We start from the raw sequence: 116,848 nt of genomic DNA on the forward strand, positions 1-116,848 counted from the left end.
CCGCCTCCCGGGCCCGCCGTTTCCAGAGACGCTTCTCCGACAGAGCCCAGAACGAAACTATTTCACTTCACCACCCCTCAGGACACCCCACGGCGCGACTAGGAGACAAGGAAAACCACGCAGACCGAATAGGGCGGGGTCGCCCCCACTTCCGCCGCGGAGGAATGTGCGAGGCAACCCGAGCCATTCACTTCCGGCGCTGAGGGGCCCATTGTCTGCGCCGGACGTCAGAAGAGGGCCGGGAGCTCCGCCCCTCGCCGCTGACCCCGCCCCCGGGCGCTGGGTGATGGAGGGGCGGCCGGCAGCTGCCTCAGCGCCACTGGGGGTGCTGAGGTGTGCTGTCCCCAGCGCCCCAGGCCGTGTCTCCCGGCAGCTGGTGCCAGCATCCTGCACGGATTCCCATCCTCTGGGTTTCATCTTTTGCAGAAAATAAGCCGGCAGCGCCATAGCGCTCGGAGGTGTTGGCTGGGTACCCCATATGCAGGCCTGTAGTAATTCATAGAATTATGTGAGGCTTTGTCTTGGAAGTTCAAAGTCATCTTCTCCAACCCCCTTTCAGTGAGCATCTTTAACTAGATGAGGCTGCTCAGGGCCCTCTTTCCAAGCACCAAGCATCTACCAGCTCTCTGGGTAACTTGTGCCACTGTTTTGCCAAAACAAAACTGCACAAAAATATTCTTCCTTATCTAATCTGAATCTAATATCATAGTTTAAAATTATTATCCCTTATTCTCTTATAAAATTATTATCCCTTATTCTGTTACTACAACCCCCAATAAAAAGCCACTCTTTCTCTGTGCTACAAGCCTTTTTTATATGTTGAAAAGCTTCCTCCAAATTGAACAACCCCAACTCTCTTAGCCTTTCTTCACAGGAGAGGTGCTCCAGAGCTCTGATGATTTCTGTGGCCCTCCTTTGGACCTGCTCCAACAGGTCCAGATCTTTTGTGTGCTGAGGGCTCAATATTCCTGGTGGGGGAGCGTCACCAGAGTAGAGGATCTTCTGGAATCCCCTCCCTCAACCTGCTGGCCACACTCTTTTTGATGAAGCCCAGGATATGGTTGGCTTTCCATGCTGTAAGCGCACAATGCCAGCTCTTGTCCAGCTCTTCAACCACCAGTTCTTGCATGTCCTCCACAGATCTCCTCCATCCCCCAGCCAGTATTGATACTTGGCATTGCCCTGACCCAGCCACAGGACCTTAATAAAAAGCTTGTATGAAGTAGTCCATGATCAACCACCAACCTCTGTGCTACATATAGATACTCTGCTGATCATCTCCCCATACAGAATATTTTGTTTACAAAGTTCAGTACAAGTTGGGACTCAGTGGGTGCCTTTTTCACCTATTCATTAGGACATAATCTTCTAAAAATAACTGCATGTTGCTTTTTCTTTTTTTTTTTAACCCAAACCCCTGCCTTCAATGTTCACCATGCTCCACATCTCACGTTATTCCTACTGTTTATTGCAGCCTTGGTCCTGCTGTGCTATTTCAGCCTCAGAAAAAGTAATGTCCTCCTCCTGTTACCATGAGGCTTACAAAATCCACTTCAGACAGATGTTTATCTGCACCAGTTCCCTGCCAGACTGAAGAGATGTCATCCACAGTTGACTTACGGGAATCATAGAATCACAGAATTGTCAGGTTTGGAAGGGACCTCAAGGATCATCCAGTTCCAACCCCCCTCCCATGGCCAGGGACACCTCACACTACATCAGGTTGCTCACAGCCACATTCAGCCTCGCTGCAAAAACCTCCAGGGATGAGGCTTCCACCACCTCCCTGGGCAACCTTTTCCAGTGCCTCAACACCCTCATAGGGAAGAACTTTTTCCTAATATCCAATCTGAATCTTCCCACTTCTAGTTTTGCTCCATTCCCCTCAGTCCTATCACTCCCTGACATCCTAAAAAGTCCTTCCCCACCCTTCTTCTTAACTGCAAGGCCACAAGAAGGCCTCCTTGGATCCTTCTCTTCTCCAGACTGAACAGCTCCAACTCTCTCAGTCTGTACTCATAGCAGAGCAGCTCCAGCCCTCTGCTCATCCTTGTGGCCCTTCTCTGGACACCTTCCAGCATGTCCATATCCTTCTTGTAATAGAGGCTCCAGAACTGGATGCAGTACTCCAGGTGGGGGCTCACCAGAGTGGAGTAGAGGAGGAGAATCGCCTCCCTCGACCTGCTGGCTCTGCTTCTCTCAATGCAGCCCAGGCTCTGGTTTGCTTTCCAGGCTGCAAGTGCTCACTGCTGGCTCATGTTGAGCTTCTCATCCACCAGCACCCCTGAGGCCTTTTCTTCAGGGCTGCTTTCAAGCCAGTCACTGCCCAGCCTGTTTTTGTGCCCCAACCAGATGCAGGACCTTCCACTTGGTCTTGTTGAACATCATGAGGTTGCCATGGGCCCAGCCCTGCAGCCTGTCCAGATGCCTCTAGATGGATCCCTTCCCTCCAGCCTGTCTGCTGCACCACACAGCTTGGTGTCACCAGCAAACTTGCCGAGGGTGCACTCAATGCCTCTGTATATGGCACCAACAAAGATGTGGAACAAGACTGGTCCCAGCAGTGATCCCTGAGGGACTGTACTTGTCACTGGACTCCACTTGGCCATGGACCCATTGACAGCCACTCTTTGGGTGTGGCGATCAAGCCAGTTCGTTACCCACTGAATGGTCCATCCCTGGAACCCAGACTACACCAGCTTGGAGACCAGGATGAGGTGCAGGACAGTGGTGAAGGCTTTGCTCAGGTCCAGGTAAATGACATCAGTTGCTTGGCCTTCATCTATTAATGTTGTGACCTTGTCACAGAAGGCCACCAGGTTTGTCAGGCAGGATTTGCCCTTGGTGAAGCTGTGCTGATTGTACCCAACCACCTCTTTGTTATTCTTCTGTCTCAGAAGTGCCTCCAGGAGGATCTGCTCCATGATCTTACCAGGCACAGAGGTGATACTGCCTGGTCTATAGTTCCCTGGGTCATCCTTCTTTCCCTGTTTGAAAATGGGAGTTATGTTTCCCCTTTTCCACTCAGTGGGGACCTCCCCAGCCTTTCATGACTTTTGGGATATAATAGCGGTTTAGCAACCTCATCCCCAGTTCCCTCAGCACCCGTGGGTGTATCTCATCAGGTCCTATGGACTTGAACACTTTCAGGTTCTTCAAATGGAAACAAAGGGTCTCAATGCAAATAGATCACTTGGACAAAAGTTGTAGGTAAGTACAAACTGGTCTTATAAAATACCCAGTGACCAATGGTTATTGCATTTACAGGATCAGAGAAGGTTAGGGGTGTGGTGAATGATGCTTATGCCTAAGACTACATCTCAAATAGTGGCAGGACACGTCCCTACATGTTGAGCTTGAACCCCCACTTCCCTCTCCCTTCTGGAGTGTGGAGGGGGAAGTCTTGGCGCCACTTAGTCTGGGTAAACAATCTCCCTGGGCCCGTTGGAGTAAACAAAACTCAGGCGACATGCTCGTGCTGGCTTTGTGTAAGGGTCATGCTTACACTAGATTTGGTGAAACATCATTTCATTAATTGCTCAGTTTACCAAGGATGCTCACTGGACCAGTGTTTGTGTGGCAAATGTTAAATAGGGATTGTTTTGGTAAACCAGTGTTCTGTGTTCAGTGCTCCTTGCTCCATGCTTGTATCTGTGCCTGTTCCCATGTGCGCGCCCGTGTTTGCCTCGCGCCTTGCGCTTTTGTCCGGGACTTGAACCGGTGTTTTGAGGGCATCGCCGCAGATCGCCGCCGTTTCCTGACTGACCGGCCAAGCACACCGTCCGTCCTGGATCGGTACAGCCGCCCTGAAGTGGGGACATCGTTTCGGCAGGACCAGCACCTCACCGGCCAATCCCCGCAGATAGCGGAAAAGGTCGCCCCAGCCTCGCAGAGAAGCCGCCTTTGCCGTACCCTGCGACCGCGGCGACAAGGCTTTTTCCCCTGAAACGGCAAGCTTGTTTTACACAGCGTACCCCGCAAACTGAGTTGCAAAAGCCTCCAACGCTCACCGGCAAACTTCCAGGACCCTTTTGTTCTGAGACACGCTACAACCACATGGTGCAGCACCACGCGGTCGGCTCCATTTCAGTTGCTTTATTAGAGTACATCCGTGCTACAATTTCCGGAAATAGAAAACAGTATTAAGAAAAGACCTTGTGAAGTTCTTCAGTTAGTGAGTAAGCTAAATATTTCTTTCTAGAGTTTCTGTAGTAGTTTGTGCAAACTGCCTGTTTGTAGACTTGCCGATCCCTGACAAGCACTCACCCCCCCATTTCTGAATTAGTTTCACTTTCTAAACTTCTAGATTTTCTCAAACTGCTTAAAGCACCCGTATATATATACATTCTGCAGAATTGATTCTTTCCAACTGAATAATAGAACCTGTAAATATCAATTGTAAATAACTTGTAATATAGTGTAAATAAATATTTATAAAACCTCTATAAATATCTCTGTCGCTTATTTTCGGCGAGAATTTACATTTCACATCAGTTATGGTGCAGTGTAAGGGCTATTCAATAAGTGAACATTTCTGCAGAATGGGATATATACTGAAAAAATCTGATCTAGAATGGGCCAGAGAAAATTTGACAAATTCGGACCAAATCATTGAAAAACTGACCGAGTATGTGATCGAGCTATGTATTGAACTGTCAGCAATGGCCGAGGAGAGGGTCATTGCGATTGGATCCTGCATAACATGAGCACAAGACGAATGTACAGTATTAGAGAAAATGATTTAAAAACTTGATGAAAAAAACAAGTTGCTAGAAAGAGAGTAAGAGAAGCTGGAGGCACAAAACAGAAACTCCATGATTTATTAAGGCTGCAAGTTAAAGAAAGCAGCGCCACTATTAAAGCATTAGCAGAATCAGTTACAGACTCTGTTTCAAACCTTCCCGGGACTTCCCGACCGCATCATTCCAACGAGGTTCGCAGAGATGACATAGCATCTGGAGCCAGATCCCCTGTACCATCTTTTTACGAGCTACCCCCCCACAACCGCACAAACAGGACTTAAAAGTAGAGAACTCTACTGCAGTGCAAGAACTCGGACCGACGGTCTCCTTGGAAGCAACCGAGCCTCCAAATGCCGTGAACGGCAAATTTGCACCTGCTCAGCCCAGCATGTCAGCAGCACCGCGTGAATCGAATCTGCCTGTCAGCAGTGCTCCAAAAGGCAAAGCCCAGAAAAAATCTAAAAGCTCCCAAATGGAGAGAGATCCGACTGACCAGGAATATATGGATTACAGCTCCGAGAAAGACCCCATACAGGGCAAGCCTGTTCAGTTGCATCCTGTCCTTAAATACACGGATAGCCACCTATACTCACCCGTACAGCAGAACAAAGCTATGTGAACTGGAAGAGATGGTAACAGACTTTTTGTATCGTGTTATGGAATCAGGCAGGGATACAATTATTTTGAACCGCAGTGAAGCGAAAGGTTGCTCATGGGGCCATGAAGTAGTTCTGGGTATGGGTCCAAAACGTATGTGATGCCAAGAAAGAGGAAACTGAACGAGCGGTTGAGACGAACCGCACCTCTACTGGTCCCCGACTACAGCACCCAACTTGGGAGGAACTATTAATGACACTATCCCTGAAAGGCCGAAATTTGGGCTACTCTGATCATATGGTAATACCCAGGCCGTTCAGCGAGAAACGCCACACTGCATTTAAAGGCAACCATGCGGTGACACCACGGGGAAAGAAGCAGGAAGTGCGCCACACCAAAACCTCTCCTGCCACAGCCCCTGCAAGCCCACGCAGCAGCCTGGATTTAAATCCCACTTGCTCGGGGCGCCCCAGAGGGAGAAATTCCTACTGACAGAGAGATAAACCACACATTTTTAAATGCTCCATCTCGCCAAGGGAGAAGTGGTACCAAATAGCGCTGTCTTTGAATATCCCTGAATGTGTCCTAGAGCTAGTGCCAACATGGCTAGTGAAGGAAATGGTGTTACACATACAGAATAAATCCAACAACTTCTCTCAGCAAGGAAGTTAACCCCTTCACATGTCGCCGCCAAAGTCCAAATAATTCAAAAAACTAGACACAGCGGTGATTGTTCCAGGCCTCCCTCATCGCATCATTAACGCCTGCCAATGGTCTGATGATCCAGAAATTTTCGTTTTGATTCCCACTGGACCTACTCAGAACTGCTGTAAAATTCCTAATTGACACGGGGGCACAAATTAGTGTTTTGAATGTGCAACTAGCCAAATGCTTGAGGATCCTACCATTCTGGAAAAGGATAAAAATACAGAGTGTTACAGGAACGCCTCACAATTGCCATCTAGCTAAAACACGACTGTGGCTTCCTGGCGATAAGCAGAGTACCTTGGTCAACATTGCCCTGAGTTCTTACCCAGAAAACATCCTAGGATTTGATGTTTTGACTGGTAAGCGATGGTATCTACCTTCCTATAGTTTCTGTAGTAGTTTGTGCAAACTGCCTGTAGACTTGCCGATCCCTGACAAGCACTCACCCCCCCGCTACCTCTTTTTGAATGTTTCACTTTCTAAACTTCTAGATTTCCTCAAACTGTTTAAAGCACCCATATATATATATATACATTCTGCAGAATTGATTCTTTCCAACTGAATAATAGAACCTGTAAATATCAATTGTAAATAATTTGTAATATAGTGTAAATAAATATTTATAAAATCTCTATAAATATCTCTGCCGCTTATTTTCAGCAAGAATTTACATTTCACATCAAGGGGTTGGAAGGGATCTCTGGAGATCTTCCAGTCCAACCCCCCTGCCAGAGCAGGACCACAGAACCCATCACAGGTCACATAGGAACAACATCCAGACAGGGCTTGAAAGTCTCCAGAGAAGGAGACTCCACAACCTCTTTGGACAGCCTGCTCCACGGCTCTGTGACCCTCACAGTAAAGAATTTCCTCCTCATGCTGAGGTGGAACCTCCTGTGCTGCGGTTTCCATCCATTGGCTCTTGTCCCATCCCAGGGCACAAGTGAGCAGAGGCTGTCCCTGTCCCTTCCTTCCTGAGCCCCAGCCCTCAGATATTGATAGACATTGATCAGATCCCCTTTCAGTCTTCTCTCCAGACTAAACAGCCCCAGGGCTCTCAGCCTTTCCTCATCAGGCAGTACTCCAATCCCTTCAGCATCCTTGTAACCTCCATTGAACTCTCTCCAATAGATCCCTGTCCCTCTTGAACTGGGGAGCCCAGAACTGGATGCAATATTCCAGATGGGACCTCACCAGGGCAGAGTAGAGGGGGAGGAGAACCGGTGTTGTTGTAATGTCTTATATCATGGTATCACAGTCTCACAGTATATCAGAGGTTGGAAGGGACCTCAAGAGATCATCAGGTCCAACCCCCCTGCCAGAGCAGGATCACTCAGGATAGTCTGCACAGGAATGCATCCAGACAGGCTTCTCCAGAGAAGGAGACTTCACAATCCCCCTGGGGAGCCTGTTCCAGGGCTCTGTCACCCTCACTGTAAAGAAGTTTCTCCTCAAGGTGAAATCTTCTAGTTTGAACCCATTGTTCCTTGTCTTATTACTGTGAACCACCGAAAAGAGCCTGGCCCCCTCCACTTGACACCCACCCCTCAGCTATTGATAGACATTGATCAGATCCCCTCTCAGTCTTCTCTTTTCAAGTCTGAACAGCCCCAGTTCCACACCATCATGAGGAGAAAGAGTGCTGGAGCCCTGGAGCAGGCTCGCCTCATCCAGTCTTCTCTTGAACATCTCCAACCTCCCTGAGCCTCCTCTTCCCTAGGCTAAACACCCCCAGCTCCCTCAGCCTCTCCTCACAGGGCTGTGCTCCAGACCCCTCCCCAGCTTCTTTGCCCTTCTCTGGACATGTTCCAGTACCTCAACATCTCTCTTAAACTGAGGAGCCCAGAACTGGACACAGGACTCAAGGTGTGGCCTGACCAGTGCTGAGTACAGGGGAAGAATAACCTCCCTTGTCCTGCTGGCCACACTATTCCTGATCCAGGCCAGGATGCCATTGGCTCTCTGGCCACCTGGGCACACTGCTGGCTCATGTTCAGCCTACTATCAACCAGCACCCCCAGGTCCCTCTCTGCCTGGCTGCTCTCCAGCCACTCTGTCCCCATCCTGTAGTGCTGCTTGGGGTTGTTGTGGCCCAAGTGTAGAACCTTGCACTTAGCCTTGTTCAGTCTCATCCCATTGGCCTCTGCCCACCCATCCAGCCTGTCCAGGTCCCTCTGCAGGGCCCTTCTACCCTCCAACAGATCACCACCTGCGCCTAACTTGGTGTCATCTGCAAACTTACTGATGATGGACTCAATTCCCTCATCCACATCATCAATGAAGATATATTTTGCAGGGGGTTCCTGGCATAGATACTTCTGTGACAGTAAAAGCATGTGAAATGCAGGTGTTTCCTTACCAGCATCAGCTTTTGCAGTTCTTGTTTTTTTATTTTACTACTTGATCGCGTCTCTTTTGGTGAGCTGTACCAGGTTCTTTTGAGGAGTTGTATGTCTATGTGTATACAATGTGTATGTGTATTGTATGCAATGTGCATGTGTATGCAATGTGAATGTGTATTGTATGCAATATGTGTGTATGCGTATGCAACATGTGTATTGTATGCAATGTGTATGTGTATTGTATGCAATGTGTATGTGTAAGCAATGTGTATGTGTAAGCAATGTGTACGTGTATTGTATGCAATGTGTATGTGTATGTGTATACAATGTGTATGTGTATTCCATGCAATGTGTATGGGTATGCAATGTGTATGTGTAAGCAATGTGTATGTGTAAGCAATGTGTATGTGTATTGTATGCAATGTGTATGTGTATGTGTATACAATGTGTATGTGTATTCCATGCAATGTGTATGGGTATGCAATGTGTATGTGTATGCAATGTGTATGTGTATTGTATGCAATGTGTATGTGTATGCAATGTGTATGTGTATTGTATGCAATGTGTATGTGTATGCAATGTGATTGTGTATTGTATGCAATGTGTATGTGTATGCAATGTGTATGTGTATTGCATGCAATGTGTATGTGTATGCAATGTGATTGTGTATTGTATGCAATGTGTATGTGTATGCAATGTGATTGTGTATTGTATGCAATGTGTATGTGTATGCAATGTGTATGTGTATTGCATGCAATGTGTATGTGTATGCAATGTGATTGTGTATTGTATGCAATGCGTATGTGTATGCAATGTGATTGTGTATTGTATGCAATGCGTATGTGTATGCAATGTGATTGTGTATTGTATGCAATGTGTATGTGTATGCAATGTGATTGTGTATTGTATGCAATGCGTATTGCATGCAATGTGTATGTGTATGTGTATGCACTATGTATGTGTATTGTATGCAATGTGTATGTGTATGCAATTTCTGTGTTGCATGATTGTATGCAATGTGTACGTGTATGCAATGTGTATGTGTATGCAATTTCTGTGTATTGCATGCAATGTGTACATGTATGCAATGTGTATATTGTATGCAACGTGTACGTGTATGCAATGTGTATGTGTATGCAACATGTATGTGTATTGTATGCAATGTGTACGTGTATGCAACGTGTATGTGTATGCAATGTGTATATGTTTGTGTATGTGTATGCTGTTCCAAGCAGCAGAGTTAGCAAGGTACGCAGCTGACAAGATGAGCAGTGATGTTAGCCAGGAGCAGCAGAGGGAAAAAACTCCATGCTAGAAAACACCTTATCCATGAAACAACTTGAAGAACCCGTCTTTTGCTGCTGTCCTTCCAGACTGTTCAGGGTTGGTTTGGTTTCGTGTTAACATGTTTGGTTGAGTGGAGGGCTACGGAAGGCACTGCTAGGAAGGCTGCAGGTTTTCCTAAGAATAAAAAGCTAAAATCCCAAATAATCTGTGATGGCCTTTTTTTTTATTATTATTTCATCCATTCTGCAAGATATCCTTTTTGAAACAGAATTTACTCTGTTATGCCCTCCAGTTTGGAGGCTGTTGGCCTCTGCAACACTGGGCTATGCTGGGACTTCTGTACCTCATGGCAGTCTTATTGCTTTTGGTCATCTGGTAAAGCATTCTTAACTTCTCTAAGAGAAGGCTTCAGCCCTTTGCACAATAGATTCAGCTGCATTAGAAGTGGAAAGAGCAGCTAGTCTAACCAAGGGTAATGGCAGCCTTTCTTCTGCACTTTCATATAACCATAGAATCAATCATAGAATCAGAATGTTTCGGGTTGAAAGGGAACTTTAAAGGTCATTTAGTCTAATCACCTTGCACTGAGCAGGAACATCCTTAACTAGATCAGGCTGCTTAGAGATCCCTACAACCTGAACTTGAATGTTTCCAAGGACAGAGCATCTACAGTCTCACTGGGCAACCTGTGCTAGTGTTTTACCTCCCTGACTGTAAAAAATGTTTTCCTTATAGCTAATCTAAATCTACCCTCTTTATTTTAAACCCACTATCCCTTGTCCTGTCAAGTTCTAGAATAAAAGCTGCTGTCTGACAAGCCCCCTTTATATAATGAAAGGCCACAATAAGGTCTCCCAAGAGCCTTCCCTAGGCTGAACAATGCCAACTCACTCAGCCTTGCTCCAGCACTCTGATGATTTCTGTGGCCCTCCTCTGGATTCACTCCAACAGGTCCATGTCTTTCTTGTGCTGATGACCCTAAAGCTGGACACAGTACTCCAGGTAGGGTCTCACCAGAATGGAATAGTAGAGCAGAATCAGCTCCCTCACACTGCTGGCCACTCTTCTCGATATAGCCCAGGATACAGTCGTCCTTCTGGGCTGTGAACACACGTTGCTGGCTCATGTCTAGCTTTTCATCCACCAGTGCCCTCAAGTCTTTCTCCACAAACCTGCTCCAAGTCCCTTCACCCCACAGCCTGTATTGATACCAGGAACTGCCACAACCCAGGTGCAGGAAGTTTCACCTGGCCTTGTTGAGCCTCTTGAGGTTCACACAGATACACTTCTCAACCTTCTTCTGGTCCCTGTGGATAGCTTTGCCCAGAAAATTATCTACCTTCCTCTTTATTTACAGAGAAAATGGATTTGAAGAACTTCACAGCCTTGGAAGCAAGCCTTTTCTTTTTAGTAGCACAGAAAGTTAATTTCTTTAAAGAAATGGTTAAAAACCCCAAGCTGGTTTAGAAGTGTGCAGGTTTTTCCAGCACACTTAATAATCAGGAAATACTACATTGCATAAATTGCGAGAAAAACACTAAGCACTCCTGCGTAAGGGAAGATCCATGGAGGGATGAAAAGTACAAAGCATCTTGATGACTGAAAAAAATCAACGTGGCTATTCAAGGAGCACTTCAAGCTATGCATGCTTCGCAACCACTGCATTCAGTTATTTTTTAAAGTCACAGAATCACAGAATTAATCAGGTTGGAAAAGACCTTTGAGATCATCAAGTCCATCCTATCACCAACACCATCTAATCAACTAAACCGTGGCACTAAGTCAAATGGACGTTTGTTTTTTCGGGCCGCTGTTGACGAAATGAGCCCCCGCTGGCGGTCGCGTTTACTCTGCCCGGAGCCCTCAGCCCTGCCATCCCCCCAACCACACGATTACTAAGCGATAACTTCGCTTTCCGCCCCAAACCACCAGCCCTGGCCCAAGGCTGCCCAGGCCGAGACCCGACAGCACGGCACCGCCAAAAGCACGGCGCCGCCAAAAGCACAGTGCCACCCGCGCATGCGCAGCGCCCCCACAACACTGCGAACCAAGACCCACTGCGCCCAAGCGCGCCGGGGCGGTGCCCCCACCAGCCCGTGTCACCAGCGCTGATTGGTGGTGGTGGGGGGGGCCGTATGGAAGGCTGGCTGTGATTGGAGGGAGAGGAGGGCGGCAGGTTGCGTGACCGTTTAAGTCGTGGATCGGTTGCGGCGAGTGTGTTGTTGCTGTGGCTTCTGGCGGCGGGGCTCCGGTGCCTACTGCGCTGCTTCGGACGCTTGCGGGGCTCCTCAGCGGCTTTTCCGCACGGCTTTGGCCCTTCCCAGCGAGGTCTGCAACGGGCCCAAATCGTTTATCCGCCGGGTACTCTCCCCTCCCCCGGCCTCCCGTGTTGCCCGGGGCCGCAAGCGGCCCGCCTGAACCTTCCTTCTAAGTTTCTGTCCTCTACCTGCGGTGAGCCCGGCCCATGAGCGCAACGGACTGCTCCGTGAGAACCTCCCTTCGCTCCAGAAGGTAGTGTCGGGGGGCTGCCTTCGTAGTCACTCCGCGCTGTAGCTGCTCCCCGGACTGTGGCTCCGTAGCTCTTCCTTTCTGTCCGGTTGCTAGGGCTAATGCGAAAGATCGCTCCGTCAGCTTCCGGACCTGCTGTGCTTCTTTACCCTTGCACCTTTCTGCTGTTCTCTAGTGCAGTAATAAAACTCACCTCGTGCTTATGTTACCTAATTTCTGCTGTTGCTGGTATTCACTTTTTCAGGCCTGTTGTTTAAGACATTTCTGGGCATAGCTGGCAGGAGAGCTCTTACATCAATTAATGATATGGCATCTTGAATGCTTTACTACGGTGCCTGGAGTTAAAGAGCCTGGCATGATTTCATGGGTGTAGCACATTGGGCTTCTGATCTATGCAGCTTTGGTCCATAAATGTCACTGCTTCGTCAGTGCTACCTGTCAGGTCACTGATCAAAGTTATGCCACTGCCTTCAGAGTCACGTTCTGGAGTATGGTTTTGCTAAGACTTCTTAGTTTTTATTCAGTTACTCATTAAAAAAAAAAAAAAAAACATGTCAGCTCAACATAGAGAAAAGAGATTTTGGAATGCATGTAGCTGCATTTGCAAATCGTGTGCTTGAGTAGATGAAATGAGTGCAGGAAATATTGCTTGCAAAAAAACCCCAGATAAGTAACTGCACATACATACTCTTGCTTTGATTTATTTGTTATTGAAATGGCTTCCATCAAGTACTTAACATAAGATGAAAGTGTTTTACTCTCTGGATATCAGATGGTATTCTGTCACAGATTATGTCTTCCTCTTTATTTTACAGAGGCTGCTTTGAACTGCACAGTGGACTTTCTGTCTCCTTTTTTCTCTCCTTGTTTTCTTTCCTCCTCTTCCTTTCACATTTGCTCTCCCCTAATAACCTTATGAGACTTTTCTTCCACATTGTTTTTTTTTTCTTCTGTCTTCTATCAGTTCTATCTCCATACTACAGTGAACCTGCAAGCTATTCTGTTTCAAAGCTTTTGGTTCAGAATGCCACGGTCTCATGCTAATACCTGGAGCAGAGACAAGCTAATGTGTTTGAAATCGAACCTATGTTAAAATTGAAAATCTGGGGTTAACCGTTTTAGAAAGTTGTGGGGGGTTTGTTTGATTGTTTGCTCGTTCTTAATTTTATTGTCTGAAGGTTACATGTCTTTAGAAACTGTTTTTGTCCAGGCTGGCACCCCCCCATGTCTCATCCACAAAGGCTAGTTCTCAATCTCCAAGTCAAGACTTGACTCCTCTGCCTTCAATGGCTGAGCGCTTGGCCTTTCTCCGTCCCTCCCGTGAGCTGCTGGAATACTACCGCAAGAAGATCGCTGACTTTGATGAGGAACATGAGGATTTGGTTAAAAGGCTGGAGAGATACAGAGAAACATATGACGAGCAGGTTAGGAAAAGAGTTTTCTGAATGGTGATGGACTACAATGGTTTTTTTCAATTGCAAACTCAACATGTGATTTAAGATGTCCCAGTAATTGAGCTAAGAAGAAATGAGTCGATTTCAGTGGTTTGATTGTAAAATCTAGCTCTCTGGTAATGCAAGCAGAAACAGGCCTGTGGGATATTCTTTAGGAATAGAGGGTTGGAGCACCTCTTGTATGAGGGCAGGCTGAGAGATTTGGGGTTGTTCAGTTAGGACAAGAAAAGGCTCCAAAGAGGCCTCCTTGTGGCCTTCCAGTATCTGAAGGGGGCTACAAGAAAGCTGGGGAGGGACTTTTTGGGGTGTCAGGGAGTGACAGGACTGGAGAGAATGGAGCAAAACTAGAAGTGGGGAGATTCGGATTGGATGTTAGGAAGAAGTTCTTCCGCATGAGGGTGGTGAGACACTGGAAGAGGTTGCCCAGGGAGGTGCTGGAAGCTTCATCCCTGGAAGTTTTTAAGGCCAAGTTGGATGTAGCTCTGGGCAGCCTGATGTAGTGTGAGGTGTCCCTGCCCATGGCAGGGTGTTGGAACTGGATGATCCTTGAGGTCCCTTCCAACTCTGACTGTTCTTTGATTCTGTAATTACTACTTCTGAGGTGCTTGAGATGCCTCCTCAAATACTAGCTGTACTAGAAGCAGCCTGAAAGCCCTCAGGAATTGTGGTGTGCAAGTGACTTTCATTCAGCATATGGGCAAAAGAGCAGCAGGTTCCAAAATAGTGCCTTTTTCCCCAGGGAAATGTGCTGTTCTGAAAGGCTTGTTAGTTTTACACACCAGATAGAAAATCATAAATGAAGCTTAGGAACTAGCCAGACTTCATAGTACTAAACCTTAGGGATATTCTATTTTTTTTTTTTTTACTTCAGTAATTGCTTTCAATAGCAAGTGCTGTTACAGAGGTCTGGTGAAGTTTTTGTTCACATCAGACTGCCGATACATGTGCCACTGTGCCAGCACAGAACCACCACCACTGGAAGACTGGCCTTGTTTGGTGTTGTACAGTGACAGTGGTTCTTGGGGCTCTGAACTCCCTGTTGGCACACTTTCTAACAGTTTTTGCAAGACTGCCCTCATCTGGTCCTGTCTTTGTGAGCGACTGAAATAATTCCCTGGGACTGGCAGTTGCTCTACCAGTTATAGGCCTTGGGCACAAGCAGTTTAAGGTTTGTAAGTTGTCCAATACTGTGCACCATTTCAAGTACCTCCTACTCTCTGCCTAGCACAAATTGCAGTGGGAAGTCCATCAGCGAGAAGAGGAGGTTGCAGAGCTGCAAAAGGCTTTGAGTGATGTGCAAGTCTTCCTCTTCCAAGAGAGGGAACAGGTCCTTCGCCTTTGCTCAGAGAATGACCGGCTGAAAATCAGGTGGGATGGGTCACTGGCAATAGCAGTTGCCTTCTGTGGTGTGCGTTGTGGTCCTGTTCTCATGCAGATCTGGAGCTTTCAGAGAAACAATTATGCTGCATTTCCCAGGGAGGGGCTCCTGTGAAATTGTACCAATCATGGAGGTGGAAGGTAATCTGTTCAGCTGCTAAATATGCTTCCACTTATTATTCCTGTTCTGGTAAGAGAAGGAAGAGCAGAAGTTGAACATAGGTTGAGGTTTGACTTGTGAGTTACCAGCTGGAATGTGGAGATGTTGATTTCATCGGGTGGTGGTGGGTTCACCCTGGCTGATGTCCACCAAAGCCTCTCTAATCACTCCCCTCCTCATCTGGACAGGGAGAGGAAAAATAGCATGAAAGGCTTCTGGGTTGGGGTAAGGACAGGGAGAGATCTTTGACCCATTACTGACCAATCAGGACACAGAGAAACAGAGACAAATCTTAAAATCCCTTCCCCCTACACCCCTCTTCTTACAAGGTTCAATTTCACTCCTGGCTTTTTTTTTTCTCCTTCCTCCTGTGCAGTGCAGGGGCATGGAAAATGGAAGTTGCGGTCAGTTCATCACAGGTTGTCTTTGCTGATCCTCAAACTTTCCCCCTACTCCACCATGGGATTGCTTCCGTTGGAGAATTTCATGGGGGACTGTCTCCAATGTGAGCCCTTCCCACGGGCTGTAGCTTTTCTAGAACTGCTCCATCATTGGTTCACTACACTCCAACTATGGAATACAGTCCTTCAGGAACAGACTGCTCCAGTGTGAGGGATCACAAGTCCTGCCAGCAAAACTGCTCCAGTGAGGGTTTCTCTCCATGGGGCCCCAAGTCTTGCCAGGAGCTTGCTCCAGTGTAGTTTCCCACAGGGTCACAGCCTCTTTTGGGCATCTGGCTGCTCTGTTGTGGTGTGCTCCAGAGGCTACAGGCAGAAATCTGCTCCACCATTAACCTCCGTGGGCTGCAGAGGGATGGCCTGCCTCTCTGTGGTATTTACCATTGGCTGCAGGGGAATCTCACTCTGGTACATGGAGTGCTTCCTCCTCCTTCATCACTTCACCTTGATGTCTGCAGAGTTTTCCACTACATATTCTCACTCCTTTCTCTTTCAGCTGCTGCTGTGCAGGCTTCCCCCCACCTCTTAAATATATTATCACAGAAGTGCTACCACTGTAGCTGATTGGCTCAGCCTTGGCCAGCAGCAGGTCTGTCTTTATCTTTCCTCTGTGCCTTCAATTATATCATTGTGTTCTATCGGACACAAAGGAAGCTTCTAGTAGCTTCTCAAAGAAGCCACCCCTATAGCCCTGCTGATCCCACAACTTTGCCACACAAACCCAATACACAGAGCTTGCACCTGCCTGGCACAGCGTCCTCCCTCAGCCTTAACAACCCTTAGGCTCAAACAGCAAATACAGCCCAAAGCAAACAGTGCTCTGTGAGATTGTGACAGCCACTCCTCTTTAATGGTGAACTGGAGCATAGCCTGCTGCACCAGACTAGCTGCCAGGGGCAAATGACTTCCAAACCTTCTTCAGAATGTTTGTGGGTGATGATACCAAGTTTTTGTTGAGGTTTTAGGAACACAAATGAAAATGTGTGGTGGTGTGGTCTGCCACTTTTCAAGTGTCAGACTTAGTCACACAGCCCTTAGTGTAGTTTGCTTTAAAACTATGGATGTTTACACTTTGAGGGAGGTATCAGAAAGGATTTCAGGCAGTTCATAACTCTGGAATGAAGATTCTTTGCCACCATGTGCTAATGCTATACTGGCCTAGATAGCTGCTGTGGATTTAAGACTTAACCACAGAGATGTCCTCAAAGTACCAGAGAGGTGGACACTGGAAAAATGTAATCTTTTGTTATTTCATCCCATAATGCCTCTATCCCCCCTATATAAAGTGACTTGATGTGCTTAAAAATAGCAATGTGTTGATCGCTTCATTTGAATTCCAGGGAACTGGAAGATAGAAAAAAAATTCAGCGTCTCCTGGCTTTGGTAGGAGCAGACATAGGAGAAGTTACCTATTTTCACAAGGAGCCTCCACATAAGGCAAGTTCCATTTTCCTGTAGACCTCTGCTTTCGATTGTAATAACATCTGTACCCTAAGCAGCTGACCACAGACCAGGTCTGTCCCACAAATCAAAAGTTGCTTAATCAGCCCAAAGCAGGAGGAAGCTGTAGCTCTGTAGCAATATCAGGTTTTAGTATAGCTGCTCACACATGAGCAGGAACAAGCATGCTGGCAGTAGGTCCTCTTAGCATCAGGTCCAGTGAAACTTCAAAACATCTCCCTAGTAGCCTCTTAAATGTCACATAGAAGTTTGAAGCCATGTGGCAAGTGCTCATTGAGAAGTTGGAGAGAACACTGCAAAAAGAAGGAAAAAGGGATTACAGAAAGTGACCAGGTACAGTGTTTGAGCTATCTCAGAGTGCCTGTCTCTTAGGGCATCAGGAAAGAGTAAAGCAGTGTTGAGGTTGCTGCAGTTTTTTGGGCAGGAGGCTGCAGAAGCTCTATCCACTTGAGACAATATTGTCACACATCTCACAGGAGCTTTAAAATTCCCTGGTCTAAATCAGCTCTAAAATCAGGCCTGTTACATAGCATTGACCTCATTAGGTTTGTAACCTGCTCCCTTGTAGCCTCTTTTTTTTTTTTTTTGAGTGAGTTTCAGAACTACAGCTGAGTTGTTTCAGTAGTTCTATTAGTTGGTTTTTATGCCTGGCTTGTTCAGTGGTCTGAGTGAATGTGCTGATAAATCAAGCTGCATGTTCTTCTGTCTTACTAAGGCAAAAAGGAGTGTGAAAGAAGGAAATAATCTTCATCTTCACCTTCCTCTTCTCCTCTGTCCCCCAATTGCTCCTTTTCCTGCTGAGAGTACTGATTTTCATCCTCATGAAGCCAGCAAAGGCAGGATTACTTCCCAGTTGTTTTGGTGGGAAAAAAATAGAGACAGAAATGGCTAAACTCAGCCATGCTAAAGGAAGCTTTTCAACACAAACATTACACTTGTGAATATTTGCCTTGTGGTAGGAGTAAGGTAATGCTGCTCTTTTAGAGAACTAATTTTATCCTTTAAGATTTTTTTCTTGGCTGTTTCAGCTTTGGAGAAGCTGGATGTTCAGTGCAAATATCTGATCTTGTTTCTATAGGTTACTGTTCTGCAAAGGCCAGCTAAATCCAGAGAATCACAGGAAAGGGATGATGCTTCTAGAGCAGGTACCACACCAATTAGCCATTGGAATGTGCTTCCCAGGGAGGTGGTGGAGTCACCATCCTTGGAGGTGTTCAAGAGGGGACTGGACGTGGCATTTGGTGCCATGGTTTAGTAGTCATGAGGTCTTGGGTGACAGGTTGGACTCGATGATCTTTGAGGTCTTTTCCAACCTTATGGATTCTGTGTGATTCTGTGTGTGTGATTTATGTAAGGAAATTGGTGAAGTTTACTTTCTGTATGTGCCAAGAAAATGAGAAGATTGCACACCTAGGGTGTGTATGATAGCATGAGGATAAAGGGGGGTGACTGCCATAACGGCTGAAACTTTTCTCTAGCTTTACTAGATTCTTGTGATTGTAGCAGTGGCAAGGTTTTGCTGTGCTTGTAGGCCTGCCAGGACATAAAATGTTCCTTGCTGGGGAAGGTAGTGCACTTAAACTGGACAACTCTTTTCTGTTCATTTTCAACAATAGACACCAAGAGGAGCACTTCAAAACAAGCTGCAAGAGGAGAGAAACAAGAAAGTTCTGAGAGATATCAGAGAGATAATCAAACGCTTCTACTTCAGGTAAAGACATTGGCTAACCAGGGGACATAATTGCTGCCTGTCCAAGAAATTGAGACAAATGTCTGATTAGATAAGATGTAGACATACCCATTCAGAGTCACAAAGATGGAGTGGAACATCTTCCTTATGAGGAGAGACTGACGGAGCTGGGGCTCTTGAACTTGGAGAAGAGACCAAGGACTGACCTCATTCATGTTGATAAAGATGTGCAAGGTGAGTGCCAAGAGGCTGGAGCCAGGCTCTGCTGGGTGATGCCCAATGCCAGCACAAGGGGCAGTGGTGGAAGCTGAGGCATAGGAAGTGCCATGGAATCATGAGGAAAAACTTTTTCCCTGTGAGGGTGACAGAAGACTGGAACAGGCTACCCAGGGTGGTTGTGGAGTCTCCCTCTCTGGAGATATTCAGAGCCCTCCTGGATGTGTTCCTGTGTGATCTGTTCTGGGTGACCCTGCTCTGGCAGGGGGGTTGGACTGGATGAGCTTTTGAGGTCCCTTCCAGCCCCTAACATTCTGTGATTCTGTAATTTTATGTCCACACATCTTCCTGTGGATTCTCACTTGCTCACTTAGCTTTTTTTGGGTTTGGTTTGGTTTTGTTATGAATGTAGACTTAGATTTAAGAACTCAGGTTTGGAAGCTCTCATAATCAGATGTTCCAGTGATGTCAACTGGAATTTGTTGCTTTTAAGTATAGAGTAAGTGACATTGTCTTCCTTAATTTGATTGTGGCTATGAATTTACCTTAACTCCATAGATGATATTCAAGGTTGGGTATTTTGTGGAAGCCTGACAAAAGCAGTATGTCTGAGATAGAATGAGGTGGCCCTGGTAAGATGCACTAGTAGGGAGGGGGTAGGCTGGCTGAAGGGATTTGCCTGGTCCAAGAGGCTTTGCTTTCTGGGTCAGGAGATCAATGCCAGGCTCAGGTTCAAGTGAGCTGTGCCAGCTCTTCCTGCCCTCATTAAACTGTGGACAGAGCAATGGCACTGGTGCCTTCTTTTTGACCTCCTGACCACCCAGGAGTTCAGGATGGGGCTGGAGGTTATCAGATGGTGGTATCCATACAGCTCCAAGCCTTGCTGAGAGGCAGTTTGCCCCCTCCCAAAGGCAGGAGCTTTGGGTGACAGGGATGATCACAGTCAAGCAGGGTATGCTCTGGATCTGTGCAGGCATCTCTTGGGCCTGTGTACCTCCTGGAAAGGGGTGGTGCTGAGGGACATGGCTTAGTGGTGACCTAGAAGAGTTGGGTTAACAATTGGACTTGATCGTAGAATCACAGAACATTAGAGGTTGGAAGGGACCTCCAGAGACTATCCAGTCCAACCCCCCCCCCCCCCGACCAAAAGCAGGGTCACACAGGAATGCATCCAGGTGGATTTGGAAACTCTCCAGAGAAGGAAACTCCACAACCTCTCTGGGCAGCCTGCTCCAGGGCTCTGTCACCCTCACTGTAAAGAAGTTTCTCTTCATGTTGATCTGAAGCCTTCTCTGTTCAAGTTTGTATCCATTGGTCCTTGGCTTATTGCTGTGCACCACCCAAAAGAGCCTGGGCCCCTCCACTTGACACCCACCCCTCAGATATTTATACATGTTGGTGAGATCCTTCTCTTCTCCAGACTAAACAGCCCCAGGGCTCTCAGTCTCTCTTCACAGGGGAGATGCTTAAGTCCCCTCATCATCCTTGTGGCTCTCTGTTGGACTCTCTCCAATGATGATCTTAAAAGTCTCTTCCTACCAAAACAATTCTGTGATTCTGTGAATGCAGTGTTCTCTTTGCTTGACTTTAGTGAAAGAAAAGGTGTAGATGGCATATCAGAACAAAGATAAAATACAGTCACCAACTGGGGAAGATACCAGAAGCTCTATGTAAAACATGAGGAAGGATGAGTCAAAGCAAATTGAAGAGCTAAGTTGTGCAGCACTTAGATATCTGTTTGGTTATCTATTTTTAATGTTTTGCTGTTGTGGTTAGAGGGTTGATGGCTGACCTAGTGGCTAGTTAGCTCTCCTGCAACATTTATTCTGGATCAGAAGTGATCTGAATACACCCCAGGCTTATTCAGATGGTTTCTTACACATAGGCCAGATGCTCATTCTTCTATCACTTGTTCCAATTTATCTCCCTGACTGTGTGCCCTAGGTGAGGCCTCTTTGCATCCCTCTCCTTCACTTGTTAGCTTGTTTGCATTCAGTAACTCCTCCCAGTTGAGTGATTTCTTTTGTTGGAGATGTATTGACTTGCTGCCTTCCCAGAATTTAGCTTTTTTGGTATCATCATTTCACTGGGAGATCGTAGCATAGGGACAGAAGTCTGTGTTGCACAAGTATTGTCACATCCTGTGTGCAGTTTAAATCTTTCCAATCTCTTATAATATGCCTGTCTTGCCTATAGCATGATTTTTTTTCCTTAAAATGCTTTAGTTGTTTGAAATAGTATTCCAGCAAAAACAAACTGGAGCTCTCAAGGGTGTTATTGGGCAGAGGCTTTGATCTGAATCTTTGAATATAGAAGAGACTTGCAAGGACAGGAGCAAAGCTGCTGTGAGGTCTTCCTCAGTAATGCCTTTGCTTATTCAGGTGGAGGCCCTGCAAGCTCAGCTAGAAGAACAGACAAGATTATCCAAGGAACAGGTTGAGGCACTACTGGAAGACAGGAGGATTCACATGGAGGAAGCCCGGGTCCAGCATCAGAGGGACAAGGACAAGATCAAAACTGTAACAGATAAGTAAGTGTGAAAGAATCACTGTGGTGTAGTCATGAGATTAGAAGAGAGTGGAACAGTATTTTGGCTTTCAATGTGTTGCTTCCTGCAGCAGGCAGAAAAGCAAATTATGCAGCCATCTGTTTGGTACTGTGTGGAAGATGAGTGGCGTCATCTACATATTAAAAATCCTGTTTCACATTGGAAGATGATCACTTCTTTCATTACATGAGAAGAGCTAAGCTCTTGAGGGAAGCCCCTGTCTCTTCCATGCTTCTTCCTACTTGCAATGATGACTGAGAAAATTAATGTAGGAACTGGGAGAGAAGTTAATGAACTCCTCTGGGATCCCTTTTTACAGGCTCCATAAGACTCAGAATCTCTTGTATGAGAGCACCCGTGACTTTCTGCAGCTCAAGCTTGATGCCAGAGCCCAAGAGAGAGCCTGCATAGCAGAGAAGGACAGTCTGCTGAGGAGACTTGACAGAGGTCAGGGTCAGCAAAGCAGCAAGGAGCCAGGAAGAGAAAATAAGCAGAGATGTACTAAGGAGATGGTTCCAGCAGATGATGGAGCTTGCAAACTCCATGGCAGAGAAATAAAGGTAACTGTTTTGTCCTAGGTAGAGGTACTTTATCAGACAGGCTTTGACTAGAAAATGGAAAGCATCTGGGTTTTGCCATGCAGCTAACAGCTGTTTCAAAGCTGTAAGGGCTTGCCATAAGTTCTGTTGCTGTTGGCACTAATATGAAAAAACATCTACTGTCTCAAAATCAACATTGCTTGTGAATTTTAGGTAAAATGTATAGCTGGGATTTATGGCAGCACTTCACTGTCAGTTTCTTTAACACCCAGAACAAATCCATGTGCTGTGTGGCCCCACAGTTCTTAATCCACTTGTTGCACATGCCTTGCTTTTGGTGTAAATACTCTCAGCTAATGGACAACTGAGGCAGTGCCTGTGTCTTCCTTCCTGCTGTCAGGAGAGACGGAGTCCTTTCAGCTGGTATTTCCCAGCTCTTCTACAGTAATCAGGATTTTTCTTCCACTTCTGATATTCTTCCAGTGACAAAATGGGAGAGCTCAAGTGGGTAAACAGGCAGTAAGGAACTGAGAAGTAATCAGGCCCTAGGAAATTGCTTTAATTTACCACTGAATGCAGATGCTTCTGAAATGCAGTACTGGGTGAGCAGCTGTGAAAAGGAGAGTTACAGCATGAGTTTATTTTTAAGGAGAAGAGGAAAGAGCTCTTTAACTGCTGATAAGCAGTCATGGAGAGCTGATTCCATGTTGTTAATAGAAGTGTATCTTAGTTTAGAGCCAGACAGGTTGCTGTTTTACCCTTTCTAAAAGGGACAAAAGAAAAACACTCACACAAAGAACTGGATAGGATTGGTAAGCTTAAATGGAAAGGCCATTCACAACTACACAAAACAGTACAAAGCATATAAAACACACAAGATGCATAGTCTGGGTTTAACACAGAAGCTCATTAAGCCAGAGCTTTCACAAACCTCCCTTTAAACCAGGCCAACAAACCCAAGCCTTCATGCCTACTCCCTACTATGCCTCTCTTACCCTCCATACCCCACACCATTGTGATGCAGCAAAAATTCAGCTTGGCAGCTCCAGGCCCCAATTAGGCTGCTGCAGGCCTAATTGACAGCATTGCCAAGACTGACACCAGGCCTCCCCTGCAAGATAGAACAGCCTGTGTGTCCTCCTGGGAGGAGAGAGGGAGGGGAAAAGGGAAGATAACCTGAAACTGCAGCCAGTTTTATAGGGATGCAGGACTTATGGGAATGAAATACTCTTCCCAGTCTACCTCATGGACACTCTCTAGCCTCTGGAGGTCTGCAGCTTTGTGATTTCTTAAAGGCACCTAGCCTCAAACTACCCCAAAGTGGTGTTAGCGTTGTCCTTACCAAGTTCATTTTGTTAGCTTTGAATCCATTTGTTCATTTTTATTTGCCTGTCACAGTGTCAGTCTATCGTAGTTGCTGTTCCAGAGCAGGGGAGATTTGGTGAGCACTGCCTTTGGAGTTGATTCTGTCTGTTCCTCCTCTGTCCCAGTCACTGCTAGAACAGCTGAAGCAGGAACAGCACCTCTCAAACATGTACAGGGAGCAGTGTGTCGCTCTGGAAGGTGAGCTGGCCAGGATTCGTGAGGAGGGAGATGCTGGCAGAGAGCTCTTCAAGGTAATCAGTCTGTAGTCATTTGCCAGCTATGTGATGGTCTTCCAGCCTCCCTTTTGTGTACCCTATTGAGCTCTCACTTCCATAGGAGCGCTCAGAGAAGATGGGGAAGCGCCTGAAGCTGGTGACGCAGCGGTACAAGGCCTTGGAAAAGCGTCGCAGCATGGAGGTGGAAGGCTTCCAGAGTGACATTAAACAGCTCCGGCAGAAGCTGAAAGATGTGGAGAAGCAGCTTTTTAAGGTATAGCTGAGCAGTGCTGAGGCTTATCCTACAGAGCTGTGTTCTCAGGAGTGAAGTGCAGCGTTTCCCTGGAGCGGGAAGGAAGCTCCTTTGTGGTAGGCAAAACTTGCCCTTCTGGTTCATGAAACAAAACCAATTTCTTTGTTAATCAGTCAGGCATTAAGCTCCCCAGGAACTGTCCTGAATGTACATTGGCTGTGTACTGTTGTTGCAACCGTGAAAATTCTTCTTTGGTGCCTGTAGCTCACTTAGCTGTCTCAAAGTTGCAAGGCAGTGATTAGCTTCAGAAGTATGGCCTGCAAAGAAAGCAATGATTGGGCTTTCTTTCTGGGGACCGTAGTGTTTGGTTTGTTCTAGTAAGAGGGAGGTCCTTTAAGTATTGTGAGTATTCTGTTTATTACTTTGTTAGTATCTCATTTGTAACCCTGCAAGGAACATGTCTGGAAGTTGAAGCTGTGTATTCTTTAGTAGCTTCCAGATGTGTAGATTGAACATTGGAACAGCTTAGATGGAAAGCAACAACCTTGATGTTGCTTGGAGTTTAGGATGAAATATTTATCTAAGCTATGCTTGAGAGGATGATCTAAGTTAGTATTGTCCAACAGACCCTTTCAGGAGTCTGGCAGTGCCACTGGTTCACTTGTCTTTTGTACTTTTGGCACACAGGTCAGTTTTCTCAGTGAAGACAAACACATTAGTCTAAAGGCTTTAATTCTTTTTTTAATCTTTTTTTTTTTTATTGCTCTGAGGGGTTTTAACCTCTAGGGAACAAAGAGCATATGTGAGTGGTGGAAAAATTGTCTGTGAAACCTTCTTTACAAATCTGTGTGTCTGGGTGTGCTCCTAAGGCTAGAATTAATTTCTTTACACTTGTAACCACAAGAGGGCAGAGGAACAAAATAGTTGCTAGAATTCCTCAGTGGCCTTTAAATCCTTCTCATCACTTGATGTCAAAATGGCTACAGATGATGAAATTTCCTAATTTGCATATTTATATCTTTGACTCAAAACTACACAATGAGACACCTGAAAGAGTCAAGGGAAAAGACTGAGAGCAGCTCCTAAGGCTGTGCTGCTCTGCTGTTGAAAGCAACAGGGCTGGCAAGCTATCTAGTTCCAGGGTGACAGGAAATGACAACCCTGATTGCTGTCAGCCTTTGTTCAGCCCAGTATGGGCCATATGTCATGGCCTGAGACTGGGCATTGTACTTGAACTGCTGTTGTGCAGTTCAGAAGGCAGCAGGCTGGCCACAGGAATTCGGCCACCTCTCGTTCTAGTAGCAAAAGATGACAAAATGTCATTAGAGCAGATGAAGTACTTGGAACTACTTAAAAGTTGGTTTATAAATATTTAACTTGTCTCTTTTTGAGGGTCTCTAAATAATACAGGAGTTAGAAGTCAACAGGTTATGAGTAAACTTGATGATCTTCTATCCAGATTTCTTTGTCTTAATGTACAAAATCTTTGTTCTTTATTTTTGTTTCTGGAGTACCTTTCTATTGGTAATCTGCATTAGCCTAGTGATAAGCTTAAGCATTCTTTATGCTAGCCACAAAGGGTCTACTTTAGAGTTTTCTCCCTTGTATTCTCATCATAATACTCTCTAAATTGTATAGACTTGGGTTTTTAATCTGTTTTTCTTTTCTTTAGGTGACTCTGAATATTGGACCAGACCAGGATCTTGCAATCCTTCACGAGATTCGCCAAGGAAATAGATTAACCCATAAAATTCAAGGAGAACTGAAGAACTTAAAAGCAAAAATCTATGGCTTAGAGAATGAACTGCGGGTTGTCTGAAGCTGAGGTGTTAACTGGTATCCTGTTTTCAGGAATGGGACATTGCTAGGTTGGAATAGTCACATATGTGAGCAGCTCCTGTCTGTTTTCTGGCATCCAGTGGCAGCAGTTAATTTCATGACATCATACACTAAGGTGCCAGATCATATTGGTGTTTCATCTGAGAGGTAGCATCTGATAAGACTGATACAATGACTGAGACAGCAGGGTTATGCTTATGACTTCCTCTTCTCACATCTGTGCTGGGGGCCAGTGTGTACCGCCCTTCACCTTGACTTGGAGCATATTATAAACTACACACATGGTTATAATGAAATGAATAATCCTGGCAAGATCTAGGTCAAGATCTTGAATTGCTTGATTGACCTTTTCTTATGTGAGAAGCAGCTTTTAAAGAGGTTTAAATGATTATGGTTTTGGTGCTTGGGCATTTCAGGATGAATATATTCTTTGATAAAGGCTATGTATAGAAAGTATGTAGGAAAGAGTTACATCTGACTCTCCCTTTGACAGTATCACTCTGTTTAAATGGCTTCCCTGTGCTTGGCTCTGACCTAATCAGGACAAACTTGACTGATATAATATGGTGGAAAAAGATAAGCTGTTCTAGAACTCATCTGCAACACTTACATCTGTAGGAAATCCTACACTATTGACTGTCCTCATCCCCTTCCTCTGGGTTTATCATAACACACAGAGGAAGGCCATAATAAGACACCTGGTAGCCTTCATAACCACCACTTTATTTGTACCTTGGTTATGTACCAACAATCATGGTCAGCTTTTGCTACAGCAGTTGCTGCTGCTGAGCTAGAACTGAAAGTGGGCTGGAGGAGCAGGAAGGTGCCTAGCTGGCAGATGTAACTCTAGATGTACAATGATTATCTTCATACCAGACATCAGCACATCACAATCCTAGCAGATAGGTGAAATCATGCAAGAGGAGCTTCAGGATGGTTTGTAATTGCATGTATTGAAGTTTTCACTGTAGCTTCAGCAATTACTGTCCACCTTGTAGACTGAGAAGAGAAAAGTGCCTCTGTTGCCTACTGTATCTTTCCTACCTTCTTAAATGCGACAGAAGCAGGATAAGAGCTTTCTGCAGTATATACCTATTGGCTCCCAGCACTTCCTTTCCAGCTGGAAAGAACTTAGCCTGTGAAAGCAGGCAGTTTCTTTTTGGATATGGTGGCCATGGAGATCCCCATTCAGTGTCTGGGAGAGGTAAATATGCAGAAGATCTTGTGCTGTCAAGATGTGGAGAAAATTGTAAGCACTAGCTAAAGCAATGTGGGAGGGGAAAGTGCCTGAGGAAGGGAAGGCCTGCTTCAACTGGGTAGCCTTTGTGACAAGCTTGCTGTCCTTCTTGATCCTGGACTGTGGCTTTTATCTTTGTGTGTGCTTGATGTGAAATTCACCACAACAGACTTCAGTGTGGGTGGCTGACACTGCACCTAGATGCTCAACTATTCCTCCAGTATGCAAGAGGCTATAGTGTGTTGCACTGAGCAGTTTAGCTGAAAATGCTGAACTGTTCAGAAACCAATTAATGAACAGCTTGAGTGCTGATGCTGTAGGACAGGAAAGGTTGAGTGAAAAATGCTGTCCATCATTGAGTCTCACTCTTTCTTAGACGATGAGCACTTTCTCAGAATTCTGGCTGTTGGAAGTCTTTGTGTGACATGACATGATACCCTTTGAAAGAGCTCCAAGTTTGCAGAGCTTCTGGAAGGCTGTTCCTCAACATTGCTATGCAATGAAGTATTAGCCACTTAGTAGAATCAATCTACTTCAATTCAGTCAAGAAAAGGTCTTAAACTTGCAGCAATAAATGGGTTTCTGTTAATTTTTAACTCTTTAAAGAATTGCCTGTGAAGTTAGTGTCCTCACTTGAAAGCCACAGGCTTTGACTTCTGGGCTTGTAAGACTGGGAGGAAGTATTGGGGAAGAAGGATGTAAATGTTTAATTTCCTGCCTTCCTTACCACTATTCATTAGTACATGAAAGGCTGAACAGAATAAAATCACAATGTTCCTAATATCCCTGCTGCTGTATCAGAATCAAAGTGTAGAGTGAACTTTGGTCTGAATTTGTCACTAGGCTCTGAAGCCTTCCTCTTCCTGTGTGTTAGGGGGTGTAGGAAAAACAGAATCACAGCAACTGTCAGGGTTGGAAGGGACCTCAAGGATCATCCAGTTCCAACCTCCCTGCCATGACCAGGGACACCTCACACTACATCAGGTTGGCCAGAGCCATATCCAGCCTTGCCTTAAAAGCCTCCAGGGATGAGGCTTCCACCACCTCCCTGGGCAACCTGTGCCAGTGTCTCACCACCCTCATGGGAAAGAACTTCTTCCTAACATCCAGTCTGAATCTCCCCACTTCTAGTTTTGCTCCATTCCCCCTCAATCCTGTCACTCCCTGACACCCTCAAAAGTCCCTCCCCAGCTTTCTTGTAGCCTCCTTCAGGTACTGGAAGGCCACAGGAAGATTTCCTTGGAGCCTTCTCTTCTCCAGACTGAACAACCCCAACTCTCTCAGCCTGTCTCCATAGGATAGGTACAAATTCTACATCTCAGTTTTCAAATCAAGAACTGATTGCTCTTCTGGAGAAGGTAGCTTGTTTCAATAGGTTACTGTGTTTTACACATAAGAACTTAATGAAATGTAATGGCATAAGCTACCAGGTAATCATTTAATAGGTGCTTCTGGCTTTTAAGCCACGATTATTTCTATGCATATTTGTAGGACTTTTCAGCACTTCTGCAGTTGCCTTCATTATAGTAATGTCTGCTGTGTCAGCAGGGTTGCATGAGGTAAAGAAAAAGGAAACAAACCAAAAAACCCCACCAAACAGCAACAACAAACCAAAACTTTAAAATCCCTCATGATCTTCCTGTACTACAATTTGCAGTAATTCCCAAATTAATGGATTAGGACCATGCTTAGAAGTGCAGGTGAGCAGTACTCCAGCTAAGATAGCAGTCAGAATACATCTAAGTAATCACAGAATGGTCCAGGCCAGAAGGGACCTCCAAAGCTCATCCAGTCCAACCCTTCTGCAGTCAGCAGGGACATCCTCCACTAGATCAGGCTGCCCAGGGCTTCGTTGAGCCTCACCTTGAATATCTCCAGGGAAAGGGCCCCAACCACATCCCTGGGCAAGCTGTTCCAATATTCCACCACCCTCATAGCATAAGAACTTGTTCCTCACATCCAATCTAAATCTGCTCTGCTCTAGTTTGAAGCCATTGTCCCTGGTCCTGTCCCTGCAGGCCTTTGCAAACAGTCTCTCTGCAGCCTTCCTGTAGCTCCCTTCAGGTACTGAAAAGCTGCTATTAGGTCTCCCTGGAGCCTTCCCTTCTCGAGTCTGAACACCCCTAGCTCCCTCAGCCTGTCCTCCAGGAGGATCTGCTCCATGATCTTACCGGGCACAGAGGTGAGACTGACATCCTTGGGACTTCTGGAAAAATAAGGGTGGCAAACACAATCTGGTACTTTGAAGATAGGGGAAGGGGGAAATTTAATAGATGTTTATAAATATCTGGAGGCTGGGGCTCAGGAGGGAGGGACAGGGACAGCCTCTGCTCACTTGTGCCCTGGGATAGGACAAGGGGCAATGGATGGAAACTGCAGCACAGGAGGTTCCACCTCAACATGAGGAGGATCTTCTTTACTGTAAGGTTCCCAGAGCACTAGAACAGGCTGGCCAGAGAGGTTGTGGAGTCTCCTTCTCTGGTGCCTTCCCAGCCCTGTCTGGTTGTGTTCCTGTGTGACTGGCACTGGATTTTATGGTCCTGCTCTGGCAGGGGGGTTACACTTGAAGATCTCCAACGGTCCCTTCCAGCCTCTAACATCCTCTGAGCCTGTGAAATTTAGGCAAGAGCTTAGTCAGATTTGAAGAGAGATTTCCAAACTGCTGTATCTTTCATTGCAAGAAATGCCTAAGCCTTGAAAAGTCTTTTTGAAGGTTGTCAGCTTAAAGTATATAAAATAATTTTTCTGGGAGTGCAAACATGTTCTAGATACTGAGAGATGGTTCTGACACACAGTAAGTAATTCAGGCCAAGTCACTGAATAGGCCCTGCAATAAAGAGGTGCTCCTGGAGGTGCTGAGTAAAGTTCATGTGATGAATGTGTCCTCTGCACAGCTGAAAGAGGTGGGCTTCCATTCCTATGTGATTGTATTGGGACAGCTACTTTTGAGAGATAGGAATAAAAGTTACACAGTGAGTATAGAATCACACAAAGGAAGCTTTCCAGCCAGACAGGTGAGTTGGAGGAGAGCAATGGTGTGGTGATGGTGCTGTCAAAGTCAGAAATGAGGGAGCAAGCATAGCCCTGGGAACAGTGCAAGTCTCAAACCCTGTCCCAGGCCACTTCATAACAATGGTGGCAGTGCTGGTGTACTGGTAACAATCACTGCTGCTTACTGTAAGTGTTAGCAAACCCCACGACTTCACTGGGCAGGAGGTCCCATTGCCAACAGGCTGTAAATTGCACACCAAGCCAGTTCCGTTACTGTGATGTTAAAATGCAGCATTGGCAGGGACTCCCATGGGACAGTCACACCAGTAACACCTTTTAGAGCCTGGTCTGGTTCTGAGAACTCAAAAAGGGAAATAATGTGGAACTGCATCTGCAGAGACTGCCTTTTCCTCTTAAAACCACTGCTGCTTTTGAGCTGTTTCGATGAAGAATGTTGAGATGAAACCATTGTTTGTGCTTCAGAGCATGGATGAGGTCAATAAGAGGGGTGTGGAGCCACTGGAGTGGTGAAAGCTAGGGACAGTTGGGTATCTTTGATGTGGAGCTGGTAGTTAGTGTTAAAATGAAAATTACACAAGAAGAAAGAAGGGAAGGAGCAAGTGGCAGATAATTGAACCTTTGGGGAGGCTACAGAGAAAGGCTATTGGCACAGAGCTAAAAGCAATTTAGGGAACAGAGAAACAGTTGTTAGATAACCAAAAGCAAAAGCAGAACAAGGAGAGGCAGAGGTGTGCAGAGACAGAGCCAGAGAGGGGATCCAGGAGGAACAGGACACATATTAAGTGCTACACTCCTATAAAAGGTTGCTTTTATCCCCAGGAAACAGCCAAAATAGAAAACAAACAAAAGCCAAAAAACGCAGAAGAGACTTGAGTTGCCTCATCTGGCAGTCAGCTCCTTTGAAGCTGGTATTCAGGGCAGGCCTGGAGAGCTGTATCCCAAAGCCAGCTCTGATGTTCAAGGATGGTCCAGCAGGGCAGTCCGCAGTATCAGCTTCCCTGAGTCACCTAAATGTGACCTGGACTCTATCCCTGCAGCACCTGTTTCCAGCTTCCTTCCCTAGTGGGGCTGACCCCAGCAAGTGGGATCGTTACCAGCTGTAGTTTCCAATGCTCCCACCATGCACTCAGCCCTGTGGAGCTATGGCACATGATGGGGTGACTGCAGGACACTGGAAATTGGAGAGCACAAGACTGCTGCTAGGCTTGGGGTAAAGCATTCACGTGAGGTGCTTTATAAACACTGATAGTCTTACTTCTGGGCATCAGTGCTCTCTGCAATGAAGCAGTGGTACAAAATAAGTTGCTTTAAGTATAGTGTAGGGCTATTCAAATTCCTCATTGCACTATTTACTACACATCCAGAGTACGTTTTCTTCTTTAATATTGTTCTGCTGCAATGATGCTTGTAACAGGCAAACAGCAACATGCCACACTTGTTTCCTTAAGCTTTTTCTCCAGACACAAGAGCTCTTCACTATCTTTGTTATAGCAGAGCTCTATCAGGAAGCAAACCTTATTTCTTTACAAGTCACCAATACTGCTGTTGGTCTGAGTTTCACTTTCCCCTCCATCTTAATACCATTTGCACAATATATGCTAACTTATTTTAATCTCTGTCAGAGTTTTGACGGAGCGCAGTGGCCATTTTTCAAACTGAAGTTTGTTCTTCGAAGAAGAAGGCAACTTCCTGCTAAGAATCCATTGGTTAGTGTCAATGATCTGAACCAGGGGAGGGAGTGCACCCTCAGTGAGTGTGCAGACAACGCCAGCTTGGGCAGGAGTACCGATCGGCTTGAGGGCAAGGAGGATCTAGAGAGGGATCTGGCCAGGCTGGATCAATGGGCTGAAGCCAACTGTATGAGATTCAACCAGGTCTTGCACTTCGGTCACAACAACCACAGGCTTGGGGCAGAGTGGCTGGAAAGCTTCCTGTCAGAAAGGGACCTGGGGGTGTTGGTTGACACCTGGCTCAATATGAGACAGCACTGTACTCAGGTGGCCAAAAAGGCCAAAAGCATCTTGGCTAAGTATCAGGAACAGTGTGGGCAGCAGGAGTAGGGAAGTGATTGTCTCTCTGTGCTTGGCACTGGTGAGGCTGTAATTTGATTGCTGTGTTCAGCTTTTGGCCACTCACTGCAAGAAACACATAGAGGTGCTGCAGCATCTCTGAAGGAGAACAATGGTAAGGGGTATAGAGCACAAGCCCCAGGAGGAGCAACCCAGGGAAGCAGAGTTGTTCAGACTGGAAAAGAGGCTCAGGTGAGACCTTGTCACTCTCTATGACTACCTGAAAGGGGATTGCTCAAGGTGGGTGTCAATCTCTTCTCCCATGTAACAAGCAATAGGACAAGAAATGGTTTCAAGTCACACCTGGGGAGGTTTAAATTGGACATTAGGAAAAAAATCCTTACCAAAAGGGTTGCGAGGCACCGGAACAGGCTGCCCAGGGAAGTGGCTGAGTCACCACCCCTGCGGGTATTTGTAAGAGGTGTAGATGTGGTGCTCAGTGACATGGTTTAGTGGCAGACTTAGCAGAGCTGGGTTAACAGTTGGACTTGATCTTAAAGGTCTCTTTCAACCTAAACCAATCTATGATTCCCATTCTTTAAATGGTAAATAAAGTTTAACGTGGACCTATATTTACTACACATTTTTCCTACTATTTTCTTTCTCTTTTTTTTTTTTTTTGAGCAAATATGAAAAAATTGGTTTATGTCTATCATGCTGGGAAAAACACCAGCCAGCACCCCTTCAAAACACTTCACCAGTGAATGACAGAGTCTTGTGTGAGATTCCTACTCTGCAATGATTAAACTGGAGCATAGGTTCAGGTTCTGAGTTGTAGGGGGCTGGTGGTGGCTGGGCATCGGCAGCCCTTTGTCTGTACCAGAGGAAGCAGCACCACAATTCAAACTTGGGTCAGTGCCACATGCATCTGCAGCCTCCAGCAAGATCAGAAGTAGGAATGCAAGTGCTGAATCCTTGGAAGCTGCAGAATGGACCTCGTCCTTAGGAAGGAAGGGGAACCCCGGGGACAGATCTGTCCCTCAGCTGCTCTCACCTCAGGCTTTGTTTCCATTTTTTCCCACCTTGACAAATGCCATCTCTCTCCAGCTCTACAGCTGAGTTGTAAAACTCTTTGGATGCACTTTGCCCCAAACAAGAAAAATCTCTCCTACACAGAGCTGAAGGCACATGGCTGTGAAACTTTGGTGAGACATTCACAGAAAGGAAAACAGTGGTCTGTCTGTCTGCCCATCCCAGTGTGTGAAAAGCAACAGCAGGCTCTCTAGGTGCTGCCTGGACACTGGCAGCACAACGTTCAACACTTGAGGCTGGGGACTTGCAATGCTTCTGCTGGTGCAGTGCTTGGGATGCTGTCACTTGGGCTGATGTTAGCCAGTCCCTGCTGGGGCACTGCTGCTCTTCCTTGGCCGTCTGTGACATTTAAAGGCCTTTAGCACAATTTATAAGGCTAAATATGTTGAGTATCTTTTTGTGCAGCCTCTCAGTTGAGAATGCTGCTATGAAAAGAAGCTGGACCCTTAAAAAATGGTCTGTCATTGTTGCATACATTTTAAAAACTATTGTAAGCTCAACGGTGTCTCTCCATGGTTGCACACAGCAGAGGGGCTGCTGCATCTGTGCAACTGCAGAGCCTTTGGTGCCTGTGACCAACCGCCCACACCGTATGTTTGAAAAGAGGTTATCCTGGGCTCTCTGGGATGCATTCCGTGCATTTCAGAGAGTTTACATTCACCCAGGAGGGATTCAGTTCGCCTCCTCTGAAACCTCTTGTGTGTGCGAACGAAGCCCACAGCGCGGGGTGGAGGGGAAGCTGAGAGAGCCCCTACAAAGGCGCGCTTGAAATGTGCAGTGAAACACTGAGCAGTGGGTGCACCGCCCGTCCTGCTCTGCCAGTGGGCCCCGACGTCCTCCCTCTGCTGGATCTGAACATTGCATCTAGTCAGCTGCTTCACAAACACACTCGGAGATGAGCCCTGCTCCCCCTTACTTTGAAGCAAGCACACTTGTTGCGCCGGGTGACAGACGCTCGGAAATGGATTCAGATGTGCCTGGCTGTGTGAACTTGAACCGCCCCGCTCTAGTCCTCTCGTCGGAGGAGACCACCGACCCTCCTGCCCCCAGGAAAACCGACTCGGAGGAGGCTTTGAAGCTGGGTGACCGTGACCGCCCCTCCGCTGCTGGAGCAGCCTCCCCACCGCCTTGGCAGCAGCCGAAAACTCTGGCAGCGCTGACCCCGCGGGCCTGGCGGCGATCGGGCCGGGCGGTAATGGCAGCACTCCAGGCGCCCGCCCGCTCCGGCAGCGGCCGCGAGGGGCGGGGGCAGTCCCGCCGCGTACCCCCGGCTCAGCCCCCGCGGGGCGGAGGCAGGTGCGGGAGGCGGTGGCAGAGCCTGGCCGGGAGCTCCCTCGGTGGGGGCGCGGCACCGCCCCGCACCTGGGCCCGCCCCGCGAAGGAGTCGGGGCCGGTGCGGCGCGGCGGGAGCATGGCCCGGGCGTCCTGAGCGGCGCCATGCGGGGCTGGCTGCTGGCGCGGTTGCGGCGGCGGCGACGACTGCTGCGGCTGCTGCTGGCCCTGGGCGCCCTGGCCCTGGGGCTCTGGGCCGCTTACCTGGAGCTAGTGGCGGCCGGCGGCGGTGCTACCCCAGACCGCGGTGAGTTACCCTGCGGAGCGCCAGGGGAGGGTGAGGCAGGGCGGTGGGGTCCGGTCCCATCCCGTCCTTCGCGGCCCGGCCCGGTCCCGGGATTCCCCGGGCGCTTGATCCTGCTCGGAAGCCCAATATAGAGTAGCCGGTCCCAGGCCGGCCGAGGAGGAGGGGATGGAAGGCAGTCCCGCGGCAGCGGCTGCCGTTTCCCCGGTAGCCCTCGGGGCCAGAGGTGGGGTTTGTACCCCAGGCAGGAGATGCGCGTTCGGAGGTTTCGCTTTTCTGCCGTTGGCTTGTCGGCTCTCGCTCTCCTCCCCGTCAGAAGACCTGTCAAAGTGTGACCTTTCCTGGAATTGCAGAGCCCGGAGTCACGGCTTTTGGGTGTCTTTTGTGCGCGGTGCTCCGGTGCTGGAAGGCATCAAAGCTACTTTAAATATTGCTTTGGTTAGAGAAGTGTATGCAAAGGAGGAGGGAATGCATACCCTGCAGATGTGCACTGCTCTCCTCTGGCGGGTTCGTTTTGTTCAAACTTTTGGTTAGCAGTACAGCAGGGCTGACACCAGGTGCAGCTGGCTGTTTTTTCTTCCCGAGGAGAAAAAAACAGTCATTTCTAATCGCGGTCGGGTTTCTGTGGTTCTCTTCATTTTTGCAACTACAAGAAAGCTTTTGACGGCCCAAGGTTTTGTAAAAGTCTTCGGTGGGGTGACTGCTGGGTTTGAAATAGTAGCAGTGCTGGGTGCCAGTCTAGGTTGATAGTAGTTTTCCAAATGTATGTGAGCATTTAACTAGTAATGCTTTGTAGTATGTTAGTCCCTTAATCAATTAACGTTCTTGATTCTTACTTCCACAAGTCAGACTTGGTTTCAGACGTAAAGCTTTAGGCTGTGGCTGTGTAAGGAGCTCGACAAATGTCTACCCCCACCAAGTCCATTACAGGACTTCAGCTTGTCCATTGGTCCTGTATTCCATGTGATGTTAAATCTAAACCCACATATTTTTTTGTTCCAACAGCATAAGAGATCTGATTTCTTTGGCTGAGAGAAATCCTCCAGTTATAATTCACTGGGGTTTTTTTTGCCTGGTGGAATTAGTTGGGATGTGAGAAGATGAGTTGCACTACAGCTCTACTTTGCATTGTATCTTTTGTGCAATCTAGCCAAGTCTGCACCACTTTCCCAGTGCCCCCAAAGATCCTTAGAGAAGACTGGAGAGGCATGTGGAGGACTCGTGCAGGACAGCAAGGGAGAAAACAACCCTCTGGAGGCATTTACCATAGTGTCTGTAAGGAGAGAGGAACTGAGTCAGGTGCCAGCCATACAGCTGACAGTCCTCTTGCTGCCAGCAGTGCGAAAGGAGGAGGGGATGGGAGAAATGTGCAGGGAGCATGAGAACAGTAGAGATGTGCAGGAACAAGCAACTTTTCTTACAGATTGGGTTCATCTCTGCTTTCAGACAGGGTCATTTTTGCATCTGTTGCGGAAGACTGATAATGTTGTAAGACTGAAACTGGAAATGGTGATGTGACTGTGGCCAGTACCAGATAAAACAGAAGATGAGGAAATTAATTACATTATATTAAAGTTCAATTATGTAAAAGTCCAGATTCCCCCAAATCCATCAGAGATGTTGCTGCTCATTGCATGTGGAAAACATTTAAATGCTGCTGGAAAGAGTGGGAGTGTGAAACCCTCTGGCAGGCAGCTCCTCATGGCTCTGCAGCATCATGGAGGGAAAGCTGTGCCCAAAGAGCTGAGGCTCTCTGGGCACACCGGGCAGCTGGTATCATGTTTCCCTGGCCTTGTGGCCAAGATCCCAGAACCTGCTAACAGAAGGGAGGATAATCTGTGACCCTCTTGCCCCAGTACCTCTAAAAGCCCATCTGTTGTAAGAAAAGGCATAAGTTGGAGTGAAGGACAAGTGTTTTCTTTTGGCTGTGAAAACTAAGTCACATTTCTTTTCTGGGGACTCAGGCAGCTGCATTTGTGACTCCATGTGGTGAGACTGCAGAGATCTCAGGGAGCTGGTGCAGGTGGGAGTGACTCTCAGAGCAATTAATACTTCCCCCACCATTTCTGCATTGTTTTCCATCACATGTCCCAGTTGGGCACCCTACTCTAAGTCACACCTGGGACCGAGAGCTGCCACCTCAACTTACCTGCACAGCGTCTCCAGTTATTAGTGATAGTGTAAAGGCTGTTTGTTGGGTGATTTTTTTTTTTTCTGGGCAAAAGACTAAGAGACTCCCTCCATTGGGGCCAGGAAGGTGAAGAGCTGTTGGGCTTAGAAGGAGATGTGCTGTTTCCATCTGCTGTGTCTGTAACAAGAGTTTCCCCTTGCCTCCCTAACAGGCATAGCCTGTCTATGGAAAGCCAAGGTATTTTCTCCCTGCAGAAAGGGGAGCCCTCTTGTTGCAAGGCTGTAGGGAGTCACAGAAAATATTCCCTTTCCTCATAGCCATGCATGGGATGGAGCACAGGCTGTTGTGATGGCCCTGCCCTGCCCCTGGGTCAGTGCCTTGGAGCAGGTCTTCAAGCAGGGTAGATCCTCCCCAGCTTTATGGGCCTCTCCTCCCTTTTCCCTACCAGTTCAGTGTGTGGTGGAGGAAGCAAATGTCAGATGGCCTGGGTGTGGGTATTCAAGGAAGTGTTCTTTAAAATTGCCCTGACTGACCTCCTGTAATGCATGTACTGCTCTGCTATGCAACGAAGTTAAGTGTCTAGATTGTCTGGATGAAAGAGAGTAAAGAGTTTAGGAGAATATGTTCTAAGCAGCAGTGTGTGTTGGCTTCCATGGCACTGCATCACTGCACACTGGAGAGGCTCTGGCCGTGAGTTGTGCTGTAACATTAAAGGTCAAGGAACTGGCCTGAGATGCAGAATTCAGGTTCAGTTTACCCCTTGGGTTGGGATTAATGCACTGATCAGGCTCCTTTTCTAGCTGTCAGGGAAGTTTGGGATGGGCTGGACAGGTGGCAGTATGGACTCTCAAGAGTTAGAACCTTCCTTTGAAGGTGATGCTGGAAGGAGCTGGCAGTCTGGTGGTGGGAGGGGAATGTGTGTAGATCTGTCTGTCTATCTGTCTATCTATCTATCTATCTATCTATCTATCTATCTATCTATCTGTCTAAAATATTTTTCTGGTGCTATGACTGCATCAAGGCTTCCCAGGGAGCCTCAGTAGCAGGACTATTGTCTCTCCTGGGCAGGAGGGTGTTTCTTTTCCTGTTGTTATGGAGCTTGCTTTCTCCCCCCCACCTTTTTTTTCACTCTAATCGAGCATGTTGGACTGCTCTGCTGGCCAATAGGTATTTATAGGAATCTTAAAAATGTTTACAGTTGAGTGAAGAAAAACAAGAAAACTGATGTGAGTTGGAGATGGGCACAACTCTCCTCACATGAAATGTGGCCTGTTGTCATCCAAAACAAGTTGTAACAGGCAGGACACTGCCTCCCTGCCAAGAAACCCGAGGAGCTGGAGACAGTCTGTTTACTGCTGCTGCTGCCAGGCACTAAACTCTGTGGAGTGAGCTCTCCATCAGGAATGTTTTTCTCATCTTTACTAGCTGCTGCCCCTCACACTGTGCTCCCACAAGAGAATGCTGGAGACTGGAAACTTTCTCATTTCAAAGGTGAATGAGGTGTTGGGGTGGGAGAAAATACCAGTAAAGCAGAGGGAAGCCAGGTCTGGAGAGAGTCCTGCACCCTGCCTCCGCTGCTCTAATGGCTTTGGCTCAGCAGCGTGGCTGGAAGGGGCAAGGGCAGGGACAAACAAGAGGCTGCCTCTTCCCAGAGCTGCTCTGGTTGGATAGAGGGCTGGTGGGTCAGGGACCTCCTCCTGCTACTTCTGTTTTTCTCTTCTGTGCCCAGCAATGCCTCATCCTGCCCACCCATGCAGAAAGGTGTGACTGAGGGAGGAAGGCTGGCACCAGCAAGCTGTGCTTGCAGGCAAGGAAGATGAGCAATGCTCTCCCTTTGCTTTAAAACCTTATGTCAACATAGTCAAAGCAAATCCCACTCCCTGAGGAAACTTGGGGTGAGGTCATTCCCAGACATTGCTGTGCAGGGTCTGTTTCTTCTGCTGTCAGGACTGGGGTATCTTGGGAGATTGGACATCACTTGCACCAATTTCCTTGACAGCAGATGTGTCACACTCAGCCAGGCACAAGCAGTGTCTGCACGACACTGGGAGGTACTGGGAGGTGCTGGGAGGTGCAGCCTGTAGGAATAAGGGGCAGAGGGCCCTTCTTTAACCTGCCTCTCTCAGCTGCTTCAGCCTACATTTGTTCCTTCACCTTTTATTGTTGCATGTCAATAATACTGGGAGTGTGTTATCTTCTTGTCTTGGCTTGTGACAAGTGGCTTCTCACTTGCTTCTAGTGTCTGGCTGCTGCTTTTCAAACTCACTAGCTGCAGTCTCACACTGAAGTGGAAGTAAGAGGGGTTCAGGAGAAACCATGGGAATGTAACAATAAAGAAGCCCTTATACTTCTACCCCACCCATCTCAAGTGTCCCTTTCTTTCCCCAGAAAACTGGTTTCTCACCCCCTCTCTCACTTGATGAGCCATCAGGCATCCAGGCTAGTACAGAGCAGCAGGAGTTGCTCAGAAGCTGACCTGAGTGTGGGCAGGTGCAGGTGTTTGTGTGAGAAAAGCAGCTGGCAGAAAGCCCAAGCTCCCTGCTGACTTCCTTCTCCTGCACAGGCACCCTCGGGAGCACCTCTGCATGAGGGTGAGCACACCTCCAGCTGCAGGTTCATTCCCATGTACACAGGCTGGCTTTTGCAATCACTCACATGCAAGGCTGCTTGCCTGTGCATGCACTGGTGCTCTCTGGCATAGCTGGTGGCGCTGGAGATTGCTGAGTGCCCCTGGGAAGACATTGGACTTTCCAGTGGTGGCTGAAGTATCTGTTTCCTCTCTGTGGAAACTGAGGAAAAGTTAGACCAGAGGAAAAATTAGAGTAGATATCACTTTCACAGCACCACATCCTGACTGAAGAGCAATGCTGGCAGCAGGGAAGCATCTGTACCTTTAGGTCTGCAGAGGTTGTTTCTGTATGTTTGACTCGAGACCTTCCTGCACAGGGACCTGTGCTAAGTGACGCCGTTCCCCAGAGTGATCCGGGGCTGCTGTAGCTGCAGGGAGGAGCATGGGCACTGCAGCTGGATCAGATTCTTCACTTCCAGGTAGTTAGTTCAGTCTCCCTGAAAGATGATAGGAGGTGCTGCTGTCACATCTTGCTCTGCACCGCTGTGTGTAAAGTGAACCAAGGTTGCCAGGCTCATAGTCACAGCACAGATTTCTGTCACAGACTCGGTAGGGAAGCCAGGGCTGCTGAGAGCAGTCTGATGGTGAGGTTCATTGACACAGCAGCCATGGAATGCCTGGGTGCTATCCTAACCATGCCACACTTGTCCTGAGCTAATGCGTCCTTTTGCAGCTGCTGGGGCATGCCCTGCAGGTAACTTGTGGCCTTGTCTCACCTCTTGACTTGAAGTCAGGTCAGGATTTGACTCTTAACCTTTTTGTGGAGTGGCATAAAGTGCCTGGGTCCTGGTGCACAAAGTGAGAGTTGTTTGTGTTTGTTTCCTTGGATCCTGGCTCACAGTTGGGCTCCATTGAAGCCTTTGCAAAGGTTACAGATCATTGTAAACCAGCTCCTGCTGTACCCTTTGTGTACACATTACCTGTGATGGGTTTGTGTCGTGCTGTGCCAACACTGCGTTGCATTCCTGCAGCACACCTGCTCACGGATTCATAGCATGTTAAGGGTTGGAAGGGACCTCTGGAGATCATCCAGTCCACACCTCTGCCACAGCAGGACCACAGAACCATATAATCTAGTGCAGGTCACACAGGAGGCCTTAGATCCCATGGGATTGGCATGACTGAGATCTCTTGGAGTGGTGCTCTTCTGTGCATCACCTCTGCACCGTGGGGCTGGGAGAGGAATTCTGTTGTCTGCTGGAGAAGCATTTCTGTCCATGGTACAGTCAGAGGTTTGCCTTCTTGCCTGCAAGTTCAGGAAGAGTGGCACTGGGAGAGATAATGGACATGGCCTTCCATCTGGTGGTTTGGAATTGCCAGCATCTGCAGTATGGTGGCCTGCAAGGCAGCTGGGGAAGGACTTTTTAGGGTGTTGGGTAGTGCCAGGACTGGGGGGAATGGATCCAAGCTAGAGGAGGGGAGATTTAGATTAGACATTAGGAAGAAGTTCTTCCCCATGAGGGTGGTGAGACACTGGCACAGGTTGCCCAGGGAGGTGGTGGAAGCCTCATGCCTGGAGGTTTTTGCAGCCAGGCTGGATGTGGCTCTGAGCAGCCTGATGTAGAGTGAGGTGTCCCTGGCCATGGCAGGGAGGTTGGAACTGGATGAGCCTTGAGGTCCCTTCCAACTCTGTGACTCTGTAATTTGTTACCTCCCCAAAAAGTTGGTTACAGTGAGGGAAAAAGCACAATCTTCCTGTTAAAAGTGTTTGTGTGTGTGTGGGTTAACTTCAGGTTCAGGCTGCTGGTTCTTGCTTAGCCTTTCTCTGCTGGCAGAGAGAGGCCTTTGATAGTTTTAGATCTTCTAAGATACATGCATATTAATCAGTCTGCTTAATGTAATGAGCTCTTGCACAACCTTTTCTCTTCTGTTCCAACCCTGACAGTTCTGTGATTCTGTACAAGGCAAGGATTTTTTTCATGAAGACAAGAGATTGCCTTGTGGAGGGCATGGCATTGGGGAAAAAAGTGTTGATGGAGTTCTTTCTCCAGCACTTACAATGATAACCTCTCAAGAATCTCTAAGGTTATATATTTTGTTGTACTTTGAGTTTCCCTGTCTCATTTGTTCTTGCTAGATATTGATGTTCCATTTTCCAATCACTTCCCTATTAAATTGCTTTTTTCAGGCTTGCAGTAAAGCTGAAAAGGTATTCCTAGAAAAGGAACTAAGCTCTCTTATTTAGGTGTGCTGTGAGATTTAAGAAAGATCCATGTAATGCCTTAGGTGGAAACAGATATGAACCTCGTCTTGATCCTGGCTTTTCATGTTTAGAAATTCATTGTCTGTGTCTGTAATCAACCAAGCTAAAATTCACTGGGATCTTGTCCAGAGCTCCTCTCTACTTCTGACTTCCTGAAAAGACTTTCCTATTAGATCTCTGTGATCTGAAGAGAGTCCCCTGTGTTTTGAGATGCTGAGATTGTTTGGGGCAATATTGCTGTTAATAAATCACAGCAGCACAGTTACTTGTGTTGGTACAATAATTTAAATCAACTACACAGAGTAGGGAGCTTAAATTAGTTTTGAAGATGTTGGATCATTTCACACAAACCCAGATGCTGTTGGATGGGCCTGTGAGTCCCCCTGAAGCATCAGTGCCCCTCTCTAAATGTCCCTTATTCTGGGTTTCTCATTTTCAAAGGCTTTGCTATTGCAGTATTTTGTGATTATTTCCCTCTTGGCTTTAGAAGCTGGAAAAGCTGTGCCCTGTTGCTTTGCATTGTAGGTCTGGCTGTACCCTTACTGGGCAGAGGTACTGCATCTGGTGCTGTTCTTGCTTTTCTATGTCACTATTTTTCATCAGAGATGCAAATGCCAAGTCCAAGGCCTTTGCATGCATCCATGGGAGTTTGCTTCCTTCCTGGTTTCCATCTCAGTGACTTCGACGTTAATTTCAGACAGTCTAAATATTCTTGGAGTTTGGGTTCTTTTTTTCCTCTGTTGAGCCAAATACAAGCCAGTGGGACTTAGTACTATGAAGACACTAAATACAGACCAGAGACTTGACTGTGGGGCCTTCTGTAACAGGCATGATTTATCTTGTTGATTTTCTTATCTGCCTGCCCTCTGGCCTGTGAGTATCAGCAACTAGCAGGCTTGTACAGAAGCCTATATTACCCTGAAATAATTTATGTAAATTTATGCACACTAAACAGCACTTCCTTGTCAGATACTCTTACATCCCATTTACCAATAAAAATATTTGATCTTCATCATCACCTGTTGGGCTGCAGAATTGCCTAAGGGAGCTCTCTGGAAGTAAGGATAAAGCACATTAATGATGTGTGTATTTTTTTCTCTGCCATTCTAAATAAATCTGTTTCTGCCTTGCATCAAGAGGCCACTTACTGCCATGTCATTAGTGAGGGCTGTTTGACTTGGCTCCTGTGTTTGGTGTTGGCAGCACCAGCAGCTTCCTCAGTGCTGCTGCTCATTTCAGCCTTGTTATCTGCAGCCTTTCTTGTAAATGCTTCACTTCCTACATTAGTTTTATTTATATTCTGTAATGTTATTTTCTGAACTAAAAAAAAACAACTCAGTACTCATGTCTGAGTGCTGTGAACCTCATCTAAGTTGCAGACCAAAATTCGTGCTGGTCTGAGAATATCCTGTCCGGACCACCCTGCGCTAATAGTCTCAATTAGCTGCTGCTGCAGCAGCACACTCAGCATTAGCTGCTGCAGGCTGTGTTTTGTTGTAAGCTGGGAGAGTTTGATTTGGTTTAAATCAAAAATGCAAAATAAACCAGCAATCTGCCAAAGCCAAGTTTTCTGTCAAACCTTACTGAGCTATAATTTCTAGAGCTGTACCCTGAAAGTAAATTGTCTGTCTCACATAGGAGTAAATAGAAGAAGTCTCATTTTCTCTTAGCTATGTCAGTGCACACGTGTCTCAGAGGAGGTGCTGTGAATGGCAGCTGTGCCCCATGGTCTGCATTGTTGTACCAATGGCAGCTGCATCTACTTAGAAATTCCAAATAACACCCAAGCCAAGGTGTTAAGAAAAGATGCATTACTGAATTCTTTCCCAGGTCATGTGTCCTCTAAATGTCATCTCGCCCAACCCTTCTGCAGTGATCAGGGACATCTGAAACTCCATCAGGCTGCTCAGAGCCCAGTCCAACCTGACCGTGAATGTTTCCAGGGGTGGGGCATCCACCACTTCCATTGTCCTTAAACTAAAGAATGGAGCAAGGGTGGACCTTAGGGTGGAAAGAAACCTTGCCCCCTCCAGGCCCCATGGCCCTCCCTCTCTGTGGCATCTGGCAGGATCTTTGTGTTGTGCTGGCACAGCAGACCAAGCGATCCCAGGCCCTCTCCTGCCCTGCTCTCTCCCTTGAGGCTCTGTGTAGAGGAGATGGCAGCTCTCCACACTCCAGGGGCAGGGCTGGGGATGGGAAAGAAGGGCCCGTGGGACACTTGGCAGTCAACTGTGGAGTGCTGGGAGACCTTGTGTAGGCCACCTGCACTCCGTTGTCCCACTGGCAGGGTGTCTGGATACTTTGCCTGCTCACAGCTGCTGAAGCTGAGTTGCTTGCATGGGCCTGGGTCAGACAGGGGTCACTGAGGACCCTTGATCTTCATGGAACATTGGCCATCATTTTGTCCAGGCCCTCCTAGTTCCTAGAACAACCATCTTTGGCCCACATGTATTGCCATCACAGTGATCTCCTGATAACAGGAGCCACTTTACTGCCCTCTGTTCTAGGCCCTATGAATATAAGGACTGTGGCCACTGGCAAACCATTTGCTGAGCTTTGAGGCCTTTGGGTTCCAAGGATGATTGGAAGAAAGGTTCCCTAGCAGCAGAGTGAGGGGGAAAGGCAGATAAGTGATTCACAGAACCACAGAAACATTCAGGTTGGAAAAGGCCCTCAGGATCATCAAGTCCAACCCAGAACTCTACAAGGTTTACCCCTAAACCATAGCCCCAAGCACGACATCCAAACCACCTTTAAACACATCCAAGCTTGGGGACTCCACCACCTTCCTGGAGCACATTCCAATGCCTGACCACTCCTGCTGGGAAAAAATTCTTCCTGCTGTCCAGTCTAACCCTGCCCTGCTGCAGCTTGAGGCTGTTCCTTCTTGTTCTATCACTGATGACCTGGGAGAAGAGACCAGCACCAACCTCTCCACAACCTCCTTGCTGATAGCTGTAGAGAGCTACAAGGCCTCCCCTCAGCTTCCTGTTTTTCAAACTAACCATCCCCAGCTCCTTCAGTCGCTCTCTGTAAGATTTATTCTCCATTGTAGGAGACTTGGAGAAAGAGGAGGCACTGTCAGAGGTGGGGCACCATCAGCTGCATGGTAGCAATGGTCACCACTCATGGTGGAGGTCGATCAACCCAAAGGTCAAGGAGAACCCATGAAAGCAGATCCTTGGGAGTCCCTTCTCACTCCAAGCATTCTGAGTGTGAGGCAGGCAGCGTTACAGGTGCTGCTGTGTTCAGTTGCCCTGCATTTTTGTGGCCTTTGCTAGCAAGTGTCTGCAGTCAGCATCCCTCTCTTGGCTTGGTAGCCAATTTGTGAAATACGCTTGTGTAACACCACCAAGCAACAGGTGCAGGTGGGAGCAAACCCCTCTTTATAAAGATATTTTAATTCTTCAGGGCCTAAGCAATCAAGTTTGGGGGAGGAGGAACACAGCAGGGGTTGCTTCATCATCTCCGTCTGCCCAGATTCCTGGGCTTCTCCAGCTCTGTTCTGGTTTCAGGAGCTGTTCCTGGTCCAGCTCTTCTGCAGCTACTTCCTCAGGACAGGAAGAACTTTGTAAGGTAGTGCTTTGAAGGACAGTTGTACTGCTCTGGGTTGTGCTATGCTGGGAGCTTATTTTGTCCTTCAGTAGATGTATTCTAATCCTGTCTTTGCTGTTTTGGCCTCCTGTCTCTTCAGGGCATTGAGTGTGCTTTGTGAGGCCAGGGCTTGACTCAGGTTACTCCTGGCAGTTGGTGTTCTCCTTTGCCCTGCAGTCACTGGCTGCACTCTATCACCTGTATTTACTGGTCCCTGGTGTTCACCTGCACCAGTGGTGGAGCTGAGCTCACAAACATTTCAGCCTGAATTTAATTTGCTTTTCCTGCCAGTACCTTTTCATCCATTGTTGCTGATCACCTGCACGTAGTCTGAAGCTGAATGCTACTGCCTTTCACATTCCTGTCCCCTTTTGCTGAGTCCTCATCTTCATCCCTGCTGCTCCTCTGAAGAAGTCCTGCTGACAGTAGTGCTGCTGCCCATCTTGTGGTTGTGTGCTCTGCACTTGAGATTCGTCTGACCATGCTGCCATTCCTTATGTGTCTTTGAAGGTGTTTTCAGGTGTGTCTCACTGACTTGCACTACTTGCTGCAGTGGGGCAGAGGGTCTTTTCTGTGTGCTGGTGGGGCAGCAGAGGGTGCAATCCCCCTCTGAACTCTTGCTGTCCCCCTGCCTCAGTCTGGCTGGTATTATTTCACTTATTCTGTACCGTCTGACTGCTGTCTACATTCCATCAGGTCCAGCCATGCAGCTGATTTCCTTTGCTTCACAAGTTGTAATTGCTTTGCCAATTAACTCTGGGTCTTTGGTGCTGTCTCTTGAGTACTTTGTCCCACAGCCCCATGCTTCCCAAAGGGCATGATTAGTTTGGTTTGTTTTTTTTCCCTGTACTTAGATCCTTTGTAAATTCTCTTTCCACCTTTTTCTTCTAACTTGGTGTTTGAATTAGATATCTGACATAGCCACACCAAGGAGAGGAAAGAAATACTTTAGCAAGTCTTGTGCCCCACAGAAATGTAGAAGAAACTGCAAGACAAGACCAGCAGGACAGAAGAGGCAGCATTTGGAAATACAGACAGCAGGGCTTCTTTAACACAAGTGGAAGTGGTCTGAAATGAGGCACAGTGAGATGAGTATCAGAGCAGAGTGATCAGAAGATGCCAGTGGTCACTAACAAGTTGTAAGGGAGAAGCTGAAGCTTCTGTATCTGAAGCTAAATTAGCAGCAAATACTTGGGATTTCAGTGGAGCAGAGGTTGCATGTCAGGGTCTCAGGTGCAGAGATCAAAAACAGAGGAGATGTAGAAAAGAGTTGGAGCACACAGACTCAACGTTTTAAAGAGCTGGAGTAAAATGCAGGAACAGAATTATATGTATTATTTATACGTAAATTACAGATGCTGATAGGGACCGTAAGGAGCACTACTGAGATGGTTAAGAACATATTTGGTGTCACAAGGGTGTTTGGTGCCTTAAAATTGGTACCATGGTGGCTTTTTGCTGTAGTCAGTGTCTGCCAAGACATCTGGCTTCCCTGTGTGGAGCATTGTGCTCAGCACTGCAGCTGCTCCGCTGGGTTTGCAGAGGGTGGTTACCTGGTTTGCTCTGGGTGCTCAGCACTTTGCCAGTTGTTTCTGAAGGAACAGGATTTGCTAATGTAGTCAGGAATGTTCCATGTGTCCCTCTGTTTCCAAAACATGAAGCCCTTCTTCCCTTGAAAGATCAAAGAAAAGATGTCTCCTGTGTGCGTGTGTGTGGTGTTGGGTAGCATTTAATTCAGGGACTCCATAGATTTGCTGAGGTTTGTGCTACCTCTGCTCCCTTCTTAACCATTGGAGCTTGTTGTAGGTTGAGGGCAATCAAGAGTTCATTGGTATAACCCTAAAGAGAAGTCCTCCAGAGGCTAGAGAGTCCCAGGGCAGCTTGTCCCAGGATATTGTAATCTGTTGTTCTACTCCATTTTCCTGTACCTCTCTATTTAAGGGAGCGTACAGCCAAATCTCTCTCTTCTCTCTGCCTCAGGACATGCACATGCTGTTACAATGTGTGGGGGAGAGGCTTCCTCCTTGGCTGGCAGGGAATTTCCTGCTACACCACAGGGCCTGGGGAAGCCTGCAGCAGGTCTGGGTCTAGTGTTTGCGGGGGGGAGGGGAGGCAGTGTAGCTGCTCCTGGGCTGCTGAGGCTGAGGGGGGTAGAGGTTGCCAGAAGGGTCTGGAAGGTTCTGATCTGGTAGGCCCAGGTGAAGGACTGAGCCTAGTTTGTGAATGGAGTCCTTCTACCTGAACAGCTTTTGTATATATTTGTAAATAGAATTTCCATTTCAACTTCCAGTCCAGTGTGGAGCATTTTTATTTCACTCCCTGGGAAGGGGTAAAATATCTTCTCTGTCCTTTTGCCCTGGGCAGCTTGTGGCTCAGAACTAGGACAGAACTCTGTTTCTTTCTCTGGCCTTTGGATTTTTTTTGTTACACAGAGGGCCAGGGGTTTTTTATGTAAATCTGTGCAAGTTTCCATCCAGGCACAGGATAAAGCTTACCCTGCTCGACTCCCACCCCGAGCACTGACTCCCACCCCGAGCACCGACTCCCACAGCAGCCTCTGCGGTGTTACAGCTGCCAGCCTCTGCAGCAAGGGCCTCCCATCCCCAGGGACCCTTCGATAGTGGGCAGCAGGGTGGAGCATGGTGGTGAAGGGAGAGTTATGGGAAGGAGCTGGAGCAGGCTGCCATGAAGCGGTGGTTGCTTGGCGTGGTGCACTGGTTTCTGAGGTGCACCAGCTCCAGATCTGTCCAAAGATCTGTAGGACACATCTGATTCTCTTGTAAGCTTGCAGCCTAAATTACCACTGTGGGCAGAAAGCAAGTCCTGCCAGGACTGCCCGAGTCCTGGACGCACATCCCCTCGGGAGCTGCACTTTGTCCTTGCCTCAGCCCCAGCCAGCACGGCTCTGCCCTTGCCTGCCACCGCTTTATATTTAGCTGGCAGTGTGCAGCCACAAGGGCTGGCTGAAGGCAGCACCTCCCAGCCCTCACCCCTGTGCTGCCCAGCTTTCCGCCACGCTTGAGCTGCAGCTGCCTGGGTGGAGAGCTGGAGGTTAAAATTAGCAGGGAGCTCTGCCCCTGCCAAATGCTGTGTCTGACCCAGCCGAGCCTGGTGAGGGGAAGAGGAAAGCAGTCTTAAATTTCCTTGCACAGAGCACCCAGCATGCCTGCCAGCTTCTTGGTGGCCTTGTTGCAAGGGGAGGGAATGCCCCACCATGGGGAGCTTGGGGAGGTGCTGAAACAGTGGGGAGAGTAGGGTGTTGGTTGGACCATTCTTGGAACACAGTGGGAAATCTTAATTCTCAGAACTCTGTTTCCTTCTCAGTCTCCCTTTGAATATCGTTTAAGCAGTTAAGGAGGCCAATTCTTGCTGTTGGATGTCTTACAGCTACAAACATCGTCTTGCTCAGGGAGTTTGGCTGCCATAGGAAAAGTAGTGTGTCTTCACTGCTTTCACCACACCAGAACAAGCTGCTGAAGGCTTTGCTGGCCCTCGAAGCTGCCCACTCTACCTTGGCAATTGTTTGCTCTCTATTATGGGGCAGGCTCCAGAGGAGCACCGTGATTTGGTGGTCACAGCACAAGCTGGGGTGAATGGCAGTGCACAACATCCCCTGCTCTGGTGGTTACAGCACAAGCTGGGGTGAATGGCAGTGCACAACATCCCCTGCTCTGGTGGTTACAGCACAAGCTGGGGTGAATGGCAGTGCACAACATCCCCTGCTCTGGTGCTTACAGCACGAACTGGGGTAAGCTGGTGTGGTGGTTCCAGCACAGATTAGAGTGAATGGCAGTGCACAGCATCCTTGTCTCTGCTGCTGAGCAGCCAAGGCTTTGGAACAAGCTGCTTCAGCAGCCCTTGCTCCAGCTGGGCTCTATAGCAAACATGTCAGTGATAATTGCTACTTAACCTTGTGAAATATTTAATGCCCATGAATCAAGCAGCATTACTTTGGCTCCAAATGACTTGAATACAGAAAGAAAGCCTCCTGTTTCATTATTGACTGTTGTGCTGCACCTAGCCTGCCGCGAGGGTACAGTCCTGCTGGTTTGACTGCCCCAGGCATGCTCCTATCATGTCTTTTGAGAACCAGCTTTGCTAGTGTGTATAATGCAGTGGCAGGAACTTGACTGGGCCCCTGCAGAATGCAGGTCTTGCCTCTGACCTTTCCCATTGCACTTGCCTGAATTGCACAGCGTGGGGCAAGAAATCGATGGGGAGAAGTAGCATAGAGGGACCTGGTACCTTAAACTCTATCCCGCCTTTTATTCATGGCCTTGGGAAGGGCCTGTCTGCAGTATGTGCAAGGGCAGCACAACAGCAAACAGTGACCATTGCGGGGAGGATTGCAGAGCTGTGCAGGTTATATTGGTCCTGACAGCTCAGGAGGAGGCCACCTGGGAGACACCACGGGTGTGATGAAGCAAAAGAAGGCCCCTTGTAGCAAGGGCTGGTAAACATTGATGTAGGGAAAAAGCTGTGCCAGCTGCAGGAAGGAGAGGCAGGAAGGCATGTTCACGGTCTGCCTGACAACTGTTCTGCTGAAAGGGAGGTGAAATTCCACTTTTCCTGTGGAGAGCAGCTGAGATGGATGTCTGCACTAGCTGTGTCATGCATTTAACCAGCTAGTTTGGAAAGTGGCCTCTCCCCATGCGTGTGGAGGTGTGTGCAGAGGATGCCTGCCAGCCCTTTGCCAGGTCTCCGTTACGTTAGGTGCATGAGAAGGAGGGAGCTTCAGGACCTGGAGAGGGTGCAGTGCTGCTGGAGTCTGTCCTTACTCCTGTCTCAGCTCCAGGCACAGGTGCCTTCCTCCTGCCAGCACCACTCCGTGGTTTTTTTGCCAATGAAGTATAGGGAACTATTTTCAAGGGAGTCTTGAGCTTCCCTTTCCTCTCCCCTGCCAGAGGCAGAATGAGGAGTAATGAGGAGTAGTGGAGGACATCAAGGTATTTTTAGCATGGATAAAAAAAGGCAAAATATAGAATATGTGGGGAAATGTGGCTCCTGCAGCTGCAGAAAAATTGCACTCGGTATTAGACCAGTTGAGGGCTACTGCTTTTGCTGGAAAGGATTTATGTGCCTGTATCCCAGCAAGGTGGAGGAAGTACCACCAGCTGCAGGCCTGCCAGGAGGCTGGGGTGGAAGGTGGCTGTGTCCTGCTCTTTCTCCTTCATACCATTCTGGCAAGTCCTTTAGTACCAGATTCATTCCTGATGCTGACATCCTGCATCCCTGACAGTTCCTGGCTCCCTGTATTGGCACTGGGAATGCACAAGGGCTGGAGTGAAGCTGTGGGGCACTGGCCCTGCTGGGGCTGAGAGTTTAAGCCAGTTGTGTTGCTTTGGCTAACAAGCCTGAGAGGAAGGACCTGTCTTTTCCCAGCTGAATACTGTTCTGTGATGAAAAACTATCTTTTTCCTGCACTTACTGGTAACAATGAGAGGGACCTCCTTGCTCTTAATAATCATAATATACTGGGGGAGGAGGAGGAAATTGTTCTTCCATGTTCTCTTCCACTTTCTGAACTCTGTTCTGGCATTGACTCCTGGCAAAAGTACTGATTTCTAACGAGAGAGACACTTGAAATGTCCTGTCTGTGCTGCCTGAGGCTGTCCAGGAAGAGTCTTCTCTTGCAGCTGCAGCACTGGGCAGCTCTGTCCCTGCCAGGCAGGCTGGCAGCATGTCTGCCCTGCAGAGCTGCTGGGAAGGTGCTATAGGACAGAGGCTGTGTAGTATGGAGGGTTCCTCACCACCCTAGAGAAGGCATTGGGAGGGGGCTGGTGTTCCCCTGAAGATGGAACAGTGTGTCCCCAACACCTTGGCAAAGGTCCCTGTGTAATCAGGGTTTAAAATGCACTATTGCAATATTGGCTTCTGAGGAGGGGCTGAGGGACCTGGGTGGGAGTGCTCAGTCTGAAGAAGAAGAGGCTGAAGGGAGACCTCATTGCTCTTTACAGCTCTCTGAAGGGATGTGGAGTAAGGAGAGGACAGCCTCTTCTCCTTGGTGGCAAGAGTCAGGAGCAGGTTCCAAGCTGCAGCAGGGGAGGTTCAGGCTGGATGCTAGGAAATATTTCTTCCCAGAGAGGGTTCTCAGCCACTGGAACGGTCTGCCCAGGGCTACATCTAAGGGAGACATTGTTTACGCTGAGGGTGGTGAGACACCGGCCCAGGGTACCCAGAGAGGTGGTTGCTGCTCCGCCTCAGGAATCATCCCAGGTCAGGTTGTTTGGGTCTCTGAGCAACCTGCTGAAGATGTCCCTGCTGGCTGCAGGGGGAGTGGAGTAGATGACTTTCAAAGCCCCTTCAAACTCAGTCCATTCTGTGGTTCCTAAGCTGAGCAGGGGCCATGGATGCTGTGGTGCTGGATTTCGGTGATTTCTCTGTTGCTGTTGTGATGTAAAGGCAGCTCAGAATTTTAGTTACTGAAAGCTTTTACTGGGAGAATGGGGCTTCGTACCTTGCTTTTCTGAGGGTAGAGGCCCCTGGAGGGAGGAAAGCTCAGTTGAATGAGCTGATCCTCAAACCCAGCAATGCTCAGGAGGTCTCCCAGAGCAAGCATGGTCAGGTAAAAAAACAGAAGGAGAATGAGAAAGTGGTCATAGAGGGGAGGGAATGATTTGAGCCACCTCTTGTGCTGGTAGCAAACACTCAGGACAGCCCTTGTCCAGCTCTGGCCTCCTTGGCAGTTCCAGCTGAGCAGCTCTGTTCTGAGGACAGGGCAGAGACTGCTTCCCTTGAATGCAGTAGATCTGTTGGTATACCTGCAGGTACCTACATACCTGCTGTGATGCTTCTGTCACACTCATGGACTTTGCCAGCTGTGTCTGTTATGGGTGCTTCAGATACAACACCTCACTACATGGCTTAAATAAAACCCTACCTGTGTGTATTTCATTGCATTCCTTTGTAAATAATCTTTATTTTGACAATTATTAGTATTATTAAAAAATCTCTGTGATAGTAGTGTCTGGATCTGTGACTTTGTAAAGCAGTGCTGTTGCTCTGCTCTCTGCAAGGGTGTGTATCTCAGGTTCTAAAGGCATTTCCATCTGTAGCATTTTCCACATGTCGAGGGGCTGTGTGTGTGCTTCAAATACAAACAAACCAGCCCAGAGTTGAGAAAGCAGCAACTAAGTCTCCCAAGAAAACAAAAGGTCTAATCTTAATTCTGCATCTTGTCCTGAGGTGAGCCTCATGATGATGCCTTTTAAGTGTCCTGTGCTCCAAAGGTAGCTGTGCTCCTCCTGCTTGCTGAGCACATCTAACCAAACCTGTTCGCTCTGGAGTTAAGAACTATTATTTCCCAGCAGATTAATTGCTGAGCACCTGCACTTCACTTTCTGTTGTCTCAGGTGTCCAGGGAATTTGATGCTGAGCTTTATGGCCTGACAGAAAGCTGAGCTAGTGCTAGGGCAATTTTACATGCACTTTGCTGACCCAAGGCAGCCTGCATGGAGCTGATCTGTAATGAACATCTAATTGCAGCTCTTCCCTTCCCCTTCTGAGCCTGAGGAGGCCATGGTATGAAGTGGAGGTGACGTGTTTGGCAGCTAAGTAGTTATCTGCTGCTCTTGAATGACCTGCTAACAATGCTTGGTGCACTGTTGGGTGGACCAGAGGTATGTGGGCAATAGCAGCTGTACAGTTCTGCATGGAAGCCTTTTGTGCTCCAGCCATTTCCTTTGTATAGGGCTGGGCTGCGGGACACTTCATTAGATTCTACCCTACAGTTTTAACTCGTGTTTTACCATTAGGTTTAAAGTTAAGATCCAGCTTGGGATTTGTGAGATGCTTCATTAAAACACCCTGGCTGATGCAGAACCCTGAGTTCTGTGCTTGCCATGAGCCAGAGGAGCAGGTGGGTTCATGCACTACTCATTGAGCTTGCTCACAGTGCTGCTCCCTGGTTGACACAGGGTTGCTATTGTCTTCCCTCGTCCCAAGGCTTCTCTCTGTGTAGGATACTTGAGCAGTGAAAGTGCCACAGGCAAGAAACTTGTCTATTTGTCTAGATAGTTTGGCAAGAAACTATTATTTGTCTAACAGGTGCTGCTGTCTCCCACATAGACGTGTCCCAGGGAGTCACTGTACAAATGTACACACAGGCACATCACAGAGGTGTGCTGGAGTGTCTGTACCCACTCCCTGCCCAGGGGAAGCCAGGAGCACCTGGATAACGCCAGTGTGTGTCAGGGCTTGGAGCATGTGCTCACTCCTGTGTGCTGCCGCATCAACCTTCCTTGCCTCCCAGCTTCCCCACCCACACCCACAGGGAGGGACGCCCAAAGCCCCACACTGCTCTGCACAATGTCTGTCATCACACTGAAATGTTCCAGCCCTTCATCTCTGAGACTGTCCACCCACCTCAGCTCACAGCTTCGTGCTCCTTGGTGTTCTCTGGGTGTGTAGATGAGCTCCCCACGTTAGTCACTCCTTTTCACAAATACCTGTGCACCCCAGCATGCAAGTACCTGCATGTCACTGACCTTGCCTGCTTAGTGCTCTTTGTAGTTTTCATAGCCTTTCTCTCCCTGCTGAGCTACTGGGACTGCACAACTTGTTGTACATTATGGTGTTTTACCTTTCTGGGGTCCTTTAAGCTGGAGAGCACGTTCACAGATGTGGTAGGTAAGATCCTGGAATAAATAAGACATGACACAGCCATGGCACTTGGAAGTTTCCTTTCTAGAGTTGCAACCATGCATTTCCCTTTCAAATTCTGACACAATCCCATGCTGGCTGCTCACCAACCTGATCCATGCCCTGCAGAGAGGAGTTGCAGCTTCCCCCACCACTGCTCTCCCACTGCATCCCAACTACCAGTCCCCTCTGCCCTTCAGCACCTGCCCCCTCTCCTCCTCCTCTAGCCCTGCCCTTTCCCACCCTGCATGTGGCTGGTGCCTGTGCCTGTTTTGGCTGCAGTGAGCTAACTTGGCTGAAGTATTGATGTGAAAGAGAGCAGGAGTCTTTGTGCCCCTAAGGCACACTACAACACAGCAGCCTATTGGCACTGTACAGTCAATGGTCATTTTCTTTGTGGCCCCCTTAGCTACTTGGTGAAGCTCACTCAGGGCTTTCATGCAGCTTTTCCTCTCCTTGGCCTGCAGCATTCCTTGCTCATCCCCCCTTGGGTCTTTCTGCACTATGTATGTGCCTCTGCAGAGCAGAAGTACCCTTGGCTGTGAGTGTCTATGTAAGAGCCTGTAGCTATTCAGGGAGTGTACCTGATTTCTTCAGCACTTTGTTCCTCAGGTGTTTTACAAAGGCTTTCTTAATCTCCATTTGCTTAATCAAAGCTTCAGGATCTTATTTCTCTCCCTAGATATTTTATTTTTCAGTTTTCAGATGCTGGCAGGTTATCAAGTACCTGAAGGTGTTGGGCACCTTCGTAAAGAAAACACAAAGAAGCTCTTCTGCCTCAGCAGGCAGGAATCTTAGATCAGAGTTGTCACTTGTAGCTCACTAGGATGAGAAGAATACTATGAGAAACCATTCTTAATTTCTGAGAGCCTTTATGTTCCTGTTAGCCAAGATAAGAGATACTACTATTGGTTGTCCAGTCACTGCAACATCTTCTTAAGAGGCTGAGAGGGCACAGCAGTGCACAAATAGGACTGAGGCTCCATAGCAAATTCTCCCCATCCCCCTCTTCATGTGAAGGACACATCCTCCTGCCTCACTGATGCATGGCAGAGGGCAGGTCTGCCTGGTTGGCAGTTGAACTTGTTCATAGGGTCTCTGTGACAGCCCACGTGCATTCTGGCCTTTGCAAGGTTTCCTGTCCTGGCACAGCCACAGTGGCATCAGTGCTGCACTGGGTAGCTTTCCTGTAGGAAGGCTTTGATGTGAAGGTCTGTGTGGGGAATTGGTGTTGGTTACTGCATGCTGCCTCCCTGCTTGCTGGAGAAGGCTGGACTGGTTTGCAAGGGCAGGGTGTCACAGGAAGCCTCTCTGCCTTTGCACAGCCGTAGTTCATGGACCTTCCCTCCCTTGCTTGAGAAATCTGACTTCAGGAATTGAGGATAGAAAGAGGCAGGTGTGCTTCTGAATCTTTCCAAATGCACAATGTCAAAACCCCTCTCCTTTTTGCTGTGGTTCTGGAGGTGCTGTGGAGAGGAGGCTGAGAAGTCATGGCCAAGGGAACTGGGTGTGAAGTGGGTGACATTGGCAAAGGATGGGTGGAAATGGGGAAATTAGGAGGATGAATCCAGACCCCAGCCACCCCTGGCACAGAGTGGATTGTTGCTGGTCTCTGGGGACCTGCCTAGATCCCCTGATGACCTGTAGAGAAGTGCAAGGGAATGATAAACCTTGTTCACACAAGACCACTGTCACCTGTTTTTATCCAGTCCCCAGCTGGGTTCTGCCACTGCTCGCTCTCAACTCGTCTTGGAAGGAGCTGTCTCTGCGGCCAGGTGCATGTGTAATTGAGCTATTCCTGCCACAAATAACAGCCATGTGGACAGTGCTACCATTTAGGATACTTCCTCCTGGCTGTGTACATGGGGTTGGTTTTTACATCTGCTTAGTCCAAGGGTGGGTGCTGGCTCTGTTGGGTAATCTGAGTTTCTTAGCTTTGAGGGTGACTCCTAGAAAGCTGTGTGGTTGCAGGCTACCAGTGCTGGAAAGCAGCAGCAGCTCTGATGTACCCCACGGTGTACCTGGCCTGTACAGATCATTACCTGTGACAAAATGCTACTGGACAAAGGTCTGCAGGGACTCAAGTAGCAATCCTGAGCACTTTGCTTGAGAATCTTGCAACAGTGGAGTAAGAAACTGGGTAATCAAGGACTCATTAAAAGTAGATGCAAAGCTAAACTGTGGCACAAGAAAGGGTTACAGCTGGCCTGGGTGCCAATATAAACCAATATATGCCAACATAAACCGTAATATTTATGCATTTCCAGGCACCTATGCCTGTCCTTCAGCAAAACAAGAGAAGCCAAACAGACTTCCTCTGGAGATCAGTTGCAAAAATCCTGCTGGTCTCAGGTAGAGTAAGGTGCAGCTTACTGCAGCTGACTCCTTAGTGCCTTGTGTGAAGGAGACCAGGGTACACTTGGCTACTGCTACTACAGACCCTCTTCACAGATTGCATTGGCTTGGCCGGGACCCTCCAAGGTCACCTTATGCAACCGCCCTGCAGTCAGCAGGGATGCCTCTTCCTAGATCAGGCTGCCCAGAGCAGCGTCAAGTCTGAACTTGAATGTCTCCAGGGACAGGGCCTCAACCACATCCCTGGGCAACCTGTTCCAGTGTTTTACCACTCTCATTGTAAAGAACTTCCTCCTTATGTCTAACCCAAACCAACTCCACTCTAGTTTCAAACCACTGACCTTTGTCCTATCACTACAAGCCCTTTCCCAGCCTTCCTGTAGGTCCCCTTCAGATACTGCAAACACCATTCCCTGTCCACCATGCATGCCTAGCAAGAGCATTTCAGTGCTGGTTACTTTGAATGAGACCTTCATTCAGGTGCTTCAGTCTGGTGCTGGTGGAGTTGTATGGCTTGGGGGAAAAAAGCTACACATGATACAGGTCTCAAGTGACATTGCTTGTGGCATTTGTAGGTAAGTCACAGAGGAGGAGACTGCCATACTCAGGAAGCGTCTCCTGGGATAGCAAAGGGATTTAGACAGAGGGAGGCCAGGAATCAATGGGAAATGCTCAGAGCATGAGCTAGGATTAGGGTTACAGAGAGGCATCCACCAAAACAACCACAGAGCAGTCGCAATATAGTGAGTAATGGAAAAGAGTAGGACTGGGGCAGCTGGGTGGGATCAGAGGCAGCAGGTTCATCCTTGAGGTGGATGAACTGGCCCCTGGCACCCTTTTTGGCATGGGGAGCTGGCAAGGACTGTCTGCAAGTATGTTTATACAGGTGCATTTCCTGTGTGAGTGGCCAAATGCCATTTGTGGCTTCCAGGTGTCAGCAGGTTCAGTCCCTCCTCCAGACTGTTTGTGGTGAGTAACACAACAAGAGGCAAGCAGCCAATGCAGTTTAGATACCTGTATGAAGGCAGTAGTAGCTTAACAGAAAGATGTGCCCATAGCAGCAGCATTTATCAGCACCCAGCTCTGCAAGAATAAGGAGGTGCAGTAAGACCTATGGCCAAGCAGAGCTCTGATGTGAGCAGGTGAACCTCCAGTGAGATTCTCATACCTGTGCTAGCACTCAGCTCAGTGCAAGAGGAGTCACACACCTTGGCTGCATGGAGCTCCAGCTGCCCCACAGTGGGACATCCTTTACCCTCTTGTCCTCTGTGATGTTGCCAAGCCAGGCTGAAATGCCCAGGGGTTGGCTTTATGCAAACCAGCCTCATTCCCAAGAGGTGCTGGAGGAGCAGAGTGTAGGGTGCCACAGCAAGGTCCTGCATGCAAGAAGGAACCATGAATGAACTTGCTGGTTAGGGGGCACGTGGGTTTGAAAGCTGGGCCCTGGAAGGCTGGTTGTGCCTGGAGCTGCTCTCATGGCTGGTACCTGCTCAGCACTTGCAATGCTGTAAAAGCAGGTCAGAACTTCACTGCAGGGCTAAATGCTGATCTCAAAATGCTGCTCCTGAGGGGAGTTTCTCTAGGCTTACCATGCCATTTCTGAGACCAAAGGCAGGCCATAAGGAGCTAATTAAAGTCAGACTAGTATGAGATTTGATAGGGTCAAACCAATACATCCTTCATCTGCGTAACTGGATCGCTCTGAGTTACCAGACTTGCCTGGAAGGGCCACAGTGAAACCAGACACCATTACCTAAAACTGAAGAATCCAGTCTCTTCCAAAGACTGTCAGGTGGGGGGCTGCTTAGGAGGGTGACTGACCCAGGAGTTCCTCACTGGGCTGCATGGTAAAAACTGGCTAAGTAACAAAGCTGTCTGCCTTGGCTGCTACAGCTAAGCAAAATGTAAGTAGAGTGAGGGCCAAGGGCTGGATCTGAGCTAGTGGTAGGGCTTCCACTGTGTTAAAGCCTGAGTAGTCCTGAGCAACTTCGGTTTAATAATGGAAGAGAATGTAAATAGGCATGACTGAGCTCTGGTGTTGTCTAGAACCCACATACAGAATCACAGGTTCACAGAAAACATCCAGTTGGAAGAGACCTCCAAGCTCATCCAGTCTAACCTTCCACCTCACTGCAGGGTGAGCACTAAACCATGTCCCTAAGCACCAGCTCCACACACTGTGCAAACACCTCCAGGGATGGGGACTCCAGCACTGCCCTGGGCAGACCATTCCAATAGCTGAGAACCCTCTGGGAAGAAATATTTCCTAGCATCCAGCCTGGACCTCCCCTGCTGCAGCTTGGAACCATTTCCTCTGCTCCTGTCTCTTGCCACCAAGGAGCAGAGGCTGTCCCCTCCTTGCTCCAGCCTCCCTTCAGAGAGCTGTAGAGAGCAATGAGAATCACAGAATCAACCAGGTTGGAAGAGACCTCCAAGATCATCCAGTCCAACCGATCACCCAGCCCTAAGCAATCAACCAGACCATGGCACTAAGTGCCTCATCCAGTCTCCTCTTGAATGTCTCCAGTGATGGTGACTCCACCACCTCCCTGGGCAGCACATTCCAATGGGCAATCACCCCCGCTGTGAAGAACTTCCTCCTAACATCCAGCCTAGACCTCCCCTGGCACAACTTGAGACTGTGTCCTCTTGTTCTGCTGCTGGTTGCCTGGGAGAAGAGACCAACCCCCACCTGCCTACAACTTCCCTTCAGGTAGTTGTAGACAGCAATGAGGTCTCCCCTGAGCCTCCTCTTCTCCAGGCTAAACACCCCCAGCTCCCTCAGCCTCTCCTCCCAGGGCTGTGCTCCAGACCCCTCCCCAGCTTCGTTGCCCTTCTCTGGACATGTTCCAGTACCTCAACATCTCTCTTAAACTGAGGGGCCCAGAACTGGACACAGGACTCAAGGTGTGGCCTGACCAGTGCTGAGTACAGGGGAAGAATAACCTCCCTTGTCCTGCTGGCCACACTATTCCTGATCCAGGCCAGGATGTCATTGGCTCTCCTGGCCACCTGGGCACACTGCTGGCTCATGTTCAGCCTACTATCAACCAGCATCCCCAGGTCCCTCTCTGCCTGGCTGCTCTCCAGCCACTCTGTCCCCATCCTGTAGTGCTGCTTGTTGTGGCCCAAGTGTAGAACCCTGCACTTAGCCTTGTTCAGTCTCATCCCATTGGCCTCTGCCCACCCATCCAGCCTGTCCAGGTCCCTCTGCAGGGCCCTTCTACCCTCCAACGGATCAACTCCTGCTCCTAACTTGGTGTCATCTGCAAACTTACTGATGATGGACTCAATTCCTTCATCCACATCATCAATAAAGATACTGAATAGGATGGATATATATATTTATATATTTTGTATATGGCTACTTCTTTATTTTTTCTCTTTGAAAAGTGTTAAAACTTGGTCCTAGAGCATAATGCACACTGGCTCTAGAAATGAAATGGGTTTTTAGCTTTCCTTCAGCGCTGCAGCACAAGGGAGTTAAGCCATTGCGTTAAAACAGCATTAATTTTAAATGAAGTGCTGGAGGAGCCAAGCATGCAAGTGGTGTGACTGCATTTTTTTAATATATATATTTATTTTTTAAAGGGTTGGATAATGTAACGACTAATAGCAACTCTTGCCACTACACATAGTGAGAGAAGAGTAATCCAAATTTGTGCTGCAGGGCATAAGCTGACTGTTTGCATAGGCCATGAGGGCTTTTATTTTTTTTTTTCTTCCTCTGTAAAGTAAATACAACTAAAGGTACTTTTGAAGGTTGTTTTCTTCTGCCTTTTAAACATCAGAACTTGGCCACTGGTCAAAGGCAGATATCTGATGGGACGAGGCAATGGTCTGATCTGCTAATTACTGAATTCCTATGTAGGGCTTTTCTTTCCTGCACAGGGAGGTGCTATGCATACCCTGTGCCTTTGCAGAGATGCCTCTTCTGGTGAGATGGAATTCAAGCACCAGCTCTGGTCCCTAATTGAAACCAGCAGCATTCAGGGAGTCTGGCCCACGTCTGCATGCCGAGAAGCCCTAGGCAGGCCTCCGTGGTTTCTGCTCCATGCACAGGAACTGTACTTCTGGCAGAAGCTCTTCAGAGCCGAGTGAAGAAACTGTAATCAATCATCTCCCAGATTTGTTTCATTTGCTGTGTTTGCTGGTGGAACTTCCAGCAGCAGATCAGAATCTCCTCCTGTGTATTTGATGTTGTTCAGCAGCAGTTCATTGCGTGGGCATTGCTTTTGTTCTTCTGGATCTGGCTGAGGCTTGTTCTTTGATAACTCAGGCCTGTTGGGAGTGCTTGTAGGAAGTGAATTCAAAACTGACCCCCAATTGAGTAAACAAAGACACAAGCTGAAAATGTTTTGGGGTTGATTCTTCCAGGGTGGTTGACTTGCCCAGAAAACTGGCAGAAAGCTACCTTGATTACTGGGAAGATGATAAAAAGAGTCCTTTTAATGCTGCTGGTTGTGGCGAGTTGGTTCTGCTGTGTTCCTTCCGCTCCTGTAGCTGTACAGCCCTGTACAAATTGTATACAGATGTGCACACAAATGAGCAGCTGGGCAGCTCTGACCATTGCCACACCAAGATCCCTGGTGTGGGTGGTGTGCTGTTTTTTGAAAGAGCGAAAAATAACCTGGCTTGTTTTCTCAGCTTGTGGTTTGCACAGCCTTCAGTTAGACAATGTCCCTTTAATTTAAAAAATGACTGAATTGGAGCAAGCTACTAACAGAGAAAATGCAGGACACTGAGATGCTGTCCTGTGTCACCTCTTGGACTGTAACTGCATTTTGATGTCTCATGGGTCCTGATTAAAGCCTGCACATTGTGTTGCTTCACAGCATCTCCTGCCTTGTTAGTGATGTTGAAGCAGCCAGGATTTCACTAGGGATTTAGTCTTCTGTCTCAGCTTCACAAGTGCCAGGCTCTCCCCAGATCCTCCTCCCAGCAACCCATTTGCCTTCAGCTCTATCCCTTGTCAGACTTCCTTTGCTGTAAGAAATGTGACCCTGCACCATAAGGACATTAGCACTAAGGGTTCCCCCTGGCCTTTGTAGCAGGTCAGGAGTCAGCAGGGTCATTTGGTGTCTGTCACACCCAGCCCTTACTGGGGCTCTATTATCTCTGCTGTAATGTTTCAATTGGTGCTTTCCTCATGCTTGAGATGGGGAAGTCCTGGGTGTGAAGAATAACTTGTAAATTTTCCCATGTGGCAATTATTCTTTTCTCTGTCTCCTCCTCATTGCTTGTTTTCTTAGCTTTACCCTGTGGTGAGGGATGAGTCATGAAATAAACTGACTTTTCATGAGAAGAGCCTTAGGCACTGAGCAGGTATGGAGCAGGGAGTGGTAGGATTGCTTGGTGGCCATGAGGGAGGCATGAGCTGTCCACAGCCTTCAGGTGAAAAGTGATAGTGCCTCAAACTCTGATGGTTCAAAAGGCTCTCCCCTTGGTGGAGATGGACCATAGGAGATGCTGAGCTGGATGGGAGCCCTTGTAACAGAGTCACAGAACGTGAGGGGCTGGAAGGGACCTCCAAAGCTCATCCAGTCCAACCCCCCTTGCCAGAGCAGGATCACCTAGAGCAGCTCACACAGGAACACATCCAGGTGGGTTTGGAATATCTCCAGAGAGGGAGACTCCACAACCCCCCTGGGCAGCCTGTTCCAGGATTCTGTCACCCTCACAGGGTAAAAACTTTTCCTCCTGTTTCCATGGAACTTCCTATGCCTCAGCTTCCACCGTTGCCCCTTGTGCTATCATTGGGCATCACCCAGCAGAGCCTGGCTCCAGCCTCTGGGCACTCACCCTGCACATCTTTATCAACATGAATGAGATCACCCCTCAGGCTCCTCTTCTTGAAGCTAAAGAGCCCTCAGCTCCCTCAGCCTGTCCTCGTAAGGAAGAGACTGAGGGAGCTGGGTCTCTGGACCCATCAGGTCTTCTCCACCCAAGCAGAAGGCTGAAGCAGCTGAGCAGAGTACTGTTCTGGCTCATTCACCAGCCTGCTTAGATGGCAGCCTGGCCTGGAGTCAGCCCTGGGGCTTGATGTGGCAGCACCACAGCTTGCTCACTGCCTCAGCAGCAGGTGGATCGCTTACAGCCAGAGAAGAGGAGATGAAAGGGAGTGGAGGGCATAACTATCATTTATTAATACTGCTGGGTTGTGTTTCTCTCCAGTGCTGTAAGACTAGTGCAGGACTCACAGGCAGCTGATGAAAGAGCAGACAGAGCTCACCAGGGCACAGAAGAGAACTCGAAGGAGGAATTTCAAGAGGCTCAGTGGGAGATGGGAAAGTCTGAGTGCTCCTCAAAAGCTTTCAGAGGCTGGAAGAGTCTGAGAGAGTGAAGGAATACCAGGAGGAAAGAAAATAATTAAATAAAAAACCACCAGAAGGCAAATTGATGGCAGCAACTGGGCAGTCATTTTGTTATTGCAGAGTTGGTAGAAAAATACATGATTTCCCCCCTTTTCTGTAGTATTTCCTGTTTGATAAATAGTTTTACAATTGTGTTATGTCTGCAGGGTCTTCCCTGTCATTGAGCTGTTGCTGGATGACAGCTTACCTTATACAGAGGCCTTACCACCTTGCTAGCAAAAGTGAACTTGGATTTTGTGAAGTCAACCTGGAGCTGTTTCTAAGGTTAGCTATGGGAAGTGAATTTTGGAACACTGTAAAATTTTCTGTAGGGTTTGGTGGAAAATTTTGCATGCTCTGCATGGGTTTGTGTCGTGGGTTTAGAGCAGACAGAAGCTCTTTTACCCCTTCCCAAAGGACTAAAAGAAAAATGCTCCACACAGGATTGGAAAGGTTTGGGAGTTTAAATGGAAATCCTGTTCACAACTGTATACAACAGTACAAAACATACCAAATACACAAATCCATATACAGCCTCGGCCCAGTTCTCCATCCTGGCCTTACCAAAACCTCACTAGGCCAACATCATCCAAAACCTCTCCCCCAACCAGGCCAAAACCCCAGGCCTCAATGCCAACCCCTACCCCATACCTCCCTACCAGGCCCAAATGACACAGTAAAAATTAGGCAGGCTGCTCAAGGCCAAAAGCCTCAACCTCCCCAAAATACCAAAGAGTCTGCAGTGGGAGCAGGCGGGGGGGAAGATGGCAGAACAGGCTGTGCTGTCTGTTGATACAGGGGAGTAGGTGCAGGCATGGTGTGAATGGAATAACAAAAGGTGACACTTTCTGGTGTCTACCCTGGGCTGTCTAGTCCCTCTGGAGGGCTGTGCTCTCTGCTTAAGACATCCAGCCTTAAACCCACAACAGCTGGGTAACTTTCTCTAACAGTCTGTAGTAGGAAAAGGTTGCTAATTAAACTCTCCTTTCATCTGAGGTGGCCCAAAATAGAGCTGTTGATAAAGGGCATCCCAGCACAAGGGCTGCTTGCAGCAGCTGAGTGTTTTCTTGGCCAGATGTCACTGGGGATCTGGGGCGTGCTGTGTGTCTTATCCTGTTTGGTGACAATCATGCTTTTGATCATATGCAAAGATGCATTAAAAATGTTACTCTGACATTTCCCAATTATGCAAAGTTATGAGCACTTGAAGCTAAATCCAGTGAGGCTTCCTTTGGCAGCTTCAGAGCTGGAGAGATGCAGAAATTCCTAGAGGAGACTATTTCTCTTTTGTATGTTACCAGAAAGCATTTTTTCTCTATTTCTAATGAGCACCAGAGTGCCCAGTAGCCTGATTTTTCCAACAGGACCAGGAGCAGTTCTGGAGCAAGCCTGTGTGCACAGACTCCATGGATCAGACTCTCTGTCCTTGTGATTTTTAGTGGTTTAGAAAGTGAGCTAATCAATCCCCCCAATACTCCTGGGAAGCAAACAGGCTTTTGTTATTCTCACCATCAGATGATGACTGAGGACCAGAGCACACTGGCATTTGTCTAGGACGTGCTTGACTTTCAGCATGTGAGTGCAGTGGCATTGATCCTGGTGCAATGATGGCTGCTACTCCTTCCCTGCTTACTCTTCAGAATGTCTGTCCTGTTACTTCTTTGGTGCTGCTGTGAGGATTAGTGAATTTTCAATCCTGGAGACCTCTGCTTTTCAGGCAGGGTGAAAGCCCCACCTTCACCTTCATGTCCAAAGCAATGCTGAAGGCACTCCTAGAATTTCAGGCAGCGTTGTCAAAAAAGCATGATCAGATTCACTCAAGCATCTCAGGTCCCTGCAAGCAGGTAAAAATCAAGGGGGTGATGTTACTTCAAGGGGCCAGTAAGAAAGCTGGGGACAGATTTACTTAGAGCCTGTTGTGAAAGGACAAGGGGTGATGGTTTTAAACTAGAAGGGGGAGATTTAGACTAGACAGGAGGAAGAACTGGTTTACACTGAGAGTGCTGAGACCCTAGCCCAGGTTGCCCAGAGAGGGGGTACATGGCTTGTCCCTGGAATCCTTCCAGGTCAGGTTGTTTGGGGCTCTGAGCAACCTGCTCTAGTTGCAGATGTCCCTGCTGCTGCAGGGGATTGGACCTAGATGACCTTTAGACGTCCCTTCTACCCAAACCCATTCTATGAAGTATTTTGTGCAAGTGGTACTCATGGTGTCAACTATAAGAGCAAAGGCATAAGAGTGCCTGGTTGGGCTTTTCTGAAAGGGTGCTGTCTCCATGCACTCTGTCAGGCCTTCCTTCTGACTCAGTTGTCACTGAGACCCAGGCTGGGCAAAGAAGCAAAAGAAATGAAGCTGGCAGGGGTGAGCAATTCTGTCTCTGCCAGTATACCTGTTCCAGCAGAACTGGTTTCTTTGATGGATAAGCTGACAGACAATAGGCCCATTGCATCACCTCAGCATCAGTTCTCCAGGCTGAGGAGTGTTGTCTAGCAATGGAAGTTCAATGGATTATAGAATAGAATAGGCAAAGCCCTAACATCCTGCAGCAAACAGAATTTACAGTTTGTAAACCTTGTGAAATGCTGCTGTGGTAGCCTGGGTATTATTCTGTGGTTGCTTTGTTTGAAATTAAAAATCAGTATCTCGTTGACATAGCAGACACATGAATAATGAGCTCAGATTGCAAGACCTCTTATTATTCCTTCTAGCATTCAGTTTCTTCATGTCCCTTCATTCTCATTTTTTGGGATTACAGTTTTTTGCTCACAGACTTGAACCTTGCTGTGGAGGAGGCAGATTTGTAATGGGGAGGTAGAGAGCCCAGAAAGAGGAAGGCCTTCAGTGGTTTTTGCAAACTCTGAAGTAGTTAATTGCATTGCCATTTTTAAGTCAGGTTCTAAAAACCCGCATGTGTGCCTTGGCTCTGATCCCAGCACTTTCCTTTGGGATTTCTGCTGCTGAGGTAGTTACAGGCAAACTGTGCAAAAAGCAGTGAAGTTGTAAACTTTTGGGGCTCAGAGTTATCAGTGTATTTAAATGACTGGCTGGTTTAAACTGCTTTCAATTAACTACAAGTTAGTTTTACCTTGTGTGGTGGGCAGGCTGGTGTCACCTTGGAACAAAGCAAACAGCAGACCCAGATTTCAGGAAAGCAAATTTTGTCATTCTCAGGGACCTGCTGCAAAGGATCTCCTGGAAGACAGCAGAGCAACAACTCTATGCCCTGGGACAGGCAGCTTTGTGAGAAAGGCCCTTGAGACCCTGGTGGACAGCTTGTGTGGAAAATAAGTCAGTAATGTGCCCTTGAAGCACAGACCACAGGCTGCTGGGCTGCGTTAGTTGAGGTTGAGGGAGATGATCCTTCCACTCTGCTCAGCCCACATAAGACATCTGTAGTACTGTGTCCAGTCCTGGGCTCCCCAGATAAGAGACATGGACATGCCAAGAGCCATGGAGATGATTACAGGACTGGAGCATCTGACATAGGAGGAGAGGCTGAGGGGGCCAGGGGCCTCTCTGGAGAGGAGAAGGCTCAGGGAGATGCTCTCCATAGGTATAAATGCCTGATGATAGGGAGTAAGGTTGGAGGAAGGATGCAGGCTTCTCACTGGTGTTTACAGAATCACAGGAACATTCAGGCTGGAAAAAACCCTCAGGATCACCAAGTCCAACTGGTAACTCTACTCTACAGGGTTCACCCCTAAACCATAGCCCCAAGCACCACATCCAAGGCACCTTTAAACACATCCAGGCTTGGTACCTCCACCACCTCCCTGGGCAGCTCATTGCAATGCCTGACCACTCTTGCTGAGGAAAAATTCTTCCTAATGTCCAGTCTAAACCTACCCAGTTGTAACTTGAGGGCATTCCCTCTTGTTCTATCACTAATTACCTGTGAGAAGAGAAAGAAAGGAAAAGAATAGGAGTCAATGGGTACAGACAAAGCCAGAATAAATTCCGCTTAAACATAAGGAAACCTTTTTTTACTCTAAAGGTGGTCAGACATGAAACAGGCTGCCTGAGATGTGGAGCCTCTGTCATTGAAGGTATTCAACACCTGACTGGACATGGCCATGTGCAACCTGCTCTAGGTGATGGTCATCCTGCTCTGGGCAGAGATTCAGACTAGATGATTTCCAGAGATGCCTTCCAACCTCAGAAGGAATCCTGTGGGTTTGCATTAGCATTTAGAAAAAAAAAAAGAAAAGAAAAGAAAAGATGGAGAATGGTCTGCCCTGGGCTGTTTATGGAGCCTGGGAAGTTACAGGCACACATAGTCCCCATCTCCATCCCAAGAGACACCAGTCTGGGAATTTTTCCCATAAGAGAGTGTGCAGCCTATAAACTGTGCTGTAGTGTTCCAAGGCACCAGAGCTGAGGTGCGGTGTGAGTGCTGTAGCTGTGTGAGTTGCTGGGATCAGCAGCACACAGAGGACAGACAAGTCTCTTGGCAAAGTGCAGCAGAGAGGCCAGCTGCTTTTCCTCAGCAGAACGTGGTAGAAATGGGTGTTCTGATCTGCGTGGGTAAGTTGATCTTGTGGTTAAGGCGCTGCACTCACACCGCGGTGGAAAGGGAATGAAACTGAACAGCATCAGTGGAGCTCAGTGGGCAGCACAGGAGAAGCCTGTGGAAAAGGTTAGTAAAACACAGCAAAGAGGCTGAGAGCAGGGGTTGGAAATCTCTCATCAGCATGTGAATAACTAATGTTAGATGGCATTTTCATTGGGTATTTATTCTGGAGCCAGGGCAGGGGTTACTGTGTGAGTTTCCTGTGCTGGCTGACACAGGAGGTGGATTGCACAGTCGTTCATTAGGCATTTGCTAAATGAGTGCTGGGCAGCAGGAGCCTCTCTCTTCCTAGACTTATGGAAATTTCCAGCATGTTGGAAAGAAAACAATCATTTTGCAATCAGTCCTTGCAAGCCACCTTAAACATTCAGCAGGGTGATTTTACTGCTCTGGTAGAAAGCTGTGGCACGGTTAAACATTCCACTGAAACAGGATAGCTCTGTAAGGCATGCTGGCCCAGCTCCAAGGTGACTAACCCAGCCTCTGGGTGAAGGATCACCTCCTGGAACCTTTCAGGAGTGCCTGCTGGTGGAGAGTGGGGGCCCTGCAACAGCTGCATCTCAGCTTGTGAATCATGCCAGGTTTGCTCTTTTTGGACCAAGAGTGATTTCTGGTTCCCATTTCACAGAATCATACAATTGTCAGGATTGGAAGGGACCTCAAGGATCATCCAGTTCCAACCCCCCTGCCATGGCCAGGGACACCTCACACTACATCAGGTTGCCCAGAGCCACATCCAGCCTGGCCTTAAAAACTTCCAGGAATGCGGCTTCCACCACCTCCCTGGGCAACCTGTCCCAGTGTCTCACCACCCTCATGGTGAGGGTGATTTCATTGTCAAGTGAGTTGCACAGGCTGATTTGAGACCCAAGGCAGGACACTGATGTGTGACTTAAGAAACAGGAGAAACAGTATTTCAAAAGTTAGTATTTTGGGATTGGGTAATAGCTCCATAAAGAGAGTTTGCAGGACTGATTCTTCCTCATAGCAACCCATGTTATGTAAATAAAGGCAGCCCAGAAGCAAGTGTCAGTGCTGTGCAGCCCTTCCCACTGCAGGCTGTGCATTCGCTTGGAGCCAGGAAGGCCACAGGGAGGACTGGCAGTTTGTTTTGTCCCCTTGAATTTTGAGCCTGTGTTGTGGAGGAGCTGGAGCATGCACATACCCCCTTAGTACTCTGAGGCTTGGGGTTTAAGACACAGGTATACAGGATGTTCCATAACATAGCAAACCCTTAGGGATGGAATTCTGCCCTGTACTCAACAGTGGTGAGACCTCACCTCGAGCACTGTGTGCAGCTCTGGGCACTCACTGCAAGAAAGATCTTGAGGTGCTGGAGAAGGTCCAGAGGAGAGCAATGAGACTGGCTAGAGGAAAAGTCTGACGAGGAGAGGCTGAGGGAGCTGGGGGTGTTCAGCCTGCAGAAGAGGAGCCTCAGGGGGGACCTTATCACACTCTACAAGTACCTGAAGGGAAGTTGTAGTCAGGTGGGGGTCAGGCTCTGCTCCCAGGCAGCTTGTGACAAGAGGAGAGGGCATGGCCTGGAGCTGTGCCAGGGGAGGTTTAGGTTGGATGTTAGGAAGCACTTCCTGATGGCAAGGGAAATTAGAGACTGGCATGGACTGCCCAGGGAGGTGCTTAAGGCAAGATTGGATGTGGCACTCAGTGCCATGGTTTGGTCGGTGTGGTGGTGTTAGGTCATAGACTGGGCTTGATGAGCTCAGATCTCTATTTCAGCCTCAATAATTCTTTGATTCTTAGTCCATCTTGCATGATTGCCTGCCCTCACCAGCCACCAGTTTGGAGGACATCAGTGCTAGACACTGCAACTGTGTGGTGGTGCTGCTTTGAGAGCTGCATGCACAGCTCCTCTGTGAGGGGATGAAGGCTGGTGTTTAGGTCTAGAGGTCAGATAAAGCTTTGGGCTTAGATTTGGTACTGTCAGCATCTGATGAGGAATTTCACATGGACCAGAATTTTCAATCAGAATTGTGGAGGTGTGCTTGTGCACAGGGATTGCATGCAAGTTCCTGCAATTCTTGAAGTAGTTCTATAGGCTTATACATTCCCTTCCCTTCAGGTAGAGTGTGATAAGGTCCCCCCTGAGCCTCCTCTTCTCCAGGCTGAACAGCCCCAGCTCCATCAGCCTCTCCTCATCAGACTTTCTCTCCAGTCCCTTCCCAGTCTCATTGCTCTCCTCTGGACCTGCCCCATCTCCTCAGGATCTTCCTTGCAGCGAGGGCCCAAAGCTGCACACAGTGCTCAAGGTGAGGTCTCACCAGGGCCATGTGCAGGGGCAGAATGGCATGGCTAAGGGGTGTTATGGACCATCCTGTATAGCTGTGTCTTAAACCCCATTAACATTAATAGAAGGACTTCATCTGACTCAAGGTTCAATCATCAAACTGTTTCTAATATGACCTACCTAGAGAGCAATGCCAAAGCAGTACCTCAAGCTCTCCTCTGTTACTTAAAAGACTTGCTGTGTTTCTCTGGCTTTGGTACTCACCAGTATGCCTGCTTTTGTTTCCTACTCAGCATAGCTCTTGTGTTGTCCCACATTTAAATGTGCCTCTGTCTTCAAGGCTTTGTTTGGTGTCAGAGCAGCATGTCCCCTGCAGACCCCTGGGAAGTCCAATTGTTCTGCTCACCTGAAGAACATAAGAAAGTGAAAATAATTGTACTAAATCATAAGACCTTTCTGGAGGGACCTTGAGGGGTGTTGGGTTAGCATGCTTCCTTGTCTCAAGGTCAGATCAACCCTACTTGCACCCTTTCTGGCAGACGTTTATCCAGCCTGTTCTTTATCTTAATTCCTCTCTTCCTGTTGTCCTGGCCTTAGGCTGCCTCCAGACACCGCTGAATCTGATAGCTTAAGGTCATCATTTTGTCACAGAGTTTGCAGAGGCCATGGAAGTGCATTTCAGATTACTGCCTTGGAGGTGAATTCAGGGGAGGAAACTGGCTGCAGCAGTTTTGAACAGCTAGAAATGGCAAGGAGAGAAATAGCTAAGGTGTCAGGGGTTTTTTGATGAAATTTTCTACAGGCCAGAATTCCACAGAACTTGACTGAAAATCAAGCTGCAGGCAGATATTTTGGTGTCTACGTGGAAGTGGCAAGCTGCTGAGTCTTTAGGAGAATCTCCATCCAAGATAAAAGAAATAATGTGCTAGCAATAACAAATGCTGACCTGAAGGTCTATTGCACAGTTAATGTTCAGCTTCACATCCTAGAAAGCTCCTGTATTAAAAAAAAAAATCTCTTGTAAAGCACTTTGAGCAGTCTGTGTGCCGCAGAGTTTGGATCAGTTGAGAAAACTGCACATACCAAAGCTGCTACATCCAGTTCTGGTGTCCCCACCATAAGAGGGACATAGATCTATTGGAACAAATCCAGAAGAGGCCACAAAGATGATCCAGGGGCTGGAACACCTCTGCTATGAGGACAGGCTGAGGGAGCTGGGGTTGTTCAGCCTGGAGAAGAGAAGACTCTGGGGGGACCTTAGAGCTGCCTTCCAGTACCTGAACGGATCCTACAGGAAGGCTGCAGAGGGACTTTTTACAAGAGTGTCCATCCATAGGACAAGGGGAAAGGAGAGTAGGTTTAGATTGGATCTTAGGAAGAAATTCTTCTCTACGAGGGTGGCAAGGCTCTGGAATGGATTGTCCAGGGAGGCTCTGGATGCTCCGTCCCTGGAGATGTTCAAGGTCAGGTTGCATGGGGCCTTGAGTGACCTGGGCTAGTTGAGAAGCTCATGTAGGCGTTCCAGGGTTTCAAGGTATTTTTGTTCCAAAAATAATGTCAGATGTTACTGATTACAAAAAAAAAAAAAAGGAGAGAAAAAGAAAAATATGAAACTAGAGTCCACAAAGTAGGAAATTATTTTGATCTTAAAAGCAGGAGTAAACCCCAAAACTTAGATTTGTGTCTGTGTTCTTCTGTCAACCTGCTGCAAATTCTGTAGTTCAAGCAAGGAAAACATCTCCATCTCCTATCAGTGAATGGTTTCATGCAAATCCTCTGTTTTAAAGCCAGGAATTGGCAAAAGGCTGGCTTGGTAAGTGTGATACTGTGAACTACTCAATAACCTTAATCTTGGTATGAGTGGAAGCAGCTCTTTTTAACACTGCCTGTGGCTGGTTTGAGAAATGCATTGCTGTGCATGAATGTCATGCTTTGAGCCTGAGTGCCTTTAAGAACCCATAGAGCAGTGTTCCAGGAGGACCCAAGAGGTCCAGGGCTGGACTGGAAAGTGTACATTTTTGTTATTTCATTCCCATTATGCCTGCGTCGTCCCATTTGTAAGGGGACAGCAGAAATTGTTCCTCCCCCCTTTTCCCCTCCCTCTCTGCTCCTCGGTGGATGTACAGAGCCTTACCTCAGGTTTGGTGTGGGGGAGTGAGGCCTTGCTCATGCTGCCAGTTTGGGTCTGGAGCAGCTTGCCCTGGAGCTGGCGAGCTGGGTTGGGAACTGCGTCACTCGAGGCATAGCGGGCAAGGGGGTGCATTTGGGCCTGGGATTTTAGCCTGCTTTGGAGGGAGTTCCATGGACCTTTTGCCTAAGGAGATTTTGGAGAGCCATGGCCTTTGGATTTCTTTGTGTTATATCTGCTTTGTACTGTAGCCTGTAGTTTCTGAATAGCATTTCCATTTAAACTTTCCAATTCTGTCCAATCCTGATATGCTGTGTTTTCTTTAGCTACTTTGAGAAGGGTTACAGAGCCTGTCTCACTCCTTAAGTAGAGACAATAAAGAATGTGAACACTTTTACACTCTTTGCTTTGGATGATAGTGCCTCACGAGGAGGCAGATACAAACCCAGTCCGTGTGCAGCGCAGTGTCTCGGGGACAAGCACACCAGAACCGCAGGACAGCTGCCACACCTTCTGTAAATTAGAGGTGAGCTTGCCAACAGTTAATGATTTAACTGCACAGCTATTACAGCCATAGTGCTGAAAACACATTCTATTATTCAAAGGCTTCTCTATGTGTTTTGTGTGGGTAAAATGATCTGTGGATTATTGTGACAGAGCAACAGAACAGAGAGTGTTTCTCTGCCTTTGCTGTGGAAGTTAGCAGTACCAAAATCGTGGTCCTTTTCTTATGTTCCTAGAAACAGCAGCAGGTGCTCTTCTTCTCAGGCTTTGAGTCAGTCTTGTCTCCTTCCCCTGAAAAACAAAGTGCCTTGACTCTTCCTCAGCCTAATCCTTCATGGTTCTTTAGTACAGCTTTGCAGGGACAGAAGAAAGGAAGGTGCGGAAGCATTAAGTTGCGTGGTCAGAGATGTGAGAATGGGCAGGGGAGGATATCTCCATTGCTCAGGACCCCTGTTGGCTGTAATCACCCCAGGCAGGAGATTACAGCTGGGCAGTCAGAACTGGATCTCTGTGGCCTGGCATCTCAGCTGGCTGCAGGTCATAGGTGCCCTTCCTCACTGCTACTGGCACTTGAACCTCCCCTTTCTTCAGCTTGGTAAGTGCAGGTAGAACCACAGAATGGTCTAGGTTGGAAGGGAGTTACAAAGCTCATCCAGTCCAACCCCTCTGCAGTCAGCAGGGACATCCTCAACTGGATCAGGTTGCCCAGAGCCCTGTCCAGCCTCACCTTGAATATATGCAGGGATAGCGTTCCAACCACCTCCTGGGCAACCTGTGCCAGTGTTCCACCACCCTCATGGTGCAGAACTTGTTCCTAACACCCAAATAGTTTGCAATTTTTTTACCTAGGCACACACTAGCTTGAAGCTGAAGCTTTTCTAGAGCTGACTTGGGAGCTCAGCCCCATAATTTTGGAGGGCAGTGCAACTGACAGCCACATCAGAGGCTTTCTTGCTCAAATCCAGCACTGCAGCTCTATGTGCATATCCTCACTGAGCTTTTGGGGGGCAGACACTATTTGCCAGATCATGTTGTGGCAGAGGTGGATTTAATGGTTTAACTAGGACCACTTTAGTGGCAGAAGCAAGCTTTGAGTTTCATCTCTCACAAAGCAGGTTGGTGCCCCAGCCATCGCTGATCAGTTCCTCCCTTCCTGTATGAAATACTTTTGCTATACCTAGAGGGCACCAGCAGTGAGGTCCTGCTTTGGTGGCAGTGTCTGGCAGTGAGACTGCAGGAAGTACCTGGCTCATCTTGTCTGCTCATTTTTCTTTTGCTCCTGAGGGCGGTGCTCTGCCTTTGCCTCCATCAGACTTTTTGTCCTTCTAATATTCTGCAGGTTATTGCCAGAGTTTGCAAACTCACAGTTTCACAAAGCAGTGAATCAGAGTTGTAGCTGGAGGAAGAATGGAGCAATTTCTCTCTGCACACACAGTCTCTAACTTATGATTTAGCCTTGGAGGAGGCCAGCAATTGTACTTGCAGGGGTTTGCCCAACCAGAAATGAATGGTTTTGCAGGGCTTCTGCTGTAACACCAGGTTTCATAACTTCCTCAATCTTTTAAACTCCAAGACTTCTGTTCTGATCTTGATCTGAGGGCAAGGAATTCACTTTCTTCTGCCTATGCATTTTATTGACTTGAATAAGTAACCAGAGACTCCCTCAGCTTGGCTCTGCCATGAATTATTACTGTGGGAGTTTCTGTGACCCCCTGTCTGTGATTCATGACCTCAACCCTCAGGCTGGAAACCATTGGTTCTTCACTTTATTCTCCCCCCACATCTCTGTTTTTAGGAGGTCACCATTGTGCTTGTTATGCTTGGTGTTGGGAGGCTGTGTACATGCTGTGTGGTAGACCAGGGGGAGGGTGTTGGCTTCCCCTGCAGGAGGTTTCCCTGGTCTGGGTGTGTGAAAGGCATGTCAGGTTCTCTCAACACCCTTCCTTACACCATGGTGCAGTCATGTCAGGTTCTCTCAACACCCTTCCTTACACCATGGTGCAGTCATGTCAGGTTCTCTCAACACCCTTACACCATGGTGCAGTCATGTCAGGTTCTCTCAACACCCTTCCTTACACCATGGTGCAGTCATGTCAGGTTCTCTCAACACCCTTCCTTACACCATGGTGCAGTCATGTCAGGTTCTCTCAACACCCTTCCTTACACCATGGTGCAGTCATGTCAGGTTCTCTCAACACCCTTACACCATGGTGCAGTCATGTCAGGTTCTCTCAACACCCTTCCTTACACCATGGTGCAGTCATGTCAGGTTCTCTCAACACCCTTACACCATGGTGCAGTCATGTCAGGTTCTCTCAACACCCTTCCTTACACCATGGTGCAGTCATGTCAGGTTCTCTCAGTACCCTTCCTTACACCATGGTGCAGTCATGTCAGGTTCTCTCAACACCCTTCCTTACACCATGGTGCAGTCATGTCAGGTTCTCTCAACACCCTTCCTTACACCACGGTGCAGTCATGTCAGGTTCTCTCAACACCCTTCCTTACACCACGGTGCAGTCATGTCAGGTTCTCTCAACACCCTTCCTTACACCATGGTGCAGTCATGTCAGGTTCTCTCAACACCCTTCCTTACACCATGGTGCAGTCATGTCAGGTTCTCTCAACACCCTTCCTTACACCATGGTGCAGTCATGTCAGGTTCTCTCAACACCCTTCCTTACACCATGGTGCAGTCATGTCAGGTTCTCTCAACACCCTTCCTTACACCATGGTGCAGTCATGTCAGGTTCTCTCAACACCCTTCCTTACACCATGGTGCAGTCATGTCAGGTTCTCTCAATACCGTTACACCATGGTGCAGTCATGTCAGGTTCTCTCAGTACCCTTCCTTACACCATGGTGCAGTCATGTCAGGTTCTCTCAATACCCTTACACCATGGTGCAGTCATGTCAGGTTCTCTCAACACCCTTCCTTACACCATGGTGCAGTCATGTCAGGTTCTCTCAACACCCTTACACCATGGTGCAGTCATGTCAGGTTCTCTCAACACCCTTACACCATGGTGCAGTCATGTCAGGTTCTCTCAACACCCTTCCTTACACCATGGTGCAGTCATGTCAGGTTCTCTCAACACCCTTCCTTACACCATGGTGCAGTCATGTCAGGTTCTCTCAACACCCTTCCTTACACCATGGTGCAGTCATGTCAGGTTCTCTCAACACCCTTCCTTACACCATGGTGCAGTCATGTCAGGTTCTCTCAACACCCTTCCTTACACCATGGTGCAGTCATGTCAGGTTCTCTCAACACCCTTCCTTACACCATGGTGCAGTCATGTCAGGTTCTCTCAACACCCTTACACCATGGTGCAGTCATGTCAGGTTCTCTCAATACCCTTACACCATGGTGCAGTCATGTCAGGTTCTCTCAGTACCCTTCCTTACACCATGGTGCAGTCATGTCAGGTTCTCTCAATACCCTTACACCATGGTGCAGTCATGTCAGGTTCTCTCAATACCCTTACACCATGGTGCAGTCATGTCAGGTTCTCTCAGTACCCTTACACCATGGTGCAGTCATGTCAGGTTCTCTCAACACCCTTACACCATGGTGCAGTCATGTCAGGTTCTCTCAGTACCCTTCCTTACACCATGGTGCAGTCATGTCAGGTTCTCTCAGTACCCTTCCTTACACCATGGTGCAGTCATGTCAGGTTCTCTCAACACCCTTCCTTACACCATGGTGCAGTCATGTCAGGTTCTCTCAACACCCTTCCTTACACCATGGTGCAGTCATGTCAGGTTCTCTCAATACCCTTACACCATGGTGCAGTCATGTCAGGTTCTCTCAGTACCCTTCCTTACACCATGGTGCAGTCATGTCAGGTTCTCTCAACACCCTTACACCATGGTGCAGTCATGTCAGGTTCTCTCAGTACCCTTCCTTACACCATGGTGCAGTCATGTCAGGTTCTCTCAACACCCTTCCTTACACCATGGTGCAGTCATGTCAGGTTCTCTCAACACCCTTCCTTACACCATGGTGCAGTCATGTCAGGTTCTCTCAACACCCTTCCTTACACCATGGTGCAGTCATGTCAGGTTCTCTCAATACCCTTACACCATGGTGCAGTCATGTCAGGTTCTCTCAGTACCCTTCCTTACACCATGGTGCAGTCATGTCAGGTTCTCTCAACACCCTTACACCATGGTGCAGTCATGTCAGGTTCTCTCAATACCCTTACACCATGGTGCAGTCATGTCAGGTTCTCTCAACACCCTTCCTTACACCATGGTGCAGTCATGTCAGGTTCTCTCAACACCCTTCCTTACACCATGGTGCAGTCATGTCAGGTTCTCTCAACACCCTTACACCATGGTGCAGTCATGTCAGGTTCTCTCAACACCCTTCCTTACACCATGGTGCAGTCATGTCAGGTTCTCTCAACACCCTTACACCATGGTGCAGTCATGTCAGGTTCTCTCAACACCCTTCCTTACACCATGGTGCAGTCATGTCAGGTTCTCTCAACACCCTTCCTTACACCATGGTGCAGTCATGTCAGGTTCTCTCAGTACCCTTCCTTACACCATGGTGCAGTCATGTCAGGTTCTCTCAACACCCTTACACCATGGTGCAGTCATGTCAGGTTCTCTCAACACCCTTCCTTACACCATGGTGCAGTCATGTCAGGTTCTCTCAGTACCCTTCCTTACACCATGGTGCAGTCATGTCAGGTTCTCTCAACACCCTTACACCATGGTGCAGTCATGTCAGGTTCTCTCAATACCCTTACACCATGGTGCAGTCATTTCAGGTTCTCTCAATACCCTTACACCATGGTGCAGTCATGTCAGGTTCTCTCAGTACCCTTCCTTACACCATGGTGCAGTCATGTCAGGTTCTCTCAACACCCTTCCTTACACCATGGTGCAGTCATGTCAGGTTCTCTCAACACCCTTCCTTACACCATGGTGCAGTCATGTCAGGTTCTCTCAACACCCTTCCTTACACCATGGTGCAGTCATGTCAGGTTCTCTCAGTACCCTTCCTTACACCATGGTGCAGTCATGTCAGGTTCTCTCAACACCCTTACACCATGGTGCAGTCATGTCAGGTTCTCTCAACACCCTTCCTTACACCATGGTGCAGTCATGTCAGGTTCTCTCAACACCCTTCCTTACACCATGGTGCAGTCATGTCAGGTTCTCTCAATACCCTTACACCATGGTGCAGTCATGTCAGGTTCTCTCAACACCCTTCCTTACACCATGGTGCAGTCATGTCAGGTTCTCTCAACACCCTTACACCATGGTGCAGTCATGTCAGGTTCTCTCAACACCCTTCCTTACACCATGGTGCAGTCATGTCAGGTTCTCTCAACACCCTTCCTTACACCATGGTGCAGTCATGTCAGGTTCTCTCAACACCCTTCCTTACACCCTGGTGCAGTCATGTCAGGTTCTCTCAATACCCTTACACCATGGTGCAGTCATGTCAGGTTCTCTCAACACCCTTCCTTACACCATGGTGCAGTCATGTCAGGTTCTCTCAATACCCTTACACCATGGTGCAGTCATGTCAGGTTCTCTCAACACCCTTCCTTACACCATGGTGCAGTCATGTCAGGTTCTCTCAATACCCTTACACCATGGTGCAGTCATGTCAGGTTCTCTCAACACCCTTCCTTACACCATGGTGCAATCATGTCAGGTTCTCTCACACCTCCACATGTCAGTCATTCTCTCATACCTTACACCATGGTGCAGTCATGTCAGGTTCTCTCAACACCCTTCCTTACACCATGGTGCAGTCATGTCAGGTTCTCTCAGTACCCTTCCTTACACCATGGTGCAGTCATGTCAGGTTCTCTCAACACCCTTACACCATGGTGCAGTCATGTCAGGTTCTCTCAATACCCTTACACCATGGTGCAGTCATGTCAGGTTCTCTCAGTACCCTTCCTTACACCATGGTGCAGTCATGTCAGGTTCTCTCAACACCCTTCCTTACACCATGGTGCAGTCATGTCAGGTTCTCTCAACACCCTTACACCATGGTGCAGTCATGTCAGGTTCTCTCAACACCCTTCCTTACACCATGGTGCAGTCATGTCAGGTTCTCTCAATACCCTTACACCATGGTGCAGTCATGTCAGATTCTCTCAACACCCTTACACCATGGTGCAGTCATGTCAGGTTCTCTCAACACCCTTACACCATGGTGCAGTCATGTCAGGTTCTCTCAACACCCTTCCTTACACCATGGTGCAGTCATGTCAGGTTCTCTCAACACCCTTCCTTACACCATGGTGCAGTCATGTCAGGTTCTCTCAACACCCTTCCTTACACCATGGTGCAGTCATGTCAGGTTCTCTCAACACCCTTCCTTACACCATGGTGCAGTCATGTCAGGTTCTCTCAGTACCCTTCCCTACACCATGGTGCAGTCATGTCAGGTTCTCTCAACACCCTTCCTTACACCATGGTGCAGTCATGTCAGGTTCTCTCAACACCCTTACACCATGGTGCAGTCATGTCAGGTTCTCTCAACACCCTTCCTTACACCATGGTGCAGTCATGTCAGGTTCTCTCAATACCCTTACACCATGGTGCAGTCATGTCAGGTTCTCTCAGTACCCTTCCTTACACCATGGTGCAGTCATGTCAGGTTCTCTCAGTACCCTTCCTTACACCATGGTGCAGTCATGTCAGGTTCTCTCAATACCCTTACACCATGGTGCAGTCATGTCAGGTTCTCTCAATACCCTTACACCATGGTGCAGTCATGTCAGGTTCTCTCAACACCCTTCCTTACACCATGGTGCAGTCATGTCAGGTTCTGTCAACACCCTTACACCATGGTGCAGTCATGTCAGGTTCTCTCAACACCCTTACACCATGGTGCAGTCATGTCAGGTTCTCTCAATACCCTTACACCATGGTGCAGTCATGTCAGGTTCTCTCAGTACCCTTACACCATGGTGCAGTCATGTCAGGTTCTCTCAGTACCCTTCCTTACACCATGGTGCAGTCATGTCAGGTTCTCTCAACACCCTTACACCATGGTGCAGTCATGTCAGGTTCTCTCAGTACCCTTCCTTACACCATGGTGCAGTCATGTCAGGTTCTCTCAACACCCTTACACCATGGTGCAGTCATGTCAGGTTCTCTCAACACCCTTACACCATGGTGCAGTCATGTCAGGTTCTCTCAATACCCTTCCTTACAGCATGGTGCAGTCATGTCAGGTTCTCTCAACACCCTTACACCATGGTGCAGTCATGTCAGGTTCTGTCAATACCCTTCCTTACAGCATGGTGCAGTCATGTCAGGTTCTCTCAATACCCTTCCTTACACCATGGTGCAGTGGAGCAGATGGCCAGGTGAGAAGAAATGGCTGCTATCAGGCTGCAGCACAAACCCATGCTGCCTGTGGTGCACTCACAGCTTGTCTTCATGATCTCACTGTCCAGAAGTGTTTGGTAGCTGGACCACAACCTCACTGCTTGTGTCTCCCAATGTCATGTGGTGGGGTGAAGGCACTCCCAAGTGCACTGCCTGTGTGTGTGGGGTGTAGTCAAATGAGAGCAGGGAGGAGGAAGTAGAGTTGAGGTTCATGTTCAGGGCAGGAGATTTGATGTGCATGTGTGTGAGTGGCTGCTCCCTGAACTGAGCTCCTCTGTCATGTTCAGTTTCAAGCAGCCTGCCCCAGCATCTGTTGGACTTCCATGTTTGCAAGGCACCTAATGGTAGTATTTGGGGGAGTGGAGCACTGTATCTCTGTGCCTGTTCAGCCAGGAATAAGGCAGGTAATGATAAACAAAACTCTGCTTCATACCTCCCAGATTTTACTTGCCCTGTCCCTGCAACAAAAGGAGGAAAGGAGAACGTTTTTGTGCAGAGCAGCCCCTGGACCTGCTGTTTCCTGAGGCTGCTGAGTGAAATTGTTTATCAGGGTTGCAGAAGGGCTGGGTAGCCTGTGGGTGTTAATAGCTTTTGCAGCTATGTAAGCAGCAGGAACAACAGCAGAGTTATTAGATCTCATCTTTCAGAGGGGAAGCTGATCACCTGAGAGGGTCTGGGATTTCTCCCTTGCACAGTTGTCAGGTACCTTCTCAGACTAATTGAATGGTGAGTGCTGGCTGAGGCCAGGGGCTTGACAGTGGTTGGCTGGATCTGGTCTCCAAGTAGAGCAGCTCTGCTCACACTCCTGCCTCGAGGCCTGAGATCTCCCCAGGTACTGCTCCTCTCTCTGGCTGTGGCTCTTTGCTTTTCAATTTATTTCTTTCTCTTGAGCACAGCTTCCAGTGCATTGCTCTGAAAGATTCAGAACTGCTGGATGAGATCTCCCCATCTCCACCTGCAGCTGAGAAAAGGCAGACTTGGTGCTGGGCCCTGACTAGACCTAAAGCAAGAAGCAGCTTCATCTTACTTCCTCTTCTTATGGTGTTTCTGTCACTTAGCAGTTGGCTTTCTGGCTCTTTGAGCAAGGGATTCCCAACAGACTGCCTTTTGGGGGGGGTTCTGCTGTGCAATATAGCATCTGTGTACCTGCCTGGATGCGTTCCAGTGTGATCTGGTAATGGTACCCTGCTCTGGCAGGGGGGTTGGACTGGATGAGCTTTTGAGGTCCCTTCCAGCCCCTAACATTCTGTGATTCTATGATCTGTCTCAGCCTCCTCTCCAGCCTCTTTTCCTTTTCTTTGTGCCCACCTGCCTCTGTTTCCAGAAGCAAGATCAACTCCTGAGGCCTTTTCATCTCCCATCCAGTGGGGCTGCTGAGGCTCAGCTCCAGTAGGCATTTGTGTCCTTAGCAGGTAGCTGCCAGCCTGCCTGGCAGGAACAGGAAGGAAAAGGACCCCTTTCCTCTGAGGAAGAACCACCTTAATGTTTCTGGGCAGTAGCTGACACCTGTGAGGCACTAAAGCAGAGAGAAAGGTGGATCTCTGCTTGTAGAAAGCAGGTTGACCAAGTGTCTAGTTGTAGGCACAGGGAGAATGTCGTGGGGGTTGGAGTGAGGTTAAAAAGTGCAGTTTGAATGCCCTCTGTGCAAAACCTCTGTCATTTCCATCAAACCTTCTTCCCCTCAGTTGTGCCTTTGAGAACACCTCCCTGCTCTTCAGCTCCCTCTCAGCACGAACCCATACAGAGCTCCCCAGCCAACGTGTTGTGGTGTGAGCTGCACCATTGCAGGCAGGAATGAGGAAGGTGTGGGTCTGATGTCATGCCACTGGGGGAGAGCTGCAGGCTGCTGGAGGCATGGATGTTGCTCTGCCCTGGCTACAGTGGCAGCCCCCTCCCTGACCTCTGCCCTGGTGCTTGCATGGCCACCAGACAGGCTGATTAGCCAAGCTGGACCAGAAGAAGCCATGTCTCTGCCTTTAGTCTGGGTTTAGGGTGAGTCACTGCCCTGGGCCATCTCTCCTGGCCATGGGGAAGCTGGTCCTGATGCCAAGGAGAGGGCTGCTGCTTCTGACAAACTGTGCCTGCATCAGGGTTGCCTTCCGTCTCTCCTCCTGACAAGGAAAGCCTGGGCAAAGCCAGGTCCCTCTCCAAGGGTGCCACATGGAGATTCCCAGGGAAAAGCCAATCTTCTGAGAAGGAATTGGAGCACCAGGCACTTTCTCTGAGGGAGTTTTTATTCTATTATTTTCTGAAAATAATTTCCCAGCACGATGGGGAATTAGCCTGCCAAAGTACAAATTATCCAGCAAGGAAATCACTGCCTGCAGATTAATTCCTAGCTGGTTTCTCTCTCCCGTGTCTGGCTGATGTGTTAGTTAAATATTTGTACATCACAGAAGACTGTCTCACTTTCTCCTCTTTTCCAAGGGTCAGAGAAATGTCAGCCACTGGCACTGGTGTGTGGCTGGGCTCTGCTGCAAGGCAGGCTCCGTGCCATCTGTGGGCAGGAGCTGAAGCGCAGATGAGCCCAGGAGTCCCTGCAGTGGCAGTGGCTGGCTCTGGGGGCCAGCATCCTCTTCCCAGGGGACCTGGGTTCCTGATGCTTTGTCCTGAGCTTATTCTGCTGAGCACTGAAGTCCTGAGCTTAGCAATGAAAGCAAATAATCTTTGCCCTCTGCACGACAGAAAATACCTCTTGGTGTCTTCCCTTCATGCGTCTCCAGGAAACAGCCAACTTTTGTTGCCCTTTAAAATTATTTTTCCTGTTTGAGAATCATAGAATCACAGAATTGTCAGGGTTGGAAGGGATCCCAAGGATCATCCATGGGCAGGGACATCTCACACTACATCAGGTTGCTCACAGCCACATCCAGCCTGGCTTTAAAAACCTCCAGGGATGAGGCTTCCACCACCTCCCTGGGCAACCTGTTCGTGTCTCACCACCCTCACGGGGAAGAAATTCTTCTTAACATCCAATCTGAATCTACACATTTCTATTTTTGCTCCACTTGGTCCTCTGTAATGTATCCTGTCCCACTCTCCTGGGGCTCTCCTCTGAAAAAAAAAACCCAAACCAATAAAGAATGCTCCCTTCTGCCACTTGTGCAATGAGCCCTCGGAGCAGTGAGTGCTGAATCTCAGTCTGTTTCAGCCCCAATGAAAGTGGGACCATACATACAGCTGCAGGGCAGTCAAACCCAGTGGTTCCTGCTCCATTGCTCACCAGTATTGCAGATTGTGTAGAGACAGGAGTTTCTTCTTTCCCATCACAGTCTCTGCAGCACAAGATGTGCTTAGCTGCATTAATCAGAATGTCTGACTTGAAAGATCTTATGCAGAAGATAAATATTGATGTTGATGTTTGTAGTTATAGACTTAAACCTGTAGCTTCAGATCAGAATCTGGGGGTGAGAAGATCTAAATCAGTAATTTGTGGCTGTTCAGCATTTAACAGGGCCTGAATGAAACCCACATAGCTAAGGCAATGCTCATATCAGCAAAGCAGGACACAAACCATGTTTGTAGAAGAAGCACAGACAACGGGCTTAGCACAGCCAGGGAGGGGAGTCTGTCAAAGGGTCATTCCTGGAGTTGGTTTGGGTTTGGCTTGGCCTCTCTATAGCCCAAAGATGTTCTGGAGCTGATAGTCATGTGACATGTAAGTGCCCCCTCCAAAGCAAAGTGATGGAGCATGATCTTGCTTAAGCCACAGTGAGTCTCCTGTGCTGCTGGGGTGGGTGAGCAGGGTGAAGATGAGTATGATGATTCCAAAACAGTAGAGCCTTCCCCAACAGTGGATTGTGCTGCCTGCTCACAGCACATCTCTGTCACTTCTGGCTTCAGAAGCAGTGGAGAGGACTCAACACTCAGACTTGAAGCTGGTGGGATGGTTCCCTTTATTCACCAAGGCAGGCAACTTCTCTGGACCTCCTAGAGCTTTGGGGATGGAATTGGTAGAGCCTGGCTCTGCTCCCTGACACACAGATGCTGGGCTGGTCCTCCTCCAGCCTGGGACAAGCAAGTGCTCGTGGCCATTTTGGCACTTGTGGTCTTCACAGATAAGCTGTCATGTGGTGTGGGCACTGCACTGAGCTGCTGGCAGGTTGGTTAACTGCTGGCTCAATGCCAAAATGTTTAGCAGAGCTGAAAACCATATAGTGTGAGACACTTCAGCACTGCCAGGAGGCCTGAGCTCTGCTCACCAGCACTGACTCGGTAGTGACAGGGGCTGCAGCTCCAGAGAGCTACAAGCTTGGGCTGCATCTTAGAATCATAGAACCACAGAATTATCAGGTTTGGAAGGGACCTCAGGGATCATCCAGTTCCAACCCCCCTCCCATGGGCCAGGGACACCTCACACTATATCAGGTTACTCAGAGTCACATCCAGGCTGGCCTTAAAAACTTCCAGGGATGAGGCTTCCACCACCTCCCTGGGCAACCTGTTCCAGTGTCTCACCACCCTCATGGGAAAGAACTTCTTCCTGACATCCAATCTGAATCTCCCCGCTTCTAGTTTTGCTCCATTCCCCCCAGTCCTATCACTCCCTGACACCCTCAAAAGTCCCTCCCCAGCTTTCTTGTAGCCCCCTTCAGATACTGGAAGGCCACAAGAAGGTCTCCTCTGAACCTTCTCCTCTCCAGACTGCACAACCCCAACGCTCTCAGTCTGTCTCCCTAGCAGAGCAGCTCCAGCCCTCTACTCATCCTCGTGGCCCTTCTCTGGACACCTTCCAGCACCTCCAGATCCGTCCTGTAGTAGAGGCTCCAGAACTGGACACAGAGCTCCAGGTGGGGTATCTCCAGAGTGGGAGAGGGGGAGAATCACCTCCCTCACCCTGCTGGCCACACTTCTCTTGCTGCAGACCAGGATAGGATTCTTGCTCATCTTTGTGCTCACCAGCACTGACTCATTAGTGATAAGGGCTGCAGCTCCAGAGAGCTACAAGCTTGGGCTGCATCTGGCTCATCTTTGTCTGTCCTTAACTCAGGAGGCCAGTAAGGTTGTAGAAGGAAACCACCACTGATCCTGGATCAAGCAGCCTGGGAGGGGAGGGGGTGTGAAATGAAGCTGCTTTGAACCTGGAAGCTGCCTTCACTTCATGATGCCATGAAATGCATCACTGCTATGTTTAGGTATTACAGCCAAATGCCATCAGGTGCATTCTTTGTCATCATTTCCTTCAAGAAAAGAAGCTTGAAAGCTTTTATTGTGCAAATATGTAGATATTCAGAACAGTATTCTTTTGATGGTTAAACTAATTAATGATCTGGTTGTTGTCATACTTATTTTCCTTTGGGCTTGCTTGTTAAAAACTGATGAAGTTCTTGTTCTGGCTTAACACAGCTTGCTCACACCCTCCCCCCACACAGATAGGAGGGAAGTAGCACAAAAAAATGCAAACCTGGGTTGAGCTAAAGAGTTTTACTGTCAATGACACAAATACAGAATCCCCTTAGCCTGTTTGCGGAAAAGCTCAGCAAAATGCAGAAGCAGCAGCAGCAGAAGCCAGAGACAAAACGATTCCCCTCACCCAAGCACACAGCAACCAGCCCAGAGGAAAAGCCCAGCACCCCCAACCCAGGAACCAGAAGTTGCAGGTGGAACAGGAAGCCTCTCATGTTTCAGTCTGAACTTCCAGCCCCAGCATCCTTTGCTCCAGCCAGCACTTTGGGTTGGATGCTGGCATGAGGGAAGCAGGTTATTGAATATGGGCAGCAGACCCAGCTCAACCCCTGCCAGTTCTTTAGTGTGACCAGTGGGATCATCTGAGGGATCCACAAAGAGGTTCCCAGTCCTGGGGTGATCAAGGAAATCTCTGGCATGTATTTTAGAGCTGTGATCAATCTTTAATATAACTAATTAATAAGAAGGAGGGAAAAGCATTTAAGGAAGACAAAGGCAAGTTCTCTGTCTGTGAGACTGCCAGCTCCAAGTAACACAAACAGCTCCTGGCCTCTGCTGGACCACAGCACAGTGTTAGAAGTCTCTCAGCCTTGTGGAGAACCAGTTTATGTTGGTAGCTGCTGCAGCTGCTTCTTTTAGCCCATACTCTGACATCTCTCTGTTTCCTCTGTGCAGGATTTGAAAGCTGGAGGGAGCTGGCTAAGGCTCTGGCAGACACAAATGTCCCAGGTGGGAGCCCAAGCCTTCAGTTTTCCTATCCACAGAAGCTGGAACACCAGGTGAGGAGGCTTGAGATGTGTTCTGAAGGTTTAGAAGGACAGACCTTCCCTTCTGATGCTGGCCCCAAGAGACAGCAGGAAAGAGAGCATGCCACAGAGCAAGATCTGAGCTGGCTCACAGCAGAGTGATGTACAATGACTCCACTGGAAGCCAGCTACCTTATTTTAGATGTACCAAGTTGCAACAGTGGGTTGAAGCTGGCTGGGTGTGTGGCACAGGAAGGGAGCAGCAGTAAGCAAGATGGAAGCAGAAATTAAACATCTGGAGACGCTTTGTAGCTCTCTAGTGAAGCACGTCTCAGTACTGTTGCCTGAAGCAAGCTTTGGCAGAATATTGCTTGGACCTTTTTGAAGCATGGCTGGGGGAACAAAGGAGAGTGGTCCAAGTTTTAACTCTGTGCTAGCAAACAGTTGCAAAGTACTTCTATCCTTTCCCCTCGCTAGCTCACCATGGAATGCCCCAGCCAGGGAACATTTTCACATTCCCATGGTGAGCCATGATAGCTCACCTGCCCCTTGGAAAAGGAGCTTCAGAACTTGCATTTTTCTCACATGTTCTTGTGAGCCCTCTCATGTAGGTGTCAGTGCTGGACTGGTTATGAGGTTATTTTGACTTCCTCTGCTTGTATTTCAGAGCCAAGAGCTGCAAAGAGGTGGGAGGAATAAATCAAATCATGCAGCTGTGGACAGTCCTGTCCCGTGGATGCCAGAGGTGGGTGCCTTTCATTGCTTTGTGTGAGGGAGCTGTAGAGGTCTGTGCAGCAAGAATGGAAGGCAGGGATCTCTGCCTGGATATTCATTTGCTTCACTAGAGGTCCATTCCCTATCACACCCTCCTTAATGACACCTACAGACCTGAGTAATCATCTGGAAAGACAGGAGTGTCCAGATTCCTGACAGTTTGTCTGTACCAGCCATCAAGGCTCCGAGCACCCACCCATAGTCCCCTGAGAGCAGCCAGCTTGCTGCCTTCCTGAGAGGTGAAGTTTATTCAGGGCTGTGCACAGGGTCAAGGATCCAAGGAGTCAGTACAGGACTGGCACACTGAAGTGTCACACTGTGCTTCTGTGCTGGCATTTGCTTGCTACCCACCCCCATAGAGACTTCCCCAGTTCAGTGACACTTCTGATGAACAGAGACCTTCTCCAGTGACCCTTGCAGGCTGGGGTAAATGTTTGTTTGTTTTCCTCTTGCCTCTTCCTCTTCCCTCCCCTGCTCCCTTATCTTAGCATTCCTCTTCAGATAAGGGAGCAGTGCAGCAATGAGAGGGACAGAGCCCGGGGGCATTTACCTCTTGGAGTCAGCTCACTGAATTCCTCAAGGAATTAGAAGGGCCTCTGTGGCTCTCCTGGGAAGGGAATAGGCTGCTGCCCCTGCACTCAGGGCAGGAGGGAAAGTCCCTCCCTCTGGCCATAGCACTGAGCTGCTTGGGTCCCTGCACCATAAGCTAAAGCTTTCCTGGAAGCAGCCAGCACCAGTCACCCCCCAGTGCCCAGAATCAGACCAGACCATTGATCTGTTCTGCTCCATCAGCTCTGCGGAGTGCCAGCCCCAGCTGAGCCCCAGGCAGTGCACAGGCAGGACTGCCTCCCCCATGAGCACCTGCTGGTGAAGAACCAGCAGGACATCAGGGCCAGGAGTGCTGCCAGGCACAGGGATGGCACAGAACACTTAATGCTCCTTCTCCCATGACACTGGGCAATACAGGCTTTACATGGCCTCCCCCAGAGTCTCTGAGGCTCTGCCCAATATCTCTGATCCCCTCCCTGGTGATTTCTCACAATCATGTTAGTCTTGAAAGCTGCCAGCCATGGTGTGTCTTTGATGGGTTTAGAAATGCACCTGGTGGTGCTGTGCTGTGGCTTGGGCAAAGGGCAGTGTTTAGCACAGGGCTGATTTGCAAAGCCCTCTGCTTTGCTGGTGGGGGTGACTTCATGCCCCTGCATGCTGCAGCGCTGGGCAGAGCACCCACCAGCCTGCAAAACTCTCACTCCAGTGTGCTGCTGTCAAGGAGGGAGTGAGTGGAGAGGTCTGCTGGCCAAAGGAAGGACTTGGGGTGGGACTTGAGGTGTGCTGTGTGGCATGGCCCCATGCCTGGAAAGCTGCCTCTGGCCTCATCCTGCACTGCTCCCTGTTGGGGAGGAGAGGTATGCCAGGCAGCAGGGCTGCTGCCCCAGCCCAGCTGTGTCCAGAGATGGTAGCTGCCTTGTTCCCGGCTCTGCCCTGTGCCAGGTGGTGTGCAGCAGATGCACTGTCAGAATACACTGCTTGCTAGGACATACAGATCACAGAATCATCATAGAATCATCACAGAACAGTAGGGGTTGGAAGGGACCTCTGGAGATCATTGGGTCCAACCTCCCCTGCCAAAGCAGGATCACCTGGGGCAGGCCACACAGGAGCACATCCAGGTTGGCTTTGAAAGTCTCCAGAGAAGGAGACTCCACAACCTCTCTGGGCAGCCTGCTCCAGTGCTCTGTCACCCTCACAGTAAAGGAACTTCTTGGTTTCTAGCTTGTATCCGTTATTCCTTGTCCTATTACTCGGTGCCACTGAAAAGAGTCTGGTCCCTTCCTCTTGACACCCACCCCTCAGATATTGATAGATCCCCTCTCAGCCTTCTCTTCTCCAGACTGAACAGCCCCAGGGCTCTCAGTCTCTCTTCATAGGGGAGATGCTCAAGTCCCCTCATCATCCTCATGGCTCTCCCTTGGACTCTCTCCAGCAGGTCTCTGTCTCTCTTGAACTGGGGAGTCCCAAACTGGACACAGGATTGCAGCTGTGGTCTCAGCAGGGCAGAGTAGAGAGGTAGAAGAACTTCCCTAGCCCTGCTGGCCACACTTTTCTTGCTGCACCCCAGGATCCCATTGGCTCTCTTGGTCAGAAGGGCATTTTGCTGTCCCATGCAGAACCTATTGTCCACTAGGACTCCAAGGTCTTTCTCCATGGAGCTGCTTTCAGCAGGACAAGCCCATACCTGCCCTGGTGCCTGCTGTTATTCCTTCCTGGGTGCAGGACTCTACACTCGTCCCTGCTGAACTTCATGAGGTTCACCTCCCCCCAGCTCTCAGCCTGTCCAGGTCTCATTGGATAGCAGCACAACCTCCAGGGCTGTCAGCCACCCCTCCCAGAAACGTGCTGAGGGTCCACTCTGTCCCCTCACCGAGGTCATTAATGAAGATACTGAACAGAACTGGAGCCAGTACTGATCCCTGGGATACACTGCTGGCCACAGGCCTGCAACCTGGCTCTCTGCCACTGATCACAACCCTCTGAACTCTGCTGTCGAGCCAGTTTGCAATCCACATCACAGCCCAAGCATCTAGCCCACACTTTCTGAGTTATGTTATAGAGACTGTGTCAAAAGCCTTCCTGGAGTCATGTGCCATCCATTGCTCCCCCCGCATCTACCCCTTTGGTCACACCTTCCTAGAAGGATATCAGGTTAGTCCAGCAGGATTTCCCCTTAGTAAATCCATGTTGGCTACTCCTGATAACCTTCTTGTCTTCCATGTGGTTAGAGAGGTCTCCAGAATGAGCTGCTCCATCACCTTGCCAGACTGCAGTGACATTGTCTTTCTTCCAGTCCTCAGGCATCTCTCCCATTGTCCATGACTTTTCAAAACTGGCAGAGGGCAGCTCAGCAGCACCATCAGCAGCTCCCTCCACACTCGTGGGTGCACCCCATGAGTGCCCATGGATTTGGGCAGTTTCAGTTTGTCCAGGTGATCTCTAACCCAGCCTTCACTGACCACTGGAACACCTCCCTCCCACAGTTTTGCTCTCTTATTCCCAGGAACCGAGATTCCTGCAGGCTGGTCCCAGGAGTGCAGACTGAAGCAAGGAAGGCACTCAGCAACTCTGCCACCTCTGCATCTCCTGTTGTCACACCTCCCTCCTCTCTGAGCAGTGGGACAGCTTTTCCCTCTAGTTTTCCTTTTCTCATTGATACATTTGAAGAACCTCTTCTTGTTTTCTTTTACTTCCTTAGCCAGACTAAGTTCCAAGAGAGCCTTGGCCTTCCTTGTTGTCTCTCCACCTATTCTGGCAGCATTTCTGTGACTGACCAGACCCTTTTTCCACATGTTGTGAATGTCCCTCTCCCATTTGAGTGTTTTTAGGATCTCCCTGCTTATCCATGCAGGTCTCCTGCCTACTTTACTTGACGTTTTTTTTAAGGGAATACACCTGTCCTGAGCTTGAAGGAGGTAGACTGGGAGCTGGTTTGGGTGGCCTGGCTGTCCTCCTCCCTCAGCTCTGCTCTCCAACATTGCTTCCACGAAGGACCCACCTCCTTCAACAGTTTTCTCTCTGTCTGTGAGGCAAAATTTCCTGCCCTAGCTACAGGGGTCAGCAGAGCCACCCTGACTGCAAAGGGGGACTGATGGTTCACCAGCACCAGCTGCAGGACATTCAGAGGGATACACAGACACATCTCTGTACAGAGCTGCTTGCTGTCCTCTTAAACACTGGCTGAAATTTCTCCTGCCCTGGGGATTAAGTTTGTTGTAACTCTGCCTAAATTAATCACCTTGGGTCTGTGATCCTATGGTGCTCTCCCTGCAGCATCTGTTAAGAACTGAACTGTAGGCTGATTCCTGGGGAGAGGGGTTGGCAGGTTGCCTCCCACAGGCTGGGGAGCTGAGCTTGGTTTCACTAGAGAGGTATATTCCTGACAAGCATAAATAATTAACAGGGTTGCAGAAGGTGGCAACATGGCCAGAAAAGAACAGGTTTCAGTTTTTCAGTTTCAGGAGATGGAATCAGCAGTTTGAGTCTTCAGCCTTGGACAATGTGGTGGGAAAGTTATACCCTGTATAGGAAGAGAAGGGTTCAGCCTCACTCCTCAGTGCCTGAAGGTGCCCATGCACATCATCCCTTCTAGGCACTAGGGAAAATCTTCCAGCTGCCAGCATTGTCCCCTGCCACTTCAGGCTGGGGAGATGTGATTAATTTTGTTTGATTAATCCAGAAAGGTGCTTGGCTATCACCAGGACAGACCAGTGCTGTGGGACCATGAGTGTAACCTTTGGTACAGCTTTAAGCGTGGGGCTGGAGGAATTTCAGAGATGCTCCTGCAGCCTTCTACCTCTGCAAAAGCCTCTCTTCAGCTGTGAGAGGCAGCACAGGGAGCATTTAGAATGTGTGTCCCCATTCATGTCTGCACATCCTTGGGACTTCCTTCTCTCGAAGGAGGAGGTGTGAGGAATGTCCAGGAGCACAGCTCCTTGCAGGCAGTGCCTCTGTAGATGCATAGATGCTGCATGAGACCAGAACCTTGTGGTATGGCGTCCTTCTGCCACCAAACTTGCTCTGAAAAGAGGCATCCTCTCCTTAAAGGACTGAAATACCAAGTTACTGCTGCTTGTTCTGGCCCTGCCCACCTCCCTTGCTCACCCACTCATCAGGTGTCGGGGCTTGGTGGAACACGGGGGGCTTTGCTGCTGACTTGGCTTGATGGATTGCCACAAGTGCCCAGCACAGCAAAGCTTGCAGCTCAGCCCAATTGCTGGCTGCTGGATGTCAGCCAGTCAGGGGAGCTGGGCCAGGCAGGAGGAGGGGCTGCAGCCGCTCCATGGACACAGAAGGGTCTTACAAACTCAGGAGTTTCCAGTTGGCAGCACAATGTCTCCTTTCTTTCCCTGGCTCAGGCTCTCTCTGTGCCCTGTTTATCATCCCTGGCGATGCATGCCCTGGGCTGCACGCAGCCACACAGCTGATTTGCCTCTGTCCTGCCAAAGCTGCCTGGGGTTTAATTGGGAAAGAGCTCTCTGCTTCATTCTGCCCCAGTTACAGTGCAGCAGGTCGTGCCTCTGCTGCTACATCCTCCCAGCTTTGCTGCTTCTCCTGCCTCTGCCACTGCTTCACCTTTCTGTCCCGGGTCTCCTTGCTCACCCAGAGCTGCTGGGTGTGTGGTGCCATCCTCCTGGGTGCTTTGGACATGATAAGGTTTGGGCTAGAAAGGGAGGTCTGTGCTGTCTGCATGCCTGATCCTCCTTTGTGGTCTCTTGTCCCAGGAGGGTCTGATACTCTATAAAGTCCCTTGCCTAGAAGGGAGCAGGAACACCAAGGTCTCTTGGCTCAAAGCCAGGGTTGCAGGTGGCTGTTAGTGCAGCACAGTCAGTGGAAAGGGTCAGCACTGGGGCCTGGAGCCCAGCCACGCTCCCAAGGCCATGGATTCTGCTGGGTGGGCACCGGAACAAGGCCTGTCCCAGTTCTTGCATGTACTCAGGTCCAGCTCTCCCTTCCTTTGGGCAGTGCTGCAACTTTGTGCCTGTGGTGGTGTGCTCAGCAGGGCAGCAGCCTGTGCAGGCCTCCCTGGGGAGAAAAGCTCTTGCAAGTATGTTCCTGGGCATCCTCTCACTGGTGCCCTTGGTGCACAGCTAGTGGATCTGAGCTAGGTTCTTGCAATGCTACTGTTTCAGCAGGGGGGAGATAAGCAACTGGGAGGTGGAGTTGGGATGGGGAGGAAGCTGAGGGGCAGGAGAAGGCGCAGACTGCATAATACCACTGAGAGCCCAGACTTTGGGCTTCTGTTCCTGGCTCTGCCCAAATCAGTCTGCTCAAAATTTTGAAAGCAGGTTTTGAAAGAGGTTTTTAACGCAAGAAGGGGAAATTAACTTCTTGCCTATTATAGGTCCTAAGTTTCCAGCCCTTTGAAAACCAGGGGCAGGTAGTTCTGATCTGGGAAGTCAGACTCAGTAGCTATGTTTCAGAAAGCCCACTGACATTTCTCAGGAGCTGTGTGCATGAGCTGGGAATGGTGCTGCCATTTCCCTGATGCCACAATCTGCAAAAGTCCTAAGCAGCAGATTTTTACTGTGTGTTCCAGAGGAGACCCAAACAGTAAACAGAGCTGCCTGCAGTGGAGAGCCATGAGCTGAGGTGGAGGGATAGAGGTGATAGGGTTTCAAACCAGCTGCTTCACTGATGACTTGTGGGGGCCTAAGATTAAAGTCTGTCTCAGTTTTCAGTCCCAGGGCACTGCTTTGGGCAGCCAGCACTGTCAATAAAGTCCTTCTTTTCTCTTTCAGAGGAAGCAGAAACTAAACTTGACTGCTGTAGCTCACAAGAAAATCCATTTTGCTTTAGAAAAAACTCAGAAACAGTGTGCCAGAAATGCTCGTTATTTACCCGTTAATTATTTCTAGTAGCTGTGGGTGCAGGAAAGCAGAACAATCTCATTAGCTCCTGCTAGGATCTCCTCCTCTCAGGGCTTTGCAAAGACTTTGGAGACAGATTTCTATCAGGCTGGAAATCTCAGGGACCATCTCTTAACAGCACTGATGGAGCACCCAGTACAGTGGTGTCCACCTTGTTTTTAGTAGCCTGCCCTCTCCCTAATCCTGCCAGACTCTGTGGTGAAGTGTTAGAATTGTGTTAGAATACTGCAGGTCCTTGAGCAGGGCTGCCCACTCTTTCTGGGCTTCCCCCACACAGACCTGTTCTGGCCCTGTGGCTATCCTGTGCTAAAGCCAGCCCAGCTCCACTGCATTCCTGAGCCTTGGGAGCCTTCCCTGGCTCTGCCTTTGCAAGAGGAGACTGCAGCACCATCCTCTCCACAGTGTGGGAGTGTTGTGCTGTGTTTGTTAGAGGTCTGAGCCTGCTATCTGCAGGAAGCAAACAGTTTTCTGGGAAGAAAAGTCAACATCACTTGCAGATAGCAAGCAGGCCGCCCTAAGACTCAGCTTCTGTGGGAACCCAGCCTGTTCACCTCGCTTCCTGTGCCACAAGAAACAGCATTTGCATTTATTTGGTTTGGCTGAGAAAAGTACTGTAAAACCCTTGAGTGTGAACCTGGCTGTGGCCAAGGGGCATGGGACTGCTTTGCAGTTGTGCTCCAATTCAGTGTTTGCCACACTTGCAGTGATTTATTTGTATCTAAGTCCCTGCAGAGTCCCAGGTTTCTCCTGGCTGCATCCTTCACTCCAAGCCCTCTGTATAGCTTCTCTCTGCTTTCCTGCAGTGTCAGAAGGAGGAATTGCATCCACTTTGTCTCAGTGTTTCTCCTCGTGACTAATGGGCAGAACCCAGGCTGAGGGATGTCAGCAAAGGGGGAAAGAAGAGGATGTAGTGTCAATGGCCAACATCAGCTTGCAGACATCAGTCAGGCCCTGGCAGCATGGACACCAGTGAGAGAGGAGTGGTGAAAGAACACTGGAGCAGTGTGAATATGCTTTGCCTGGCACATCCAGAGGTGGTTTTCACGTGCATGACCAAAGCCCACAGCTTGCAAGGAGCATTACTGCATCAGCTGGTGCCAGGCCAAGCCTGCTCTGCATCCTTCCTTCCAGCCATGGCTTACTCCAAAATGAAATTTCAGCCCTCTGTCCTGGGAAAAATAACTCCCTGAAGAAGTTTCTGTGCCAGGAGTGCACGGAGGGGTTGGTCCCTCCTCCAGCTGCTGCTCCAGCCCTGCTAGAGTCTCCCCAGTGAAAACTATGAATTTGCTGCCATCTGTAGACGTTTGGGTGCTGGTCAGGCTGTTTCCACAGCACGGCTCACACAGCCCTTATATAGGCAAGACAACTACAACAAAACCTTCCTGGTCCCAAGGCAACCTATTTCTTTCTTCAGCATTTCCCCATCTAAGGTAGCTTCTACAGTCTGCAGTTTATTTATTCTCCACTGTTGGATGTCAGTCCTGCATGGAGAGTTTCAGTGTCCAGCTCCACAGGTTGAAAGCAGAGTGCTCAGGCTTTGCTGGGATACAGCCAGCTCCTTTCTTCTGAGTGGCTCTGATGAAAAGAAAAGAAAAGAAAAATCTATTCCTTGAAATCCCACAGACAAAAGGGGAAAAAAATCCAGCAGACTTTTCCTAGCAAAGCTGTGCTCCAGATCTCCAGGGGCCAGTTGTGTAGTGGGGGCAGCCACCCAGACCCAGACTGCACACTCTGCCAAGCTGGCCAGGAAGGGAACCCTCCTCTTGCAGCATTTTTGCTTCTTTGGGCACATGGAGGCCACATGGTCTTGCCTGTGCTGCTGCTCCCCATTCTGCTGAGCCTCTATCTCCCTTTCCCCATCATCCCCCATAAGTCTGACCTTACAGACACCCTTCAAGAAGGAGCTCTGCCATCCCTGCCTAGGGTAGCCCCTCTGTCTCGGGTCAGGAGAATAGTTTTAAACGGCAAGGGAGCCAAAGAGACCTTCTTGGGGGACATGAGACCCTGTGCTGTTCTTGCTGGACTGTGGAGGGCTGCTGCAGCATTTTCCATGCCCTCTGATTCAGCAAGATGGAGCTAGCACCAACTGAGATGTCTTAGGCACTATTGCAGTTCCCTGGTGTCATTCACACTGTCACCTGGTCCACTCCTAAACCTTCAGCAGATTAGAAACAGGAGGCAGGACCCATGTGGCTGCTCTCTGTAGAGCAGCCCCTTGCAGCAATGCTCCAGTGCCAGGGGGCACTGCTGATGTTGGCAGGACAGGGTGGGGATGCAGGGGAGGGACACATCAATTCATGGTGCCCCACTTCTGCCCCCAGTTCCAGGGTCTGGCCAATCTGCATGTGTTTGAGGACTGGTGTGGCAGCTCCATTGAGCAGCTCAGGAAGAACCTCCACTTTCCCCTCTTCCCCCACGTGAGTAAAATATCAACACTCTCTGTGCCACACTTCCCAGCTCTGCTTCCTAGCTGGATCACCCCTGCTCCCTCTGCATCCTGTCCCCATCCCTTTCCATCACCTTACCTGTCCTCCTGCTCCTGGGGGAGCAGGAAGCTTTCACATGGGCTCAATACTGGCAGCTTTTCTGCTGTGTACAGGAGGCTCATTTGACCAATGCTGGTCTCACAGGCCTTGGGCACAGAGTGAAGGAGCCCTGTAGTTGATGCTGTTCCTCCAGAAGGCTGGCCAGTGCCATCTCATCCCCACCATCTTGCCCACATTGCCCATGCAGCTCTCCGCTCTCTGCAGTGGGTCCTGCACCAGCTGCTCCCTGCCTGGCCTGCTCTTCCCAGCACACACTGTTCCCCATCACCTTCCCAGAGCAAACCTCCTGCTTCTCTCTGCCTGCTTGTCACAGGGATTTGTTCCTTTCACAGCTAATTAGTGTGTTTATTTCTTTCTCTTCCCCTTCAGACACGAACTACCCTGAGGAAGCTGGCAGTGTCCCCAAAATGGACCAACTATGGCCTCCGCATATTTGGCTACCTGCATCCTTCTGCTGACGGTGAGGGCTCTGAGCCTGCTATGCTGCTGCTGGACACTGCTGCTGGACACTGCTGCTGGACGCTACTGCCTTCCCCCTGCCTAGCCCAATGCCACGGCCCCCACAGCCCCAGCCAGCTGTGCCTGACCAGCTGTGCCCTTGGCATGGATGAAACACATCTATCTGCCCTGCAGGGTGGAAGGAAGAGGCTGGGAAAGAGCAGATAAAAACCAGTGTTGCCTTGAATGCACAGCCCCCTGGTGTGGATGTGGGCACCAGCCCTGAGCTTTGCCTCCCTCTCTGGCATGCAGAGGGCTGTAGGTGACAACACTGCTGTTTGTGCATGAATGCCACCTAACAGCAGCTGACATCTGCAAGCAGCCAGCTGCAGGCTTCTTCCCAGAGCAGCCTGCTAGCAGTCACCCACACTGCCTGCTCCCCTGGCCCTCAGCTGCCATCCTTGTGACCCCAGCCAGAACAGGGAGACTCACGCGCTTCTGTCTCCCTTCATGGCTCCATGTGCACATTCCTCCATTCAAACACAGCTTCTCTCACGGAAGTTTGCTCTGGAAACAAAAGAGGAGGCAGAGAGACTTTGCATGGACTTGTTAGCTTTTCAAATCAGATGCCAGGTGAAGCCAGTACAGGGGGGAGAGTGAACCAGATACATACGTGAGGATTTTTTTTCAATCACAGCAGCATTAGAGAGTTCAGAGAGGTTCAGAGGGGTGGGGGTGGTAATACCAAATGAGAAGGTGTGGTCTCACCAGGAAAAAGGGTGAGGACAGTATTTTAGAGGAGCAGAATGCATTCTGTGCACAAGCCCTTACCAGAGCCCTTCTTACTCCTTCCATCTTTTAACAGGGGAGTTTCAGTTTGCCATTGCTGCGGATGACAATGCTGAGTTCTGGCTGAGTCCAGATGAGAAGCCCTCGGGCCTGCAGCTGCTGGCCAGCGTAGGCAAGGTACAGTGCATGCTGCAGGGCTGCTTCCGTCAAGGCTTAATGTTTCTGTGAGGATGGAGACCTTCCTGTCTGACATACGTTTTGGACCACTGAGGTTCTTTTCTTGTCTAACTACAGACAACAACAGCTCAGATGCCAGATGGGTATGACATGACATACCTTGAGCCAGTGCTGTTGGGAGCCCCACCTCTATGATGAAAGAATTTAAATCTGACCCAGGTTGTGGAGCTCATAGACAACTTACCAGGAGTAGCTCCCAGCAGTTTTCCCTTTTTGTCACTCCCAGGGCAGTAACCAGGGAAGAAACTCATCTTAACCAGAGCATTTTCTGTCTCTCCACAGACAGGGAAGGAGTGGACTGCACCAGGGGAGTTCGGGAAATTTCACAGCCAGCAGTCAAAGATGGTGAGGTGAGTAAGCAGAGTCCCTTGCTCCCAACCATCTCTGCATGTGGCCAGGAAATCACAAGGATGAGGAAAAGAAAGCCAGGCTTGTTCTGGAGAATTCAGCAGTATGGAGAAGGGGATTACTCTAGGTTATGGCCACATCCACACCTGTGCTGGCTGCTTTGCTGTTGTACTGCAGAAATGCAACACTGATTTTTTTTATTTCCCTGGAGGAAGCTGCCACCAGCAGATTCAGACTCCTCTATGAACTGTATCCTGAGACTCCTGCCCTGGAACTGGCCAGGTTTCCCAGAGGCTAGAACCTAGCAGGCAGAACTGAAAGGGAGTAAGAACAGAATTAAACTGAGAAGGGTGCCCCTTCCAGGTGCACAGGGGGAGCTGCCTGTCTCACTGCCAGTGTCTGGATTGTCTTAGTGATCCTAACTCTGCTCATCCTTAAGAATTAGGTTGTTCCATGGGTGTGGTTGCTCTGCACTCGTTGTCTGCTGACAAGCTAAGAAGTGTTACTTAATTCTCCTGGTGACAGACGTGTTGTTCTTCACAGGTTGTCAGCTGCACGCAGGTACTATTTTGAGGTGCTGCACAAGCAGGATGACAGAGGAACAGACCATGTGGAAGTAGCAGTGAGTCTGTGCAAATGACCATGCCCTCTATGTCCCCTCAGAGCTCAGGAGTGATGTTTGTACTGATTTCCCTCCTTCCCCAGGCCTCAGCTCCTCCTTGCATGAGATTTATCTAATCCCTTCCAGAGTCCTTATGTAGTTCTATGTGGGATAGTCCTGGCTACATATCAGGACCCTTTCCACTGCTTGCCTGGGGTTATTCTGCCCTCTCCAATCTTCATTGCAGTTCTTTGTCCTTTCCTGGCTTTGGATCTCAGCTCATTGCCAGTGTTTTACTGCTGGGTAAACTTGGTGATAGTATGCAGAAGGAGGAAGCTGTGAGCCCATCTGGTGAAAAAAAAACATCTTGTGCTTGCTCCTTGTGTTCAAGCTGCACTTCATTTTAATGTGTTTCTCTGTTCTAGTGGAGACTGAATGACCCAGAAGCCAAGTTCAAAGTCATTGACTCCCAATACCTCTCCCTTTTTGCTAGTAAGTATTTTCACCACAGCTTTCCCCAAGCACCTTCCCATTCTTCCCAAACACTTCTCTGGTGTTTCCACATGGATCAAAGCCTAGCCAGGCAAATACCATGCATACAGATCATACAAAAGAGAGAGACCTCTGGACAACAGTGTAGCTCATCATTAAATTCAGGAGAACTGGGAGTGAGATTGGAACATTATTTCAGGGAGATCTAGGGGCAGAGAGGAGACTCTGCGAGGGTGAGAACTGTTCCAGATTTGCAAGTTACACAGGATGCAGGTTGCCTGCAGAGAGCTAGGGATGCTGTGAGGCCCAAAAGATGGGATGTGTGTATTTGGGGCAGGGGGTCCTGACAACTCAACCAGGGAGAAGGGGCTGCTGTAGCACTTCCAGCACTTTCACTCTGGGGGTTGGATACAGCACTGGGTGTCCACTCTGGGTGGCTTACAGCAGCAGTATTTGGGGATGCTGCATTCTTCTGCACCAGCCTCAGTCTCTCAAGTTGCTGCTGCAGCAAGGACATTAGCTCAGTCCTTCCTGTTGCATAAACCCTTCTTAGCACATCAGCTGATATCTTTGTCAGTTAAGGAGCTCCTTAGTCCTGTTTACCTGTATCTAACTTTGTCAGCATCACTTTCCTCTGGCAGCTTTCTCCCTTTCCCTATCTGCTGTTGCCTTTCAGCATCTTTGGACTTTTTTCCATGACAACAATTTTGCCCATGAAAGACTCCCTGATGTGATGGAGACATCTGTTTGCTATGTCTTGGATCACAATCTGCTGCTGTATGTTTTGAAACCTGCCATTTGGCCAGGTCTGAGCTTTCCATTAGGTCTTCTGTCTCCATCCTTTTTCCTTACTCTATTTTCTTTTTAATTCTCTATAGAAGACTCACATCGCAGAAGATCCCTTTGTGATTGGGCACAGTGCTGCAGTCTCATCTTTATTTGGCACCTTCTGCCCTTGCGGTGCTTTCCCTTTCCCACATCAGCCTTTGGTTGTTTCACATCATCCCTTCCCCTCTGAATTTCCATGCTATTCAGGTCCCAAAAGCTGCTAGTGCTAACCCCAGCGCTCCTGGCAGTATGTTGCCTTTCTCTCCTGGGTGTTTATTCAGTTACCCTCATCTCAGTACAAGATCCACAGAGACATGAAGTCTTCTGGCAGCAGCACCCAACAAAAAAGCTTGCCTATGCTCCTGGCTTACTGTGAGTCTCCATTTGCCTTCTGGAGCATTATCCTCCTCAGCCACTGAAGGACTTGCCCCAAGGTCCTGCTGCTTTTGCAGAACAAGAGAGAGCTCTGCTCAAGTTTCTCCTCCCTTTCATCTTTCCTCTCTCCTTTTAAAGTAAATGTAATGCTAATTATTCAACTGTATCCATTAAAACCACATTCATCTGTTTGCTTTCAGTGGTAGCTGTGTTCCTACCCCAGAGCTTCTGAGTCAAAGCCTTTTCTTCCTGCAGTGTCATAGAATCATAGAATTGTCAGAGTTGGAAGGGACCTCAGGGATCATCCAGTTCCTGCCCTTCTGCCATGGGCAGGGATACCTCATGCTAAATCAGGTTGCCCAGAGACACATCCAGCTCCTGCCCCTCTGCCATTGGCAGTGACATCTCACACTAGATCAGGTTACCCAGAGCCACATCCAGCCTGGCCTTAAAAACTTCCAGGGATGAGGCTTCTACCACCTGCCTGGGAAAGTCTTTGCAGTGAAGCTGCTGTTCTACACTAGTTAGGCATGGCTGTGCCAGGAACAGCATTCATGCAGTGCCATTTAGAAAGGGCTGACACTGAGGAAGGCCATTCTTGGGCCAAGGGTCAAATTAGTTGTTCCCTCCCATTTTCTGTTCTTCTCTGCTTTCTAGACGAGACGCTGTTGAAGATGGATGAGGTGAAGCACATCCCTCAGACGCTGGCCAGCCACAGGAGCAGGCCTGCTGACAGTGCAGGCAGCAAGGCACACCCAGCTGACATGTTGAAGCCTGACCCCCGGGACACTCTCTATCAAGGTAAGACTTGCAGAGCAGTGCAGGAGGTAGCTACAGCCTGACACAGCATATGCAGTAGCACAGCCAAGAAAGTGTGGTGGGTTGAAAATGTCCCCTCACCATTAACTTCACCAGACTAGCTCAGTTTGGGAGCAAATGGAGCTGTGTTTACAAGCAAAACTACAATCTGCATCCTGGCCTGCATAAAGAATAGTGTGGCCAGCAGGAGCAGGGAAGTCATTGTGCCCTGTACTCAGTGCTGGCTAGGCTGCACCTTGAGTCCTGTGTCCAGTTCTGGGCCCCTGAATTTAAGAAGGACACTGAGATACTTGAACATGTCCAGAGAAGGGCAATGAGGCTGGGGAGAGGCCTCAAACACAAACCCTACAAGGACAGGCTGAAGGAGCTGGGGGTGTTTAGCCTGGAGAAGAGGAGGCTCAGGGGAGACCTCATTGCTGTGTACAGCTGAAGGGAGGTTGTAGCCAGGAGGGGGTTGGTCTCTTCTCCCAGGCAGCCAGCACCTGAACAAGAGGACACAGTCTCAAGCTGTGCCAAGGGCAGTTTAGGCTGGAGGTGAGGGGAAAGTTCTTCATGGAGAGAGTGGTTGGCCATTGGAATGGGCTGCCCAGGGAGGTGGTGGAGTCACCATCCCTGGAGGTGTTCAGGAGGGGATTGGATGTGGCACTTGGTGCCATGGTTTAGTAGTCATGAGGTCTTGGGTGACAGGTTGGAATCGATGATCCTTGAGGTCTTTTCCAACCTTATTGATTCTGTGTGGAATACAATGAGTGTGTACAAATAGACAGGATTTACAATATTTGCAGGAATTTACACTTAACAAACAGCACAAGGACCCCTCACTGGCCAAAAAAGCAGGGAAGAAGCTGTAACGGCTTCCCCCTCCCTGCCCCCTCCCCAGCCCCCTGTACAAAGGAAAGAGAGAGAAGCAGAGAAAGTTAATACCAGACAAAACAATGCAGCCAAGGTCAGCAAAGCCTCTTAGTATATCTCCCCAGCAAAGAAGCGAGAAGAGAAAACATTGTTTTGGGAACCAAATCTTATGGTTATCTTATATCCCTCCAATGGAATTGCTTAGAATAATCATTATTTTCCTTTTTATACCCAATAATGATTATTTACATTTTTACTACTTTCTGCTCAAGCTCGGTGAAAAATTTTAAAGGCGTAGTCTAAAACTACCTCAGAAAGATTGTCCTTCTACTTCACAGTTATCACAGAGTTGTCAGGGTTGGAAGGGACCTCAAGGATCATCCAGTTCCAACCCCCCTGCCATGGCCAGGGACACCTCACACTACAGCAGGTTGCTCACAGCTGCATCCAGCCTGGCCTTAAAAACCTCCAGGGATGAGGCTTCCACCACCTCCTTGGGCAACCTGTGCCAGTGTCTCACCACCCTCATGGGGAAGAACTTCCTAATATCCAATCTGAATCTACCTCCTTCTATTTTTGCTCCATTCCCCCCCAGTCCTATCACTCCCTGACATCCTAAAAAGTCCCTCCCCAGCTTTCTTGTAGCCCCTTTCAGATACTGGAAGGCCACAAGAAGGTCTCCTTGGAGCCTTCTCTTCTCCAGACTGAACAACCCCAACTCCTTCAGTCTGTTTCTATAGCAGAGCAGCTCCCAGCCCTCTGCTCATCCTCGTGGCCCTTCTCTGGACACCTTCCAGCACCTCCAGATCCTTCCTGTAATAGGGGCTCCAGAACTGGACACAGTGCTCCATCTCAGATCTCACCAGAGCAGAGCAGAGTGGGGAGTAGAGCCACACTTTTTTCCCCCCAGGGCAGAGCATACAATGTCAGTCACTGTAGGAGACAAATCACAGGCTGGTTTCCTTTCCTCCTTGGCATCCAGCTCACAACATCCCCCAGGTGTGAGGCTTCAGTGCAAGTGCTCTAGAGCAGCGTAAAGAGATGAACTGCGCAGGATCGTTTGTGTTCTGCATCTGTTAGTATTTCACATGGATAGATGGAAACCAGAAATAGCTAAGCTGGTGCATCAGTTCCAGCAGAGCTCCTCCAGTAGCCCTTGACTTCTTGTTTCTTCTTGGCAGTGCCTCTACTGAGCAGGTCTCGTGTGCGCCGAGCCTTGCCGGACTGCTCGTACAAGCCCAGCTACGTGGTGAATGGATTCCCCCTGCAGCGCTACCAGGGCCTCCAGTTTGTAAGTTCTGTTCCCTCAGCAGAGACTTGCCCAGGGATACCTCATTATTCATAGAGTCATAGAATGGTCCAGGCTGGAAGGGACCTCCAAAGCTCATCCAATCCAACCCCCCCTGCAGTCAGCAGGGACATCCTCAACTAGATCAGGTTGCCCAGAGCCCTGTCCAGCCTCACCTTGAATATCTCAAGGGATGGGGCCACAACCACCTCCCTGGGCAACCTGTGCCAGTGTTCCACCACCTTCATGGTGCAGAACTTGTTCCCCACATCCAATCTAAATCTGCTCTTCTCTAGTTTGCAGCCATTGCCCCGGTCCTGTCCCTGCAGGCCTTTGCAAACAGTCCCTCTGCAGCCTTCTTGTAGCCCCCTTCAGGTAGTGGAATGTTGCTATTAGGTCTCCCCAGAGCCTTCTCTTCTCCAGGCTGAACACCCCCAGCTCCCTCAGCCTGTCCTTGTAGCAGAGGTGCTCCAACCCCTGATCATGGGCCCCAGCACTGATCTCCTCAGGCCTGCCCAGCTCTCTCCTAGTTAGTTGTGGTTCTGTGGCAGGTTTTAAAGGCACGGTTAGAGATGGACAGGCAGATGCCAAGAGACAGAGCAAGTCACACCTGTGCACACATCCCAGCATCCTGTCATCTGCTTTCCTTTATCACAGCTTGCTATAGGGTGCCTTGGGGAGGCAAAGAGTTATTGAGCAATCCTTGCTCCCTCTGGAGAGGGCTGGTGGCTCTGCATCTGTATCTGGGTCAACTAGTGACTGATGCCTGGTGTTTATGAGGGTTTTGCTTCATTCTCCTCCCTCCTTCTCAGGTTCACTTATCCTTTGTTTACCCGAATGATTACAGCCGCCTGAGCCACATGGAGAAAGACAACAAATGCTTTTATCAGGAAAATCCTCATTACTTGGAAAGGTAGGATGCTGCACATGCAGATTTGGTTAAGCAGGGAGGGAGGAGACAGTTTAAGTTTGGAATTTCATAATCACTTCTGTAGGGCTCTTAAAGATTCCCTAAGTCCTGCAAAACACGAAAGCATTTGTAGTTTCTGTTCATGACTTATGTTTCCTGTAAGTGGAAAGCTGTTTAGGTCTCAAGGGGAATCTTCCACTGCTTCTCTTGCTCCGTTAACCTGGGAGCTGGGTCAGAGTGTGTTTGCTTGTTCCCTCTACATCAGGGAATGAATTTCCAGCAAGCTTTGCCTGCCAGCAGCTGCAGTCTCCTTATGGCTGTCGCTGTGCAAACCAGCCCGTGCTCACCACCAGGCATTTCTCTGGGGGAATAAATAAATGATTGCCATTCATCTCCACTGGGCTCCTGCTCCCAGCAGTGGACCTGTGAGAGAACCACAGCAGACCTTGTGGAAGGACTCCCCTCCATTCAGAAGGACCTTTTTGCAGGATAAGGGGAGTCACTGTTTCAGGGAGATAGCTCATGGTGGCCTCCCTGTGCTCAGGATCTTCTTCCTCCCCACAGGACTATTTTGAGGGCTGGACCACATTGTAGGTTTGGGAGGGAACTCCTGGGACTGTGATTCATAGTGAAGGGTGGAGAAGGTGGCTGCCTTTGACAATTCATTTGTATTGTGACAGGATGTGGGAACTGGGGAGCCATTTTGCTTAGCAGCAAGCATACATGGAGGGAGGTGGTCCTGGTAATCCCTCCCAAACGCTTGAGCACAGACTTAGGAGGATGGCACACAGACAGTGGTGGCAAGAGAGAACAGAGAGGGACATCATTGCAGTTACCTGCCTGAGGCACTTTTGCAGCTTGGTGACTTGCAGTTGTGAACACTACATCAAAAGGGAGCCTTAGGGAGCAGTTTAAGTGTTTCAGGATACTTGTGTTGGGATGTCCTTCTGCACTTATGAGAAAATGTCTGAAAGATAATAAGCAAGGAAAGCTGACCAAAACTTGGCAAGATGGGGATGATTGTAGTCTGTGACTGGCTGGAAAAGAAGGATCTTGAAATGCGGTGTAATCAAAGTAATGGATCATCGCTTCTGATTTAGAATTCATTTGGAGACAGCAAAGCAGCTTTCATCAAACTTGTGTTTTGCCCTTGCCTCTGCAGATTTGGGTTCTACAAGTACATGAAAATGGATCGCTCAGAGAAGAGCCTAGACTCTGGAGAAAAGACAGAGCAGCCAGGTAGGGGTCCTAGTGTAGTGTGGTGGGCTGAAACCCACCTCCCACAAGCCCAGAGGTTCCTTTTAGCTGTGACTTTTGTGTGTGAGCTCTCACCACCAGCTGAAAGAAACTGTTGACGTTCTGTACCTTCCCTGCCTGATTGTTGTGGCTAGGAGAAGATTTTTGCTGCCACTTTGACTTTTCTCCAGGGCAGGTCAGGAGGTCACTAAACAGTGGGCTGTGGTGGAGAACGTGGCAGCTCCCTTTCAGGCCCACAGCTTAACTGAGCTGTGGTTCCAGAGGAAAAAAGATAGAAGCATCGTAGCCAAAGGTGTGCAGCGTGTGCTCGCAGCTGCCCTGCAGAGCTGTGGCCAGACCAGCAGCTGAAAGCAAAGCCAGGCACCTCCACAGCCTTTGCAATACCAGCTGAGAGGAGCTGAGGAGGTTGGTAGCTAGCAAGAGCACAGCTTCCCTGGGTGAGAGCATCCCTGTGCCTCTAAGCAGGTGTGGTGGGTTGAAATTATCATTTGCTCAGTTGGAAAGCAAATGAAGCTCTATTTACAAGCAGGCTAAAATCTAGAAATATGAAATGCAATGAGTATGTACAAAATAGACAATATTTACCTGTATTTACAATTTATAAACAACACAAGAACCCCCCTGGACAAAACCAAGGGCTTACCAACAGCTTCCCGCAGCCTGTACAAGAGAAAAGTGAGAGAGAAGAGCAGAGAGTAGCTTGATAGTAGTTAGCCACAACAAGAAACGCAGCCAAGGTCAGCAACAGCTAAGCAAAAGCACCAGCTGGTATCTGCCAAAGCAAAGAACGAGAGTTAGTTTATACAACTAACTTTATGTTAGTTATCAGACCAAAGGGATTGTTTAGACCTTATCATTATTTTCCCTTTACACCCAATGGTAGTTCTATCACTTTCTACTCAATCTGTGGAAAATTTCCTATGCATGAGCCTAAAACTGGCACAGCAGGAGACAAACACTGAGATAAGGCAAAAAGTAGCTGCCCCCAGGTGGGCAGGTGCCAGGGTCAGGGCAGGGAAGGCAGCAGGAGGACGCCAGAGGTGTAACTGCAGTTACTTCTGCAGGCTCCCAGGAGGTGACCCTGGATGATCTGCAGTACGTGGAGCGGGTGGTGGAGCACACTGGCCCCCCACAGAACCCCGACAGGGGGAGGGCAGCGCCGGCAGGCAGCACTCTCAGCAGCCACAGCCTCCACCAGGACTCCTCCCTGCGGGAGCAGCGCCAGCTCCTTTCTGTGCTGGGGCATGGCGCGGGAGAGGGCACACAGACAAGGAGCGTGAAGAGGGCTGGCATCAAACCAGCCGTGATGGCCTCTGCCAACCAAAGCCTCACCCAGGCCAGCCTGGAGGGGAGCCCAGTGACGAAGAGACCTGGTTCCAAGGCCGGTGTCAGAGCCAGCTCCAGGGGCCCTGCCCAGCATGGCAGGGCCATCCAGGACAGAGTGCTGCTCAAAAAGGCAAACTCTCCTTCTGGCACCATGGCACAAAGGCAGCAACCTCTCAGCAACCCCAGGGACTCAGGGGTCATGATTCCCAGAAGGGTGAGACCTCAAGGAGACCTCAGCACCACTAAGGATGGGCTGCAGCCAGCAGGCACCTTGCCAGCTGGGAAAGGAGGCCAGGTGCCTGGCAAAGTCAGCAGAGGGGCTGTAAGCATTGCCAGCCCCAGCCAGAGGCCTGGACTGTTACAGTGGTTGAACCAAGTAGAGTCCTACATTGCTGAGCAGAAGGCAGCCAATGGTGGGGAGGTGAGCGAGGCAGAGGCACAGGTGGCATCTCCTGTGAAGGGCAAGTCTGGACCTGTGACAGCAGAAGAGGAAGAGGCAGATGGAGAGCCAGAGGAGGAAGATGAGGAGGATTTTGACTATGTACCAGTGTTTGACCAGGCAGTGAACTGGGAGCAGACCTTCAGCACAAGCAATCTGGACTTCCACATGCTGCGTACAGATTGGATTGACCTGAAATGCAACACGTCAGGAAACCTGCTGCTGAGAGAAAGAGAAGCCCTGGAGGTCACACGTGTCTTCCTGAGGAAGCTCAACCAGAGGAACAAAGGGTAAGGCATAGGGTAAAGACCAAGGGGCAGCGTCCCAGGGCTGGCATCCCATGTGGCACAAGGAAACCCTCATCCTGTGGGAATGGGAGGGTAAGCTAGAGGTGGGAAATAAGACTTCAGGTAAGGGCTCTCTGTAAGAGCCTGGGCTTTAAATACCTCTTTTGGATGAGAAATGAGAATTGTTGGACAACAGACCATGTCTGGAGGTTGGATATTGCCCTCCAAAGCTGGTGGCAGTAAATTTGTAAGATTAGAGGTTTCCATCTATCTACGTCCCTGGCCTCTTGCTGACTTCCTGCTTCTGCAGCATAGGTATTGAGAGCTTCAGGTGAAGAAACCCTGCTGATGTGAAGTAGGACTGGAGTTCCTTGTGCTTGTGATTTGATGTCTACCACATCACAGTATCACAGTACATCCAGTCCAACCCCACCCTGCCAAAGCAGGATCACCCAGGGCAGTCTGCACAGGAATGCATCCAGGTGGATTTGGAAAGTCTCCAGAGAAGGAGACTCCACAACCTCTCTGGGCAGCCTGCTCCAGGGCTCTGTCACCCTCACTGTAAAGAAGTTTCTCCTCATGTTGAGGTGAAACCTTCTGTGTTCAAGTTTGTATCCATTGGTCCTTGTCTTATTGCTGTGCACCACCCAATAGAGCCTGGCCCCCTCCCCTTGACACCCACCCCTCAGCTATTGATAGACATTGATCAGATCCCCTCTCATCCTTCTCTTCTCCAGACTAAACAGCCCCAGGGCTCTCAGTCTCTCTTCCCAGGGGAGATGCTCAAGTCCCCTAAGCATCCTCCTGGCTCTCCATTGGACTCTCTCCAGCAGGTCTCTGTCTCTCTTGAACTGGGGAGCCCCAAACTGGACACAGGATTGCAGCTGTGGTCTCAGCAGGGCAGAGCAGAGGAGGAGAAGAACCTCCCTAGCCCTGCTGGCCACACTTTTCTTGCTGCACCCCAGGATCCCATTGGCTGCCTTGGCCACAAGGGCACATTGCTGTCCCATAAAGAACTTGCTGTCCACTAGGACACATATCAGCTTATGAATCACTGAGGACTAGAAGGGACCTCTAAGATCATGTAGATCAGTATATTGCCCTCAAGGACAACCAAATACCCAAAGCTGTTGTCTGACTGTGTGCACCTCTCTCTTAAAACCAGCTGGATTCCTAGATCATAGTACTGACCTGTTTCAGCTCATCACCTCTTTGGTGACCCTCTGGAAGTCAGCTTTTTCTAGTACTCTGCTTTTTCATGGTCTTGAAATGTGTCCTTTTCTTCTCCAGATTTACCATCCTGATTGCCTTTCTGGCAAAGAGATACACTTCCTCTGAGCTTTTGTAAGATAAACAACCCAACTCCAGAGCCTTCTGCTGAGGGGGCCTCTATTTCCATCATTTTCCTATTTGTCCTTCTCCATGCAGGTTTCAGTTTGGGTTAGTTTTCCTGTACATAACTGACCACTGTCCTGGATATTTTATAGAATACCCATTCTATTAGTAGTTCCCAATCACAGGATCACAGGATGTTAGGGACCTCTGGAGACCTTTGAGTCCAACCCCCCTGCCGGAGCAGGACCATAGAATCCAGCACAGGTCACACAGGAACACATCCAGACAGGGCTGGAAAGGCTCCAAAGAAGGAGACTCCACAACCTCTCTGGGCAACCTCTTCCAGTGCTCTGGGACCCTCACAGTAAAGAAGTTCCTCCTCATATGAGGTGGAACTTGCTGTGCTGTAGTTTCCATCCATTGCCTCTTGTACTATCCCAGGGCACAAGTGAGCAGAGGCTGTCCCTGTCCCTTCCTTCCTGACCCCCAGCCCTCAGCTATTGATAGACATGGATCAGATCCCCTCTCAGTCTTCTCCTCTCCAGGCTAAACAGCCCCAGGGCTCTCAGCCTCTCCTCACCAGGCAGTGCTCCAGGCCCTTCAGCATCCTTGTAGTCTCCCTTGGACTCTCTCCAGCACATCCCTGTCCCTCTTGAACTGGGGAGCCCAGAACTGGATGCAGTATTCCAGGTGTGGCCTCACTAGGGCAGAGTTGAGAGGGAGGAGAACCTCCCTGGATTTGCTGGACACACTCCTCTGAATGCACCCCAGGACCCCATTGGCCTTCTTGGCCACCAGGGCACATTGCTGTCCCATGCAGAACTTGTTGTCCACCAGCACTCCCAGGTCCTTCAACAGGTCCTTCAATCCATAGCTCTCATCCTACGTCTTAAGACTGCATTTGCTGTTTCAGGGCCCAGCAGGCACAATCAAGGTGTAGCTATCAGCACACACAAGACTTTCTCAGCATTTTTACCTGATGAGCATCCATTTCACAGCAGGAACTCTTTGTAATGATCCAAAAGGGCATGAGCTGGCACTTCATCCTGTTCTGGCCATTCCAAATCTCCAGCTCACCTCAGTTTTCCCTGTGGGATTGCCCAGCCCTACTTGGTGTCATTGGCTGAGCAGCTGTCATCAGCCAGTTTCAGTAGTCCAAACAGCCTCCTGGTGCCAGGATCGCCGTGGGAGGTGTTGAATACACTCAGCATTACCAGCCCTGTGATCATTCAGGCACTCTTGTTATCTCCTGTGCCACCTTGGTTTCATTCCCCTTGCCAGCTATTTTCTGTTGGCCACAATCCCAGAGCTAATCCCACATGTGTGGAGGAGGCTAAACCTTCCCGTGGGGCTGTGGGAGCCTCACAGCAGAGCAGGAGGAAGCTGGGGACAAACAGATTGGTGCTAGCCAGCAGCCAAGAGCCTGGTGAAGTGGAGCAGTGTATTAGTTTTGAGTTAAATTAACGAGGTGGGAATTATAAAATATAGTTATTTTTATTTTCCCAAAAGCCCACCCCAAAACTATGTACAAAACTGATAGAATTGCTTACAGGTTCTATTAGGTCCTGAATTCTTCCAGGATGCTTAATGGCAGTTTGGATACAATTTAGAGAGTTCAGAGACTGGAAGAAGCTATGACACCAATAGCTTCACCCACTTACAAACCAAAGGCCAACCAATAACCCTTAGGAAGATATGAGCAGGCCAGGGTTTACTCACGAGGATTAAAGTGGGAATTTGGAGATGGTCCCTAGCTCACTCTCTCTGCTGACAGGCTCCAGAAACTGTCGGTTTGTAATCCAGTTGGAGGCTCAGGCTTTATCCCAGGGCTCTGGACCAGGCACTGGAAGCAAGGCAGGACAGTCGAGACGACAAGGCTTGAAGTGAGGAGAGGCTTCAGCAGATGTGAGCAAGGCTTGAGCAAGGCAGATTTGAGCGAGGAGGATCTGAGCAAGGTGGATCTGAGCAAGGGGATCTGAGCAGGAGCCCCCAGGCTCCCCAGACACTTGTATATATACAAAATGCCAGAGGTCACTTGGTCCAGTGGGCACTAAAGCTAACATGTAGCCACCCAATGGAAAGCCTTCTGCCAGGCTATGACCATAATAGGCAGAGGCCAGGACCTTGTATCTGGGGCAGCTTTCATGCTCTGACCCCAGCTGGGCATCTTGTTTACCAGACAGGCAAGGGCCTGTCCCTTTTGTTCCTTTTCCTGCCTTGCCCTGTGGAGAAGGACCTGGGAGTGCTGGTGGACAGCAAGTTCTGCATGGGACAGCAATGTGCCCTGGTGGCCAAGAAGGCCAATGGGATGCTGGGGTGCACTCAGAAGAGTGTGTCCAGCAGATCCAGGGAGGTTCTCCTCCCTCTCGACTCTGCCCTAGTGAGACCTCACCTGGAATATTGCATCCAGTTCTGGGCTCCCCAGTTCAAGAGGGACAGGGATGTGCTGGAGAGAGTCCAAGGGAGAGCTACCAGGATGCTGAAGGGACTGCCCTATGAAGGGAGGCTGAGAGCCCTGGGACTGTTTAGTCTGGAGGGGAGAAAATTGAGAGGGGATTTAAGAAATGTTTATAAATACCTGAGGGCTGGGGGTCAAGAAGGAGGGGACAGGCTCTTCTCCATTATACCCTGTGACAGGACAAGTGGCAATGGATATAAACTACAGCACAGGAGGTTCCACCTCAACATGAGGAGAAACTTCTTTCCTGTAAGGGTCCCAGGGCACTGGAAGAGGCTGCCCAGAGAGGTTGTGGAGTCTCCTTCTTTGGAGCCTTTCGAGCCCTGTCTGGATGTGTTCCTGTGTGAGCTGTGCTGGATTCTATGGTCCTGCTCTGGCAGGGTGGTTGGACTGGTAAAGATCTCCAGAGGTCCTTTCCAACCCTTAACATCCTGTGATCCTGTGATCCTACAGGCGGTTCCAGCTGCAGCGGATCATGAACGTGGAGAAGCGTCAGGACCGCATGCGGGGCAGCCGCTACCTGCTGGAGCTGGAGCTGCGGGAGCAGGGCCAGCGCCTCGTCCGCCTCTCTGAGTACGTCTTTGCGCGGGGCTGGCAGGGCCTGGCCGGCGACCAGGAGGAGGAGAGGAAGATGAGGAACCTGGCGTGGGGTCGACAGCGGCACCTGATGGCTGCGGCGAACGAACCAGAGCTGTGCTGGCCCCAGGGCTTCTCGTGGAACCACCGTGCTGTGGTTCACTTCGTGGTGCCAGGTGAGAAGGACCTGCCTGGCTGGGACATGGAGGGGTGGCACCGTGGGCAGCTCCCACAAGGGCATTCATGAGAACCACTTCTGCTCCAGCCTCCACCATTGTATTTGGGCCATTTCCAGTTTCTGTTCTCCACAGCTTAAGCCTCCTCAGAAATGTGGCAAGGCCCAAACCCCCTTGGGTTGTAAGCTCAAAGAAAGCTGGGAAAGAACCCACGCTGATTCCTGGGCTCTCAGGGCCAAGATTTCAGCCTGGGCCTGTGTCAGCATTCATAGAATCAGAATCATCACAGAATGGTACAAGCTGGAAGGACCTCCAAAGCTTATGCAGTCCAACCCCCTCTGCAGTCAGCAGGGGCATCCTCAACTAGATCAGGCTGTCCAGAGCCCTGTCCAGCCTCACCTTGAATATCTCCAGGGATGGGGCCTCAACCACCTCCCTGGGCAACCTGTTCCAGTGTTCCACCACCCTCATGGTGCAGAACTTGTTCCTAACATCCAATCTGAATCTGCTCTTCTCTAGTTTGCAGCCATTGCCCCTGGTCCTGTCCCTGCAGACCTTTGCAAACAGTTTCTCTGCAGCCTTCTTGTAGCCCCCTTCAGGTACTGGAATGCTGCTATTAGGTCTCCCCAGAGCCTTCTCCAGGCTGAACACCCCCAGCTCCCTCAGCCTGTTCTCGTAGCAGAACTGCTCCAACCCCCTGATCATTTTCATGGCCCTCCTCTGGACCTGCTCCATCAGGTCCATGTCCTTCCTGTGTTGAAGGCTCCAGAGCTGGATGCAGTACTGCAGGTGAGGAATCACCATAGCAGAGGACAGTGGTAGAATCACCTCTCTGGATCTGCTGGCAACGCTGCTTTGGATGCAGCCCAGGCTGCCATTGGCCCTCTGTGCTTCAAGCTCACGTTGCCTGCTCATGTCCAGCGTCTCATCCATTAGCACCCCCGAGTCCTTTTCCTCAGGTCTGCTTTCTATCACCTCCTTCCCCTGTCTGTATTGATACTGAGGGTTGTTCTGGCTTAGGTGCAGAGCCCTTGCACTTGTTGCACGTCATGAGGCTCACCTGGGCCACTTCTCCAGCTTGTCCAGGTCCCTCTGGATGCCCTCCTGTCCCTCTGGCATATCAACAGCAGCACTCAGCCTGATGTCATCTGCACACTTGCTTATCCTGCTATGTCATTGATAAAAATAGTGAACAGCACAGGTGCCAGTACAGACCCCTGAGGGACACCACTGTCACTGCTCTCCATCTGGACTTCAAGCCATTGAGCACCACCCTCTGGCTGTGACCATCTAGCCAATTCCTTACTCACTGAACACTCCACCCAGCAAATCCATACCTCTCCAACCAGCAGGATGTTGTGGGTGACTGTGGCAAAGGCCTTGCAGAATTCCTGCAAGGTTAGTGGGGCTTGAGGAGAGGCACGAAGCCTCACCTGGTGAGAAACCACACTGTCTTTTAAACTAGTTTTGCTTTGATCCTCTGCCTCTTGCAACCCAACCAGTGAAGAACCAGGCACGCTGGGTGCTGCAGTTCATCTCTGACATGGAAGAGCTGTTCCGAGTCACTAAGGATCGCTACTTCAACGTCATCATCACAGACTACAGCAGCGATGACATGGATGTAGAGAAGGCTCTGAAAAGGTCTGCACTGCACAGGTGAGAGCACTCCCTGCCCTTAAAAGCTGCTCACATGCAAACAGATTCTGTGTATTGACCACCCACAGCCTCCTGCAGCTGGAAATCCCAATGTAAAGGTCATGCAGACCTTCCACATCTGCTTGAACATTGTTATAGCACAGAGTGCATGCAAACTGCATGGTAGAGAAGCGTAAGGCAGGAGCTGCTGTAGGTAGCCATCTGGGTGCATGTCTTTGCTCCTGGCCTTTGTTCATGTTTGCAAGGGAGAAGGGGAAGCAAGTCTGACAGTGATGGGCAGGTGGAAGGACTGAGAAAACTAGAAAGGTGTGAGAAGGGGCACAGAAAGCCTGGAGACCTTTGGGGACTCCCCTTGCTGGGGTAACTTCTGGCTTTCTCTATTCTGATCTGAGCCAGCTTTGGCTGACTGTTTTCTCTATGTGCCAGTGGTTGCAAGTAACAGGTCCTAGGATAGAGCTGGACTAGAGCTGAAAAGGCTTCTGCTAGAGGGTTCCCTGTCCTTGCTGCACAAGGGAGAAGCCACCCTCAGTGCAGGCTGTGACCTGGAGCAGTGCTGAACTCACACGGCAAAGGCTTTCCTCCTCCTGGAGAGGGTGCAGCTCTGCAGCGTGATGGCTGCAGTGCCCTGCTGCTGGCAGTGCTTCCCCTGCTCACCAGCATGCACACACTGAACTTCTCTTTCCCATCTGACCCCCAGCTATCAGTACTTGAAGCTGAAAGGGAATTTCGAGCGTTCTGCTGGGCTGCAGGCTGGGATAGACCTTGTGACGGTAAGCCTGGGGGCCCAGGGGGTGGGCATGGGTCTGATGCTGTCTCTGCCTTCAATACTGAACATGAGGGAAGGGAATAGCCTGGCAGACCAGGTCAGCTTGGAGCAGCGGAGACTAAGGGCTGACATCATTAATATTTATAAAGATGTGCAGGGTGAGTGCCCAGAAGATGGAGCCAGGCTCTGCTGGGTGATGCCCAATGACAGCACAAGGGGCATTCATGGAAGGTGAGGCATAGGAAGTTCCATGGAAACAGGAGGAAAATATTTTTCCCTGTGAGGGTGACAGAACCCTGGAACAGGCTGCCCAGGGGGGTTGTGGAGTCTCCCTCTCTGGAGATATTCCAAACCCACCTGGATGTGTTCCTGTATGACCTGCTCTAGGTGCTCCTGCTCAGGCAGGGGGGTTGGATTGGATGAGCTTTGGGGGTCCCTTCCAGCCCTTAACATTCTGTGATTCTGTGAATCGTAGATGTTGCCTGTCCCTCTAGAGTAAGGGTCTCACCCTTTATTCTGAGGAGCTTGTGTTTGATTCTTGGTCCACCTCTGGAAGTATTAGACAGGAGGGAAGTCCTCAGTAGCAGCTTTGTGATGCTGGCTCTGCCAGGTCATGGTCACAGTGTTTCACACCTATCGTTGTACAGCCTCTCAGTGCCCATTTTGCTATTTCTAACATAGCAGTAAATGGCTGTTTAAATCTCTTCCATACCTCTGTCTTCCTGAAAAAACATTTACTTAAAGTCAACCTTTTGTTTTCCCAACCGGTGTGGTGGGTTCCAGGACCCACACAGCATCGTTTTCCTGTGTGACCTCCACATCCACTTCCCAGCGGGAGTCATCGACTCGATCCGGAAGCACTGCGTGGAAGGCAAGATGGCCTTCGCCCCCATGGTCATGAGGCTGCACTGCGGCATGTCCCCGCAGTGGCCTGATGGTAAGAGGGAGGGGAGCCCCTCTGCCTCAGTCCTGGGGCAGTGGGGTAAGAACTGAGGGTGTCTGACACCTCTAGATTTGTTCCTCTGGTGCTGGCAAGGTCTGGAGCTTCAGGTCCTTCCAGGACCACTAGGTGAGAGTGCATCAGATGCAGGATGGTGTTTAACGGTGTCAGGTACCTGAAATCTGAGATCAAAGAGCCAGCCTTTTATATGGCAGTTCTCCTGGCCATCTCCTGGGGCTCTCTGTGGATTCCAGGACCTTGGAAAACCCCTGCTTGACTCTTTTCTGTTGTTTCTCTTATTTCTTAGGGGGCAAAGCCTGTCTTGAGGAGAGCTAGTAGCCTAGGGTTGAGGATAAGCAACCCAAGTCAGGGGTGGAAACTGGCACAGATCATCTGAGCACAGGTTTTCCTTTAGTGAGAGGTGACCATCCTGAGGCCCCCAGGCACACAGACAGCCCTTTGGAGCTGTGCCAATCCAGGTGCATTAGGTGCTGTGCTGGCAGACAGGAGCTGTGAGAGGGCCTGCACAGTCTGATGGGACAGACTGTGGGCAAGCCTTGCCCATGCCCCAGAGCTTTCAGACACTTGGCTCTGCCTTGCTGTTGACTGTGGTGCCAACATTGTGCTTAAAAGTAGCTGGAATCTCACTCCAGCAGCCCTACTGGAGTCATCAGTGGTTGAAAGCTCCAACACACCTGTGCCTCTGTTGTGCTGTCCTCAGGCTACTGGGAGGTGAATGGGTTTGGCCTCCTGGGCATATACAAGTCTGACCTGGACAAGATCGGAGGCATGAACACAAAAGAGTTTCGGGACCGCTGGGGAGGAGAGGACTGGGAACTCCTGGACAGGTAGGACACTGTTGTCATCATTCCTGTGCTCAGGAGGGGAACCACCCTGGAGGACTAACTACCAGTGGAGTGGGGATCTGACGAGACTGAGGTGACTGATGACACCATAAGCTTGATCAATGAGGGAGAGACTTTGAGTATGTCCTGACCTTAAACCTAGTAGTCAAGTGGACACAAAATTTGCTGCTTCAACCACCAGTGACAGAAGGGAAGACTGTCTCCTGGTGCCTTGCAGACACACTGCTGGTTGGCCACTGGCCGATCAGGCAGTGGTGGCTGCGAAGAATTTGTCCTCTTCGAGCTATGAAGTGCACAGTGAGTCCGATTTGGGTCCATCAGACTTCCTACACTATGTGCAGCAATTGCCCAGAAGAGTAACTGTTAGATCATGGTCATGAAGTACAGTTAGAATTTGTGACAAGTTTAAGAGAGGGGATCCCTGCTGCACAAACCCTAGGCCTCTGGGTTTGTAGTTCCAGGTTTTGGGGCCTGTCCTGTCTGCAGAACAGACTGACATCCTAAGCAATGCTGTGCTGCCTGCTGCCTGTCCTCCTAGCCTGGCACAGGCAGGCTGCTCCTGACCAGTGCTGCTCTCAGGTGTGGATAAGCACTCAGCAAGCATCCTGAGGTGTCTGCTTGTGGGTGTGAGGTACCCCTGAGCTACTCAGGACTCCTCCGTTTGATTGCAGTCTCCTGACAACAGCACAAGGAATTTCCTCGGGCTGAGCCCCTCAGTCTCTTTGTGACCAAGTTTTGCCTAAGTCTGCCCTTCTGCTTTGTGGCAGGATCTTGCAGGCTGGGCTGGAAGTGGAGCGCCTGTCCCTGAGGAATTTCTTCCACTGGTTCCACTCGAAGCGGGGCATGTGGAACCGGCGCCAGCTGAAGACACTGTGACCCTCCGCCCCGGAGCTGCTGGGCAGCACCGTCTGCGCCCCACTCGGCGTGCTCCTTACCCAGGCACACAGCTGAGCACAACAACTCTGCCCCCAGAGCCCCCTGATGGGATGGCACAGCCCAGGAAGGGGTGGCCAGGCAAGAGGAGTGGGGAGCTTCTCTTGTGAGCTGTTGTGTCCACGACGCAGGATCTGTGTCTCGCTGGGAAGATGTGCAAGGGAGACACCATCATAAGTGAAGGGCTTGTCTTTCCTGCCATGCAGCCTGGTGGATGGCATGGTGGGAGAGGTGCCAGAGTTCCCATCCAGTCTGGCATGGTGCAAACCAAACAAACACGAGTCCCAGCTAAGCCCAGAATCATTTATGTAGAGCAGCACAGCTTCTCTTCTAATACTTGAATGAAAAAAAAGGAAAAAGCAAACCCCAACCCTGCCCCTTCTTCCCGGTTTCTCCAGTATCTGTGCTTTTGGACAGGGGACCAAAGTGAGTTCTCTCAACTGTATTGTGTCCATATGTCCATGTGCTGACCCAAGGAAATCTGTATGTGGAGGAGCTGGTAGGCACTTTAGGCTGCTGGTGCTTTTCACTGAGTAATGATGAAAAGCTGTGCTCA

The 116,848-nt window shown here is 49.2% G+C and overlaps 2 protein-coding genes across 2 annotated transcripts; both read left to right on the top strand.

Annotated features, from left to right (window-relative positions):
• The first annotated feature begins 12,140 nt into the window (after positions 1-12,140).
• CCDC77 (coiled-coil domain containing 77) lies at positions 12,141-25,739 on the top strand. Its single transcript, XM_054387107.1, has 11 exons — positions 12,141-12,187; positions 13,395-13,608; positions 14,864-15,006; positions 16,974-17,070; positions 18,173-18,239; positions 18,711-18,805; positions 21,382-21,530; positions 21,868-22,108; positions 23,578-23,703; positions 23,789-23,941; positions 25,593-25,739. The coding sequence occupies exons 1-11, from the start codon at positions 12,141-12,143 to the stop codon at positions 25,737-25,739; spliced, it is 1,479 nt and encodes a 492-aa protein (XP_054243082.1).
• Positions 25,740-34,546: 8,807 nt separating this feature from the next.
• On the top strand, positions 34,547-116,235 carry B4GALNT3 (beta-1,4-N-acetyl-galactosaminyltransferase 3). The gene is made up of 20 exons (XM_054386591.1): positions 34,547-34,688; positions 85,488-85,591; positions 86,226-86,303; positions 95,076-95,171; positions 95,670-95,760; positions 96,604-96,704; positions 97,047-97,114; positions 97,656-97,734; positions 98,139-98,205; positions 100,066-100,209; positions 102,261-102,370; positions 103,180-103,280; positions 104,440-104,516; positions 105,599-106,589; positions 110,833-111,131; positions 112,634-112,787; positions 113,485-113,557; positions 114,337-114,490; positions 115,215-115,341; positions 116,127-116,235. Exons 1-20 carry the CDS (start codon positions 34,547-34,549, stop codon positions 116,233-116,235), a joined length of 3,165 nt encoding a protein of 1,054 aa, XP_054242566.1.
• The last annotated feature ends 613 nt before the right edge of the window (positions 116,236-116,848 follow it).

This window comes from Indicator indicator, chromosome 14 (assembly GCF_027791375.1).
Source record: "Indicator indicator isolate 239-I01 chromosome 14, UM_Iind_1.1, whole genome shotgun sequence".
Lineage (NCBI taxonomy): Eukaryota > Metazoa > Chordata > Aves > Piciformes > Indicatoridae > Indicator > Indicator indicator.

What these genes read in the sequence shown, in the direction of transcription:
- B4GALNT3 (XM_054386591.1), top strand. Translation starts at nt 34,547, where the DNA reads ATGCGGGGCTGGCTGCTGGCGCGGTTGCGGCGGCGGCGACGACTGCTG. An exon ending in CCTGCATCCTTCTGCTGACG is followed by an intron (nt 95,761 to 96,603) that starts GTGAGGGCTCTG and finishes ATCTTTTAACAG; the next exon opens with GGGAGTTTCAGTTTGCCATT. An exon ending in CAGCAGTCAAAGATGGTGAG is followed by an intron (nt 97,115 to 97,655) that starts GTGAGTAAGCAG and finishes TGTTCTTCACAG; the next exon opens with GTTGTCAGCTGCACGCAGGT.
- CCDC77 (XM_054387107.1), top strand. Translation starts at nt 12,141, where the DNA reads ATGAGCGCAACGGACTGCTCCGTGAGAACCTCCCTTCGCTCCAGAAG. An exon ending in AATGACCGGCTGAAAATCAG is followed by an intron (nt 15,007 to 16,973) that starts GTGGGATGGGTC and finishes TTTGAATTCCAG; the next exon opens with GGAACTGGAAGATAGAAAAA. An exon ending in ATCAAAACTGTAACAGATAA is followed by an intron (nt 21,531 to 21,867) that starts GTAAGTGTGAAA and finishes CCCTTTTTACAG; the next exon opens with GCTCCATAAGACTCAGAATC.